This window comes from Ovis aries, chromosome 4 (genome assembly GCF_016772045.2).
Source record: "Ovis aries strain OAR_USU_Benz2616 breed Rambouillet chromosome 4, ARS-UI_Ramb_v3.0, whole genome shotgun sequence".
NCBI classification, from domain to species: Eukaryota; Metazoa; Chordata; class Mammalia; order Artiodactyla; family Bovidae; genus Ovis; species Ovis aries.
The window spans coordinates 106726462-106870640 of NC_056057.1; the positions used below are offsets into that span (position 1 = coordinate 106726462).

At 42.6% G+C, this 144179-nt stretch overlaps 4 protein-coding genes, 1 non-coding gene and 1 gene segment (V, D, J or C); 2 read left to right on the plus strand and 4 right to left on the minus strand.

Annotated features, from left to right (window-relative positions):
* Positions 1 to 1496: 1496 nt before the first annotated feature.
* LOC101113672 (probable maltase-glucoamylase 2) lies at positions 1497 to 104658 on the plus strand. Of its 2 annotated transcripts, XM_042248942.2 has the most exons (49): positions 1497 to 1555; positions 5259 to 5364; positions 9069 to 9148; positions 22023 to 22146; positions 22251 to 22360; positions 22667 to 22821; positions 23631 to 23802; positions 26605 to 26704; positions 28255 to 28367; positions 29799 to 29924; positions 30659 to 30790; positions 30882 to 30980; positions 32505 to 32618; positions 33202 to 33286; positions 37168 to 37285; positions 41265 to 41436; positions 42198 to 42314; positions 46044 to 46201; positions 46347 to 46431; positions 47340 to 47396; positions 47853 to 47977; positions 48799 to 48887; positions 50420 to 50469; positions 56201 to 56368; positions 57815 to 57970; positions 59267 to 59548; positions 62589 to 62743; positions 64299 to 64467; positions 65012 to 65108; positions 65571 to 65683; positions 66143 to 66268; positions 67951 to 68079; positions 69735 to 69842; positions 72949 to 73011; positions 73829 to 73963; positions 75750 to 75834; positions 77111 to 77249; positions 78611 to 78744; positions 79024 to 79058; positions 79163 to 79279; positions 80787 to 80935; positions 81042 to 81126; positions 81872 to 81928; positions 82331 to 82455; positions 83520 to 83608; positions 93401 to 93450; positions 97949 to 98122; positions 98468 to 98726; positions 99921 to 104658. In XM_042248942.2, exons 2-49 carry the CDS (start codon positions 5259 to 5261, stop codon positions 103259 to 103261), a joined length of 9027 nt encoding a protein of 3008 aa, XP_042104876.1. In that variant the 5' UTR covers positions 1497 to 1555; the 3' UTR covers positions 103262 to 104658. The 2 variants fall into 2 exon arrangements, 1 of the variants encoding a protein (XP_042104876.1); XR_006059718.1 differs by lacking the exons at positions 81872 to 81928; positions 82331 to 82455; positions 83520 to 83608; ... (2 more) ...; positions 98468 to 98726; positions 99921 to 104658 and having other exon boundaries at positions 79167 to 79279.
* TRNAG-CCC (transfer RNA glycine (anticodon CCC)) lies at positions 57011 to 57082 on the minus strand. The gene has a single exon. It is a non-coding gene; the product is annotated as a tRNA-Gly (tRNA).
* A 6021-nt stretch (positions 104659 to 110679) lies between the features above and the next one.
* LOC114114444 (putative DBH-like monooxygenase protein 2) lies at positions 110680 to 119153 on the minus strand. Its single transcript, XM_027968392.3, has 13 exons — positions 118840 to 119153; positions 117814 to 117960; positions 116011 to 116172; positions 115683 to 115766; positions 114683 to 114850; positions 114381 to 114483; positions 114035 to 114201; positions 113626 to 113717; positions 113267 to 113363; positions 113070 to 113129; positions 112697 to 112827; positions 111690 to 111804; positions 110680 to 111435 (listed from the first exon to the last, which is right to left on the minus strand). The coding sequence occupies exons 1-13, from the start codon at positions 119143 to 119145 to the stop codon at positions 111193 to 111195; spliced, it is 1875 nt and encodes a 624-aa protein (XP_027824193.3). The 5' UTR covers positions 119146 to 119153; the 3' UTR covers positions 110680 to 111192.
* Positions 119154 to 127012: 7859 nt separating this feature from the next.
* LOC101114187 (T-cell receptor beta chain V region E1-like) lies at positions 127013 to 127756 on the plus strand. The segment is given in 2 exon segments: positions 127013 to 127152; positions 127428 to 127756. Coding segments are annotated over 2 exon segments (384 nt in total).
* Positions 127757 to 132583: 4827 nt separating this feature from the next.
* On the minus strand, positions 132584 to 138357 carry LOC101111274 (probable inactive serine protease 58). The gene is made up of 5 exons (XM_004008124.5): positions 138318 to 138357; positions 136575 to 136713; positions 135873 to 136132; positions 132817 to 132956; positions 132584 to 132733 (listed from the first exon to the last, which is right to left on the minus strand). The coding sequence occupies exons 1-5, from the start codon at positions 138355 to 138357 to the stop codon at positions 132584 to 132586; spliced, it is 729 nt and encodes a 242-aa protein (XP_004008173.3).
* A 3628-nt stretch (positions 138358 to 141985) lies between these two features.
* LOC101111538 (serine protease 58-like) overlaps positions 141986 to 144179 on the minus strand; it is a 7123-nt gene continuing 4929 nt past the window's right edge. Inside the window, exons 4-5 of the mRNA XM_004008125.4 lie at positions 142530 to 142666; positions 141986 to 142135 (exon numbers count right to left, since the gene is read on the minus strand). Coding sequence (XP_004008174.1) covers positions 141986 to 142135; positions 142530 to 142666 — 287 coding nt within the window. The remainder of the gene's footprint in view (positions 142136 to 142529; positions 142667 to 144179) is intronic.

Genomic DNA, 144179 nt, shown 5'->3' on the forward strand with positions numbered 1-144179 from the left:
CTGCAGCAACATGAATAAACGTTGAAAAAGTTTACTAAGTGAAAGAAGTCAAATGGCCATGTGCTGTATGATTCCACTCACATGAACTATTCAGAATAGGCAGATCCATCAAGACAGGAAGCAGATTGTCAGTTGCAGGAACACAGGAGAGGGAAGGATATGGCTTCTTTTTGGTATGAGCAAATGTTCTGGAATTACATGGTTATCATGATTGCACAACTTTGTGAATATACTAAAAAACCACTGAACTCTACACTTTAAAACGATGAATGTCATGGTATGCAAATTATATTTCAAATTAAAAAAAAAACCTACTTTAGTTAGTGTAAGAAGAAACAAATTTTTAAAAAGATATTAGTGACTCATGGAAGCTCCAGGAGGGCTAGAGCATCATGTCTATAAGCTATGTGGTCAGAAAACAGCCATGATCACCTAGTGGGATACTCTATTGCCATTTCTCTTACCACATGTCTGGAAATTTGTACCCCAGATCTGAGCATAGGATGCTACTAAGTCCCTGTTCCTGCTGACTCTGAAATGTGTCTCTCCACCATCTTGGGTTCCACATGACACTTCCTTCTTCCCTCTACTTTCTTCTGGATCACAAGCATAGACCATTGGCCACCCCCAGGCTCCTTGCCTCTACCTTGGCTAGAAGGAAGACTGTGAAAGAGATTGTCTAGCATCTTCCTTGAGGAGGCAGAATTCTCAAGATGAGAAGCTCCTGAAATGATACAGAAGCTTTAAAAAAATTATTATTATTATTATTTTATTTTTTACCATGCTGCATGGTTTGTGGGATCTTAGTTCCCTGACCAAGGATCGAACCTGTATCCCTGCAGTAGAAGTGCTGAGTCTTCACCACTGGACCACCAGGGCAAGGTCCCTTGACAAGGCTTATAAAGATGCCGAGCAGTCAGAGAACATGACAAATATCAAGTAGCAGTGCCTTCCCACTTTAAGATACTATAATTTCCATTTCAATGGTGTTTCTTCTATTAGGATAATTGGTGGGGAGACTTATTTGAAATGAAAAACTTAGTTATACCAAGAGAAGCTGGGGAGATAAAAATGGAGAGAGAAACTGTGATGAACCTAGCATTATTCATTCTTCCACTTACTTATTCAACAAAGAGCTGTATATTGAAAAATATCAGTGGACATTGGGTTGAATGCTAAGTACAGGAGATGCAAGCTGAAGAAGATGATTGAGACCCCAGCTCTTAGGCAACATGGACAGACAAGTGACTATAATAGAAGGTGACAAGCAAGTAATCGGATATGAACAGAAACACAGAAAAAAACAAAACTGTTAGAAGAAACCCCGCCTTCCCCCTTTTATTTGCAAAGGGAGCTTTCCTCCTGTCACAAGGAAAATGAGGGACTTTTTATGGTCTTTTGGCAACTGCTCTCGTCTCCTCCAATTGCTGCTCACTTTATAGGGCAATAATCGATCTTGGCAGAAGCTGACTACATCAGCCCTATCACCTTTGCTCAGTGCTCCTCAGGAACCACTGAAGGACAGACACAGCACATACAAAGATACGGCTATGAGGTGAGTGCTTTTCCCCATGCACATGGTTCTTTGGCCAAGCGTGTCCCTTTCTTCTTGTACTGGCTGGAGAGGAGAGCTGTGTGTGTCTGTATGTATGTGTGTGTGTGTGTGTTTGGGGGAGGGTCTTGTGTGAGAGGGTCCTCTCTCCTGGAGAGAAACCAAGAGAAGAATAAACAGATGGGCTCCTTCCGGTAACTAGCTGAATGTGGTGTGGATTGGGAGAAAGGTGAACTTGTCTCTTTGGGCAGAGAGGGAGATGGTTATCTAATCCTTAAGGGTTTTGGAAAAATAGCCAGGATTTTTATTATTCTAAAATGTTGTTTGATACAGAAAAGTAGCTTTGGGCCGGGAAGGTATCTAAGCAGGGAAGAATTTCTACCTTCAGGAATCCCTACTCCTACCCCTTGTGTGGATGACAATGGTTCCAATAGCTGGAAAATTCCCAGGATTGTCCCCAGAGTGTTCTGAACCTCTGGGAATTACAGGTGCTGAAACTGCTTCTCTAAAAGGATTAAGGAGCTATGGAAGAGGTGCTTGCTTTTGGTTTGAGGAGGCTGGAGAGAATTAAGAGAGATTTGGAGGAAGAGGCTAACTGATGGATGTGTGTTCACTGCGGTAGTGAGTCCTGGGCTGAATGGATGAGGAACTAGTCAGGTTATTGTGAACATGTGGGCTGGGTCATTCAAATTTCTCTTACTGCCTGAAATTCCACCATCAGAGAGTTAGCCTCCAGACCTTGAAGCTCTTCAGTCTAGGAGACATTGTGGAGAGAGTAAGAATGTGCGTGTGTGCTCTCAGCTGTGTCTGATTCTTTGCAACCTATGGATTGCAGCCTGGCAGGCTCCTCCATCCCTGGAGTTTTCCAGGCCAGATTACTGGAGTGGGTTGCCATTTTCCTCTCCAGGGGATTTTCCCGACCCAGGGATCTAACCCAAGTCTCCTCCGTCTTCTGCAGTGGTATGTGGATTCTTTACCACTGAGCCACCTGGGAAGTCTGAGAGTAAGAATATTCAAATTCTTATTTAAGAAGCAGGGTATTTCAGTTTTTACATCAGTTCCACAACTAACTGTGATTAGACGAAGTTCCTTAACTTTCCCTTAAAAATAGGAATCATGACGCCTGCCTGATCAACCCTGACGTAAGAATTTTATGGAAACATAGTCATATGAGATATATCTTATGGGACTGAGAGTAAACCTTTAAATAATTTAGGCCAGTGGCAGACACCTGACAGATTTCAGCAACTAGGAAAGAATGGCGAATAAATAATCATTAATAAACTCCAGCTTCAATCCCAAACCCCAATCCTCAACTCCATGTTGGCAAATGGCTGTAGATCTTTGCTCCTCATTCCCATTTCACAGTTAAGGTGCTTCTTTTCTTGGCTTATTAAATATTAACCTAAAGGCAGACTCAGATGAAAAGTGAAGCTATACGCATAAGAAAGTGCTTGCAGAAATGGTCATGGCATTGGGCTGGGGTTGAGAAGAGCAGGGGTGTGTGGGGAATGGAAAGTTAAAGGAGAGACAAAGTTAAAAAGAGAGAATTCTTTATCTCTATCAATTTATAGATTATCACTGCATAAATGTTGGTTTGGTACAGCTGAAACCCAGGGAATGAAGAGGGTGGGGGGCTGGGCATGGGAGTTGTCATGAAGACCTTTGGTTACACAGCTGAAGAATCACTGAAGACTTGAATACAAGAGAATAAAACGATCTTGTTCGTGCTCTAGAAAGATCAATCCAGCTGCAGTGTGTTCAGCGGATTTCAGGAGCAGGGAGAGTAGAAGCAGGGGGTTATGGGGAAAGCAGTGTTGACAGTTCAGGCCAGAAACGATGGTCTGAATAAGGTGTTTCCACTAGCAATGGAAAGGAAGGGACATATTTGAAAGATATCGGTAAAGTATTTGACTGAACACGTAGCTGGTTGTGAGAACTAACAGGAGAGGAATCAGAAAAGGTTTCCAGGTTTTTGAAGACATTGTGATTCTGTTCCCTAAGGTATTAACTCTTTGAGAAGGAGCCACTTTGGCAGAATTGGTGAAACTAGGACTGGGCTATGGGGAGAGATGATTTCATGTTTAAACAACTTGAATTTAAGCTTGTGGGAAATCCAAATGAGACATCTAACAAACAGCTGAATATATGAATCCAAATCTCTGAGCTAGAAACACAGGTTGGATTGTCCTCAGATATTATACAAAGTCACAGGAGCAATGAAAATCACTAAAGGAGAGTGAGCAGCGGCCCCAAGATGAAATGCAGGGAATGGTGCATTTCACAAAATAGGAGACTACAAAGAAAATTGAAGAGAAGCCAGAAGAGTAGGTAGGAAATTAAGATTGAATGATATTAAATGATCCAAAGCTGAAGAATTTTACAGAGGAGGAAGTGGTTGGAAGGGCTCGGTGATTAAGACAGTGCTCTTTGTATTCAGCAGCTAACCCCCAGTGATCTTAGCAGGAGCAGTTTTAGTGGGATGCGAGAAACAGAACTCATGCCAGTAATATGAGAGGAAGGTAATGCAGAGTGCATGGAATTATCGTTTTGGAAAGTTGCTAAGAAAGGAAAAAGAAAGCTAGAATGGTCTAGAGAAGAATACAAGTCATCAACAGAGTTTAAGGTGAACTTTTTGGCCAGCCTAATATTTATGAGAGGAAAGAGCAAATTCAGGAGGAGAGGTGGATGATATAAGAGGGAAGAAACCTTCTTGGTAGAATAAGAAGTTTGAAAAATTCAAAGGCTCTGAGATCTAGGGAATAGATGCTAGGATTACACTGAGACAAGAAGAGGAAAAACTCTTTCATTGCAAAGAGAAAAGGACCAGAACTTACCCAAATATGGATATTTTTTATAGAAGAGCTCGAGTTGAGAAGCAAGGAGATAAAATAGTTATCTTGTCTGGAATGTTGAGATAATATTGGAAATACACATCCAAATAGTTGAAATACCCATCAGTCAATATGAAAACTAGGATAAGAATTTGAAGTTCTTTGATTCCTAGTTCAGTTCATACCCTCTAAAATAGCAAATATTTTAAAAGTTGTATCTATGCCTGATGTTTAGAGCTTGGGTCTGGGCTCAATATTTAGAGCTACTGTGAGCCACCAAATTTACATGGATTCGTGTGCCATGACCGTACAAGTAAGCATTATATTGAAGATCAGGACTAGTTTCATTTTTGTTACCCTATTCTTAAAAGGCTTAGTGAGCTCTAAACAGTTAAACATGTCAGCATCACTGGCATAGGAATTAGAATAAGAAGACTTGGATTCAGGTTTTGTTATTTTCCCCCTCCCCGAGTGGACCTTCCTTTCTCCGCCCACAGAGGGTGTGAAGATCAAAGTGGCATCTAGAAGGGCTTTTGGAGCCATCTCAACCCTTCCTGTCTCTCCCGTTCTCTGTTCCACTCCTCCTCCCCTCCCTTCAGTTCTTTATGTCTGATATAGTTTTCCTTAGACAGTAATCAATCCCTTTGTGGACAAAAAGGGCAAGAGTCCTACATGGGTTGGATGCACTGACCAGAGTTTCTTGGAGACACTGTGATGAGCTGGAACAGATACTCCTTGGATTACATAAAGAGGAATGCTGATAATCATGTCAACTGGCAAGGAGTTGGTAGACTAATCAGGATGCCTACCTATTCTTTTGGAATGATGGGGTTTTGCAGTTTACTTTAATCCTGTTGCCTGTGTCCATCTAGATGGCGAGGAAGCTTAGTGCATTGGAAATTCTTCTGATCATCTTCATCATAATTGTACTTGCTGTAGATATCCTCTTGCTGATGCTTCTGTTGGAGAAGCCTTCAGGTAAGGGAGATGCCTGTGGCTATTGGGTTGGAAGGATTGAAACAGAAGTCCCCTCAGGATGCCAAAGACATCCTTTTATGTCTTCATTCCTCAGCATGCCACCACATTGCATTATTCACAGTCTATATCCACAATTAATTTAGATAAATTTCCAAATGCTGTGTTCTTGTTCTGCAACTATACCTAAAATTAAATGCTAGTAATATTCAAGGTCTCCCAAGTCCCATTTCATGTAATTTTAGTAAAATGCAAAATGAGACTCATCAGAAGCCTGTCCTTCAATCTAGAGTCATGAATGAAATAAAAAAGCCTTCAAGAAGAATAGTTAATAGTGCCCAGTCCCTTTACACTATGGAAAAAGAAATTGGGCTACAGTAGATTTAGGAACTGATTAACTTGGCCTAAATATGTCAATTACAACTTGCCTCCAGCCCATATTCTGATTAAATGCCTACGATTTCTTCATGGATAACTTTGAAATTCTTCTCTCGTAGAAACATCCCACAGAATGTCTTCTTTCCTTCATCTGAGCCACCAGGGAAGCCTTCCCTGCACACATGATACTCTAAATAATAATATACACAATACAAAAATCTTTTCTTAAAATGAGTTTGAGGTTTACTCTGCTTGATAAAGCTCACTATATCAATATAGATTTAGCATGTAGTGAAAAGAACCTGTACCCATAGCATAATCCTACTTACTTATTCTTTTCACCACTCTTCACAGTAAACATTGAGGTATTTTCTAGGAACAATTATGATTTTGTGAGATGATATGAAAAAATATACAGGCCTTCTTTCCATAGTGTAGTGGTTATCACATTCACCTTACATGCGCAAGTTCCCCAGATTGAAACCGGTGGGAAACAGACTTTCTTTAGGCTTCCCAGGTGGCACTAATGGTAAAGAATCTGCCTGCCCATGCAGGAGACATTGCTGGGGTCCAGCCTCAGTGGATCCAGGGTAATTCGAAGTGGGGACAGCGTGGTGAGGAAAAACTTATTTATTTAGAAATATAAAAAGAGATTAGGAAGCAATACTATAGTAGGAAAATTTAGTGGAGAAAAGAGGCTGAATAACTTGGTTTATGGGGAAAGCTAATAAAACCTCAGGACAAGAGATTTGCACCATCTACGTTGGGCCACCAGTGCCCATTTGAATATCGAAGGGTGCCCCGCCTTAGGCTCCCTGTTGCATGGATCTTAAAAGCCAGGGCAAGTAAGTAGACTTGGCGAGCCTCCGTGTTCCAGATGGGAATTCAGCCTGAAAATAGAGTAAAGAAGACACGGGGGAAACCAGTCCAATGACTGGCCCATCCTCTATTGTCCGGAAAGGCCTTTTGTACCTTTTTCTGTACATAGAGATTAATGGATAATATAAAATTATGCAGCATCAGTGGCCCTGACTGTTATTGAGACCAGGCTTTCTCTCTGCATACCTAGTTGTATACACAAGTCTTAGGTGATTTACATCATCCTCTGGCCAGAAGGCCAATTAACATTTTACAGCGCTTTTCTGATAAGGGTTTGTCAACCAGAAGACTTATTTGTCTTAAAAATGCTGTTCTTCCCAAAGTCTGGTGCCACTCTCAGAAAGCACTAAATAAAGTTACATTCTTACATAGCAAAGACACAACAATTCATAACAATGAAAGAAGTACAGTGATTTATAACAAAGGGAAAAGTAATTAACTCAAAAGTCTAGTGTTGCTAACATCAAAACTACTATATTCCTTTTTCCATATCCCAATTATATTGATTAATATCCTTCAGGTGCCTAAAAGATAAAGAATATGGAGGCCTGGCAGCAGTCGTTGACTAACAGTGAAACCCGTCACCAATATAATTTTTAGCTCTTTAGAAAAGGCTCTGTATCTTTAAGATGCTTTAAGCTTTGTGCCTCTCGTGGCTGAGAGGCTGTAAGCAATTCACAAATTGTAAAAGTCCGGGGGAACCTGTCAGGCAAGTTAGAGAGCCATCAAAGGGGTTTGAGCTGAAACATTCCTTTCATATGCAGGAGACTGAAGCCCTGAGTTAACTTTTTTTCCAGAGAATGTCAGAAGAGTGGAAAGCACAGTACAATAAAGCAGGCCGACTCTGGTTTTGGGGGGTAGATGTTCAGGAAAACCCAGGGGGCACCCCTGAAGCCGGATCATGCCTTTGCATTTTGTCAGGCTTCCTTCTTCATGACCTTTGTCACGGGCAGGATTCCTCACGCTGGCTCCCAGCAAGACATAAGAGATGAGGGTTCGATCCTAGGTCGGGAAGATTCTATGGAGGAGGAAACGGCAACCCACTCCAGTATTCTTGTCTGAGAAATCCCATGGACAGAGGAGCCTGGAAGCCTACAGTGTGTGGGACAGCAAAGAGTCAGACACGACTGCAGCAACTAGCACATGAAAACTATAACTCAAAATGGATCAAAGCTCAAAATGTAACAACCAAAACTATAAAATTCTAAATAAAACATAGGCATAAATATCAATATCTGTGACTTTGGATTAGGCAATAGTTTCTTAGATATGATACTCAAAAAAAAGCATAGCAGCCAAAAGAAAAAAAAAAGAGCAAATTGGACTTCAAAATCAAAAAATTTTGTGCTTCAAAGAACACTAGCAAGGAAGTGAAATGACAAGCCACTAAAGGAGGAACATATTTGTAAATGATGTGCTTGAAAATGGTCTAGCATTCAGAATATGTAAACCTTATGATTCAAAATTAGAAGAAAAATAATCAAATTTCTAAACTGAGCACAGGAGTTAACAGACATTTCTTCATGGAAGGTCTATAAATGGCCAATAAGCCATGAAAATAATAGTCAATATCATCAGTTGTTTGGGAAATTCAAGTCAAGTGAAATATCCTTTACACCCATTGAAGTAAAAATGTCTGACTATTTGCAACCCCATAGACTATACATTCCATGGACTATCCATGAACTTCTCCAGGCCAGAATATTGGAGTGGGTTGCCATTGCCTTCTCTGGGGGATCTTCCCAATTCTGGGATCAAACCCAGGTCTCCTGCATTGCAGGCAGATTCTTTCAGCTGAGCCACAAGGGAAGCTTGTGGAAGGGAACAGTTAATAAGTGAAAACAACCCAAATGTACATTAACTGATGAGTAGATTTTAAGAAGTGTTATATTCATATCATGAAATATGATTCAGCCACGCAAAAGAATTAAGTACTGTTACATGCTGCAACATGAATGAACCTTGAAAACATTACACCAGGTAGGAGCCAGATGTGAAAGGCCACGTATTTTATGATTCTGTTTATATGGAATGTTCAGAATAGGCAAATCCACAGAGACAGAAAGTAGATTCATGTTTACCAGGAACTGGGAGAAAAAAGAAATGGGAAGTGACTACTAATGAGTACATGGTTTCTTTGGGGGTGATGAAAATGGTCTGGAATTAGATGGTCATCGTTGGACAACTTTGTAAAATATTATAAGCCATTGAATTACACACTTTAAACACATGAATTTTATGGTATGTGAATTATATCTCAAAAAACGCCCAGCAAAATAAAAAGTATACGTGCTGAACACTTGGAGAAGTGTTAAACATTCTATGCAAATGTAGATCCCAGTTACCAGTGATTACTGACTGGAAAATTGACGGAAAGTCTAGGACTGCTTCTTCCCTAGGACTGTGAGTACACGCCGCATTTTCAATTTCGTCCTTTAATTTCTCTGCAGGCGCTTCATTTGTTCCAGAGTGCCCCGAAATCCCTGAATCAGAAAGGATAGACTGTGCCCCTGGCCAGGAGGTGACAGAGGTCAGAGAAAAATGGTCCTTGCTGTGGGCCTGCTGGGTTTTATTGAAAAGAGGAGCATGTGCTGTGGGGAGAGGGTGGATACAGAGTGGATTATGGAGTACTTTCTTTCTTGCCTGATGAAATGAACAGCAACACCAAGGAAATTGGAAGCAGCCAGGGGTAAAAGGAAGAGGAGGAGAAACTAACAAAGGGGCTGGCCATGGGGTCTGAAGTCCAGAGCAGAGGGAGAGTTCTTCGTGTTGCTGAATGTGTCCTACCGTGATTCCCAGGAGAGTCATGGGAAGGTTAATGTTTGAGGGCTTGCATTCACATTCCTTGAGAACAGAGGCCATCAGGCATATATAATGGCTGAGTTGCTGTAGAGCCCAGATGACTTGTTATAACAAGAATCTTCTGAAATCATGTTACTGGCAAGTCATCTCAATGAACATATGTTAGAAAACAGATTTTCTACTCAAGTAGTTTCCATAAGAATGTCAACTATTGGAAGCCTTCTTAGTTGTAACTTAATGACTTTATCATAAAGGTATACATATTTAGACTGTATTTCTTTATCTCATGTTCTATATTCTATATCCCATAATTAGGACTGCATTAAAATTTAGGTTTAATTTAGGTAACAGTGACATAATTTTAAACATTCTCATTTTAAAAACATATTCAATACAACCTCTTTTCATTTAAACTCTTTTATACATATATGCATGTTTCTCAACTGTCTTCATATATATTTCATTCAGTTCAGTTCAGTTCAGTCACTCAGTTGTGTCTGACTGTGTTGTGACCCCATGAATTGCAGCACTCCAGGCCTCCCTGTCCATCACCAACTCCCAGAATTCACTCAAACTCATGTCCATCGAGTCGGTGATGCCAGCCAGCCATCTCATCCCTTGTCACCCCCTTCTCCTCCTGACCCCAATCCCTTTCAGCATCAGGGTCTTTTCCAATGAGTCAACTTTTCGCATGAGGTGGCCAAAGTACTGGAGTTTCAGCTTCAGCATCAGTCCTTCCAATGAACACCCAGGACTGATCTCCTTTGGAGACAGGGATCAAGACCATCCCCATGGAAAAGAAATGCAAAAAAGCAAAATGGCTGTCTGGGGAGGCCTTACAAATAGCTGAGAAAAGAAGAGAAGTGAAAAGCAAAGGAGAAAAGGAAAGATATAAGCAGCTGAATGCAGAATTCCAAAGAATAGCAAGGAGAGATAAGAAAGGTTTCCTCAGCGATCAGTGTAAGAAAACAGAGGAAAACAACAGAATGGGAAAGATATATTTCATTACAGATGTATTATGAAATATTTTTCCTAGATGTTGCATATACAAAGTTTCTGTTGTAAATATAGTTTATTATATTTGCTAACTGGTGCTTCTTTTATTACTAAAGATTATTTTATATTTATTAAATATTTTATTAAATTTTATTATATATTATATTGATATATTATGTTATAACATATATTAATTATACAATTTGACCAACTTTAATTTCTCATTGTCTCTAAAGTGGTTTATATAGTTCATTTTATTGTCATTGAGTATATATTTATATAGGCTTCCCTGGTGATTTAGATGTAAAGAATCTGCCTGCGAATGCAGGAGATCAAGATTCTCCCCTGAGTCAGGGAGATCCCCTGGAGAAGAAATGGCTACCCACTCCAGTATTCTTTCCTGGATAATCCCATGGACAGAGGAGCCTGGCTGGCTATAGTCCATGGGGTCGCAAAGAGTCAGACAAAACTGAGAGACTAATACAGCAACCCATATAATTATAGTTATACCCTAGGCAAATAATTATACATAATGAAAAATCCAGTTCATAGGATTTTTATCTTTATTATCTTTCATGATAGTACAAAATAATATAAGAAATAACATTTCAGTAAACATTAAAAGTAAAATATAAAACATTAAAAGTAAAAGTAAAATGTTAACTCTAAAGAGGAATCTCTGATTTTGAAAGAAGTTCGTTACACATCATTCACAGAATTAAAGCATCTATCAGAGACTCTACTGAAAAAAAATCCTTGCCTCAGATGGAAGTTGAATAAGATAATTTCCAAGCCTAGTTCTCAAGTTCCATTAGTCAGTAATTTCTGAGGGCAAAATGACATAAAAATCTATGAGAAAGACAACTGAAGAGTACTCTTTAGAAAAGTTTGGTGCTAAGGAAAGCACAGAGATAGATTTGTTATGAGTCAATTGCCATAATCCAGGTGTGAGTTTATGACGATCTGTGTTATTGTGTAACTATGGAAACCAAAAAGGCCATATGTAAATCTCAGAGGTTTCACTTCTGGTGTCTGGGATACAGGAAGTGCCTTAAAACTGAGACAGGAATGTTAGGGCAGACTTCATGCACAAGTGTTGTCTTTATCTGACTTTATTGGATTTTTTGTCTTAACTGGTTTTTTTTTTTTTTTTTTTAATAGAGGCTGGTAGACTTTGGAATGATTTATGGCAATGTAACTGACCTTTTGAACTTTAATGATCTCAGCCTCAGAGGTAGCAGGGCTGCTTAAATATCTGTCTCAGATTTAGGAAACTCAACAGCCTAGGAGTTACCCCAAATTCCCAAACTTCTACACTGATCCCTTCCAACCTATTTTGTATTTAAAGAGGATGAAGCAGGAATATCGGTTATATATTTGGAGAATTAGTAAGTACTTTTAAGAGATTGTATGGCTATAATGTAATTTTTGTTCCATCTAAGTTGTCTCTGTCCTGTATCGAGCCCATCATTGCATGAAATGTTCCCTTGGTATCTCTAACTTTCTTGAAGAGATCTCTAGTCTTTCCCATTCTGTTGTTTTTCTCTGTTTATTTGTATTGATCACCGAGGAAGACTTTCTTATCTCTCCTTGCTATTCTTTGGAACTCTGCATTCAGATGCTTATATCTTTCCTTTTCTCCTTTGCTTTTCGCCTCTCTTCTTTTTGCAGCTATTTGTAAGGCCTCCCCAGACAGCAGTTTTGCTTTTTTGCATTTCTTTTCCATGGGGATGATCTTGATCCCTGTCTCTTGTACAATGTCACAAACCTCCATCCATAGTTCATCAGGCACCCTGTCTATCAGATCTAGTCCCTTAAATCTATTTCTCACTTCCACTGTATAATCATAAGGGATTTGATTTAGGTCATACCTGAATGGTCTAGTGGTTTTCCCTACTTTCTTCAATTTAAGTCTGAATTTGGCAATAAGGAGTTCATGATCTGAGCCACAGTCAGCTCCCAGTCTTGTTTTTGCTGTCCATATAGAGTTTCTCCATCTTTGGCTGCAGAGAATATAATCAATCTGATTTCGGTGTTGACCATCTGGTGATGTCCATGTGTAGAGTCTTCTCTTGTATTGTTGGAAGAGGGTGTTTGCTATGACCAGTGCGTTCTCTTGGCAAAATTCTATTAGACTTTGCCCTGCTTCATTCCATACTCCAAGGCCAAATTTGCCTGTTACTTCAGGTGTTTCTTGACTTCCTACTTCAAGAAAATTAGAGATACCAAGGGAACATCTCATGCAAAGATGGGCTCAATAAAGGACAGAAATGGTATGGTGCTAACAGAAGCAGAAGATATTAAGAAGAGGTGGCAAGAATACACAGAAGAACTGTACAAAAAAGATCTTCACAACCCAGATAATCACGATGGTGTGATCACTAATCTAGAGCCAGACTTCTTGGAATGTGAAGACAAGTGGGCCTTAGAAAGCATCACTACGAACAAAGCTAGTAGAGGTGATGGAATTCCAGTTGAGCTATTTCAAATCCTGAAAGATGATGCTGTGAAAGTGCTGCACTCCATATGCCAGCCAATTTGGAAAACTCAGCAGTGGCCACAGGACTGGAAAAAGTCAGTTTTCATTCCAATCCCAAAGAAAGGCAATGCCAAAGAATGCTCAAACTACCGCACAATTGCACTCATCTCACACGCTAGTAAAGTAATGCTCAAAATTCTCCAAGCCAGGCTTCAGCAATACATGAACCGTGAACTGCCTGACGTTCAAGCTGGTTTTAGAAAAGGCAGAAGAACCAGAGATCAAATTGCCAACATCCACTGGATCATGGAAAAAGCAAGAGAGTGCCAGAAAACATCTATTTCTGCTTCATTGACTATGCCAAAGCCTTTGACTGTGTGGATCACAATAAACTGTGGGAAATTCTTCAAGAGATGGGAATACCAGACCACCTGACCTGCCTCTTGAGAAACCTATATGCAGGTCAGGAAGCAACAGTTAGAACTGGACATGGAGCAACAGACTGGTTCCAAATAGGAAAAGGAGTATGTAAAGGCTGTATATTGTCACCCTGCTTATTTAACTTCTATGCAGAGTACATCATGAGAAACGCTGGACTGGAAGAAACACAAGCTGGAATCAAGATTTCCGGGAGAAATATCAATAACCTCAGAGATGCAGGTGACACCACCCTTATGGCAGAGAGTGAAGAGGAACTAAAAAGCCTCTTGATGAAAGTGAAAGAGGAGAGTGAAAAAGTTGACTTAAAACTCAACATTCAGAAAACTAAGATCATGGCATCTGGTCCCATCACTTCATTGGAAATAGATGGGGAAACAGTGGAAACAGTGTCAGACTTTATTTTGGGGGCTCCAAAATTACTGCAGATGGTGATTGCAGCCATGAAATGAAAAGACGTTTACTCCTTGGAAAGAAAGTTACAACCAACCTAGACAGCATATTCAAAAACAGAGACATTACTTTGCCGACTAAGGTCCGTCTAGTCAAGGCTATAGTTTTTCCAGTAGTCATGTATAGATGTGAGAGTTGGACTGTGAAGAAAGCTGAGTGCCGAAGAATTGATGCTTTTGAACTGTGGTGTTGGAGAAGACTCTTGAGAGTCCCTTGGACTGCAAGGAGATCCAACCAGTCCTTTCTAAAGGAGATCAACCCTGGGATTTCTTTGGAAGGAATGATGCTAAAGCTGAAACTGCAATACTTTGGCCACCTCATGCGAAGAGTTGACTCATTGGAAAAGACTCTGATGCTGGGAGGCATTAGGGGCAGGAGGAGAAGGGGACGACAGAGGATGAGATGGCTGGATAGCGCCACCGACTCGATGGACGTGAGTTTGGTAAACTCCGGGAGCTGGTGATGGACAGGGAGGCCTGGCATGTTGGATTCATGGGGTCGCAAAGAGTCGGACACGACTGAGCGACTGAACTGAACTGAACTGAACTGAACTGAAGTTCTGTCTGACTCTTTGCAAGCCCATGGACTGTAGCATGCCAGGCTTCCTTATCCTTCCCTGTAATTGCTTTGTTTATAATAAGTGTGAAAGATTGATCTGTTATATTTACTTAGTTATTTTAATATAATTAACTTATTTTTAATTGGAGGATACTTGCTTACAATATTGCATAGGTTTCTGCCGTACATCAACATGAATCAGTCTCAGGCATACACATTTATACTGTGATTTTTCAGAGCAATTATAATAGATGTTGTTGTTGCTGCTGCTGCTAAGTCGCTTCAGTCATGTCCAACTCTGCGTGACCCCATAGACGGCAGCCCACCAGGCTCCCTTGTCCCTAGGATTCTTCAGGCAAGAAGACTGGAGTGGGCTTCCATTTCCTTCTCCAATGCATGAAAGTAAACAGTGAAAGTGAAGTTGCTCAGTGGTGTCTGACTCTTAGAGACCAGCATCTAAAATACTTTCTAAATGAATAGTATTGTGACATATTCTTTTGTTTTTTAAATCACAAAATCTATACTTGGATATATTCCTTTAGTATGAAAGATTCAGACTTTATAGTTATGTACAAAATAAAAATAGGAAAGTCCATATTTGTAATGCTTTCTCTTTATTTCCAAATAACCTCCCCAGAACCAGGTCAAGAGCTTTGTATTTATCTTTCTCTTGATCTTTCTAAGCTTTGCCTATGTTAACATAGGTTTTTTTATATATTGTACATATATTTATATATTTTTGGTTTTGTTTTCACCTGAATTTAGTTGTACTATATATCTTATTTAATAACTTGCTTTTAAAATTTGGGTCATTTTTATGTATTAAAAATGCTTGAGATGATCATGTAATTTTTTTTTTTTTGGTCAATATTGTGAATTATACTAAAAAGATTTCTTAATTTTGAACCACTGTAGCATTCTCTTGAGAATGCTCTCTTGACTATTATGAGTTAATTCTTTGAATACCCTAATGAGTTCAGATTGCTAACATTTTATTAAAATTTTACATATGTCTTTTTAAAGTGAAATTGGCTTATATATTTTTATTTGATTCTTTGGCCTCTCTTTCTCTAGTTTGTTGCCAGGATTATTCTAGTTTAATATAATTAATCAGAAAACTTTTTTACCTTGTTCTGAAAAAATATATATATATATTACATGAGAATATTCTATTCCCTAAATCATAAGGGCAAAATATAAAGGAAAGGCCTTTGACTACTTTTTATAATTTTCATGGTTAATGGTCATTTGATTTTTTTATCTCTTCTTATCTAATCTTGATTATCTAATGTTTCACTATTTGAAGATTCAAATTACAGTTTACCATTCATTGGTAAATATTTGTGTAAACAGTTTTCTCTTAATTCTTATTTATGTTAAAAAAAATAGTATCTGGTGTCATTCTGCATTTTTTGGTTCCTATTCTTGTTTGCCCTCCTCCCTCTTTGTCAAAATAAGACTTAATAATGTTTTCATATTTCTTAGATCTTTGCAAAGAGTCCCCTTTAGGTTTATTTATCTGCCAAGCTAATACCAAAACATGTCTTCACACTATAATAGTTATCAGTCTGTAATTACAGCAGGAATTGATATGTACACTATTAGAATATAATAAGAAGTCCTTAAACACATATTTGGAGAAGGCAATGGCACCCCACTCCAGTACTCTTGCCTAGGAAATCCCATGGACGGAGGAGCCTGGTAGGCTGCAGTCCATGGAGTCACGAAGAGTTGGACAGGACTGAGCAACTTCACTTTCACTTTTCACTTTCATGCACTGGAGAAGGAAATGGCAACCCACTCCAGTATGCTTGCCTGGAGAATCCCAGAGACAGGAGCCTGGTGGGCCGTCATCTATGGGGTCGCACAAAGTCGGACATGACTGATGTGACTTAGCAGCAGCAGCAGCAAACACATATTCATATTCTCATATTTGTACACTTAAATTTAGTTTATAATAAAAATAGAATTTCAAATCAATAGTAGAAGCTAGGTCTATTTCATGGGGATGTCTGGCTTACTTTACAATGCTTGCTGACAGCACAATAGCACATATTCTTAGATTATTACCTGGGAAAAATATTTCATGTTTTGAATTGATTGTAGGTACTTGCTTCTTTTCTCTTTCATTAATTACTGCTTTTACTGATTAGTTTTTCATGTAGCTTTTATGGCTTTATTTTGTTCTTTACCAGTTTCCTGTGTTGTATATTAAGTTGCTCGTGATATAGAACATTACTTTCTCTCTTTCCTTGGTTCCCTCTTTCCTCCTTTATTTCTCTGTTTACTCCTTTTGGAATCTTCTAGGTGAGTGTTGCTCTGTGAGTCCATTGGTCACTTAACTTATCCTTTCTACTTCCATTTATTTATCTTTGTGTATTATGTTCTTAGATAATCTTGAATTAAAACTATTTTCTTGCCTTGATGCATCTTTCTTTTATTGTTTCCTTTTTGTTATTCAGTACAAATATTGCATTTTGAACCTTGCTGTTAGATATCTTCACTTTCAACCCTCTTTACTGCTTTTCTTAATGGAAGCAACTACTGTGTGCCTGTGTCTGAAGGTAGTAATTATATTTATTTTGAAGGCTAATAATAATTTTTCTATTAACTGCTTCCTCCAATTTGTTTATTAAGTTTGGCCCCTTCCTATCATGATGTTCAGTTCAGTCACTCATTTGTGTCCGACTCTTTGCAACCCCATGTACTGCAGCATGCCAGGCTTCCCTGTCCATCACCAGTTCCCAGAACTTACTCAAACTCATGTCCATAGAGTCAGCAATGCCATCCAACCATCTCATCCTCTGTCATCCCTTCTCCTCTTGCCTTCAATCTTTCCTAGCATCAGGGTCTTTTCAAATGAGTCTGTTCTTCGTATGAGGTGGCCAAAGTATTGCAGTTTCAGCTTCAGCATCAATTCTTCCAATGAATATTCAGGACTGATTTCCCTTAGGATAGATTGGTTGCATCTCCTTGAAGTCCAAGGGACTCTCAAGAGTCTTCTCCAACACCACAGTTCAAAAGCATCAATTCTTCAGTGCTCTTTTTTGGGCTCCAAAATCACTGCAGATGGTGACTGCAGCCATGAAATTAAAAGACGCTTACTCCTTGGAAGGAAAGTTATGACCAACTTAGACAGCATATTAAAAAGCAGAGACATTACTTTGACAACAAAGGTCTGTCTAGTCAAAGCTATGGTTTTTCCAGTAATCATGTATGGATAATGATGGTAGTTTCTCTCAAATGTTGGGTGGCTTGACTGCCATCTTTGTATTTCATTATTTATGACAGCCTGTCCTATTTACCTTAGCTCATGCTGAGAATTGAGGAGAGGGCTGATGGAGAGAAAAATGGATACTTATCTGGAGGTGGTGCTGGTGGCCAGTGGTGGGGGGCAGTTGCCATACTTCTGGCTCCCAGCATGTCTCCTCACTCCCTTACTCAGTCACTCAGTTGTGTCTGACCCTTTGTGACCCCATGGACTATAGCCCACCAGGCTCCTCTGGCTATGGAATTTTTCAGGCAGGAATACTGCAGTGCTTGTTATTTCCTCCTCCAGGGGGATCTTCCCGATCCAAGGATCAAACCTATGTCCCCAGTATCTTGTGCATTGGCAGGCGGATTCTTAACCACTGAGCCTCCTGGGAAGCTCCTTCAGTCCCTTAACCTAGGAATAACCACTTTCGGATGCCCGCCCATTAGCAGGAGCTAACCAGTAGCTGTGACAGCTTCCCAATTAATCATCCAGGGCTACATCCCAGGTTTCTCTTCCACTTCTCCACACCTACCTGACTTGGAGCAGTTCTTTTTCTTCTCTCGTGTTATAAGTTATGAATATGTGTTTTCCCTAGAGCTGATAAAGTTGATTTTCTGTGTTTCAGGAATTTCATAACTTTTCTGGTCTGCCGTACTGAACTATATTTTGCTGTTTTACAATGGATTTGTAATTTCTTTCTTAATGAGACTTCTGTCAATTCATGTAGAATCAGTTGGGTGGGGAGATGAATACCCGTGCTTATTTCAACATTTTGGTTCAACTTGCCATCTATTTAATTTATTATAACAAAACAAATTTTATGTAAATTAATCTATCATTGAAACATGTATATTATCATATGTGAAACACATTGCCAATCCAGGTTTGATGCATGAGACAGGGTGCTCAGGGCTGGTGCACTGGGATGACCCTGAGGGATGGAGTGGGGAGGGAGATGGGAGGGGGTTCAGGAAGGGGAACACATGAAAAAAAAATTTGTAGGAACTTTAGAAAATATATCTCTGTGCCAGTACCATACTGTCTTGATGACTGTGGCTTTGTAGTAGAGCCTGAAGTCAGGAAAGTTGATTCCTCCAGTTCCATTCTTCTTTCTCAAGATTGCTTTGGCTATTCGAGGTTTTTTGTATTTCCATACAAATCTTGAAATTATTTGTTCTAGTTCTGTGAAAAATGTGGCTGGTAGCTTGATAGGGATTGCATTGAATTTGTAAATTGCTTTGGGTAGTATACTCATTTTCACTATATTGATTCTTCCAATCCATGAACATGGTATATTACTCCATCTATTAGTGTCCTCTTTGATTTCTTTCATCAGTGTTTTATAGTTTTCTATATATAGGTCTTTAGTTTCTTTAGGTAGATATATTCCTAAGTATTTTATTCTTTTCGTTGCAATGGTGAATGGAATTATTTCCTTAATTTCTTTTTCTACTTTCTCATTATTCGTGTATAGGAATGCAAGGGATTTCTGTGTGTTGATTTTATATCCTGCAACTTTACTATATTCATTGATGATCTCTAGTAATTTTCTGGTGGAGTCTTTAGGGTTTTCCATGTAGAGGATCATGTCATCTGCAAACAGTGAGAGTTTTACTTCTTCTTTTCCAATTTGGATTCCTTTTATTTCTTTTTCTGCTCTGATTGCTGTGGCCAAAACTTCCAGAACTATGTTGAATAGTAGCGGTGAAAGTGGACACCCTTGTCTTGTTCCTGACTTTAGGGGAAATGCTTTCAATTTTTCACCATTGAGGATAATGTTTGCTGTGGGATTGTCAGTATGGTACTGGCACAAAGACAGACATATAGATCAATGGAACAAAATAGAAAGCCCAGAGATAAATCCACACACATATGGACACCTTATCTTTGACAAAGGAGGCAAGAATATACAATGGAGTAAAGACAATCTCTTTAACAAGTGGTGCTGGGAAAACTGGTCAACCACTTGTAAAAGAATGAAACTAGATCACTTTCTAACACCGCACACAAAAATAAACTCAAAATGGATTAAAGATCTAAATGTAAGATCAGAAACTATAAAACTCCTAGAGGAGAACATAGGCAAAACACTCTCAGACATAAATCACAGCAGGATCCTCTATGATCCACCTCCCAGAATTCTGGAAATAAAAGCAAAAATAAACAAATGGGATCTAATTAAAATTAAAAGCTTCTGCACAACAAAGGAAAATATAAGCAAGGTGAAAAGACAGCCTTCTGAATGGGAGAAAATAATAGCAAATGAAGCAACTGACAAACAACTAATCTCAAAAATATACAAGCAACTTCTGCAGCTCAACTCCAGAAAAATAAACGACCCAATCAAAAAATGGGCCAAAGAACTAAATAGACATTTCTCCAAAGAAGACATACGGATGGCTAACAAGCACATGAAAAGATGCTCAACATCACTCATTATTAGAGAAATGCAAATCAAAACCACAATGAGGTATCACTTCACACCAGTCAGAATGGCTGCGATCCAAAAATCTGCAAGCAATAAATGCTGGAGAGGGTGTGGAGAAAAGGGAACCCTCCTACACTGTTGGTGGGAATGCAAACTAGTACAGCCACTATGGAAAACAGTGTGGAGATTCCTTAAAAATTGCAAATAGAACTACCTTATGACCCAGCAATCCCACTGCTGGGCATACACACCGAGGAAACCAGAATTGAAAGAGACACATGTACCCCAATGTTCATCGCAGCACTGTTTATAATAGCCAGGACATGGAAACAACCTAGATGTCCATCAGCAGATGAATGGATAAGAAAGCTGTGGTACATATACACAATGGAGTATTACTCAGCCGTTAAAAAGAATTCATTTGAATCAGTTCTGATGAGATGGATGAAACTGGAGCCGATTATACAGAGTGAAGTAAGCCAGAAAGAAAAACACCAATACAGTATACTAACACATATATATGGAATTTAGGAAGATGGCAATGACGACCCTGTATGCAAGACAGGGAAAGAGACACAGATGTGTATAATGGACTTTTGGACTCAGAGGGAGAGGGAGAGGGTGGGATGATTTGGGAGAATGACATTCTAACATGTATACTATCATGTGAATTGAATCGCCAGTCTATGTCTGACGCAGGATGCAGCATGCTTGGGGCTGGTGCATGGGGATGACCCAGAAAGATGTTATGGGGAGGGAGGTGGGAGGGGGGTTCATGTTTGGGAATGCATGTAAGAATTAAAGATTTTAAAATTTAAAAAATAAAAAACAAAAAAAAAAAAAAAAAAAAAAAAAAGAAAACTAACCTAAAATAGGAAAGGAAATAATCACCCAAGTCCTAGAAACCCAGAGAGTCCCAGACAGGATAAACCCAAGGTAAAACACCCCAAGAAAAAAAAAAAAGAAAATATATCTCACCAAATGATAGTAATTTTAAAAAATTTATAATCAAACACTGTGAGAAACCACGTGTGGTTTATTTTTACCTTGTGGACACTGTAAATTTGTTTGACATCACTGTCTATCCTAGTTTGATCTTAACTTTCTCTGTGTTCCTTTGTTTTCCTTTTCTTCTTAGAAATGCATTTCTTCATGCCGTGTGCATGCTAAGTCACTTCAACGGTGTTCAACTCTTTGCGATCTCATGGACTATAGCCCGCCAGTCTCCTCTGTCCATGGGATTCTCCAGACAAGAATACTGGAGTGGGTTGCCGTGCCCTCCTCCAGGGGATTTTCCCAACCCTGGGATCCAACCCAAATCTCTTATGTCTCACCTGCATTAGAAGGCAGGTTATTTACCACTAGCGCCACTTGGGAATCCACGTATTGTTAGCTATTTCCATGACTCTTCCTCGTGAGAAAGTCCATAGTGCTTGGTCCAGCATTCAACTCACTGTTGGTATGGATACTGTGGGCCTCCAGTCTCATTTCTCTCCCTTGGTATTTTTGGCACAATGAATTTACGGATTTACTGAGTCTCTTGCGCATTGCTGCTTTCTCTGCTTGGAGTCCTGCTCTGCTGGTCACGCGTCTAACCGCTCCTAGTGAATTAGGGTTGGACTTACCTTTCACTTACCTGGAAGCCCACCCTACACCCACTCCACCCCAGTCTTCTAGGCTGGACATTGTGGCTGGTGTGTCCCCTCAGCCCCTGGGCACACCGTTGCAGCACTCATCATATTGTGAGTACCTGGATTTACAAGTAGATTGCAAGTTTGCTAAAGGCAAGAACTATCAATAGTTCCTTGTTGAGTAGATAATACATGCATATTGGATGGATGGAAAATTGTATAAATAAAAGAAGAATAAATGCATGACTGAATGGAATTGTGCCCCATCAGAAATTCTTCTTGGAGCAAAATTGGTTACAAATAAATAGATGACTAGTATTTTCCTTCATTTCATGTAATGCTCATTCTGTGCTGTTGTTATAGGATGTCTGCAGACAGAAATATAAGTGCTGCTGGAAACCTGTGCCAGATACTGCCATCCCCTGGTGCTTCTTCCCCAGGAACTGGGGCTACGAAATCAGCAATCGGATTGAAAATACAAGCACAGGTGAGCACTTCTCTAATGTTGCCCTGGGAATCACTTTATATGGACCAGATAAGTTAACTGCAAAATAAAGACCAAATACTTCTCTCTCCTTCCTTGACCTCTAGGGTGTACTGCCCGGTTGAGAAGGTTGCCATCACCATCTCTGTTTGGATATGACGTAATCGACACCCTCTTCACAGCTGAACATCAGACATCCAATCGTTTCCATTTTAAGGTTAGCTTGATAGTTATCGCTGAAGACATCTCTGCAGACAGCGGAGCCTCCATGCTGGGTTCAGATCATTCTCCTTTATAAGCTCTGGAGGCAGGAGGTGCCTTAGATTCTGTCTGCAGGGATCTCCAGATAGGATGGACAGACTGATGTTTATTTGATGGGGGACTTGTGACTTTTTTATTTCCTTTTCAAATCAGGAAACCCAAGGTCAAGAATTAGAAGCTGTCATTACTGGGGGTTATTTGAGAGTGAAAATTTTTGTAGAATCTCTAAAAAGAAGCGTCCTTTCTGTTTTCCACCTGACAGATCACTGATTTCAATAACATGCGCTATGAAGTCCCCCATGAAAATGTTAAGCTTTTTGATGGGAATGCTGATGCTTCCAATTTGAGCTATCATCTAGAAGTCATTCACAAACCCTTCGGCATCAAAATAATGAGGACCAGCAACAAAAGAGTCTTGTGAGTTTTTCAGCCTTCTTTGAATATACGTCCCAGTGAGTGGCATCCATTCTGACTTAATTGCAGGTAGTTGAAGAGATGAGTATGACTTGGGAAAATGTTTGAACCTGAAAAATGTCAAAGCTGTTACTGTAAATCATTAACACTGGGAATCTGTCATGATCGCAGAACAAAGAATACTGAAATGTAATGTGCTCATTTGCTCGGTTATGTAAATACCTTTATGATTCATGTATATTTTAAAAGTGGTAATGTTACTCTTTTAGATTACCATTTACACTGGAACTACAACTTCACTATTTATCATCCCTAAGTATTATTTCCTGAGAAACTTACCAATAAGCACCTAACAGCAGCTTAAACTTAAACCAGAAATTGTACTGGAGGAAATATAAGGATAATAATGTCAGTGAAATCTATGCAATCTTGTCACACTGAATTACCACTCAGCTGTGTGATCCTAGGCAAATTATCTCACCTCCTCAGTCTCCGTTTCCTTGGAATCAAAACAGCCACTGTTGCTGTGTGTGCTAAGATGTTATTTGTAAAGCATCCAGAGTGGTGCCTGGCAGGATGCTGATGGAAGTAGATGGATGGGGTTGCATTGAATAGCTGGCCTCATATCTCCAGGGCTGTGCTCCTTGAGAATCAAAGAATCGGAGACAGGACCTTCAAAGGCAGCATATAAGCAGATGATGGTAACACCTGAAACAGCTGTTCCCCTCATGGACAGGCAGGGAAGGAGAGAGACTGCTGCCACAGAGAGCTGTTGGTTGACTTCCGCTCTTACTCTATGGCCCTTTCTCCAGGTTGGACACCAGCATTGGGCCCCTCCAGTTTGCCCAGCAGTACCTGCAGCTCTCCATGCGACTGCCCAGTGCCAACGTGTACGGGCTGGGCGAACACGTGCACCAGCAGTACCGCCACAACATGACCTGGGAGACCTGGCCCATCTTCACCCGGGACGCCACCCCTACCGAGGTGAGGTTCCCGGCCTCCTGCCGATGGCTCACAGCAAGCAGTGCCTGCCCTTCTTTCCAGGAAGTAACCTACAAAGTAAAGCAGACCACCAAGTAATGTAACCTATGAAGTTACATTGATAATTTGCCCAATTTATATAGATCTGTGTTGAAGAATATTTGTTCATAAGGTTTATAAACTTACAATCAGTAATATAGAGATTTTGAAAAGCGTCTCACTTTTAAAGGAAAATACAGGTTTTTATGAGAAAGCTTTCTTATTTATTTATGGCTGCATTGCATGGCTTTGGTGAAGGAAATGGCAACCCACTCCAGTGTTCTTGCCTGGAGAATCCCAGGGATGGAGGAGCCTGGTGGGCTGCTATCTATGGGGTCGCACAGAGTCGGACACGACTGAAGTGACTTAGCAGCAGCAGCAGCACTGCATGGCATGTGGGATTTTAGTTTCCCCACCAGAGATCGAACCTGTTCCTCTGCAATGGAAGCTTGGAATCTTAACCACTGGACTGCCAGGGAAGTCCTAAAGGAAAATATAATGATTATATTACAGCTTAATGTATACTAGAAAAAACATCTGCAAAATACCTTTGTTTGTCTTCAGTAACTGAGTAGTGTCTAGGGAAAAGCTTCAGCAGGGGCCATTCTCAGTAGAACTTTATAGACCAAAAAAAAAAAAAGCCTCTTTTGGCTGCTTTGTTCTGCTGATTGATGTGTATTCCAGAGACAGTGATGTTGGCATCACCAGGGAGCTTGTTAGAAATGCAGAACCTCAGGCCTTAGCCCAGACCTACAAATAGAACCTGCCTTTCAACAAGACCCACAAGTGAATCGCATGCACATTAAGATGGGAGAAAAGCTGGTTTCGAGCAGTAACTTATTAGTAGTACAGGAGTCCTTCCTCCATCCCTCTCTTCCTTCCTTTCTCCTCTGTCTCTCCCCTTCCCTTTCTTTTCTCTTTCTTATCTTCCCTCATCCCCTCCACCTCTCCTTCTTTCTTCTTAATATTTTTAAAAACATAGCCTGTTTTCTCTCCAAGTGAAGCTTCCCTGATGGCTCAGTTGGTAGAGTCTGCCTGCAGTGTGGGAGACCCAGGTTCAATCCCTGGGTGGGGAAGATCCCCTGGAGAAGGAAATGGCAACCCATTCCCATTCTCGCCTGGAGAATCCCATGGACAGAGGAGCCTGGTGGGCTGCAGTCCATGGGGTCACAAAGAGTCTGTCACGAGTGAGTGCCTAACACTTTCACTTTCTTTCTATCCAAGTGCTGATGTTGCGAGTCTTCCTGGCTATAATTTCAAAACCAGCCTAATTTTGCATAGGTCTGCTGACCTCCCGTCCTTTGCATATCATGCTCACTTTCTTTCTCCTCATCTCCTGGAATTTACTGTGATCAGGTCTGTATCAGGGGTTAAGTTTACCACATCATACCAGGAGCTTTCATAAAGCTTTCTGTGTGTTATAATCTCAATATCTTCTATTCTTTTAGTGCTTACATTTATACACAGTCTCTCTTTTTGTATCAGTGCTCATCACAGCCTTGTGAGTGATTCAGTATCTTTTTTAAAATTTTAAACTTTTGTATGTTATTTATAGAAAAATTGGAACATAGGCATAAAGAAGAAATTCAAAATTGCCCATCATATTCTCTTCTTCTGCCAGCATTTTACTGTGTGTTGTTGACAATATTTTCCAATTAAAAAATAATTTGATGGTTATTGTTATTTAGTTGCTCAGTCGTGTTCTGCTCTTTGAGACCCCAGGGACTATAGCACACCAGGCTTCCCTGTCCTTCATCAGGCTTCCCTGTACTTCACCATCTCCTGCAGTTTGCTCAAACTCATGCCTGTTGATTCAGTGATGCCATCCAACCATCTCATCCTCTGTCGTCTCCTTCTCCTCCTGCCTTCTATCTTTCCCAACATCAGGGTCTTTTCTAATGAGTCAACTCTTTGAATCAGGTGGCCAAAGTATTGGAGCTTTAGTTTTAGCATCAGCCCTTCCAATGAATATTCAGGTTGATTTTCTGGAGATATGATTTATACCATGATATTTATCGGGTTTGTGTACAGTTTAATAACTTTATAATTTAATAATTTTAGTTTCAGTGTACAATTTAATAATTTACTGAGTTGTGCAACCGTCATCATAATCCAGTTTCAGAACATTTTCGTTACCCCAGTAGGATCCCTCCTTCTCTTTTAGATTTAATCCCATCCTATCCCAGTTGCCTACTCCAGCCCGTCACTAATCTGCTTTCTGTCTGGATAGATTTGACTTTTTTGGATGTTTTACATGAATAGAATTGTGTAATATATGGTCTTTTGTGTCTGTTCTTTTCACTTAACCATAGCGTTCATGAGGTTGATGAGACTTCCCAGGTGGTCTAGTGGTTAGGACTCTGCAGTTCCACTGCAGGGGCACAAGTTCAATCCCTGGTTGGGGAACTAAGATCCCACATGCTGCACAATGTGGTCAAGTAAATAAAATTAAATTAAAAAACATATTTCAGAAAATAAGTTTGGCCTGACTCGGTTAAAAAGAAAACAACACTTTGTTTTGACACTCGTATCATGAATCAGTATTTCAGTTCTTGTTTATGACTACTAGCGTTCCATTGGATGGATACACCATACTTTGTCCATTTGCCTGTTGATGTTACCATTGTGAAACCTCTTTGGTACAGTACTAAACTACCTCAAATGTTGACAGAGTATCTATTGTGCATGGCTTTTGATTTTATTTTAGGACAAGTACAAATGTTTTGAACAGGTACTACCATTATTTCTCTTTATTTTTGTTGTCAGGGCATGATTAATCTATACGGAGCTCACACGTTCTTCTTGTGCCTAGAAGACACCAGCGGCTTCTCTTTCGGGGTTTTTCTGATGAACAGTAACGCCATGGGTAGGAAACATCTCTTTCTCTTGGCAGCAATACGTCTTGGAATGCTGCTTTTATAAAAATGGTTTTCATAGTGAGATCATTGTTTAAAGTTGAAGGTATTAATATATTGGACCTATAATATATTTCTATAGAGACTGAAACTCAAACATAGATTAACCTGTTTACAAATCCAGTTCAAGCTGGAAGCTATTTTCATTGAAAACTGCTTCAGTGTTCTCTATTGATGCAATGTTACCCATAATATTTTATAGATAATAGACTCCACTGATGGACACCTTCCAAAGATACCTGTAGATTTCAACATCAAACCATGCTGCCTATCTGTAGACAACAAGGCTGTGTTTGGTAGGGTTTCTCATAGGCCACCCCATCTGCCTCTAGTTTCTGGACTAATGGTGCTAGAATAAGAGTTCATTTTTATTTTTTAACTGTAAGCTCATCTAATAAGGTTTTAAAAACTTTTCCTTCAGGCTAAATCACTCACAGATCCCAGGCATTTGTATTTTTATATGGTTAGATTAGAACAGATTTTGTCCTTCTTTCTCTTAAAAAATAAATTCATTAGTATTTTATTCATTTAATATTTTGATATTCTGGTGAACTGAATATTTTGATGAACTGATGAATTGATATTTTGATGAGCTGAATGTTTTGATGAACTGATGAATATCTTCATGAAAGTGAAAGAGGGGAGTGAAAAAGCTGGCTTAAAACTCAACATTCAAAAAGCAAAGATCGTGGCATCCAGTCCCATCACTTGATGGCAAATAGATGGGGAAACAATGGAAACAGTGACAGACTTTATTTTCTTGGACTTCAAAATCACTGCAGATGGTGACTGCAGCCATGAAATGAAAAGACACTTGTTCTTTGGAAGAAAAGCTATGACAAACCTAGACAGCATATTCAAAAGCAGAGACATTACTTTGCCAACAAAGGTCCATCTAGTCAAGGCTATGGTTTTTCCAGTGATCATGTACAGATGTGAGAGTTGGACTGTGAAGAAAGCTGAGCACCGAAAAATTGATGCTTTTAAACTGTGGTGTTGGAGAAGACTATTGAGAGTCCCTTGGACTGCAAGGAGATCCAACCAGTCTATCCTAAAGGAAATCCGTCCTGAATATTCATTGGAAGGACTGATGCTGAAGCTGAAAGTCCAATACTTTGGCCAAATAATGTGAAGAACTGACTCAATGGAAAAGACCCTGATGCTGGGAAAGACTGAAGACAGGAGGAGAAGGGGACAACAGAGGATGAGATGGCTGGATGGTATCACCGACCTGATGGACATGAGTTTGAGCAAGCTTCGGGACAGGGAAGCCTGGCGTGCAGCAGTCCATGGGGTTGCAAAGAGTTGTTAGACTGGGTCGCTGAACTGAACTGAGTATTTTGATAAACTTCAGCAATCATCCAAAGGAAAGAACATGTGTGATTTTCAACTCTTTAACAATGAGACTGAGCCTGTTTTGGATAACTCAGGCATTCATATTGCAGAGATGGGTATATTTTCAACTATAACATTCTAAGAACTCTTATCTTACTGCTTTCAGAGGTCACCCTTCAGCCCGCTCCTGCCGTCACTTACCGCACGATCGGGGGTATCCTTGACTTTTACGTGTTCCTGGGAAATACTCCAGAACAAGTGGTTCAGGAATACCTGGAGGTACGGTCTTGGTGTTTAGATAATCAGAAGGTTGCACAGAGTTGGACACGACTGCAGCAACATAGCATGCCCACATGCTCGCACAATCATTATTTATTGCTTTTATCTCATAGATTCATTATAAATTAACAGGAGAACAATTAACGTTGTGAGTGAATTATGGATTCCGAACGCTGGGACTGCGAGTCTTTCATTAGCTGGAAGCACGTTCGTTTGTTTGGCTGTTCCAGACCTTAGTCGTGTAATGTGGAATCTAGTTCCCTGACCAGGGGTTGAGCCTGGGTCTCCTGCATTGGGAGCGCAGCGTCTTAGTCATGGGATCACCGGGAAAGTCCCAGCTGTTCATTTAGTTTGATGCACATTTATTGAGTGCCTTCTACATGCTGAAGAGGCCCTGTGCAAGGCTTGAGAAATGCAAAATTAAGATAGATGCCATCCTGTTCCTGATTTCAAGGAGCTCATAGTCCATCTTTGTATGATGAATCATTGCAAAGATAAGATCTAGGGCCACAGATCAGCAAAATCTATTCATTCATTCAACAAATAAAAAAAAATTAGTGAAAAGAAACTATGGAAAAGGAACTGTGCTACTTATTCTCGGTTCAAGCTGTAGGGCAGGAAGGAACTTTAGACACCATTTGGCCTAAACTTTCTATGCTACAGACGAAAAGCATCAGGTACAGAAAAATGAGGTGATTTGTTCAAGATGGCACAATTTATAATAACATAGGAGAAATACAACAAAGCCTGAAATAATAGTAATAGGAAACACCTTATAATCAGTGCTACTAATAAGATGCAAATACACTGCATGGGGACTCAGAGGCATGAGAGTCTCTCTGCTGAGGTGACTCTCATAAGGAAGGACAAGACAGTGGCTCTCAGGGAACATTTAAGACAGGGCTGTATGTGAGATCTTCTCAGAATGTTGGCTTGAGCAACTTATAGGATTGGATTTCAAACATAGTCCATTATTTCTTCATCCATCCCGTTCAATATTAGTCCCGATGCTTTATGCCTAGCACTTATTGCTGTCTGAAATTAGACACTGATGTGAGAGCAGGAATCACTTTTGCTGTATGCCACTATATCCCAAGTGCCTTGCCAATCCTTTGCTACAGTATCAACACTTAGAAAAGATTCACTGAGTGAATGAATGTTGCTTCTTTCTTTCCCCCAATATTATATTGTGATTCAAGCATTACCTGCAAATCCCACTGTTTTCTGATGTTGCTCTTGTCAGGAATACATTTAGGTAGTTAGGTGAGCTGTAGAATTTTGCAAATTGCCGTAGGAGGTTACTCTTGGCTTCACCATTTTTAGATCTGAGGGCTTAAGAGAAAATGAAGTGAAGGGAGTATTTTCTATGTCAGACGTGGTGCGACAGTGTGTGTTCTAAATGCTTAGACACTTCTTTATTTATTTTTTCAGCTTGTTGGACGACCATTCTTGCCTCCCTACTGGAGTCTTGGGTTCCAGCTTAGTCGCAGGAATTATGGTGGCATTGATGGATTGAAAAATGTTGTAAACCGAACTCGTGAAGCTGAGATCCCATATGTAAGTTGGAACTTCTCTTGTCAAATTAGAAGAACTTCATATGTTTTGGAGTATATAGTGGGTTGGACAAAAATAGCACCTGGAATCCAAGAGCGTATCAACAAAGCCCCAGTCAACCCCCACAGACTCATGCACCCATGACTTTGGGAAATGTCACTTAACCCCTTCACATTTCAATCTTCTCATTAAGAATAACACCTATTTCTCATAGGATGCTGTGCAAACACAAAACACACACATGCATGAGAGTTTGGTTAATTAAAGCTCTATGCTTTTGCTATTTATCTTTGTTAATTATTACTCTGGCAGTTTTAGGACAAGAAGACCATTTTCTCCACTTATCACCTATTCTAGTTCCATGTTTAGGCTCCAAGTTAGAACATGGTTATAACAATACTAATATACTCATTCAAACACACTTTAAAGAGAACTTGTTTTATGTCAAGCATCCAACTTCTCAAGATACAAGGATGAACAAGACCCAGTCCCTACCTCAAGTTCTTCTCAATTCCTCATGACACGCTTCTATTGGTCTGAAAAGGCAAACCTGCAATCTGAGAGTGCTGGAATCTTTCAGAAAGGTTTCTTTACTCCTAGAATATAGCCAAGTCTGGACAGTTCTGGGATCGTTAAGAACTATGGCTTCAGTTTTAATTACCAAGAACCAGAGCTATAATATCTTCCATCAGCATGGTCCTATTTCTCGGTTCTAACTGGCCAGCACTGTCTTTCAGGATGTCCAGTACTCTGACATAGACTACATGGATGAAAAGAAGGGTTTCACTATTGACGGAGTGGCTTTCCATGGCCTCTCAGATTTTGCCAAAGAGTTACATCAAAATGGACTGAAATATGTAATTATTATGGTACGTTCAAACACTTATTCTGTTGCCTAATTTTTCCTTTCAAAGTGGAAAAAGTTACTAAACAGTATTTATTATTATATTCACTTATTAGAATCCTGGCATCTTAAATAACTCTGACTACCAGCCTTATGTGAATGGAAGCAGAAAGGGAGTGTGGATCTTGGGGAACAAAGGCTTTGCTGTTGGGCAGGTAATTTCTTAAGAAAATTGGAGTAATTACGATCATTTTGGGAAGTGTGTACTTTTGCTATGAAGATGAGTAGGTAGAAAGCAAGTTACAGTATCATTACTGTTTTAGTGGGGTTTTTTATTATTACTTTCAGATCAGTAGAAGGAATGATAGAATGATTAAAATTCTGAAGGATTTTTTAGTTGAAATATATATATATATAAATAATATTGTATAAGTTTAAAGTATGTAACAAGTTGATTTGATCCATTTATATAGTGCCATGTGACTGTTGTTGTAGTAATAATTAGTATTTCTATCACTTCATATATTATGATTTTTTTATTGTGGTGGGAAAAACAGAGCTATTCTAATTAAAGAGCTATATCCTAACTCTCCAATACTACGGATGATTGAGAAGAAATATTTTTAAATTTTATTTGTTTATTCTATTTTTTGGCTGTGGTGAGGCTTTGTAGCTTTCACAGACTTTAGTTGTAGTGAGTTGGGGCTACTCTTTGTTGCAGTGTGACTTCCACTGACCAACAAATAACACGAATCATTTGATCGAGGATGTTGGCAGAGGTAGTCATAGTGGGGGTGGTTGGGGTTCATTATAAAGGCATTCAGTTAGCATAAAGTTTGCTGGCCCTGCTCTGGGTGGAATGTTGCTGCAAGAGACTTCTTTGCCACATGCCTGTCCCCTGAGGTCCCACATTATCTCCAATTATGATCTGCTGTTATCACCTAAAACGAAGGACCAGGAGTTCAGTCCACTTAAAGGAAGGACTTCAAGCTCTTATCTTGAGTTTTACGAAGCTTCTGCATTATAAATAAATGTAAATTGTATACATCATATCACTTGAGCATAAAATTGTCCCTAAACGACAATCTATACATTTGCTGGGGAAATGAGCAAGAAAGTATGCACAAAAGCTTATATCCCATAAATTCATAATTTACTATAATTTGGCTATGGCTGTATCTTTGTGCTACTTGTAGAAAATGTTAAAAGCTGCACTTTGATAGGAATAGATAGGAAGAGAAGATAGGGTGAGAAATAACTGGGCCTGAGTAAGAAGCATGAAATTCATTTAACCACTTAAAAAAGATTGCTTGTATGCTGAAACTGATATATTATTTAGAAATATTGTTATTCAAAGTAGATTTTAGATTACCTTTAATTAATAACACATTAGAGAAATTTAGTCATTCTCTTCTAAAATATTATCTAGTTAGATTTACAGTATTTTAAACAGGTTTTCTCCGAATTGGCCTGACATAATGAAATTTTACCTTTTTTTTTCAATAGGAAAAAGACATTTGATGGCTTCTTAGTTATTTAATAACTTCTTTTTCCTTTTCTTTTTTCTTTCCTTGGCTCTTTGCTCCTATTTTACTATTAAATTTTAGGAAGAGAGTCACAAATTTTGATTCTTAAGTGATAAGATGCATGGGGATTCTTGTAGAAGAAATGGTAGCCAGAAATAAATCCAAAGTGAACCATTGAACAGACTAATTGCTACAGCCTTCTTTCTTCTCTAGGCATATCCTGGTTGGACAGTTTTTCCTGATTTTACTAATTCAGATTGTACTGAGTGGTGGAAAGAGCAGTTCAGTGAATTTTATAAAACTCTGGAGTTTGATGGAGTGTGGATTGTAAGTTGTTATTTCAGGATCAAACCTATTTTGGGAACAAATATTCCAAATTGTGAGATAAACTTTGACTCTGATCTGTAATAAAATGGTTTGCTTGACCTAGTGGTATTTAAAATCCTTTTACTTGATGCTGAATTTATATGCAATAAGTTAGACTCCTCAAAACTCTGGGAAGTTTAACTCTGGATCTGCCACTGATTGGTTATTTCTTTTTGAGAAAGTCCTTTGTTTTCTCATGGCTTCAGCTTTTATCTCCATTAACTGTATTTTAACTTTAAAAATACTGTTTTATGAGAAGCTATTAATATAATTATTATTGTCACACTGATTCATTAAAATTTAAAATTACTTATTAGAGAATTATTTCATGAGCATCTTTTATTTTCAGGTGGGGATAGCTGGTGGGGATAGTTCCTTGAAATTTAAAAAATTAATTGTTTAGTAAAATCAGGCATCACCTACTTTTAGTCCATATTTAAAGAAGTAGATAGAAAATTTGGGGCTTCTAATTCAGTAAGCATTACTCAACAGCTAACTGTGCATCAGTAACATTTTCCATTTTGTGTATTTTGTGTCTTTGTAGGAAATGGATGAAGTATCTAGCTTTCTACAAAGTTCTGATCAAGACTGTGAAGTAAACAACTTCAACTTTCCTCCTTTCAAACCTCGTAAGTTTCAGCTTGTTTCCTAGTGATGGAGGGATGAGACGTGTTTAAGACAACCGCGATACTGCTTGGTGTGGCCAGGAGCAATCTACTTCCCAGTTCAAGGGACTCCCTGTCCAAACACCCTGACCACCCTGACCACTCTTCTGCTGGAGACCTTGCTTCATTGTTCGGTCTCTGATTACCTTCTCGTTGCCATGATCTAAGAGCAAGCACACGGTGGAAGCCGAATCTCCTGTAGTTGCAGAGTTTTACATACTTCCCACCCTGTTCACTGTCTCCAAACCCTTCATACACGTGGTTCAATGTTAAACTTAATAATCAGAGAATATCAGAGTACATTAAGGTACAGACTACCTGCCATTAAAGCAAATCTTTATTTTGTTAGCTTTTTTCTTTTTAAAAAAATTGTTGCTGATTTATTTTGGGCCGTGCTGGGTCTTCATTGCTGCCTGCGGGTTTTCCCTAGTTGTGGAGAGCAGCGGCTACTCTCTAGTTGTGGTGCATGGGCTTTTCAACTGCTGTGGTTACCCTTCTTGCAGAACACAGGTCTAGGACTTCAGGCTCAGTAGTTGTGGCACGCTGGGCTTAGTGGCCCCATTGCATGTGGGATCTTCTTGGACTAGGGACTGAATCCTTGTCTCCTACATTGGCAGACAGATTGTTTACCATTGAGCTACCAGGAAAGCCTTTTTGTTTTTTTTTTTTTTAAAAAAAAAGCTCATTAGCAACAGTTTAAAGTATGATTCCTTTTAGGTCTTTCCTATTTTTAAGGCCTTTTTCTAATGAGTTTTCCAATCCCTGTTATATGGCAAAACCAATACAATATTGTAAAGTAATTAACCTCCAATTAAAATAAATAAATTTAAATTAAAAAAAAAGAAAGAGTGTAAGTGTGTCAAAGAGAGAGGAAGAGGGAGAAACAGTGTATAATAGATTATGCTGGAATCTGGAAACAAGTGAACATCTCAGTGGATAAACACAAGTTTATTCACATAATACTCTCTTGTGGGACGTGTGACTCTCATCCAGCAATGATTCAGGGATCTAGTTACTTCCACAGTCTGTTCTCCCATCCCAGGGTCCTTTGCTTCCAACTTACTGGGTGAAAGAGAGGGTAGAGGGACTCTTATGGACACTCCTGGAAGTGGGGTGTATTTAATATATTCACATTCCTTTGGCCAGACTCCAATAACATAGTCTCAGCTTAATGTCAAGTGAAAGTGTGAAATATTCTCCCAGGAGGAGAGCACAGGCTTGCTGAGCCGCTGGCCAATTTCTTCCACTTTATTCTGACTTGTCCACTTTGTGTGCACCCCTGGACCAAGGTTTAGCCCTTTCTTTAGTCCCTTCTGGTCACTGCAGGAGTGGAGAAGTTTTCAGGCAGAGTCTTGACTTTCAACCATCTAACTTTTTGTAAAATCTACTGTTTGCTTCTCTCACTTATTCCTTTTTCTTAATTAAAATTTTTTTTTAGCCATGTTGGGTCTGCATTGCTACTCTCAGGCTTTCTCTAGGTGCAGCGAGTGGGGTCTACTGTTGAGCACCTTTAACAGCTTTCTCATTGTGATGCTTCTCTTGTTGCAGGGCAGGGGCTCCAGGCAGGCGGGCTTCAGCAGTTGTCGGGTGTGGGTGCAGTAGTTGTGGCGTACAGGCTTGGTTGCCACACTAAGTGAGGTCTCCCCAGGCCAGGGATCGGACCTGCGTCCTCTGCATTGGCAGGCAGATTCTTAGCCACTGGACCACCTGGGAAGTCTCACTCCTCCCTAGTCTCATCTTCATCTCTATGTTCCCTCAATTTTTCTTTCCACTATGAATCAGCTTATCATGTTTCCCTTTTAATCCCTTAGTTTTTTTCTTGGCCATAACCGAGTGTTTTCCTCTACAGAAAATGGCAGTCCTATCACCTTCTACCTGCTTCTGTTGAGCACCCCATTCTCTACCTGCTGGTCCTTAGTCTCCTTGTGTGTATAACCAGCTGCTTTGTTTTGTAGCTGGTTTGCTTCTTGGATTTTCAGGACTGGACAGTATACATTAGCGTGATAAAGATTTAGATAAATTAACTTTGACCCTGGGAAAATTTTAGTGTCATTTCTTATAATTGAAGTTGTCATGAATCTCATTCCACGATCTGAACTGTGCCAGAAACAGAATTTTCTTTATTTCTGAAAAAAACTTTCTGAAACTGTGCCTCATACTGAAGTCCTATATGGAGACAAGGCTTCATGAAGGCAGGTCCCCAGTCATCAGTCTTCAAGGAGAAGGGAAAAGAAGCAGGTGTATAAATTAGGAGTTTGGGATTAGCAGATACAAATTACTATGTATAAAGTAGGTAGCCAACAAAGTCCTACTGAACAGCACAGGGAATTAGATTCAGTATCTTGTAATAAACCATAACAGAAAGGAATATATATATATATATACATATACATACACACACACACATATATATATGCACACACACACATACACATATATATCTGAATCACTTTGCTGTATACCAGAAATGAATACAACATCATAAATCAACTATATTCAATAAAAGCTAATAAAGAAAATGAAAAAAAAAAAGACAGTTGCAGATAAGGCAGAAAATACTGAGTATCTTAGGCATGAGAAAGGGAAAATACAGAAATAGTAGTGGTTTCTAGAGGCAAGATCTGAATTCTTATTCATGAAACCACTCCAATATCTTACATCACTTTTAAAAGAAAATCTAACTGGGGTGTGAATGTCTATAATATAAAAGTGAAAATGTCCACTGCCCTCATCAGTCCGTTCAGTTCAGTCGCTCAGTCGTGTCCGACTCTTTGCGACCCCATGAACTGCAGCACACCAGGCCTCCCTGTCCATCAGCAACTCCCGGAGTTCTCTCAAACTCATGTCCATTGAGTCAGTGATGCCATCCAGCCATCTCATCCTCTGTTGTCTCCTTCTCCTCCTGCCCCCAATCCCTCCCAGCATCAGAGTCTTTTCCAATGAGTCAACTCTTCGCATGAGGTGGCCAAAGTACTGGAGTTTCAGCTTTAGCATCAGTCCTTCCAAAGAACACCCAGGACTGATCTCCTTTAGAATGGACTGGTTGGATCTCCTTGCGGTCCAAGGGACTCTCAAGAGTCTTCTCCAACACCACAGTTCAAAAGCATCATTTCTTCGGTGCTCAGCTTTCTTCACAATCTAACTCTCACATCCATGCACGACCCCTGGAAAAACCATAGCCTTGACTAGACGGACCTTTGTTGGCAAAGTAATGTCTCTGCTTTTCAATATGCTATCTAGGTTGGTCATAACTTTCCTTCCAAGGAATAAGCACTGCCCTCTGCCCTCATACCTGTTCTCTATTCTTCTTGACAAAATACATGTTGATAAATGCAAGTGCTTTGTTTATATTTAAACTCAGATGAACAATTGCTCTGAACATGTTTTCTCACGTGCCTAAGTACTGTTCTTTGTGAGCTCATGGAAATGCAAATTAATTTTAATGATCTAGCTCAGGGTAGGCCCCAGGTGCGTGTGTGCTCAGCTGTGTCTGACTCTGCAACCCGTGGACTATAGCCCACCAGGCTCCTCTCTCCATGGCATTCTCTAGGCAAGAATACTGGAGTGGGTTGCCATTTCCTACTCCATGGGATCTTCCTGACCCAGGGATTGAACCCACATCTCTGGTGTCTCCGGCATTGGCAGGCAGGTTCTTTAGCACCAAGTCACCTAGGAAGCCCAGGCCCTGGGTAGGAAGTACCATTTAGGATATTTAAAATCTGGAAAGGATTTTCTCAGGCGGATACTATCAGGGAAGATCAGTAACCAGGAAACAAGTGATTGGGTAGTTCTTTTGTTCAGTTGGTGGACAGGGATATGCCTCACAGATGGGTGTTTTCCCACAGGAGTTCTGGACCACTTGCTTTTCTCAAGAACCCTCTGCATGGACACAGAGTTTCGTGAGGGCCTTCACTACGATGTCCACAGCTTGTATGGCTACACCATGGCAAGAGCCACGGATGTGTAAGCATGGGTTTCCTCCTAATTCCAGATTTGGGGAGGTGGGAGGCGAAGGGTTTCTCTTGTCTTTCATCACTGTATATTTCAAATATTTTTGTGGTTATAAGCATATGGAAACTCAGATCTTACAGGGTACTTAAGAGGTTTTCCTCATAATCCCAGGTTTTTAAGCAGGATTATTTTTGATTGGCTTCATTATTTCAGGAACTTCACTATTTTGAAGATACTCAAAGGCAATAACATGCAAGATATTTAGAGGTCCCAACTGAACATTAGTACTTGCTTCGGTCCTATTACTGAATGTACTAAGATCACCACACTAGGGTTGCCTGATTCAGCCAATAAAAATACAGGCTACCCAGTTAAATCCACACTTGTTGTTTTTATTGTTCAGTTGCTCAGTCATTTCTGACTCTTTGTGATCCCATGGAGTACAGCACACCAGGCTTCCCTATTCTTCATCATCTCCCAGAGTTTCCTCAGACTCATGTCCATTGAGTCAGTGATGCCATCCAACCATCTCATCCTCTGTCATCCCCTTCTCTTCCTGCTCTCAGCTTTTCCCAACATCAGGGCCTTCTCCAGTGAGCTGGCTCTTCATATCAGGTGGCCAAAGTATTGGAGCTTCAGTGTCACCATCCATCCTTCCAGTGAATATTCAGGGTTGATTTACTTTAGGATTGACTGCAAGGGACTCTCAAGAGTCTTCTCCAGCACCACAGTTCAAAAGAATCAATTCTTCAGTGCTCAGCCTTCCTTATGGTCCAGCTCTTACATCTGAACATGACTACTAGAAAAACCATAGGTTTACAATCTGCTTAATGTGCCAAAATCTTATTATTTATATATATACATATTTTTTTTTTCTTGCTGGACTGTCAGTTTTTAAGATTAAAGGTGCTCATGTATCCCTAGTGTACAAACTAAAACAGACTTGTTGAATGAATAAATGCTGGGCCTGAGGAAGAGAAGGTCAGGATGGGCCCCCGAGGGACCTAATTCTAGAGGCAGAGTCTGTGTTGACTTTGTCTTCCAGCACCATTTTGCCATCATGACTTTTTATTAATGCTGAATCATCCAGATCAGAGTAGATCCTCGTCTAGTAAATGAAAAATTGTTTATTTCAATGAAAGATAAGCTTCAAGAAGGACACGCATTTCTGATTTTCTGTCTTATTTTTCTGGCTTCTTTTTCTCTTTCTCTACTTTTCATGAGAAATAAACTAGGTGAATAAGACTCAGTTTCCCCATCTTTGAAATGAGAGACTTGGATCAATGTTTTCTATAGCAGCAGTAGGGTTAGTCACTCAGTCGTGTCTGACTCTTTGCGACCCCGTGGACTGCAGCCCACCAAGCTCTTCTCTCCAAAGGATTCTCCAGGCAAGAATATGGGAAGGGGTTGCCATTTCCTCCTCCAGGAGATCTTCTAGACCCAGGGATTGAACCCGAGTCTTTGGCATTTCAGACAGATTCTTTATTCACTGTCTGAGCCACCAGGGAATCCCATGTTTCCTATAGTACCTTCCCATTTTATCTGTACACTTAGATGTGCCAGCCTAAGGATGGAAGGTAAGAGGGAGAGGGCATAAATAGCCAGGGCAAAAAGGAAGAGTAAGGAAGGGTAGTAGGAAGGAAAGAGACTTTAAATTGCATTATTGTTAGTGTCTCCATGTGACAAAGTGCTTTAACATCATGATGGGGTTGATTAAAACATTCTACTAGCTCTGGCTGAGAGTTAAAAGGTAACTATGACTGAGTAAGGAGTAAACACCCTTCTACCTTCCCTAGGTCACGCAGAATGACCTAAATTTCCAGAGGACTGTGGAAATAACCATAACTTAGCCTTCAGGTTGGGGGCAGAGATGGCTGAAAAAAAAAATGGGATCTGGGCATCAGGAGAACTTAAGTCTTGTGTCTTCCCTGGTGGCTCAGAAGGTAAAGAATTCACCTACAGTGCAGGAGACCCGAGTTCGATCCATGAATTGGGAAGATCCGGTGGAAAAGGGAATGGCTACCCACTCCAGTATTCTTGCCTGGAGAATTCCATGGACAGAGGAGCCTGGTGGGCTACAGTCCATGGGGTCGCAAAGAGTTGGACACAACTAAGTGACTAACACTTTGACTTTCACACCAAGTCTTGGATCTAATGAGTATTTGGCTCCATCTTAGCTGGCAGTCCAGTCTGGGGAAAGTGGTTACTGATACACCCGAAGGAGGAAATTCACTTCCATCTAGCCTGAAAGCAGAAGACCAGATTCTTTCAGAGATCAGACCCTGACCATAAATAGGTCAAACCTGAATGGTAGGAAAGAGAAATGAAAAGATCTCTCAGCAAGCTTTAATCTCTGAGCTGGGAAAAAACAGTTATCTCCTCTGTGTTACCTTAACGGCTGAGCTTTAAGTAAACTGTAACTGCAGATAAGGTCATACCTGTTTGAGTTTCACTCTATAAAGCTGAATGTGTTTCTTTCATGACTGAAAGAAGTGTTTCTTTCATGACAGAAGGCAATAATCCCTCTGACCAGCAGCAATAAGGGCAAAGTGTCTGCCAATCTAGACCAAAAGAGAGACAAGGACGAGAACTGAAGAGTGTGTCCTCTCCTCCAACCTACTCCCATCTTTTGATCATTGAATTGTTAGAACGGAGCACGTCTTTTTCATGAATCAGCCTCCTAATTCAGAATTTTCCTCCTTTTGTCATTCTAAGTCATTCTGCATGCAGAGACTCTCCATAAAATCCTTAGGAATGCGAAGTAAGGAAGCGTTGGTGGTTGTGTTGGTGTCTATGACGAATTACCTGAGGCCTGTTGATAACGTTTTCTCAGACCATGTGTTGAAAGGAAAGATAAAAGAACTGGCCTGCAAAGAGCTAGCCGCCATTGTGTTACTGTCAAGTGTTACTGTCTTGCAGTTGTATTATTGTTCAGTTTTGGAGTCTAAAGGAAGGTGTGAACTATTTAGTGTGAAAGAAGAAAGATGGCAGAGGCCTTTTAGTAAAGTGCCTACGTAAGAAAGTGTGCAGAATAGAAGCTAAGAAAATAGCCCACATCTAGCAGAAAATATAAATATTTTCCTTGTATTACATATAAAACATGTAATAAAATATTACATATCAAATGAAACTATATAGAAAAGACAGCAAAGGAATTAAAAACAGAATCCAAAGATAATAGCTTCAGGATTCAGGGTGGTATAATATATAGTTAATAACGTTATTAATAATACTAACTATATGCAATTATCTTTCTGAATTCTGTTTTTAATTCCTTTGCTCTCTTTTCTATATAGCTTTATTTGATATATAATATTTTATGTGTAATACAAGGAAAATATTTTATATTTCAGTTGTTTTTAACTTTATAAAGACTGCCATATATCATCCTTGACATTTCACTTGTCGGTTCATTTGTTATTCTCATTTCAATTATTATTTTGTATAGATTACAAATTTCTCATATTAGACATTGCTAATGAGAAGTTGTGAAGCTTCAGAGGAACCAGGTGCTTGGAGCTGTACACACTCTCTTCTTGGGCCAGCAGTGGGTACAGGGTTGCAGCCTGAGCTGGTGTTGTGCTGAACAAGATTACTGATGGGCAGCAAGGCATGGGAGCAAGGAACATTGACGAAACCTTGTCTAGAGGGAGAAGACAGGACCAAGAACCCAGAACACGGTTCCAGGGTAGTTTTGACCCCAAAGGCAGAGCACAACGTGTTCCAACAAGATAGAGAAAACATAATCAAGAGGATAGGAGCTTAGAGAAATTCCTTGGTGGGGGGGTGATCTGTAGAGGTTTGTACTGACATGTGAGATCTGAAACTTTATCCAGAAGAGAGAAAGAAAGTCTTAAACTTGCCAAACTAGTTTGCTTTCCTGATTCCCGACACTTTAGTGTTTTTCTGAGTTTGATTGGAAGGCCCATTACTGCCCTGGGGGTAGGTGAGTCCTAGTCATTCCAGCTCACTTAACTGTATTCCTTTTAAGGGCCATGGAGACTATCTTCCCCAAAAAGAGACACTTCATCTTATCACGTTCTACTTTTGCGGGATCTGGCAAATTTGCTGCTCATTGGTTGGGGGACAATGCAGCCAGATGGGACGATCTCCGATGGTCCATCCCTGGGATCCTGGAGTTCAACCTATTCGGCATCCCCATGGTGAGTTCCATTCTGAAACGAGGAGCTTTCACCATTTGTCCTTTGACACTGTTTTCATCACCAGACTTTGAGGCTGTCTGGAAACCAAGGAGCATGTATTTCACTGTGACATGTATTGGGAAAATAAACTTTTTTTGGCTGTGCTGCCTCTTCATTGCTGTGTATGGGCTTTCTCTAGTTGCCGTGAGTAGAGGCTACTCTCGCGGTGCTCGGGCTTCTCATTGCAGTGATTTCTTCTTGCAGAGTACAGACTCTAGGCCCGCAGGCTTCAGTAATTGTGGCTTTCAGGCTCAATAGTTGTGGTGCGCAGGCTTAATTGCTCCGCAGCATGTGGGGTTTTCTTGGACCAGGGAGCAAACCCATGTCCCCTGCATTGGCAGGCAGATTCTTAACCACTAGACCACCAGGGAAGCCTGGGAAAATCCATTTTTATGTGCCTTGTGAGCTGTCTTCTGAAGGTAGAATGGTAAACGTAACACATATTAGTGTCACAGAAAATCCCATCAGCAGAGAATCTATAAATGCCAAACCTTGAAAGCGAAAGCTGAATGTTGAGGAAGAGCCCTTAAAAAGACAGTTTTCTTCTTGTCAGTAGATTTGCCAATCATACTTGTTTCTTTCTCCCATTTGGCCAAATGGGACTTCCTTATGCATGGAAGGATGGAAATAAGAGATGCTATTTTTCCGTATCATATAGGTACCCAGTCAATGCCCTCTCCTCTCTCACTGACCATGCGCTTGTGTGTGTGCTAATTCTCCAGGTAGGTGCCAACATCTGTGGTTATACAGAGAATGTCACAGAGGAGCTCTGCAGACGGTGGATGCAGCTGGGAGCATTTTATCCACTGTCGAGGAATCACAATGGGCCTGGGTTCAGGGTAAGGTTCCGGGAGAAATGATGGAGACTTCTTGAATTTTATGATCTACTTATGCTTATGTAGGATTGAAGAAAATCCTACAGGGTGGCCCTACTTGCAGAGGCAGAATAGATAACCCTTGGGCGACAGGCTTCAAAACAGGGTGTGGGGATGAGGGTATGTGGGGAATAGAATGCATGTGACCAAATGGTTCCGTTGCTGGAAACTCACCAGTAAGGCGAGAAGCATTCGAAAGTGTCCATGGTGCTGCTATTGCTTCTGTCGCTTGCTGTTTTGTCTCTAAGTCTTGTCTGACTCTCTTGCAATGCCATAGGCTGTAGCCCTCCAGGCTCCTCTGTCCGTGGGATTTCCCAGGCAAGAATACTGGAGTGAGTTGCCATTTCCTTCTCCACCCCTGGACCCAGGGATCAAACCCACGCCTCCTACATTGGCCTGCAGATTATTTACCGCTGAGCCACCAGGGAAGCCCCATTGCTTCTGTTACCACCTTATATAAGTTGAGACAGAGTCCACTGGGCTTTTCTTCAGTTAATACAAGGGAAACTTCTCCAAGATAAAGGAAGGATTTAGGGAGGGACAGGCCAGGAACTTGAACTTTGTTTTCACCTCGTTACACACTCTGTCTTTCTACGAATGGTTCATGAAACCACCCCCACTGCTTCTCATGACTCATCATACTTTTAGCCTCTTCTATATAAGGTCCTATTTTTGATGGGCAAGTATAGCTGTAGGTTTGAAGTCCCCTTTTTTAAAGTATATTAAATTTTATTATATGTTGCTAGACTTTTCCGGAATGACTGTAAAATTGACATTTCACCTAGTACTGTGTCTCCTTTCTCCCTACATTCCTTTTTTTTTTTTTTTAAGGTGGAGTACATTTGATTTACAATGTGGTATTAGTTTCAGGTGCACAGCAAAGTGGATCTATTATACATATTCATATATCCACTCTTTCTAGATTCTTTTCCCATATAGGTCATTACAGAGTATTGAGTCGAGTTCCCCGTGCTATATAGGAGGTCCTTACTAATTGTCTATTTTATATACAGTGATGTGTATATGTCACTTCCAATCTCCCAGGTTATCCCTGCCCCTACCCCTTCCCCTCTCATGATCATAAGTTGGTTTTCTACATCTGTGACTCTGTTTCTGTTTTGTAAATACATTCTCTGGTACCATTTGCTTAGAATCTGCATATAAGCAATATCATATATTTGCCTTTCTCTTTCTGATGCACTTCACTCCTTGTGACAACCCCTGGGTCCATCCATGTGGCTCCAAATGGCATTATTTCATTTTGCTCTATTTCACGGCTGGGTAATATTCTACTGTGTATGTGCACCTCATCTGTACCCACTCCTCTGTCGACGGACATTTACTCCAAGTCCCCCTGAAGGAGATGTCTTTGGTGATGCTTTGGTGATGCTAGGGATGAGTAAGGTGGGATGCTCTTTCTTCTAACGACCTCATCCACAATCGAAATATTTCATTTGAGTGGTTTAGCTCTTAATAGACTAATTAGAGTAACTTATTGATGGTCATTTTAGTTTTGGTTCTCAATTGTATCCAATGACATGTCTCTAACTTGGGAAAGACTCGCAGCCAAGTTTTTTATCCCTGGCCTTTCCTTGCTATTGGTGATCTATAGAGAGATAAACTATTTCTGGACTTCTAAGCAAGGGGCTGGGAGCAGGTAGGGTGGGCTCACTTTCTGAAGAGATGGCCTGGAAGCACTTAATACAGACAAGTGCACTCAGAGCACATAGGTTTTTGGGTTCCAGGGCCTTTTTCCTCTCCTCTCAACTAGTGCTGTTCAATAGCATAATAATGAGAGCCATACATCTAAGTTTAAGTGTAAATTTTTTTTAAATGAGAAGAAATGGGGTCAATTATTCTTAATATATTTTATATAATTCAATATATCCCTAACATTATAATTTCAGTCTGGATTTGACACTAATATTAATGAGCTATTTTATATTCTTTTTTTCTACTAATTAAGTCTTCAAATTATGTGTGCATTTTACACTTGACAGTGCATATCAATTAGGATGCTAACTTTTCAGTAGTTGGAGTTAAGTGTAATCCTACCAAAATAATAATGTTTAATGGAAAAAATGTTTTATGTTGATTCCATTTTTAGGGTTATATTTAAATGGGTTAAAATAAAATGAAATGAAAAGTTCTGTTCCTCAGTCTTCCTAACCCCATCTCAAGTGTGGAGTAGCCTCATGTACCATGTAGCCACCATATGGATGGTGCAGCTCTGGACATTCTCTGTTGGAGACCAAACTGATGGAGGCTATGGAGTGTTGTTTTCTTTGATGTTTTTCCTCAGGATTTTCATGAGTTGCACACTGGGGCCACTGAGTGGTCTCGTGGAATAGTTCTATGCAGAAGGAGAGAAATGGGCATCTTAGGGATGAAAGAAAAAATTTAAACAATTTTCTCTAAAATTTTTCCAGAAATAGAATACAAGATGACTGATCTAAATATGGCACGCATATCTTTCACATCTTTCCAACTATAGTGAGAATGAACGTAATGACTGCTCATCATTAATGGAAAATTTCTGTTTCTGGGAAGCAAATTAGATTTTTCATCTAAAGCGTTCTTTTTTTTTTTTTTTGTCTGTTCTTGGATAAAATCTAATAAGGGCTTCCCAGGTGGCTCAATGAGCTTGCTTGCTCAGCAGGAGACATGGGTTCGATCCCTGGCTCTGGAAGATCCCTAGAGAAGGAAATGGCAACCTATTCCATTGCTCTTGCCTGAAAAATCCCATGCACAGGAGCCTGGCAAGCTACAGTCCATGGGATCATGAAGAGTTGGACATGACTTAGTGACTAAAAGACAACAGTATCTACTAAAGGCTGTACTTATGATTTTTTTTTTTTGCACATTGTATATTGAAGAACAAATAGAGGTCATTGTCTTTGGAATAGAGAAAATAAAACATATTTTGATGGTGAAAACATTACAGACAAAACCAGACATAAATTTTAAATTTGCAAATTTCTAAAACTGTAAGGAAAGGGAGAGAAGGATTGCACATCATGGTGGTAGGCAGTGTGGCTTAATGCCATCGGTTTCAAATAGTATTTTTGTAGGAGTGGTTCAGATGGTAAAGAATCTACCTGCAATGTGGGGGACCTGAGTTCGATCCCTGGGTTGGGAAGATCTTCTGGAAAAGAGAATGGCAATCCACTCCAGTATTCTTGCCTGGAAATTTCCATGGACTGATCCACCTGGCCGGTTATAGTCCATGGGGTCACAAGGAGTCACACATGACTGAGCAACTACACTTTCACTTTTCACAACTTTATTGCATTATATGCCAAATGAAGTATTATCAGAAACCTTAATGAATAACATACATTGGAGCAACAGCTCTAGGGGAGTAGGGCCCATTATAGCCCCTTTATCTCCATGGCCACTTCTGAGGGCCTCTCAATTACCCTGAGGCTGCAGATGTGTCATAGATTGGCAGATGTATCAAATTTAAACTCTGCCACTTGCTTACAATTTGACATTCAGGAAGTCATGTAATCTTTGATACTATTTTTCCATCTATAAAATGAAGAAGGAGAACCAAGATCCTTGCAGTTCTAGAAATGCTTTGATATCCTCTGAATTGGGAAACATGACTGCTTTCCCTTGAGAAAGCTTGTTATCCCAAGAGAGCTTCAGAGATTTGATGGAAATATTTAGATTGCTTACATTTCCTTCTAGGACCAGGATCCTGCTGCCTTCAGTGAAAACAACGCTATGCTATTGGAATCCTCCAGATACTATCTGAACATCCGCTACACCCTGCTGCCCTATCTCTACACCCTTTTCTACCGAGCTCATACCCTGGGCGAGACCGTAGCAAGGCCCCTCGTCCACGAGTAAGCTTCCTGACCTGCAAAGACTCCCTTTCAGATCAGAACGTCACTGACCTTGCTAGTAGCAGCAAGGTTAGTTAGGACCCTGCTGCCCTACCAAGTGCGGCTATTTTGTATTCAGGCTTTACCTGCCTTCTCTGTTTTCCAGGTTCTACCAGGACCCAGCCACCTGGGAGGTGCACGAGCAGTTCCTCTGGGGGCCTGGACTCCTCATCACGCCTGTTTTATATGAAGTGTGTTTATAATCTGAACAATGGGGTGGACTCTCCCACTTGTTCTCGTGGATTTACAGCTGAATAAGCTGGGGCCCGAGTGTCTGTGTTTAAAGATAAATCTGACTACAAATAGGAGGGAGAGAGCACGAAAATTCGGAAATTAGAAAAATAGTAATTATTGATCTCACTCTCAATTTGCCAAGCCAAACAATCTCCATTTTGCAAAATTACCCTAAAGCTTGTTTCCTTAAGCATTGGCCTTGGTACTGATGGGGGCTTTGAATACCTAAGAGTTCAGGCTGATCATCTGTCTGTGCTTCCTGTTCACCAGAGGGGGTGTGTCTTAAAGTCAGAGTAGGGGAAGAGAAGAGGTGGGGAGAGGAGTGTGGAGGGCGAGAAGAGTGCTGGGTAAGGGGAGGGTGTTACTCTGGAATCCCTGTAGGAAGGACCAAGTAAAATCAAGCGCAGGGGTGAGTAGTGAAGAGTAGGAGAGGGGTCAGGATTATGCTGATCTGTTTATAAACATGAGAGATGGCTCATGGACTCAAGTCAAAGGCCCTTGGAGCTGACCTTTTAGCCCCAGCATCTCATGGTAGGTCCTGCCAGCTCACAAGTAATCCTCCTGCAAAGCTCTCTGGAGGGCCTAGCTGCTTCATTCTCCTCCTATCAGATTACACAAGGAACCCAGGAAATACACTTCCTCTGCTTTTCTCAGCAGTCTCCAAGCAAAACAATCTTCATTTCTAGGAACAGCTCTGTTTTGGTTAATCTGCCCAGTTTTTCTGAGGATCTGTATTTTACTTGCGGGATGTGTGATCCCAACCTTCTCTCTGGAGTGTTGCGATGAGCACATGCCACCATGGGTGAGGGTGTTGTGTAAACTGTAAAGGGTTGTGACAGTGTTGCTCACTGTTATGTTTCCCCAGGGTTTGAACTATGCAAGAGCATACATACCCGACGCCATCTGGTATGACTATGAAACGGTGAGTGAGTCTCGGGTCCTTGGGGTAGGCTAGTAGAACAAGGTTTTACATGTTGTTGCTTGTGGGTACGTTCCTGGGAAGAAGGCCTTTCCTGAGGCACAGTGAAATAATTTGAATGACTAGAGTAGGTTTATGGAAATTTTCGGTAGATTTGACTGGCTATTCTGCAGCCATGTGGACTAGTAGTGGGCCTTAGGTTGTGATGATCTACAGAGTTAAAACCCAAGTGGGAAATCACACACAGCGTGGTGTAATATAGGGAAATAGGATAGGCTGGAGTCTTGGCTCTGCTATTTCCTGTGCACCTTGGGCAAGTCACTTCGCTTTGGGAGGTGCGGTGGCGGGGGATCCTCTGCTTTCCTCTTGCTTAAAATGAAGCAACTGAACTAGATAATTCCAATGTCACTTGTAGCCCAAATAACATATTTTCTGGTCTTTTCCCCTTTTGTTGGCTAGCAAGTAGCCATAGAATGGAGGAAACAATTTGTGGAGCTGCTGCTGCCAGGTGATAGGATAGGACTTCACCTCCGAGGGGGCTACATCTTTCCCATCCAGCGGCCAAACACGACCACAGAGGCCAGGTAAGCTCCTCACTCTTCTGAGGGTGCAGAGTGTTATGGGGAAGAAAAATTGGAACTGAAAGTGAATCAACTAAGGGAAAATAGCTTCAGTAACACATCTTTCTCACTTCCTCTCAAGGTCAGCCCAAAATTGGCATCTTCATTTAGCAGGGGATAGCTGTAGCCTCGGTTCCTTTACATTCCCATTGTCTTTCACTTGTAAGTTGCATCAAATTGTAAGGGTGGTCAAAATAATCACTCATGAGGATTCCCCAGGTCCAAAAGCATCCTCAAATAGATTTCCTTAGGCATGAGACAATGCGAGTTAATAGGAGGTAAGAGATACCATATGAAAATCAACATAGATTTAAGGTCAAGAGCTAGAAAATTTGGGTTTGAGCCTCAGATCTGCTACATACAAGAAGCATTACCATGGGCAACTTACTTTGTGTGTCTCTGCTCATCCTTAGTAAACTAGAGATGATGGTAGTTCAACTTCTTAGAGTTATTAAGAGGCTCAGATGAAATAATAGATATGGTTTAAGGAATACAGGATGCTTAGAAGAGTGCCAGCCACGTGGAAAGCATCCAGTAAGTACTAATTGTTAGTATTATCACAAGTGCAGTTCTCAGCAAGAACTGCCTCCAATCTACTGTTCTTAAGCTCATTCACTACTCACCTCTGCTGCCTACCCACACCCTGCTTCCGTGTTTTCAGACACCATCAGTATCTACTTAATAGCTGAGATTGACTCCAAAATGGTCTGTCCCTGGGGCATGAAGGGGGCTGGCTTAAGACCATTCTATCTCTTCTTCATTCTCTGAGAATTGCTCCTTTACAGCCGGAAGAACTCTCTGGGACTCATCATTGCCTTGGACTCTAAGCGAGAAGCAAACGGAGAGCTGTACTGGGATGATGGTGTCTCTAAAGGTAGACTTCCTTATGGGACCATCACTGTGCTTCTCCGTGGCAGCTCATCTCAGCAGACTGCCCAGTATGGCACGAGCTTTGTTATCACTGATGCTTATTTCTATAGCTTAGAATCAATGCATTCTTAAAGTTCCTCTAGCCAAACACATACATTAAAATAGACTTCAGATGAGCAACTTGTGTGTTATTGACTCTATCAAAGCAAAAGATATGATTGGATTTAGTTTATTCCTTTCTCTGGATATCACTATTAATAATACATTATGTTAATGTGTATATGTGCTCAGTTGAGTCTGACTCTTTGCGACCCCATGGCCTGTAGCCTGCCAGGCTCCCCTGTCCATAGAATTTCCCAGGCAAGAATGCTGGCACAGGTTGCCATTTCCTACTCCAGGGGATCTTCCTGGCCGAGGGATCAAACCGGCGGCTCTGGTGTTTCCTGAATTGGCAGGCAGATTTTTTACCACTAGCACAACCTAGGAAGCTACAAATTATTAATAGATTGTAAAATATTGCCTTGGTTGCTATTGAGAGGCAAGTATCTAATTTGTGTGGTGTTTTTTCACACATAAGTACCTCACATAAGCTTCGGGTCTTATTATATAAAAATCTGCCCTACATAGAATTAGCATTTATTAATAGTTCTTGGCTATTTATTATTGGGCCATGTGCAGGGCCTAAACTTTCCAGGTGACTCAGTGGGTAAAGATCCCACCTGCAAATGCAGGAGATAGAAGTGAGGCAGGTGCAATCCCTGGGTCGAGAAGATCCCCTGGAGGAGGGCATGGCAACCCACTCCAGAATTCTTACCCACAGTATCCCCATGGACAGAGGAGCCTGGCGAGCTACAATCCATAAGGTCACAGAGTCAGACACGACTGAAGTGACTTAGCACACAAGACATAGCCATTGCCCTTGAGGAAGTCCTGGTCCAGAGAAAGGGAGGGCATGTAGATAGCTACAAATGCAAGTCAAAATGTTTTTTTTTTTTTAAATTATTTGTTTATTTATCGTATTGTTTATTTTTGTCTGTGCTGGGACGTCTTTGCTGTGTGGGCTTTTTCTCTTGTGACGAATGAGGGCTACTCTCTAGCTGTGGTGCATGGCTTCTCGTTGCGGTGGAGCACAGGCGCCAGGGCACGTGGGCTTCAGCAGTTGCGGCTCCCAGGCTCTAGAGCACAGGCTTAGCAGTTGCAGTGCACGGGCTTAGTTGCCCCATGGCATGTGGGACCTTCAGGAACCAAGGATTGAACTCAGATCTCCTGCACTGGCAAGCACATTCTTTACCACTGAGCCACCAGGGAAGCCCCCAAAATGCTTTAAATGCTGACAAAATGGTTCCAACTATGCCGTGGAGTTCAGAGGAGGGAGTAGTTACTGGCGCCTGGAGTAGTCCAGGAGAGTCTGCAAAAAAAACAGGTAGAACTCGGGGGAGCAGAGCTAGTTGGCAGAGGCGTTCCAGGGGAGAGAAGAGGATGCCCAACTGTTCTGCTTGCTGTAGTAACTGGCCCTCCTCCATCTTTCTCTTTCAGATGCTGTAACTGAAAATAGTTATATTCTGTATAATTTTTCCATCACCTCTGTAAGTACTGTTTTTGGGGGAACCCACAGGGCATGCTCTTTTTTGTGACTGCTTTTTTGAGTTTTGGGTTTTCTGGAGTTGCTTGCCTTTGTGGGCAGTGCCTCATTGCCACAGTCCCAGGAAGGATTAGCATTAAAATGAAAATTTTTAATCTGAGTTAGAAACATTAACCGATAGAAAATCAGCATGTGTTTGGTGAAGAAGTTGTCTGTTTTTCTGAAAAAAAAAAAAATCATTGTTTTTGAGTTTTATATGATGAGTCTGGGCTTCCAAGATGTACCCTTATTTGAGAGAGTATAAGTGGGTGGCGGTGTGGATGGGGCGTGATGAGGTATGCCTGTTGAAGTTGTTCCATCAAGGAACTTCCTTTCTAGCCCCTAAAGCTTGGCCTTGGGCACAGGTATTATGGGGTGGTTTTGAGAGATTGGGAGATACAGTGCGTTACTTGCTGGGTGTCTGCTTCCCAAGGGGACCAAGAGGAAGAATGGCAGTAAGGCTGGAAGGGGATGGGAGCACCCTGAATTGGTTTTCTTAGATGTCTGTTTGTGCATGGGCAGAACTTTCCTGTGTGGGACTCTCACTCCCTTATTCCTTCTTTCTTTTAAATTCATATTGCCTTTTATTTTTTAAATGTTTATTTATTTGGCTGCATTTGGCCCTAGTTGCCATGCACAGGCTTAGTTGCTCCATGGCATGTGGGATCTTAGTTCCCTGACCAGGAATCAAGCCCACATCCCTTGTATTCTAAAACAGATTCTTAATAACTGGGCCACCAGGGAAGTCCCATGTGCTGAGTTACTCAGTCTTGTCTGACTCTTTGTGACCCCATGGACTCTAGCCCACCAGACTCCACTGTCCATGGGGATTCTCCAGATGAGAATACTGGAGTGGGTTGTCATGCCCTCCTCCGGGGGATCTTCCCAACTCAGGGATCGAACCCAGGTCTCCTGCATTGCAGGTGGATTCTTTACCACCTGAGCCACAGGGAAGTCCGGGAAGTCCATTATTGCTTTTTAAATGATACTTTTTGTATTGACATAACTATAGGGCCCCATTTTATAAGAAATAATACAGAGTTCCCTTGTACTCTTTACCCAGTTCCCCCTAATTGGAACATCTTATAAGACTATAGTACAATTTTACAACAAGAATATTGACATCTATACTATTGAAAGATTGTTGCTGAGCTGTGAAAGACTCTGGGATTCTTGGCCTCTAGAGGAGAGGAATTCAATCCGGGGCCAATTCGAGGCTTGATCACTCAGAGCTTTTGTGTATTAAAGTTTTATTAAAGTATAAAAGGGTGACAATATACAGCCTTGACGTACTTCTTTTCCTATTTGGAACCAGTCTGTTGTTCCATGTCCAATTCTAACTGTTGCTTCCTGACCTGCGTACAGATTTCTCAAGAGGCAGGTCAGGTGGCCTGGTATTTCCATCTCTTTCAGAATTTTCCACAGTTTATTGTGATTGACACAGTCAAAGGCTTTGGCATAGTCAATAAAGCAGAAATAGATTTATTTCTGGAACTCTCTTGCTTTTTCCATGATCCAGTGGATGTTGGCAATTTGATCTCTGGTTCCTCTGCCTTTCCTAAAACCAGCTTGAACATCAGGAAGCTCACGGTTCACGTGAACTTTGGGATTGCAATGAAAACTGACCTTTTCCAGTCCTGTGGCCACTGCTGAGTTTTCCAAATTGGCTGGCATATTGAGTGTAGCACTTTCACAGAATCATCTTTCAGGATTTGAAACAGCTCAACTGGAATTCCATCACCTCCACTAGCTTTGTTCCTAGTGATGCTTTCTAAGGCCCACTTGACTTCACATTCCAGGATGTCTGGCTCTAGATGAGTGATCATACCATCGTGATTATCTGGGTCGTGAAAATATTTTTTGTACAGTTCTTCTGTGTATTCTTGCCACCTCTTCTTAAGGAGTACGTCAAGGCTGTATATTGTCACCCTGCTTATTTAACTTCTATGCAGAGTACATCATGAGAAATGCTGGACTGGAAGAAACACAGGCTGGAATCAAGATTGCTGGGAGAAATATCAATAACCTCAGATATACAGATGACACCACCCTTATGGCAGGAAGTGAAGAGGAACTAAAAAGCCTCTTGATGAAAGTGAAAGTGGAGAGTGAAAAAGTTGGCTTAAAGCTCAACATTCAGAAAATGAAGATCATGGCATCCCATCCCATCACTTCATGGGAAATAGATGGGGAAACAGTGTTAGACTTTATTTTGGGGGGCTCCAAAATCACTGCAGATGGTGATTGCAGCCATGAAATTAAAAGACACTTACTCCTTGGAAGAAAAGTTATGACCAACCTAGATAGCATATTCAAAAGCAGAGACATTACTTTGCCGACTAAGGTCCGTCTAGTCAAGGCTATGGTTTTTCCTGTGGTCATGTATGGATGTGAGAGCTGGACTGTGAAGAAGGCTGAGCGCTGAAGAATTGATGCTTTTGAACTGTGGTGTTGGAGAAGACTCCTGAGAGTCCCTTGGACTGCAAGGAGATCCAACCAGTCCATTCTGAAGGAGATCAGCCCTGGGATTTCTTTGGAAGGAATGATGCTAAAGCTGAAACTCCAGTACTTTGGCCACCTCATGTGAAGAGTTGACTCATTGGAAAAAACTCTGATGCTGGGAGGGATTGGGGGCAGGAGGAGAATGGGACAACAGAGGATGAGATGGCTGGATGGTATTACTGACTTGATGGACGTGAGTCTGAGTGAACTCTGGGAGTTGGTGATGGACAGGGAGGCCTGGTCTGCTGCGATTCATGGGGTGGCAAAGAGTCGGACACGACTGAGCGACTGAACTGAACTGAAAGTATAAAAGAGATAGAGAAAGCTTCTGACATAGATATCAGAAGGGAGTAGAAAGAGTGCCGCCCTCCCACCCCCGCTAGTCTTTAGCAGGGAGTTATATAGCTACTAGCATTCTGCTAATTAGAGAAAGGAAATGTGTCAAAACTCAGAGAGTGGCACCAGGCCCCTCACCCACAACATGTATTTTGAGATAACATTGGTGCAGGTGAGTCATCCCAGGCCATAAAATGATTGACATGAATCTTGAAGAAAGTCAGGTTTTCAAGCAAATACATAGTCTCATTAACATAACTTAAGACAACATTTGCATGAGTAAAACACGCTGGTTTGTCAAGTTGGTTCTGAGTCTTAGGCAGAACCAACTTGAAGAAAGACAGAGTCTAGGGTAAATACATAGTTCATTAACATAGCTTAAGAAAAACATTTCCATAAGAAAAATTGCATTGGTTAGCTCAAGATTTAAGAAAAGTCAAGTTCAGGTGGAACCAGGTGTTGTCATGGCAACACAGAATTTTAAGAGAAACCTCCTTTTAATTTTGTATATATAGAGAGACAGAAAAATGTCTGACACTTGCAGCCTATTTCCTCCGTTTGGAGACCCCTAGCCTTCGTGCATGTTACCCTCTCACTATCAAGCTGCAGAATATTTCCATGGCCAAGAGGAACCCTCCTGTTGTCCAATCTACTTGCCTCCACTTGCCCCAAGCCTCAACCTCATCCTTAGTTCTTGGAAACCACTAGTTTGCTCTCTATTTCTAAAATTTTGTCCTTTCAAAGATGTTATGTAAATGTAATCATACAGCATGCAGCCTTGGGGACTGGCTTTTTAAATTCAACATGATTTCCTCAAAATTCATCCAAGCTTTTCCATGACAAAAGTCAGTTCATTTTTATTGCTGGGCAGCATTCCAAGATATGTTTAACTATGCCCTTAAGTAAGGGCATCTGGGAGCATTTCCAGTCATGGGTTATTACAGATAAGGCTGCTAGGAACAGATTTTTATGTGAACACAAGTTTTCAATTGTCTGGGATAAATGCTCAAGCGTGCAGTTGCTGGGTATTATGTAAGTATATGTTTAGTTTTATAAGAAACTGCCAAATTCTTTTTCAGAATGGCTATACTGTTTTACATTTCCATGACCAATGTATGTCACCTGTTTCTCTGCATTGTAACCAGCATTTGATGTTGTCACATAAAAAAAAGATTAGCCATTTTGATAAAGGTGTAGTGATAGCTCTGGAGAAGGCAATGGCACCCCACCCCAGTACTCTTGCCTGGAAAATCCCATGGACGGAGGAGCCTGGTAGGCTGCGGTCCATGGGGTCGCTAAGATTCAGACACGACTGAGTGACTTCCCTTTCACTTTTCACTTTCAGGCATTGGAGAACTCCAGCGTTCTTGCCTGGAGAATCCCAGGGACAGGGTAGCCTGGTAGGCTGCCATCTATGGGGTCGCACAGTCAGACACGACTGAAGCAACTTAGCAGCAGCAGCAGTGATAGCTCATTGTGGTTTCAATTTGTATTTCTCTGGCATTTAATGATGTTGACCATCTTTTCATGTATCTTTTCATTAGCTAGCTGTATATTCTCTAAGATAAAATGTTCCAGTTCTTTTGTGCATTTTCTAATTGGCTTGTTTAACTTATTTTTCTGTTCACCTTTGAGAGTTCCCTTCTTGGCTACATGGTTTGTAATGTTTTTTTTTTTTTCTTTCAGTCTGTAGGCTGCTCTTTTCATCTTCTTCACAGTCTTTCTCAGAGGAAAAATTTTTTATTTTCACTGGTCTAATTTATCATTTTTCCCATTTCATTTATGGATCATGTTTTTGGTGTCTAGTATAAGAACTCTTTATAGTTCTTCAATACTTCTCATTTTTTTCCTAAAATTTTTATAGTTCTGCCCTTTATATTTAAGTTTATTACCTATTTTGAGTTAATTTTTTTAGATTAAATTTAAAAGAAAATTTTGGGCCACACTGCAGGTCTTGCGGGACTTTATTTCCCTGATCAGGGACCGAATCCAGGCCATGACAGTGAACGCACCAAGTCCTAACCATTAGGCCACCAGGGAACTGCCAATTTCGAATTAATTTTTATATAAGACATGAGGTTTAGGTTGAATTTTGCATTTTGCCTATGGATGTCCTATTGCTCCAGCATCATCTGTTGAAAAGGCTATCCTTTCTCCATTACATTACTTGTGTAAAAAAATCATTTGGACATGTATCTGTGGGATGCTTAATTTTTTTAAACATCCAAGTGTCCCTTTTTTTCTTTAGTCATCGGTTCTACATTCTTTGTCACAGCTCAACTTTGTCCCTTTTGAACTGTAGTTCCCTGGATAGGTTTTCTACATTATCTTGGCTTTAGGCTCCTCATCTGAAGAACAGGGATCATTAGAGCCTCAACCTCCTAGTTTGCTGTGAGAATTGAATGAGATGATACATGTGAAATGCTTAGCACAAGGTCTGGCACACAGTGAACATTCATAAATTTTAGCTATCACCATTATCATTAAAAGAAAAAATAATTATTTGGGCATGATTTTGTATGTGTATGAATGTGTGTATCTTTGCATGCCTATGGGTCTCTTTTTGTATGTGTGGCATCTTGCCCGTTTGATAATTCCATGGTTTCAGCAACATATTTTCTGAGTAATAGAATCAATAAAGAACCAGTAAACTAAAACAAGTACATAATATTACTAAAAGATTACTTAAAGACTGTTACGAGTCTTACTTGAAAAATTCCCTGGGGATGACCACCCAGCACCATTTAGAACCTCAGAGGTAAAGGATCTCTTGGGATCTCAGAAAGATATGGAATGGTATTTGGACACAATCAGAATGAGATATACCTGGTCTCTAAACTGACTTCTTTTCCCCACAGAACCGTCTACAGGCAACGATTATACATGCTAATTATACAGACCCTGACAAACTCACATTTACAGATATCATGATATTGGGAATGGACAAGGAACCTACTAATTTTACTGTCTCCCTAAATGATGCTACCACCTCCATTTCAAACGTTGTCTACACAGAATCAACAAAGGTGGGATATTGTTCCTTGCTGGGGTGCCCCTGTCAACAGCCCTTGCCTGAGCTCCTGACAGCCAGCTTGTTCTTGCTCTGTTGACTTTGGGTGGGCACAGAGACAACTGGCTTTCTGGGGAACCAGGGGGAGAATGTAGAAGGAGAAATCTGTGCATGCTTGATATGGACCCTGGAGCTTTGCTTGCGTTGGGACTCTGAGGCAGGCAGTAGGAGCTGATACCCTTGAAGAAGGCAGTTCTTCTCTGGGCTATTTAAAAGTAGATGTGCTAATGTCAGATGTGATAGAGAAAATATGATTCAGTACATTGGTCTCGTTCTGGAGAATATTGACATCTGTGTTCTCTCATTCACATTAAGGACTTTCTTTGAGACACAGTTGCTATTTTTCCTTTCTGTTCTAAACTGTTTTTATACCATTGCAGATAATGAGAATTTAATCAAACACAAGGAGTTTTTATTCTTTTTGTTCTTACGGAATGTTTCCCTTACACGATAATCTTTGAAAAAGAAAAATCCCAATCATTAGTTAACATTTCAAGCACTGGGAAATTCACTGTTCCTTACAGCAGACCTCTTTTTAATTTTAATTTTATTTTTTAAAGCTTCTTTTGGCCGCACAGTGTAGCATGCATGATCTTAGTTCCCTGATGGGGGATCGAACCCTTGCCCCCTGCATTGGGAGTGCAGAATCTAACCACTGGACCACCAGGGAACTCCCTGCCCCCTTCCACTTTGACAACACATATAGAAAAGGACAAGAGCTTGCTTTATAGGATTAGGCAGAATAGGGTTCTAATCCTAGCTCTGCTGAGCCCTAGCTGTGAGATCTTGAGCAAAACAGTAAACCTCTCTGAACCTCAGAGTTCTGATCTGTAAAACTGAGATACTTGTATTATATTGAATGTATTATAATATTATATATAATGTATTTTTATTTATATATTATAATATTATATATAATACATTATATATATAGTACTACTGACTATAATATATATAGTCAATATATTATTATTCATAGCATATGATGGTTTTATAGGACTCAGAGACAATGCATATGAAGTGGTTATCACAGTACTTGACAGACTCAGTAAAGTTTAGCTCTCTAAACTGCCATTGTTAGTAAAATGTCTGAGCACCGTACCCAGGGGGCAATGAATCTGAAATGCCTGCCCTGCCTGTGACCTGTGTTCCTTAACGTGACTGAAGCTCATTCAACTCAATATCCCACATTGGCTCCATGAGATCAGAAAGTCTGGAGGAAGTCAGATTCATTTTCCCGACAGAGAGGTCGAAAGACCCAGAGGAGAAAAAAGAAGGTTACGAATTTTCCTCACCAAAGCGGTGTTGGTCAAAGGGCTGGTTTCCCCGGTCCCGACTACATGACCATCCAGGCAGCTGCGCCTCGTCTCGTGTGTCATCACGGCCCTTTCTCTTTCCTCAGGTGGTGAACATCACTGACCTCAAGGGACTGGTACTGGGACAAGCATTCTCCATTCAGTGGGATCTGCCGGTCAGTGACCTGCAGAAGTTCAACTGCTTTCCTGAGCAGCCCGCTGTCTCCGAGGAGAGTTGCAGGGAGCGGGGGTGCCTTTGGGAGGTAAGGGCCAGGAGCAGATTGCCTCAGTGAGCAGGAAGCTGTAAAAAGTGTCCCACAGGTAATTGGGCACCCAGCAAACACTTTACAAATGTTGGTAGATTAAGCTGTAATCATCCTCAGGAAGCAAATGACGCTATGGCAGCTGATAAGGTGTTTTTATCAGCTGCATGTGATAGGTGATCAGTGTTTCATTCAGAGATCTGCATGAGGATCAACTCACCGACTCTCTCCTACAATCACACCATTTCAAATCCCACTTTGTTCTGAACATGGCTGTAATGCAGTGGGAATGCACTGAGTATTTTAAGTGATTCCCCCCCCCCCCCCCATCTATTGGAGAGTCCAAGCAGAAAGGTAAGGTAATGCTGTTTCTCTCCCTTTGAGAAATAGAGAGAATGAAGGCCAGAGAAAATCAGTGATCTCCTTGAGATCACAATAAGGGACAGCAAGGACATGGGGAACAGAGCCCTGCCTTAGGAGTCCTTCACGATTGGGTGAGGCCAGTGAGTGTGTGTGTGTGAGTGTGTGTGTGTGTGTGTTTTCTTTATTTTTATCTGTTTATTTGGTTGTGCCAGGTCTTAGCTGTGGCATGTGGGACCTTTAGCTGTGGCCTGTGGGACCTTTAGCTGTGGCCTGTGGGATCAGTTTCTCTGACCACGGATCGAACCCAGACCCCCTGCATTGGGGTCTTAGCCACTGGACTACCAAGGAAGTCCCTGTGTATGTTTAAATGGATGTATTCATTTGCTAGGGCTGCCATAGCCAAGTACAACAAACTGGGTGACTTAGAACAACAGACATTTATTATCTCAGCGTCTGGAGCTGGAAGTCTGATATCAAACTGTCTACAGAGTTGGTGCTTTCTAGAGGCCAAGAGGGAAAATCTGTTTCGTGTCCCTTTCCTGGGTTCTGGTGGTTTGCTGGCAATCTGCAGTGTTCCTTGGTTTGTACAAACATCACCCTGACCTCTTCATCTTCACATGATGTTCTCCCCAGGTGCATGTCTGTGTCTCAGTTTCCCCTTTTACTAAGGACACTAGTCATATTGGCTAGCTCTGTCCCAATGACCTCATTCAACTTGATCACCTGCAAAGATCCTATTTCCAAACAAGGCACCAGGTACCTTCTTCACAGGTACCAGGGGTTAGGACTTACCATCGCTTTGGGGAATATAGTTCAACTCATAGCAATGGACGTAGGGTAAAAGACTGAGTCTGGTTTAACCACCTTCTTCTGTAATTAGAGTCTCGAAGCATCATGTCAGAGGCTGACCTTGACGTCCTCCTCTTGTTCCAGCCCACGACTGTTCCTGGGGTGCCCACCTGTTTCTATGACACCATCCCCAGTTATGCTGCCAGCAACATTCAGTACCTGCCTACGGGCATCACCGTAGATCTCACCCACCTGACAGCCTCGGAAGCTGCAGAAGCTATGGTGCCACTACCATCATCACGGGACAAGCTACCCCCACCTGCAGCCACAGCGAAGGCCGCCTCTGCCTCTGACACTCTCTCTGCAACCGTCGGCTTTCTCCGCCTGAGTGTGATCTACCACACAGAGAACATGCTGCAGTTCAAGGTAATCCTGTGTCTCCATGGTTGGAATTCTTAGCTGACAGCTCCATGCAGTTGGAAGACATTGAAACATCTTTAATCCAAATCCCTCATTCTACAAGTGGGGCTGCTGAGGCCCCAAGAGGCAAAGATCAGAAAGTTAGGAGAGAGTTGGGGTGGGATGTAACCTTACAACACTGAGGGTGGTAATTTCTTATAATAGTGAGTGCTCTAAGTCATGAACATCCTTAAAGAGTCCTTCTTTAGCCCTGAGAAAAGTGTGTCTGCTGTGTGGTAAGTCATAAGTGGCAACAACCCACTTCTGACATCAGAGTTATTTCTCTAGCTGTGGTTCTTAAGCTTTAGCACCTGCGCCTGTATCAGAATCACCTGCAGATCTTGTTAAAAGATGGCTGGCCTGACCCCCACAGAGTTTCCAACCTGAGGATCTGCACTGCTAGCAAGTTTCCAGGTGGTGCTGATGCTGTAAGTTAAGAGGCCACTCTTGGAGACCTACTCAGCTCAGTTCAGTTGCTCAGTCATGTCCAACTCTTTGTTGACCCCATGGACTGCAGCACGCCAGGCTTCCCTGTCCATCACCAACTCCTGGAGCTTGCCCAAACTCATGTCCATCAAGCTGGTGATGCCATCCAACCATCTCATCCTCTGTCATCCCCTTCTCCTGCCTTCAATCTTTCCCAGCATCAGGCTCTTTTCCAATGAGTCAGTTCTTTGAATCAGGTGGCCAAAGTATTGGAGCTTCAGCTTTAACATCAGTCCTTCCAGTGAATATTCAGGGTTGATCTCCTTTAGGATTGACTGATTTGATCTCTTTGCAGTCCAAGAGACTCTCAAGAGTCTTCTCTCTGCTCTAACAAAAATGCAGTCTGAAACATGGGTCTTCATTGCCACATGTGGGGTCTTTTGTTGTAGCACATGGACTCTCTAATTGTGGTACAGGGGCTTAGTTCCATAACCAAGGAAGGAACCCACATCCCCTGCATTGCAAGGCAGATTCTTAACCACTGGACCACCAGGGAAGTCCCCACATGTTTTCTAATAACTATAGCTTTAAAAATATATTTGGAAAAAAATTAATGAAATTTATTTTAGTGACATTTTATTTAACCAGTATACTAAAATATTATCATATCACCATGTAATCCAAATACAATTTAACCATACTACGTCCTCAAAATTTGCTGTGTATTTTGTACTCATGCTGCTGCTGCTGCTGCTAAGTCGCTTCAGTCACGTCTGACTCTGTGTGACCCCATAGACGGCAGCCCACCAGGCTCCCTCATCTCTGGGATTCTCCAGGCAAGAACACTGGAGTGGGTTGCCATTTCCTTCTCCAATGCATGAAAGTGAAAAGTGAAAGTGAAGTCACTCAGTCGTGTCCGACTCGTAGCAACCCCGTGGACTGCAGCCTACCAGGCTCCTCCATCCATGGGATTGTCCAGGCAAGAGGACTGGAGTGGGTGCCATCGCCTTCTCTGGTTTTGTACTCACAGTGAGTCTCAATTCAGACAGCACTTTCAAGTGCTTCATGGCCACATGTGGTGGGTACCTCCTTGGACAGGTCAGCTCTAGACTTTGCTTTTCACACTTTAGTGTTTAATGAGTCACCTCAGAGATCTTATGAAAATGAAGAGCCAGATTCAGAAAGTCTGGGATGAGGCTGAGATTCTGTGGTCTTAACAAGTTCCCCGGCTGGTGGGGCAGAGGTTAAAGCGTCTGCCTGCAATGTGGGAGACCTGGGTTAAGATCCCCTGGAGAAGGAAATGACAACCCACTCCAGTATTCTTGCCTGAGAATCCCATGGATGGAGGAGCGTGGCGGGCTACAGTCCACGGGTCGCACACGACTGAGCGACTTCACTTTCACTTTCTAACAAGTTTCCCAGTGATCCTGTTTAACATTGTGAAATATTGTGAAAGCTGCTTTTGACCTGACAAACACAATATTGAGAAGCAAAGCTTTAGAAAAAACTTGTCTGAAACAGGAGGTAAGGGGACAGGGCGCAAGAGAATAACAAAACCTGAGGACAGGACATAAACTGATAAGATCCAAATGGGTCCAAAATGGCAGACAAGTCAATTTCCACTAGACTTTGAGCCTCAATATAGGATCTTTGTAACACATAAGCAAGCTAAATGACACACCCACAGGCACCATGACAATTCTGAGGCTGACTATAAAGGGCTGAAAAATGGGTGGTGGCTCAATTCATGGAAATCCCTGCCCATTCCCTGAAGTAGTTGGAATAACCCTCCCACTCATTAGCCCATGAAATTACCCAGCCCATAAAAACTAACCATGGCATATTTTGAGGTGGTTCTTGCCTTCTGAGGTGGCCCACACTCTGTCTGTGAAGCGTGTTTCTCTCTAAATAAGTCCACTTCTTACCTATCAAGAAAAGAGACTTGTTTGAAGTGTAAAAAGTTGGCTAATAATATGATAAGGAAGAGGATGCTTGCTCATCCTGGCAATACTCCAGGGCCTCCAACAACACTCTTCTCTTGTCTCATTTTTCCCACACATTTTTCTCTAATTTTCCTACCTGTCAGGTAGAGAGGAGCAAGCAGTGGGTACAAGAGAGCCATCTTAGGGATGGAAAAACTGTTCAACATCTGGAAGTTCCCCCAGTAAGAAGATCTCAGTGTCCATAAGTAAATTCAATTCTCTAATTTCGAACATATACTCACATGCTCACACATAAGGTACTGTATACACATGCATGTTCCCATACCACACCCTCATAAACACACACACACACATACATTCTATCCATGAGATTCTATACCCTTATATCACAAATTTTTTAGAAATGTCCTTGCTGGCTTTGAACAGGTCATATTGAGGCATTTTGGGAGTTCAGGCTCCATATTGGGCACAGTAGGTGTGTAGGCCTCACACCTGTTTGTTTCAGGATATTTGAGGCCTCCTGATATGATTCAGACCAGCCAGAAAATATGGAAACTGAATTGTATTTGATATAAGCTGGCACAAGGAATTGTAGGCCTGAGATTCCATGAAGAAGCTTCCTTCTCTCTTCTTGGCAGATCTATGATCCCACTAATAAAAGGTATGAGGTCCCAGTGCCTCTGAACACCCCTTCGTCTCCAGTGGGCTCCCCTGAAAACCGTCTGTATGATGTCAAGATTCGGAACAATCCTTTTGGGATCCAAATTCGAAGAAAAAGCTCCAGCACTGTGATGTAAGCACTCTTTATTTGGTTCTAATTAGAGTGGTTCTAGATCTAATTGTAGTGGCTCTCGTGAATGCGAGTGAAATATTAATTTTAGAGGCTCTATGTCAATATGTTCAATGAAGAATGTATCTATTGCCCCTACTTCAATAAAAATTTTATTTGCCATTAGACCTTAACAAGAAAAATGAATCAACCAAAGGTTTACAAAAGCTAATTAAGTGGTGCTTGTTTTTAGGGAAAGGAAAATACATGTTCTATTCTTTGTTCCTGTTAAGTAGGACAGGAAACTCTATTTAATAAGTATAACATTATCCGTGATAGAAATCAGTTCTATATACCCTCATTAAGAAATAATAACAGAAGAGTCAGGAGAGAAGGACAAAGGTTACTGAGGCTTCAGTAAAATGGCTTCTTATAGTCTTTGCTTCTATCGACACTCAAGACTCAAAGCCTCTTCACAGTGTTAAGCATGAAAGGAGTTGTCATCTCTCATCCCTTGCCCTGCTGCTGAGTGGAATGGAGTGAGGTCTGGATTTTGCCTGGGGCTGAGGTTCCCCATCCATGGAGAAACTGTGACCTGGGTGTGCACGTGTGCTTTCAGCTCTCTCTGACTGTATGTCTTTCTATCTGTTCCCTTCTTTGGTAATGTCAGGTGAGTGTATGCTCCTCAGTTCTGTCTCGTCCACAACAAAGATTTGGAGTGACGAACATTAAAGCTCTCAGCGTGTCACAGCTCTTGGGTCTTGGACAGACTGTGTTATAGCTCTCAGGTCTCAAATGGACCGTGTTATAGCTCTTAGACAAATCAGTGTTACAGCTCCATGTTACAGCTCTATTTTATTTAGATAATAGCAGGAAAATCCATCTTCGAGGTGTGAGGGCATGTTGACCCAAAGACAGGAAGAGAAGAATGCCCCAGCATGCAGGAGGGGGAGAGAGAGAGAGAGCCCCTTGGCTCCTCTTTTTATATGTTTTTCCCTCCCCCGGGGCCTGCCCTATGCAAATTGGGCTAGCCAGAAGTGCTGTTTGTTCTCCCTGAGGTCCTCACTCCGGTCCTTGGACCTTCCTTTGACCTTCCTTTGTTCTATTTTTGCGGGCTTTTCCCTTCCTTGTCTTTTAGCCAACACCATTTTGGACTCCTGTTTCCTATTCTAACTACCTAACAGTAAGAAGTTCTTTGGCCAATCCAGAAAACCATTCTAAGAGTATCACATTTTCTACAGAAAAATGTGCCTCTATCTTATCCATTCACTCATGCATTTATTCAAGCTGATATGCTGGGCAAGGAGAAGTAGAAATATAGAGATGAGGGTGATGTGGTCCTTGTTGTCCAGGAACCCAGGACCAAGTAAAGGAATTCTCAGCCCTGCAAAAGACAGATAACAAATAAACATGCCAGCACAGAAACTTGGCAGCAAATTATGGCCCTTGTTATGACCTGGGTCGTCTCACAGTATTTGAACATGGATCCAGATATTCAGCCACTCAGGAGGCTTCATGGAGCCCGTGTTTGTGCTGGCCTGTGCCCAGCTCTGAACCAAGGTCTGCTCTCGTGTTGCAGTTGGGACTCTCAGCTCCCTGGATTCACCTTCAGGGACATGTTCCTTTCCATCTCCACACGCCTTCCCTCTCAGTACCTCTATGGCTTTGGGGAAACTGAGCACACAACTTTCAGAAGAAATATAAGCTGGCACACGTGGGGGATGTTTGCCCGAGATGAGCCACCAGCGGTAAGCAGAGACAAGATCATCAATATTTCTACTGTATATAAATTTAGTTTAATCCCTGTATATTCTGCTCTCAAATGAAATACACTATGTTTAAGGTTTTCTTTCCTTTCTGTTTCTAAACTACCTATATATTTCCTGTGGACTATGGATTTTATTTATTTCACAAACTTTTATTTAATATATTCTACATGTCAGGCACACGTAGAATAAGACAGTGTCTTATTAAGATACTGTCTTTTTCTCCAGATGCTTATAAACTAGTAAAAGAGAGAAAAAGAGAGAGAGGCAGAAACAATGGTAACACAGTGTAACCAGTGCTACAATAGATTTGTATAGTAATAAACAAGGAAGGCATAGGAGGAGAGGGCACTTACGTTTTCACTTGGGATGGAAGGAAGGGTCAAGGAAGTCTTCACAAGAGACATGACATTGTACTGAATCTTCAGTACTGCACAGGAGTTTGCTGTTTGGGTTATGATGTGAACATGATTTCTTGGATTTTCTCTTCTTGATTATCCACCTGCTCTTCCCACAACTCTCCTAGTATAAGAAGAACTCCTATGGTGTCCACCCCTACTATATGGCACTGGAGGGGGATGGCAGTGCCCATGGAGTGCTCCTGCTGAACAGCAATGCCATGGGTAAGACAGACACACATTCTCTGTGTACCACCAGAAACATCTGTGACCACTTTTAGCAATCTGGAATATCAACAGAGATAAGGAAAGTCAAGGGCAAGGGAAATGAGACAGATAAACTCACCTACCATTCATTCATTTATTCAGGTTTACTAAGAGCACTAGGCCAGGTATAAGGAGTATGATTTTCACTAAACACAGTGCCTATCTTGTATGACCTTATTTTACTGTACACTTTAGCTCTTTTTTCACAAAGTGATGTAAGGTGTTAAGACTGAGATTATGTTTGAGGTACCTGAATATCCCTCTGATTCCACTGCATGGGAAACAGCTTATTAGAGGAGGTGGGCATTAAAATAAGAATGTAAGAAAGTGAAAATAGCAAAATTTAGGGCAGATTCCCTGACTGGGTGATTTATAGTTCCAGGGATACTCCTCACCTTCTTTTTTCTTTTTTTTAAACAGATGTGACATTCCAGCCTACTCCTGCCCTGACATATCGCACCACAGGAGGCATTTTGGACTTTTATATGGTTTTGGGGCCAACCCCTGAGCTTGTAACTCAGCAATACACTGAGGTTGGAAGTTATTCTATCCATCAATATAGCATCCAATGTTTGCTGGGTATTACCATGTTCTTAGCACTGAGAAAGGCCCTTTTCCTCTCCTTAAGACCCTTAGATGTCCCTACTACATTATTGCTATCTTTTCTGAAAGTCAGGATTTAGTGTTTAGGGGCGCTACAGGCATATTGATATCCCATACTTCTCTGAGCTATTTGCCTTTCTGAGAATTTCCAATCAGTGATAATCACTGAGTTCTCAGGTTTCCTAGAGTGGATACTGTTTATAGAGAGACTTTCTATCATTCTGCATCTCTATGGTTAATCCGTATTTATTTGACCTTCTTATTTTTCTTGACTGAGGCCTCTTAGATGAGATAGCTTCATAGAAGAGCTCAAGCTGCTTCAAGTAGAAGCCAATCATCTTTTCTTCCCAAAGAAATGTAATTGAGTCTATTTTTCTTTTTTATTTTAGTTGATTGGTCGGCCAGCAATGATTCCCTACTGGGCCTTGGGATTCCAGCTGAGTCGCTATGGATACCAGGATGATTATGAAATCTCCAGTTTGTATGTTGCAATGACGGCTGCTCAGATTCCCTACGTATGATACCCTCATTCAGTCTGTGGTTTAATTAGTGGTGGGAATTTGTTGGCTAAGTATAGATTGGAAAATCTTCATAGAAATTCATTCAAGTAGTGATGACTACTTTAGTACGAAGAAAAAATGTAGCTGTGGAGCTAGAAACATTACCTCTTAAATTTATTTCAGGCAACCCTTTAAAATCAAGGGTTGCAGACTCAGAGTTGCATAAATCCTTCAGCAGTTTGAGGGATGCTTGGGGGATACTGTTCCTGCCTCTTGCCAGGAATATCCTGCTGTAGCCATGGCTGGGCTTTGAGGCATGACTTTTGGCGCCTGAAAATCATCTCAAGATTATAACCATTTAAGGTAGTGTACTGTGGCTATTCTTGGAGAGAGTGGCTATAAAAGGACAATATGAATGAAACCAGTTAATACTAAGCCTTCACTTTTTCTTAAACACACACATACACATAATCATATCCAACATCTACAATCTCAGTACAGTAGTACACACAGGCAAAGTCGTGTCCAACTCTTTGGGACCCCATGGACTGTAGCCCACCAGGCTCCTCTGTCCATGGAATTCTCTAGGCAAGAATACTGGAGTAGGTTGCCATTGCCTTCTCCATAAAGCCCTAGAAGTGCAGTCATTTGCTGTCAACAGACAGAATTCCATAAATAGCATGCTCTTTATCTTGTAATGATCAGTTTCTCATCACACAGTTGTTTTGCTCTCAATTCACCTCCTGAGGTTTTGGAGGACAATTAATGATTGGCAGCTGAGAATAAAATAAAGCATTATGATATTCTCATCAAAGATAATTTGAAACATTCATCCAGGCTTAATTTTTCTTTTTATAGACTGCTATTCTAGATACTTATTAAATATAAATTAGAAAAGATGGGAAAATTAAAAGACTAAAAAAAATCCACGGATTTACCTCACAGAGACAATTAATGTTAATAATTTGTCCATTCATTCTTTCTGAGTTTTGGCTTATGAACAAATCTCTCCTCCCTCGAAGAAGTTTTACTTAAAGTCTTAAGGCAATACAGGTGGTTATCACTTTCAGGCTAAAAAGAATCATCATCTCCCCACCAGGAACTAAATACTAACTACTTGATGTTATTATCCAACAATCAAGGATTAAGTGAATTTCATGTGCCGAAACCTGAGTTGGTGCTTTATAGAGAAGACAAGGTTCTTACTCCAGGCTCATCCAGTCAAATGAGAGTGGCAGAAATAAATACATTCTAGAAAACTAGAAAACAATGTAGTTCTAAATGTGAACAAATTCCATCAGGTTTACTGGAGGGAGGGGGGAAAGACACAGATATGTTTCTCAGGCAAGTATGGCTTTCTACCCTTGAACATTCAATCATCATTTTGTTTAATAGGCTCACTGAGTTCGAGATCTGAAGAATGGAAAAGACAGAAATTGAGGGAAGGAGTGGGAGGAAATACAGTTGGAGGAGCAGCATGAGAAAGAATGGGGACCGGTGAGCTGGAAGTAGGGATCAGAAAGCAATTTCAATCAGCAGAATTGAAAAGTCAGTCTAGGAGAGTAACAGAGAAGGAGTTCAGCGAGGCCTGGTCTGGAGTCTGCAGGCAGCAGGGCCAGAGCCTGGCCAAGCAGTTTGTGTCCCCTGAGGAGCTCCTGCTGCAGGGGCCCAAGTATCCTGCTTGCTTCCTTCTACAGGATGTCCAGCATGTAGACATTGACTACATGGACCGGAAGCTGGACTTCACCCTCAGCCCCAGCTTTCAAAATCTTGGTCTCCTGATTGAGCAAATGAAGAAAAATGGCACGAGATTTGTTCTTGTTCTGGTAGGTATTTAGAAAGATTAGATCCTGTTTTCTGCTTCTACAGTTCAAAACTAGTACCATTGAGGGAAACTGGATGAAAAATACAGAAGACCTCCCTGAACATTTTTTGTAACTTCTTATGAATCTGTAAGTTTTTTAAAGTATTAAAAAGCAAATAAACAAAGGAAGAATGAATGAAAATGGCTTTTAAAAGATGATGGATTGCAATATTTATTTTTCATAACTGTGTTGTTTGGAGGTAATTTATTATTACATTCTTTTGGTAGAGTTAGAAAACTGAAATGCTAGTTAACAGCCAAAAGTACAAAAGAGTGTGTAACACTAGATATAGCCTCCAAAAAAAAAAAAAAAAAACCACACACACACAGTAAACAAGAGAGTGTGTGTTTCACTGTTTCAGGCTATGCCTCAGAGAAAATAGCTGTATCTTAATCTCATTTTTCCCTTAGGGGCTCAAAAACCTCTTAAGTTACCATTACCAGTACTCAACAACAGTGAGGTTTAAGGGACTTATTTCTTCTTAATTAAATTCACAAACAACTGATTTAAGGTCCAGAATATCAGTTTATTATTTCATATTGGGGGCTTACCAGGTGGTACAGTGATAAAGAATCTGCCTGCTAATGCAGGAGACAAGAGGCAATGATTCGATCCCTGGATTGGGAAGATCCCCTGGAAGAAGAAATGGCAACTCACTCCAGTATTCTTGCCTGTGAAATCCCATGGGCGGAAGGAGCCTGGAAGGCTACAGTCCATGGGGTCACAAAGAGTTGGGTTTGCCTGAGCGACTGAGCACACGTTTTACATTGGAAGCTGTATCTTGTCAAACACAGAAGTAGTTACCTACAAATGATCCTTCCTTATAGCCTCCAGGAATTACAGCATTATTCTCTGACTTTTGTTCATTCATTCATTCAAGTATTGACTAAACATTGGGTCTTTGAAAATCACTCTTCTAAAAAATGTATTTATAATCTAAGAGAATAAGATGTCCTTTTCCTTACAGAGATTTTATTCTTTTGGAGTGAGACCTCCAATAAATAAACATTAAAAAAAGATAGTTCCAGATAGGTAGTGACAGTTTCTATGACAGTTGTAAAATATGATGCCATTTAGAGAGCAGTTGAGGCAGGTATGAGATAGATTGAACAGGGAAGAGAACTTGAGATAGACAAGTTGGGTCACAGAATAGGAGAAAGGAATTTCATGTTCTTAAGGACTATTGCCATTACACTATGGAAACACAATCAATTAGACTTCTCCGCTTGAGAGTAATGTTTTATTAACCTGGTTTATCTCCAGGAATTGTTTTCAAACATTAGCATACACTTTTTCCTCAAGAATGTTATAAAGAGGGACTTCCTGGTGGCCCAGTGGCTAAGACTCCACACTTCAATGCAGGGAGCGTGGGTTTGATCCCTGGTTGGGGAACTAAGATCCCACATGCCACACGTTGCAGCCAAAAAAATAAAAGAATAATGTTATAGAGAAACATCAATAAAGTTTTTTGCTCTCAGTTATCCATGGGATGTGTGTGTGGTGTTGTAGTTCTTTCTCACCATTTCTTTCTGTACTGTGAATTGTTAAAAATTTAGAGAGGAGATTTCTTGGTGACATTTTTCTCATGTCTGCTGTTCTAAACCCTTTCCCTGCAGGACCCAGCCATTTCTGGCAATGAGACCCAGTATCTCACATTTACCAGAGGGAAGGAAAGTGATGTGTTTATCAAATGGCCAGACAACAGCGATATTGTCTGGGGAAAGGTAAGATTTTGGATAAGGTGCCTGTAATTAATCAGTATCACAATTGATTAAAAGAGATGCAATAACTCTTGGCAATATATATTGGGTAATTTATAAATTATGAATGAGTAGAAATCTGTCTGATACTGATTAGCTCAATAAACATTAACAAGGCTAAGGTTTCAGGTCTAATCCTCTAAAATATCGGTGAGCCTTGTTTTACTGTCTGGAAGTATTCCAATGACCCACCCCTTATACATGCCAACTGGTCATTTAACAAAGATAAAGAATCCCTTTGAAAAGGACTTTGGAATCTGTCTCTCAGTCACCCACTCTCATCTTTGACCCAGGATGCTTAATCAGTATGTAAATAAATCACTGAATGCTATGAATTAATCTCCTTCTCTTATCTCCTTTCATTCCCTTTTGTGGCCTCAATCCTCATACTCATTGTTCGACTCTTAGCAACAAGATTTTAAGTGGACTTCCTGACTCTGGATGACAGTAGCTCTTAGCCAGGGTTGCTCTGTAAATATCTCATGCTGCTTCATCTTGTTGCCAAAATCTTGGCTTCTTGTCTACCGATGCCGAATAGAAATACAAAGGCAACATTTGGAGGAAATAGAAAAGATTAGCTTTATTATTTTTACCAGGCAAAAGGGAAAAACAGCAGACTAGTGACTCAATAATTGTGCCCTGCTCTCTTAGGAATAGGGAGAGGTTTTATATCCTCTTGAATGTCTTGATTTTTTTTTTTTTTTCTGCTGCAAAGTTTCAAAATGGCCACAGCTGGCATCAGGCAACTCAGCAACCAAGTCTGGTGTCCCTGAAATTATCAGCCCAGGACCTTCTTTCTGAAATGGAGAATGCTACAGGAGTGTAGGAGGAGAAGAATGCTAAGCGTAGAGTATAATCTATATGGAATCAGAGAGTAATTAGCTTCGTGAAGGACAAGTCCAGCTACAAGTGTCTGTTAGTTCAGTTCAGTTCAGTTGCTCAGTCGTATCCGACTCTTTGCAGCCCCATGGACTGCAGCACACCACGCTTCTCTGTCCATCACCAACTCCAAGGGTTTACTCAAACGCATATCCATTGAGTCGGTGATGCCATCAAACCATCTCATCCTCTGTCGTCCCCTTGTCCTCCTGCCCTCAATCTTTCCCAGCATCAGGGTCTTTTCCAAGGCGTCAGCTCTTCGCATCAGGTGGCCAAAGTAGTTGAGCTTCAGCTTCAGCATCAGTCCTTCCAATGACTATTCAAGACTGATCTCCTTTAGGATGGACTGGTTGGATCTCCTTGTTGTCCAAGGGACTCTCAAGAGTTTTCTCCAACACCACAGTTCAAAAGCATCAATTCTTCGGCACTCAGCTTTCTTTATAGTCCAACTCTCACATCCATTTATGACTACTGGAAAAACCATAGCTTTGACTAGATGAACCTTTGTTGGCAAAGTAATGTCTCTGCTTTTGAATATGCTGTCCAGGTTGGTCATAACTTTTCTTCCAAGGAGTAAGCATCTTTTAATTTCATGGCTGCAGTCACCAACTGCAGTGATTTTGAAGCCCCAAATAATAAAGCCTGACACTGTTTCCACTGTTTCCCCATCTATTTGCCATGAAGTGATGGGACCAGATGCCATGATCTTCGTTTTCTGAATGTTGAGTTTTAAGCCAACTTTTTCACTTTCTTCTTTCCCTTTCATCACGAGGCTCTTTAGTTCTTCTTCACTTTCTGCCATAAGGGTGGTGTCACCTGCGTATCTGAGGTTATTGATATTTCTGCCAGCAATCTTGATTCCAGCTTGTGCTTCTTCCAGCCCAGCGTTTCTCATGATGTACTCTGCATAGAAGTTAAATAAGCAGGGTGACAATATACAGCCTTGACGTACTCCTTTTCCTATTTGGAACCAGTCTGTTGTTCCATGTCCAGTTCTAACTATTGCTTCCTGACCTGCGCGCAGGTTTCTTAAGAGTCCGTTAGTAGTAACAGCTAAAACAATAACCAAAACCATTGTAGGCCTGTTTGGCTGGTATGTGCCAGAGGCTGTTCACTTGTTTCTGTTTTGCTGCAACACTCCTGCTCTGGGTTAATGCCCTGTTCAAGTGCCTTTGAATGTTTCCTTCCCAACTTGCCCAAATAATACCCGCACTTCAAGGCCAGCTTAAATGTTCACTCTTAGGAAGCATTCAAGACCAGCTGTGTTCTCCCTTTTCTGTATTGCGACTCTCAGAGAGTGTAACGTGAAACCTAGTGCTTCTGTTCCATCTGTGAGCTTGGAGAAAACAAGGACTGTTTCTTACTTAAGGCTCAGCAGGTACAGATTACAGAAGTGAGCCTGGCATGTAGTAAATGTTCAGTATTTGTGGAATGAATGAATGAATCAATGTATATAGTTGAAAAGTGGAAGTGAAGTCGTGTCTGAGTCTTTGTGACCCCATGGACTAGAAGAGCCTATCAGGTTCCTCCGTCCATGGGATATTTCAGGCAAGAATACTGGAGTGAGTTGCCATTTCCTTCTCCAGGAGATCTTCCCAACCCAAGGATAGAACCCAGGTCTCCCGCATTGTAGGCTGATGCTTTATCGTTTGAGCCACCAAGGAAGTCCAAAATGCATACAGTTAATGTCCTTCTAATTATAGACGAAATTGGTTGATACTATGAATTTTTTAATGCTGTATATACTTGGGGTCCCTAGTAAGTTGTGATACTCCTTAAACGCATTGAGGCTAAGCGTATGGGTTGTGAACAGAAATCAATCTTATTCCTTTAGAGTCACACTTAATATATATTTTTTATAAGGGGAAATTTGTTACAAGTCTGTGATAGGCAGATCAGTGAAAAAAACCATCATTTGCAAAGTGATTGTACAGAGGATGTGCTCAGAAGGGATTTAGTTAATAACATTCAAAAGTAAAATTTTGAAAACTGATGGAATGAATCAAAAGATCCTAACCTATATTCACCTAACAAAATTTCATATATTCAGACTTTGCAATTTAATTAATGGCAAATATCCCCCAGAATTGTATGGAGATGCATGTCATTTGAGTCTAACATGTGAAACATCTCACGGTCTGTGTGCAATGCTTTTTAAAGATTTTAATTTTTCTTTTTCTTTTTTTTCTAGGTTTTGCCAGATCTGCCCAATGTGAACGTGGATGGGTCCCTTGATCTCGAAACTCAGGTTAAGGTACAGTAATGCACAGATTTTTGTCTACATGGTTCTACACATCTGGATACTTATGAGTTTTACCCTGATGTTTGGTTAAGTAGCTCTGAGTTGAGTATACTTGTCAACGGGTAATTTTCTGGAAGCAAAATTTTCCCTGAATGGAAACCCAACAGGTAGCTAAACTGGAATTGTATAGAAGGGAATCATGTATGAAATACCTTTACCTGTGCACCTTCAACGGGTTGTATTTCGTTTGAACTTAATGTTGCTTGAAAAATAATGAAGGAAAGTCTGGGATCTTTTCACTGGAGAGGTTATGAACAGATTGGGTTTTAACGAATCGTCTACATTTAGAAGAAAGTGCTGGCCAGTTGAAAGGAGCAATGGCCTTGACTCAGCACTTGATGCCACATCAGTCTTGGGCATCCAGCATCCCATCCACACTGCAGCTCACATTTCCCTGCATGACTGATCTCCTTGATGTGGCCAACGTAGTAAAAGCACTTGTGCTCTGAAGTTTGACTGTTTAGACACTGATGGCTAATTTTCCTGTTTATATGATGCCATGCCTAATCATAAAGTGAATCCCATGTTTAAAATGGGTCTTAAAGACTATCTAACCTTCTAGGAAAAGAGAGAATGGAGTCACCTTTCCTGGTGTGTGTGTGTCCACAGTAAACTCTGTGCAGCTGCAGACACTGATATGAGGTTAGGGCACACACTGAGTGGGCAAAGCCTTGCACAAATACCTGCTTGTCTCCCCTTCCCGGTCCTTGTGCACCCCCCTTCCCGGACAGGCTGAGACCCCCCATAAGAGCATGTGTCATCCTTACAGCTGTACAAAGCCCATGTTGCCTTTCCTGACTTCTTGCGGAACAACACAGCTGCCTGGTGGAAGAGGGAAATAGAAGAGCTCTACAGAAACCCTCGAGAGCCAGAGAAGAGCTTGAAGTTTGATGGATTGTGGATTGTAAGTCATCTTTCATGCCTTTCTTTGAAAACATTAGCAGTCAAAACTCAGGGAGATAACTCAGAACCTACTAAAGCAGCAAACTAGGGCTGGAGGAGTGGATGAGAGGGATGCTGTTATAGAGCTGAGGTGCTGGGACTACCAGGAAGAGCAGAGAGAATCATACGTCTGCCCAGGGACATACTGCCTGGTGGAAGTTGGAGTCCCTGAAGGCAATGAGCCACCACTCAAGTTGCTGCCTGAAAAAGAAAGTGGGACACATATCTGACTTCTCTTAGCTCCCACCCTCTAACCTCTTGCCAGTGCTTTCCATTGGCCAGACCTACCCAGAGGCCAGTGCTAAAGGAGCCCAAGACCCCATCGTGTGATACAGGGCAGGGCCAGGGGTGGGCAAGGCATGGATCAGAGGCAACTGATATTCATCACACAGCTGGGAAAATGCCAGCTTCAAAGGTCCATTCCGATGCTTGCTACGCTTGTTGGTTGAGCTTAAGAGCAGGGCTTCCTGAGATGTCTCTGGGACACACATTCGAAGTCTCCTCTGTTGGTGTTTTTCTAGGAGTGGGAAGCATATCAGTGCCCCAGTTTCCTCCTCCACTGTGCAGTGGTCTGAGCTCCTGACCATATTCCAGGTCACCTCTGAAGAGCTTCTCCAGTTTGGGCCAGGCTGAAAGAAGCTTGCCATTGACCCAGAGACAAACCTCTCAGCCACCCACTGGCGGCCCTGGGGCTTCCCTGGCCCTCATCAGGATAGGCAGACCCAGAGTAGGCACACAGAAGGACACAGATTAACCCAAACTATGAAGAGATGGGGCGAGCCCTGAGGAACACAGATCCCAACAGCTCTGTGGTGTTTGTTCCACTGCAAGAAAGGTGTAGCTAAATAACTCCAGTAGCCAAGAGTCCTCCCAAACAGCTTGCCTTTGCATTTTAGGATGTCCTACTTAAGATCACCAGGGACTTCCCTGGTGGCTCAGACAGTAAAAGTATCTGCCTGCAATGTGGAGACCTGGGTTCAATCCCTGGGTCAGGAAGAGCCCCTGGAGAAGGAAATGGCAACCCACTCCAGTACTCTTGCCTGGAAAATCCCATGGATGGAGGAGCCTGGTGGGCTACAGTCCACGGGGTCACAAAGAGTCGGACACGAGTGAGCAACTTCACTTTCACTTTCACTTAAGATAACCTAATACACAATATTTTAAGTTTTCCATTGATACTGTAGGCTGTGAATATTCACCTCGGGAACTGCTATTTCTTACATTTAAGTAATAGATCTATGCAAGTATTATTTGATTTCTAGATTGTTTCTGAGTTACCTACAACTTTTTAGGACTGTATCTACTATAGAAAGTTAGAGATTTCTCCTGGTTTTAGGTCTATGCTGATGTCAGAATCAATAATCTAAACTATTGATAATGAGGAGATTATGATAACCATTAGCCACAGATAAAAAGTGAGTCATCCGCACAGAAAAGATGGGCTTGTGTGGGGAGATGAATCAAAAGGAGATTTACTTAGGTCATGATTCCAGCCTAATTTCAGTATTTTGTCACTATAAGCCAATCCTCACAGGTCTAAAAATGCCAAGCAAACTAGAGGTTTAACACTCTTCTTAAACCAAAATGATTTCTTAGAATCCTTATGGGTTGAGATTACACAGAGTCAGTGATGCAACCAGCTGGTGTAAATTTGACCTTGTCTCTGTGAGGTCAGTGTCATCTATAGGAAGGTCCATGTTGCCTCTGACCCACAGAATTTTTTTTTTATTTTTGCTATCTCATTGCAGAACATGAATGAACCATCGAACTTTGTGAATGGATCTGTCACGGGCTGCAGAAATGAAATTCTTAATAATCCACCCTATGTGCCATGTATGTAAAATGATGTCTTCACCAAATTACTTCTCTGCTCAAAAGCCTTGCAAATTTTCCTGTTATTGTTAAAGTGAAGCCTAATTTTGGCAAGAAAACACTTTTAAATCTGACGTAAAATCCCAAATAGAGTAACTTTGAATAAGTGCAAATAAACAACTAATCAAGCATAGAAACAATAGCATGATGTGGTATGAAAGAAACCAAGCAACGATGTGCATCTGGCTATAGTGATGAGTATGGACTGATAACTGAAACTCCCAACCACCCCCTGCACACCACACACACCATACATACATACCACACACTACACTGCACACACACCACACACGTGCACATACAGACATGTCACACACCACACACATCACACACCCTGCAACATACTACACATGCACCACAAAGACACACATATACACCTACCACACACACGCACACACCCCCTACATACACACTTCACTCTTTTGACTAGATGATGGAAGTCTAGCTCCGTCAACTCCTTCTCCCCGTGTTCACAGAACCTGCACGAAAGATACTCCCTGTTTGTCCCATGGTAAAAACAGGAACAGAATGTCAATGGGCCCTGGGTTTAAAGGTGTCTTAGGAGCTGAACACCTTACAAGGTGAACTCTTTCCTTGCCTTGAACTCGTACCTTGCTTGAACTCTTGCCTAGGGAAGGAAGTGACTCACTTCATGAAGAGCACTGTCCCAGTAATTAGTGGACTCCACGTTGCCTGAATTGTGGGCCACTGCTAGGCTTCCTGCTGCTCACTAGCTCCTTCCTCCCTTTCTCTCTCCCTTCCTCCCTTCCTTTCTCCTTCCTTCCTCCCTTCCTTTCTCCTTCCTTCCTCTCTGCCTTTTTCTCCTTCTTTCCTTAATTTAATATCTGTGTATCAGATAAGTGATGACAAATCAGAAAGCTTTAGCAGTACTAGTGCAGTGATGAAATAGGACCTGTTCCCTTGAGAACATTACCATCTAGTGGAAGAGACGATCATAACCACAAAGGGGTTTCTCGTGTCCTAACTGGACTCTGGCAGCCCCCTGTGGCTATTGGAGTTGGAGCAAACAGAAGGGTTCCCTTCCTGGCTCCATACCCTATTCTTACCTTTCATTAATTAAGCAGCCACAGGACCCTGATAACAAAAAATTCTTAAAACTGGAGCTGTTATTGGTAACGAGGTTGTTGGCTGAAGTCGAGAAATGTGAAGATGATGGGCATTTCTGGTGAATGTGCAAATCAGGTTTTGTAAGAATTAACTTTGCATTTCCTCCCAGACTTGGAGGCCCGGGACCAGGGCCTGAGCAGCCAGACCCTGTGCATGGAGAGCCAGCAGGTGCTGCCCGATGGCTCACCGGTGCGCCACTACGACGTGCACAGCCTTTATGGCTGGGCCCAGACCAGACCCACGTACGAGTGAGTGTGCTTTTGTCATTGGCCAGAAAGACAATTTTCATTTCTTCCCATGGCTGTAAGTGTCTAGAGTTCTGACATGGTCAGGGACAAAGTTCTTTGCATCACGGGCATCCACCCTTATTCTGTGTGTATGTGCTAAGTCACCTCAGTCATGTCCGACTCTGTGCAACCCTATGGACTGCAGCCCACCAGGCTCCTCTGTCCATGGGGATTCTCCAGGCAAGAAGACTGGAGTGAGTTGCCATGTCCCCCTCCAGGGGATCTTCATCGAACCTGCATCTTCTATGACTCGTGCATTGCAGGAGGATTCTTTACTGCTGAGCCACTGGGGATACCCCTGCCTTATTTCTTGCCTTCATTACCTCTCACTGGTGTGTGTGTGTGTGTGTGTGTGTGTGTGTGTGTGTGTGTGCAAGCGTGCAGATGCGTGTATGCATGCATGCATGCCCACACATCCCTGTCCATTTTTGGACTTGTGTAAAATATTGGTAGTAACCTAAATGGATTTGTTTCCGCTATAGCTAACTTATTTTCCTGTTGTCACTTACTGAATACTTTATCTCTGCCTATTGATGTGATGCTTTCTTTAGCAAATATTTGGATTACATCATACACCAGCATCTATCAGTAGATTTTCTCTTTTGTTCCACTGATTTTTCTCTCATATCTTGTTTTCATTTTTGAGCTAAAGCATCTTACAGAAGACTGACCTTCCATTGATAAATATTTAAACATCTTTTATGTGTATTTATCCCTCTGTGCAAAGTTTTTCCTGCATTTTGAGGATTAGCCTAGCAGAGAGCATATTACCAAAGGGAGCTGTAGTCATATATAGTTTTATTTGGGTACCAGATCTACCTCGTTGCTCTTTAAATGACCGACAAATTATCTCTCTCCTTTGAGCCTCAGTTTCCTGACAGTAAAAGGAGGCCAGGGTTGTGAGATGCACATATGAACATGACCGGTACAATACCTGGGATAGAGTAATTGTTCTATGAATATCTGTCTTACCCCAGCCCTCCTCATACCTAGAAGTAGACAGCTAATTAATTTTTTTAAGAAAAGAAATCCACATATTGTTAATCAACTATATTCCAAAATAAGATAGCATTTTTTAATTAAAACATGTTTTTAAAGAAAAAGAAATCCATATTTTAGTTGATGCTCTATCTGCAGTTGTTCTGCTGGGAAGTTGATTGGGACTGTCAGCATCACTTAAATAGCAGATGCTTTCTGGCTTAAAATGGAGCAGCACTCTGCTGCCTTACACTCCAGGCTGCAGCTACTCTTTATGATAAAGTCCCTCAACTGTCCAGCCTCAAATTCACCCTCAGCTCGCCCCCTTGTCCCCCTCCGAGCAGAGCCGTGCAGGAGGTGACGGGACAGCGAGGGATCGTCATCACTCGCTCCACTTTCCCCTCTTCTGGTCGCTGGGGAGGACACTGGCTGGGCGACAACACGGCCGCGTGGGACCAGCTGAAGAAGTCAATCATTGGTGTGTGGGCTCTCATCCTGGGGCCTCTCCAGTGGGGGAGGGGGCTGGAGTGCTCCTCAGCGGGGTTGTCATGTCTAATTATCCTCCATGCGGTCAGTGAAAGCCACGGGATCTGAGTGCTCTGTGTGTGTGTGTGAGTTTTAATGCACACCCGTCTTTTGACATTTTCACCACGAGCGGCTCAGAGCTCTCAAATGTGGAACAGAAGAGACAGGTCAAACCTACCCTTCCCACGGTCTGCTCTCCCGTGTCCAATGCAGCTGTATCTTCTCCCCGCAGGCATGATGGAATGCAGTCTCTTTGGAATCTCCTATGTAAGTCCTACTGGGGCCATAATGAATCCCCTAGTTCAGATTTCGGTGTGTCTGAAACCCACGAAGTCCCACTTAAAACATGCTCTGATTTTGCATCTTCTCAGACAGGAGCAGACATCTGTGGATTCTTTGGAGATGCTGAGTATGAGATGTGTGTTCGCTGGATGCAGCTGGGGGCGTTTTATCCATTTTCCAGGAACCACAACACATTCGGGACCAGGGTGAGGGAAGCGGGTTACGGTGTGGGTGTTTTGTGTCCTCACATCACGACTTCCTCTTGTAATTCTACTTACGTATTTGTTTATTTTTGGCTGTACTGGGCCCTCATTGCTGTGTGGACTTTTTCTCTAGTTGCGGCGAGGAGGGTCTAGTCTCTAGCTGCAGTGTGCAGGCTTCTGCTGTCGTGGAGCACGGGCTCTGGGCCTGTGGGCTTTAGTGGCTGCAGCAGTTTGGGCTCAGCAGTTGTGGCTCCCGGGCTCTAGAGCACGGGCTCAATAGCTTTGGTGCACTGGCATAGTTGCTCCGCAGCATATGGGATCTTCCCAGATCAGGGATTGAACTTGTGTCTCCCGAACTGGCAGGTAGATTCTTTACCACTGAGCCATCAGGGAAACCCCACCACTTCTTAATGCTCAAGAACATCGTACTTATTTGTATGATGAAAAATTATAAAATCACCAGCAACTCCAGTGCTTGGAAAATCCACAGAGTTCAAAAGCCCAGACTACCAACCATTTTTCAAGAATATACTTTTTCCCATCTCTTGGGTTATTCATGCCTATGAGGAGAAATGTTTATGGCTCCCTACGGAGCTGAAATAAAAAGAGGCTCCGTTTGCTCTTAGAAATGATGGGTTTGTATTTTACTTAAATCTCACTGAGTTACGTCAGTGCTGTATGGAGACCCATCTCTCTCTACACACGTGCAGGGGCAAGACTAGACCCCATCCTGAAGGGTTCATGGAAAGAAAAGGAAGCAAGGAACTCCAGTTTATAAAGATGGCAGATGGAGGGAAAGAGGAAGCTAGAAGTTATAACCTACACAGCTTTTGAACTGTGGTGTTGGAGAAGACTCTTGAGAGTCCCTTGGACTGCAAGGAGATCCAACCAGTCCATTCTGAAGGAGATCAGCCCTGGGATTTCTTTGGAGGGAATGATGCTAAAGCTGAAACTCCAGTACTTTGGCCACTTCACGCAAAGAGTTGACTCATTGGAAAAGACTCTGATGCTGGGAGGGATTGAGGGCAGGAGGAGAAGGGGACGACCGAGGATGAGATGGCTGGATGGCATTACGGACTCGATGGATGTGAGTCTAAGTGAACTCCGGGAGTTGGTGATAGACAGGGAGACCTGGCGTGCTGCCATTCATGGGGTCGCAAAGAGTCGGACATGACTGAGCAACTGAACTGAACTGAACTGAACCTACATATGGGATATGTGCCTGTGTGTGAGTGCTTAGTTGCTAAATCCGACTCTTTATGGCCCCATAGACTATAGCCCGCCAGGCTCCTCTGTCCATGGGATTTCCCAGGCAAGAATACTGGAGTAAGTTGCCATTTCCTTCTCCAGGGGTTACTCCCAGATTAGCGATCAAACTCACGTCTCCTGTATTGGCAGGGGGATTCTTCACCACTGAGCCACCAGGAAAGCCCATATGTGTGTGCTGGTCCTTTCCTCATACTGCTAGGAAGGAGGAGGTAACCTTCCACTTGCTCCTTTACCCTTTTAGAGACAAGATCCTGTGGCCTGGGACTCAGCCTTTGAGATGTTCTCAAGAAAAGTCCTCCAGACCAGATATACTCTGCTGCCTTACCTCTACACTCTAATGCATAAGGCTCACGCTGAGGGCAGCACTGTGGTTCGACCCCTTCTCCATGAGTGAGTAGAGCCGGGTTCCCCCAGTGACAAGTCTGGGATGTCTTGGGAATAACCCTCTGCAACTGTCATAACAATATGGGCATATTTTTCACATTTTTTCTTTAAGGTTTACAGAGGAACGCACAACATGGGATATAGACCATCAGTTCATGCTGGGCCCTGCCATCTTAATTAGCCCTGTGCTGGAAAATGTGAGTTTTCCACTGTGGCTCAGGTACCCTCCAATCATATAATCTAAAGAACAGGAAGGGCATTTTATGGATCTTTTTTTTTTTTTGGCTGTGCTAGGTCATTGTTGCTCTGCGGGCTTTGCTCTGGTTGTGAGCGGGGCCTGCTCTCTGGCTGTGCTGTGAGGGTCTCTCATTGTGGTGGCTTCTCTTGCTGCGGAGCACGGGCTTTAGGGCACGTGGGCTTAGTGGTTGCAGCTTCTGGGCTCTCGAGCACGGGCTCAGTAGTCGTGGCGCACAGACTGAGTTGCCCTGTGCTTAGTGGCAAGAGGGATCTTCCCTGACCAGGCATTGAAACTGTGTCTCCTTCATTGTCAGGCGGATTGGATTCCTTACCACTGAGCCACAAGGGTAGCCCTACAGGTTGTCTTATCCAGCTCACTGTTTTCAGGCAAATGCATTTCTAGAACTTCTAAGGGAGATCTTGATTGTTTTTCAAGATCTCCATTAATGGAACTTTTACCCCCACAAAGGATTCTCATTTTGGTATCTTGTCATATTGCATCCTTGCAAAATCTACCTTTTCATAAATGTTATGTTTCTCTGTGTTTAAAGAAGAATTTCCTAGGATCTTTCTCAATAAAACCTTTCCAACTCTTAAAGTCATTAATCAAGTTCCCTTTTTAATCTTATTTCTACAGAGATAATTTTAAAAATTAAAAGTAAATTATTGACATATTCATAACGACGTGTTGATTTTGTGTTTCAGAATACTTTTCAGGTCCAGGCTTACTTTCCCAGAGCCCGTTGGTATGACTACAGCACGGTAAGAACTAACATTGTTTCTGGACCTGGGTTGGTCCCTGCAGGCAGAGAGAGGGGCCTGGAACTTTCTCCTGACTTCCAAGCACATATTTTCTAAGGCAGTAAGTTTCAGCCTTTCAGCCATGCAAAGTTTGCTTAAATAAAATTATCCATAAAACCATAAATATTAGAAAATCTGATGTCTATGTTACATTGACTCGTCCCCAACCACCTACCTTTTCTGGACAATACAGAGAAAAGGCTAGATTTTTAGAGGTTTTAGCAAAGCTGAAAACCAGAGATTTTCTGCTTCGATTTGTAGTATTTTGCTGATTTTCTTGAATAGGAAGGACTTCTCCTAAAGCAGGCACTGATTTCATCTATTTTTCTCGTCATCATTCCTTGCCTACTTTCTCCCTTCTAGGGATCGGGCAATGAATCAACAGGTGAGTGGAAAGTCCTGGAGGCTCCCTTGGACCATATCAACGTTCATGTCAGAGGAGGCTACATCCTGCCTTGGCAAGAACCTGCGATGAACACTCAGTCCAGGTAAGGGATAGAGGTGGTGTTTATTGGCCTCACTCTTCCATAACGAGGCAGCCTTTTCAGAATTGGCCCACCTCGATGGAGGATAAACTAAATATGGACAGTTTCATTAATCTGATTCTGAGAGTACCTTCCAGGAGGGATCTGGGGGAGAATGAGTTCATGAAGTCAGTCTTGGGGAGAACTTTTATCTGTAGCTTCTGTGTCAAAGGTTCAAAGTACGTTTTCCCGAGGGTACCATCATGTACCTCTCTCCACAGCATTTAAAAATTCAGGAATAGGAGTGAGCTCTATGATTTGTGATGTCTACCCAGAGTTTTAGTACTTATCCTGAGGTCTACTTTGGTGAACTCAAGAGAAATTATACACACACACACACACACACACAATAGAACATGTCATGTCAAGAGAGACATACGTAACAAGAGTAGTAACCGCTACTTAGTGGTTAGTAAGTGGAAGTTAGTGGAAGTTAGCTTTCATTCTTGTGCTATAAAAATCATGGTTTCAGCTCCGGGCTGAGTCTTGAATAACAGAATTTGAGTGTATGAAAACAAGAGAAAGGGATATACTGTGAGGATAAAGGTGAAAATGAGCTTAATTTGGAGGGCAGTAAACCATTCATGCTGAGTTTAACTGGAGCACTGATAAAGGAGATAAAGTGAATCAAAATCAAACTGGTTAGTATCAGGCCATGGAAAGTTGTGAATGCAGAAGAAGCATTCTGCATTGTACTCTACAGCAATCTGGAAGCTGCTAAATGATTTTTTTTTTTTTTTTTTTTTGGCGGGAGGGAGAAGCTTCTTATATTACTAATAATATGGATGTAAGTAACATGTATGTATTTGATTTTTGGAGATTTAAGTTGTATTGAATGTTTCATTAAAATATAAGCATTTTACTCTGTTAGCTTTTAAATATCTTTTATTTGATCTCATCTGCTTTTAGAATTTAGGTGTATTTTTAATGCATTTACTTTTTTTCTGGATGACTATATATTTTCCAAAGAAGCTGTCTTTCATTCTTACAACCTGCAGTCTGTAGAAAAATAACTTTTCTTTTAATAGCCGACAGAAATATATGGGATTGATTGTTGCTTTGGATGACAATGGGAGAGCTGAAGGTCAGCTGTTCTGGGATGATGGACAAAGCATTGGTGAGTAGGAGCTTTCCTGGGTCCGCACACAGCATTCAGGGAAGCCATACACGGAGGCTCAGGATATAATTGGCATGAACTGAAAACCTGTTTCTATCACTACTCTTAATAAGGCGGTGGTGTTGGGAGGATTTTTGCAACTTTTGTTTCTCATATATATTATGCTGTAGTTGTAATAGAAGGGTATAGGGTCCCCAGCTTTGTAAGATCATCAATTTGATATTATAGATTCAGCTGGGGGACTTAACCTCCCTATAACTTTCTCGCTCTGATAAGAGTGTTACTGCAAATATCAAGCTGACCATTCACTCTCAGTGGTTCATAGATCTGCCTCTATTTGGGCCAACCATCTAGAACCAGGCACCCTTTGCCTCCAAAGTGGTGGCTCAAACAGTAAAGAATCTGCCTGCAGTGCACGAGACTGGGCTCAATCCCTGGGTTGGGAAGACCCCCTGGAGAAGGAAATGGCAACCCACTCCAGTATCCTTGCCTGGGAAATCCCGTAGACAGAGGAGCCTGGCAGGCCCCAGTCCAGGGTCTCAAAGAGTCAGACATGACTGAGTGACTAATACTCTTTTAGTGCAGGCCCACTCAGGAAACATATTAGAGCTTAGAAAATTTCTTAGTGTCTCAGAATTTGGGAATTAAAGTTATCAAAAGAATAATTATGTCAATGAAATATTGCTTTGTGTACTTTCTCTTCCCAGTCTAGGAACACGATAGTTCTATCTTAGATATTGGTGCTTGTCACTATAACTGGAATACCCCTCTTCCTCAGGCATTGCTGTAGATTTACAATCTCTCACCAACTGATGTCCATTTTCCAATACTTTATTACTGTGGACCTCTAATCTTGTAGCAGGTAGCAGTTACTGAATTTATCGTTTTTTTTTCAATAAAATAAAATATTTTTTCTTTATTTACAAAAGTAAAATATTTCTAAAGGTTTCCTCCTTTTGATTTTATTCATTACAAAGGTAAACATATCATCATTAAAGAAAACATTTTAGAGATAAAAAATTAGAAAAAAAATTAAAACCAGTTGATATTTTTGCGGTAACACCTTTTGCTTTCATTTTACTTAAAATAATGCTTAACTTTCAATAATGCTGAAACAATGCATGCTCAGCTGCTTCAGTTGTGTCCAACTCATTGCGACCCTATGGACCATAACTCCTCAGTCCATGGGATTCTCCAGGTATTACTTCTGGGGTGGGTTGTCATTTCCTCCTCTGGTTGAAAACATGAAGTGAAGTGAAGTCGGTCAGTCGTGTCCAGCTCTTTGCGGTCCCGTAGACTGTAGCCTCTCAGGATCCTCCATTCCTAGGATTTAACAGGCAGGAGTACTGGAGTGGGTTGCCATATTTAATTTGTGAATCCTGTTTCTTTGCACTTAACTTAATGACACAAATATGTCTAGATATTATTTTAAACACCGTATCAATATCACACCTTACGATTATCACATTCCATTGAGAGGATATTCCATAATTTATCTTTCTATAGTTATTCCCTGTGCAGGATGTTTTCAGTTTTTCTTGTTATAAAATAACAACATTGAGTATTAACATTTGTTTGTATTTCAGATTATTTCCATAGGGTAGATTCCTAAAAGTAAAATTATTGTTTTCTAATTAACTTGATAGTAGTAGTAAAGTCGCTCAGTCGTGTCCGACTCTTTGTGACCCCGTGGACTGTAGTCTACCAGACTCCTCCCTCCATGGGATTCTCGAGGCAAGAGTACTGGAGTGGGTTGCCATTTCCTTCTCCAAAGTGTATCCATTTTAAGTTTACAGTTCTATTAATATATGTTTTGACAAATGTATACAATTGTTGGTTTGCTACTATGACCATAAATATGTAGAATATTTTTGTAAACACAAAGCCCTTCTACTTCTTTCCAGCAAACTGCCCCTCACTCCCAGTTTATTATTTCCAGTCTCTGACAACCACTGATCTACTTTCTGACATTATGAATTAGATTTGTCTTTTCTTGGTTTTATGTAAATAGAATCCTACAGTATGTCCTCTTTGTGCTTAGCCTCTTCCACCTAACAAAATATTTTTAAGGATTCATCCATTTTATTGCACATAAGGTTCATTACTTTTGACACCTGAATAATCATCTTGTGGGAGTACCACAATTTATCCATTTACTTACCGATAAACATATTAGTTGTTTCATATTTTTTACTGTTACCTATAACCTGCCCTGGTTATTTGAGTGTAAGTCATTTTGTAACATATGTTTTTACTTCTCTTGGGTAAAATCCTAGAAATGGAATTGCTGGGCCTGGTCATGTGACAAGCGTATGATTACTGGTTAAAGAAAATACCAAATTGTTTTCTAAAGTGTACTATTTTCTATTACTAACATTACTAATTAAGAGTTCCAGTTTTCTACATCCTCAAACACTAAGAATTAATTAAAATTTTTTAACCATTATAGTAGGTGTATAGTGCATTTCATTATGGATGTGATTTGCACTTCCTTGATGTTGAGCATCTTATCATGTGTTTATTGGTTATTTATATACAATTATATACATTCTTCGGAGAAGGCAATGGCAACTCACTCCAGTACTTTTGCCTGGCAAATCCCATGGATGGAGGAGCCTGGTAGGCTGCAGTCCATGGGGTCGCTAGGAGTCGGACACGACTGAGCAACTCACTTTCACTTTTCACTTTTATGCACTGGAGAAGGAAATGGCAACCCACTCCAGTGTTCTTGCCTGGAGAATCCCAGGGACGGGGGAGCCTGGTGGGCTGCCACCTATGGGGTCGCACAGAGTCAGACACGACTGAAGTGACTTAGCAGCATATACATTCTTAGGCCTTCCCTGATAGCTCAGTTGGTAAAGAATCTGCCTGCAATGCAAGAGACCCTGGTTCGATTGCTGAGTCAGGAAGATCTGCTGGAGAAGGGATAGGCCACCCACTCCAGTATTCTTGGCTTCCCTTGTGGCTCAGCTGGTAAAGAATCCGCTTGCAATGCAGGAGACCTGGGTTCAATCCCTGGGTTGGGAAAATCCCTTGGAGAAGGGAAAGGCTCCCCACTCCGGTATTCTGGCCTGGAGAATTCCATGGACTGTATATTCTGTGGGGTCCCAAAGAGTCAGATACAACTGAATGACTTTCATTTCACTTCACTTCACATACCTTCTTATATGAGGTTCAAGTCCTTCACCCATTTTTTTTATTGCCATTTGTCTTTATTATTGAGTTCTATGAGTTACATATTTTACCGTCTTTTATCAAATATATGGTTTGTTCTCCCTGTCTGTGACTTGCCCTTTCAATTCCATGATGGTATCTGGCAAAGAGTAACTTTAATTTTGATTAGACATCAATTTATTCATGCTTTTCTTATATGATTTGTGCTTCTTGTGTCTTAGCCTAAAGAGTGTTGTGGTACCAATTCCAACATATGTATATGTGAGTGTTTTTCCACACCAACAAGCAATTCTGGGACACCAGCTGGGTGTGCTACAATTCAATTCAATTCAATTCTGACACTAACTACTGGAGATCATGTCAGATCCCAAGGTTAAGGGGTCGGTTTCACAAGACTTCCTCCTCCTGCCTTCTCCACCCTCTTCTGATGCTAGATCTGTACTTCTGAATGACCAACTATAAATCGGAGGGTCCCATGACCCCCTCCTCAAGTTGGATTAATTTGCTAGAGTGGGTAGCAGACCTCAGAGAAACATTTTGCATAATAGTTTATGGGTGTATTACACAAGGATACCACTCAGAAATAGCGAGATAGAAGCAATGCATAGGGCAAGTATGAGAGAAGCGTTGTAGAGCTCCCCTGCCCATTCCAGGTGTGTCCCTCTCCCCACATTTCCATGTGTGTTCCAACCCCTAAGCTCTCTGGACCTCATTCTTTGTGTTCTTCTTATTGTTGTTGCTGTTGTTGTTTTTCTTTTTTTGAAAGCTTCATTACATAGGCATGGTGTTTAAATTCTTGGCCGTTGGCTACTGATGCAATCTACAGCCCCTCTCCCTTCCAGAGGTCTCAGAGTAAGACTGATAGTTGGTTATTCTGGCAACTAGTGGGAGACCTGGGTTCGATCTCTGGGTTGGGATGATCCCCTGGAGAAGGGCATGGCAACCCACTCCAGTATTCTTGCCTGAAGAATCCTCATGGACAGAGGAGCCAGGCAGGCTACAGTTATGGGGTCGCAAAGAGTCGGACAGGACTGAGTAACTAAGAACAACACACAGCACACACCCACCATCCTGAGTCGCTTTTCAAAAGTCACCTCATTAACATAACAAAAGGCACCTTGATTGCTCTCTTCACCTGAAATTCCAGTTCTAGGCTTCTATAGCAGCTTCTCTGTCCATGGACTTTCTAGACAGGAACACGGGAGTGGGTTGCCATTTCTTACTCCAAGGGATCTTCTTGCGTCTTCTGCTGCAGCAGAAGGGTAATTTACCACTTGCTCTGCGGAGCCCTCTGATGAAGACCAAATATGTATTATTTATCATAAATCATATCACATAGCCTAACTGAAGATTACCAGTTTTACAGTCTTAGCTTTTATATATTAGGAATCCACCTCAATAGTATTATATTTTGTATGTATGTAATAGTCCAGGTTCATTTCCCCCCATGTTTGTCCAGCTGATCAAGCACCACTTTCTTGAAAGTATAATCTTTTTTCCTTGGTTTATTTTCCTGACATTTCTGTTAGCTATCAATAGGTTACATGTGGCTGAGAGTTTATTTTGGGTTAGTTTTTCTGTTGATCTGAATGTTTAATCCTTATGCCACTATCATATTGCCTTGACTAAAGTAGTTTCAGATTTGTTTATTGTAGTTCCTTTGGATTTCACAAAAAATTTTAAATCAACTTGTCAGTACCTAACAAAAAGCTTATTAGAACTTTAACAGAAATGCATTGATACTAAAGATAAATTTAGGGTTATCCATCTTCCTCTCTATCTCATCTTCAATTAGGTAAGTAAGTAAGTGAAAGTATTCTTGAATTACTTCAGCAACATTTTATAATTTTCAGTGCATGGGTCTTGCACATATTTTGTTAAGTTATCCTAAGTATTTCTAAGTTTTTGATGATGTTGCAAGTGGCATTTTAAATTACTCTTCTTCCTGTATGGATAATACTTTAGAAGCCTATATTCCTTTAACACAATATATAAGAGAGATGTTTTTCAAATTATTTTCTTTTATCTCATTTATAGGTGGAACTGGCAAAAAATGGAGGGATATAAAGGAATTAGATTACTTTTATTTTCAAAGTTCCATTTAGTCTCTGGATTTGTTTTTTAAGTTAACTCTCTGGAGAGACATGTGATATATTGGAATTCAATAGGTCTGGCTTCAAAAACCATTTCAGTCATTTATTAATTGCATATCTATTGGGAAGCTTTATAGCTTTATATCGGAGAAGGCAATGGCACCCCACTCAAGTTCTCTTGCCTGGGAAATCCCATGGACAGAGGAACCTGGGAGACTACAGTCCATGGGGCCACTAAGAGTTGGACACGACTGAGAGACTTCACTTTCACTTTTCACTTTCATGCATTGGAGAAGGAAATGGCAACTCATTCCAGTGTTCTTGCCTGGAGAATCCCAGGGACAGAGGACCCTGGTGGGCTTCCGTCTATGGGGTCGCACAGAGTCGGACACGACGGACGTGACTTAGCAGCAGCAGCAGCAGCAGCATAGCTTTATATCTTTCTGCCTGTATTTCCTCAGTTTTCAAAATCTGTAAGATATTACTTATCATGTAGATTTTATGCAGATTTAATTGATTTAATATATAGATAGAATTCCCAAAACGTAGTTGCTGAATAAAATGTATCATTAATATGCAAGATAAACAATAAATTTCCATTACAAGCTTTTAAGTTATTTTACATTTAAATCAGAGTGGCTAGCATAACAACAAAAAGCCCAAAAATCAGAGAAAAGAGATTAACTAGCCACCCAAGCCAACTTTTAAGGGAGTGGGACTTGAACCCTGCAAGAAAATAATATGCCACAAGGTCAGTTTTTAAATTTAAGAACTGTGTTTATTAATGGGCTAAGATGTTCTCATCTATTAGGAAGTACATCTTTTTCCTTAAGTGAAGTGTATGTGAAAGATGAAACTTCAGTAAAGAATTTGTTTGGTGAGCAGAAAATTATAGCAACAGTAATTACCGGCCAGTAACACACTGTCTTGATTATAATTGCTTTGAAGTAGTTTTTTTTAAGATTTTTTTTTATATGGACCACTTTTAAAGTCTTTATTTAATTTGTTGCAATATTGCTTCTGTTTTGTGTTTTGGGCTTTTGACCTTGAGGCATGTGGGATCTTAGCTCTCCCACTAGAGACTGAACTCACAAACCCTGTATTGGAAGGCAAAGTCTCAACCAATGGACTGCCAGAGGAGTCCCTGAAGTAACTTTTGAAATTAGAGAGCAAGAATTCTCTCCTTTTTTTAAGAAAGTACCTTTATTTGTGCAGGTTTTCTCAACCTTGGTAACATTGATGTTTGAGAAACCTATATGCAGGTCAGGAAGCAACAGTTAGAACTGGACATGGAGCAACAGACTGGTTCCAAATAGGAAAAGGAGTACATCAAGGCTGTATATTGGCACCCTGCTTATTTAACTTCTATGCAGAGTATATCATGAGAAACACTGGGTTGGAAGAAGCACAAGCTGGAATCAAGATGGCTGGGAGAAATATCAATAACCTCAGATATGCAGATGACATCACCCTTATGGCAGAAAGTGAAGAGGAACTAAAAAGCCTCTTGATGTAAGTGAAAGAGGAGAGTGAAAAAGTTGGCTTAAAGCTCAACATTCAGAAAATGAAGATCATGGCATCTGGTCCCATCACTTCATGGCAAATAGATGGGGAAACAGTGGAAACAGTGTCAGACTTTATTTTGGGGGGCTCCAAAATCACTGCAGATGGTGATTGCAGCCATGAAATTAAAAGACGTTTACTCCTTGGAAGGAAAGTTATGACCAACCTAGATAGCATATTCAAAAGCAGAGATATTACTTTGCCACCAAAGGTCCATCTAGTCAAGGCTATGGTTTTCCAGTAGTCATGTATGGATGTGAGAGTTGGACTGTGAAGAAAGCTGAGCGCCGAAGAATTGATGCTTTTGAACTGTGGTGTTGGAGAAGACTCTTGAGAGTCCGTTGGACTGCAAGGAGATCCAATCAGTCCGTCCTAAAGGAGATCAGTCCTGGGTGTTCATTGGAAGGACTAATGCTGAGGCTGAAGCTCCAATACTTTGGCCACCTCATGTGAAGAGCTGACTCATTGGAAAAGACTCTGATGCTGGGAGGGATTGGGAGTAGGGGGAGAAGGGGACGACCGAGGATGAGATGGCTGGATGGCATCACCGACTTGATGCACATGAGTTTGGGTAAACTCCAGAAGTTGGTGATGAACAGGGAGGCCTGGGGTGCTGCGATTCATGGGGTTGCAAAGAGTCAGACATGACTGAGCGACTGAACTGAACTGAACTGAATTCTTTGTTATTGGTGGTGGTTGAACCATTAATTATACAATGTTTATACACCCCACCCTTTACCCACTAGATGCTAAAACTCTCCAGCTCCAAAACGTAACAACCAATGGGTCTCTAGATAACTGCTACATGTTTCACCAGCAGAATTGCTGCTGGTTGAGAACCAATGTTTTAAGGGAATCTGGAATCCTTTCCAGCTTCCCTGCTGGCTCAGTGGTAAATAATCCTCCTGCCAATGCAGGAGACGTGGGTTTGATTCCTGGATCGGGAGGGACATGGTAACCCACTCCAGAATTCTTCCCTGGAAAATCCTGTGGACAGAAGAGCCTGGCAGGCTACCATCCATGAGGTTGCAAAAGTTGGACACGACTTAGCAACTAAACAACAAGAATCCTTTTATACAGCTTGAGCTGATTAGGACTAGATGATTAATATCATATTGGGTTTATAGCACCAAAGTTAGTGTGCAAAATCAGCTCTCTATGAGCAATATGTTTCAAAAATAGGAGGGAAAAAACAATTTTCTGTAAAACTTTGTTGTTGTTTAGTCACTAAATCATGTCCAACTCTGTTTGTGAGCCTATGGACTGCAGCCCACCAGGCTCCTCTGTCCGTGGGATTTCCCAGGCAAGAATACTGGAGTGGGTTGCCATGTCCTTCTCCAATAAAATTTTAGGTTTCTACAGCAAATATATTCTAGCCTTAAAGTTAAAAATTAGTGCTCCCAGCAAGTTTTAAACTTTTTACACTGTTTAAGTTCTACGCAGAAGCACTTTTCCCTTTTTCACCAGCCCTAGAAATTAAAATTTAAAATATGAAGATACAAGTATAGATTTAATTTAATTTTTCTCTTAACTGTTTGTAATTATTTTTAAAAATTTACTTAGATTTAAGAAGATTCAATAGTTAGGTCAAAGTTAATCTTAAATAGCTTATATGAACAGAATCTCATTCTTTAAAAATTTTATATTAAAACTGCTAAAATAGGCTATGGTGTTTTCTTATGTTCACTTTCTAGCCAAAGCTCAGTTTAAAAATAAGAGTTTACAAGTGTTCATTTCCACAAGAGTGGAGTTAATTTAAAAAACAAAGACTATTATTGGGTTCAGGGAGAGACTATGTTGGCATATTGATTAGAGATGAAATGTTGACTAGGGCCAAGAATAAAACACAAAATAAAACTGACTTTTATGAAACTGGCATTTAGCCACATAAGGAGAATGAGTAAAGCAGATATCAACTGAGGAGTATTTCAAAGAGGAGATGTGTGGGCAAAGAAGCTAAAAATCTTGACCATCATGATGAGCTATTGAAATTTAATATAATTTATCATTGGTGATTTTGAAAGGACCAGATTCAGTGGGGAAAAACAAAAGAAACACAGGAGCTGAAGAGTGGTGGATATAGGATTGAATTACGAGTTGAACACATAGATGTAACAAGCTGAGGCCAGAGGCCTTAGGATCTGGAAGACTGTGGAAGGATGAGCTAAGGGTAGGGAGAGAGGAGCCAGGAAGGTAGAGATGATGATGACTTTGAAGATGATTGTGAACAACAAATTTTGAGCACTTATCAACACAAGTGGCATGTTGTAGACCTCATTGCCTTGAGCTGGGTATTATTAACATCTCCAGTCTACAAATAATGAAATGTTAAGTAATTTCCCAGAGTTTTCACAATAATACAAAAGTGGAAATTTGAATCTATGGCAATGTCTCTTGAGAGCACAAATTCCTAACCACTCTCCCCGATTCTAAGCCTTTATTGTCACAGCCATGTGACTTCTCAAGGCTATGCGCTTGCTCTGTGTTAGTTGCTCAGTTGTGTCCCACTCTGCGACTGCATGGACTGTAGTCTGCCAAGCTCCTCTGTCCACAGAATTCTCCAGGCGAGAATTCTGGGGAGTGGTAGCCATTCCCTTCCCCAGGGGATCTTCCTTACCCAGGGATCAAAGCCAGGTCTCCTGTACTGCAGGCAGATTCTTTGCTGTTGCAATCAGTAGCCTCCATGCTTTTTCACCTATGGTGTCTATTAGTTCAATCCAGATTCTCTTGTATTTGCAATCTCCTGATGCTCACCTCAAAAATACCCTCTTCCATAGGTACATCCCCACACTAACCAGGAGTGAAATATTCCCTCAGCTACTACCTTTAGTGCTGCTCTACAGAGGTCATGATTTGTCGATCAGTACTTGGGATCCCAGTGAAATATTTTTTGACTGCATGAAAGATTATCTGCTATTGTTAAAACAATGAGTAGTTGCTTATTCTTTTTTCTTGCTTGCAGATACCTTTGAAAATGGAAACTATTTCTTGGTAAACTTTACAGCAGCTCAGGTAAGACTGTTTTATTGAATTTTATAAATCCTTTCCCAGTTAGCTATAGATTGAATATAATCAGTGAATGGTATCATATCCCACATCTTCCTTTACATTTACAAATCAGATCTACTGACATGAAAATAAGGAAGAAACAGTTCTTATTTTGACAATTGCCCAGTATACCATCACCCTATTAAAAAAAATTGTAATTCATATAATGCTGGGGAAAAAAAATGAGTCCTTGAATATATGACATGTTTTTAGGAAATGAGACACTTTCTGGCTGATAAAAATGTGAAGGATAAATGCTAGATTGGCTATCTGTTACACAAAAATGGTGCAAAAACAACCTCATGACTTCATAAAAAACAACCTCATAACTTCAGCAGCATGTAGTAATTAATGCTTATTTAGCTTATAACTTTGCAGTGCTTAGATGGTCTAAGCTGGGCTTGGCTGATCTTGGCCGGCTCACATTCATCTGCAATCAGTCATGGGAATGTCTGTTTGCTCCGGTGATTATATATCTGGAGGGGGCGGTCACATGTTGGAGGTCAGCTGCTCTTGGATGATCTAAGATGGTCTTATGCGCAGGTCTGGGCATGACATTTCCATGATTATGAAAGAGGGCAAAAACAGAGGTGGAAAAGCCTGAGTGAGGGCTGTCTGAAATCTCCATTTGTAGTAAGTTGGCAATAGGCAAAGTCATATGGCTAACCCCAACAGAGGTGGGATAGAATGCCCCATCCAGAGAGGGAGGTCACTGCACAATTGCATGGAAAAGAGGATAGATAGGGAGGGGCAAATCATTGGAGGTCATAATACAATCAACCTACTAGGCATGTTAAATGATTCCATGGATAATCCATATAGTTTTAATGAGAGTAGGAGGATCATTCTCTATCAGACCTATAATCTGCTTCTCTCTAATTTTTACTTGTGGATTTGACTAAGGGATAGTATAACATAAACCTATTGTGTTTCTTCTACATAACAGTGCTTCAAGTGTTTGAAGGTATCCGTCACATACTCCTTCTGTCTTCTTGGAATTATACATCTCCAGGCTAACTTCATACTTCCTCTGTTTTGTGCCTACCCTGGTTTCCAGATTAGCTTATTCTGTTTGGACTAGATTAGTCTAGATTTCTCTTAAAACATGGTCCCAGGATTGAGAGGTTATCTTAGAACTGCACTATGGTTTGCAATGATAGTCACTAGCCTCATGTGGCAATCAAGCTTTTGAAATATGACTAGCTTAATTTTAAATATTTAAAAAGATTATAAAATATCACATTCATATTTTATGTTAAACGTATGTTAAAATAATAATACTTTGGATGCGTGTTAGTCCCTCAGTCACGTCCGAATCTTTGTGACACCATGGACTGTAGCTTGCCAGGCTCCTCTATCCATGGGATTTCCCGGGCAATAATACTGGAATGGGTAACCATTCCCTCCTCCAGGGAATCTTCCTGACCCAGGAATCATACCTGGGTCTCCCTCATTACAGGCATATTCTTTACAATCTGAGCCACCAGGGAAGCCCAATATTTTGGATATATTGGGTTAAAGAAAACATCATCAAAGCAATTTTTCCTTTTTCTCTTGTTAAATTACATATATAGCTTGCATTATAGTCTGTAAGACAGTGTGGACTTTCTGTTGCCAAAACAAACAAACAAACCCAAAACCAAAAACTCAAAACCTCAGTGGCATGCAACAATAAATACTTATTTAGTTCATTACCTAACTCTTAGCTCCTTTTAGCTAAACTGTTTTCTTACTGTTATTGCATCACACTATGCATTTTTTTAAACACGTGTATCAAATTACCTTCATAGACATTATTATTGGGTCATGATGTTGACATCCTGCATTTGCCTTTCTGAAACAAAATGCAAGACTTTGTATACTAATTAGGCATGTAACTTCTCTGCTCTTAGTTTAAGAAAAGAATTGAAGATTATATCATTTTCCTCTGAAAATATTGCTTTTTAATGAAGCTGTTCATCTAGAAGTCCTGGATTTTAGTTCTCTTCCTACTGCTAAATAGTTATTCAAGCTAGGGAAGATAGTTCTCCTGTTTCTTGATTATAATATATTTGGTTTCTCATAAATGTTAATATCTTCTAATGCTAAAATTCCATTCTTCTGTTATTCCAAGGTAGTGATAAATGGATTCTTATTTCTATGTGATGTTTGATGGAGTTTTCCTAAGGATCAGTGCTTTGACATGAAAGCGAGCTTCCCCTGGGAGTAATTTTTATCAGTGGTGTTCTGGCTGGTATGAGGTTATGGGAGTTGGTGGCTGATTTGTAGCATTTGTTAATTTCTGTGTGTGAAATCTCCCATCACGTTACTCAATTTCAGGCTATCTACTGGCTTGCGAAATCCCAGACAATTTGAAAATAAGCTCTCCCAAATCATAAGAGTTAGCTCCAAAACATCCATTTACTTCATATTATATTCCTTTTTCTTAATTTTCTCTTGATTCTTATTGCTCAATCAGTCACAAAAGTCTGGTTAATTCTCCATAATGCCAACTGAACATAATTTTCTTTCTACTGTTGCTATCAGAGTCTAGGAGTTTATAGTTTCACTCTACTGCAGCTGTCTCCTTAATTGATTGCATCAAGTCATCATCTTAGGTACTTAACCAGTAATTGCCCTGTTCAGTGCCAGCGTGAACTCAGGAGCCCGTGAACTCAGGGCCTTTGCCAGGTGTCTCTGCCTCCCTCCACCCCATTCCCTTTCCTGTTCATTTTGTCTTCATCAGCTCTATCCGTCTTCCCAGGACTTCTCACGTTCCACGTCGTTCCTAAGTCCTTTCTTGGCAACCCTATTCCCATGGTGATTCTTTTTATTTTCTTTTAACACCCATAACAAATATTCATGATGATTTTCATTTAGGCCTTAATCTTCTAACATCTTGTGACTTCATTCACATTATGGTAACCCATGTGTTGATACTCAATATAGTTGATAATTTAGATTTGTTGCAAACTATCCTTAGTCTATGCTAAAGCCTTTGACTGTGTGGATCATAACAAACTATGGGAAAATTCTTTAAGACTTGGGAATACCAGACCACCTGACCTGCCTCTTGAGAAATCTGTATGCAGGTCAGAAGCAACAGTTAGAACCGGGCATGGAACAACAGACTGGTTCCAAATTGGGAAAGGAGTATGTCAAGGCTGTATATTGTCACCCTGCTTAATTAACTTATGTGCAAAGTACATCATACTAAATGCCAGGCTGGATGAAGCTCAAATTGGAATCAAGATTGCTGGGGGAAATATCAATAACCTCAGATATGCAGATGACACCACCCTTATGGCAGAAAGAGAAGAAGAACTAAAGAGCCTCTTGATGAAAATGAAAGAGAAGAGGGAAACAGCTGGCTTAAAACTCAACATTCAGAAAACTAAGATCATGCCATCCGGTCCCATCACTTCATGGCAAATAGATGGGGAAACGATGGAAACAGTGACAGACTTTATATTTTTGGGCTCCAAAATCACTGCAGATGATGACTGCAACCACAAAATTAAAAGATGCTTTCTCCTTGGAAGAAAAGCTATAACAAACCTAGACAACATACTAGAAAGCAGAGACATTACTTTGCCAACAAAAGTCCATCTAGTCAGAGCTATGGTTTTTCCAGGAGTCATGTATGGATGTGAGAATTGGACTATAAAGAAAGCTGAGCACCAAAGAACTGATGCTTTTGAATTGTGGTGTTGGAAAAGACTCTTGGGAGTCCCTTGGACCACAAGGAGATCAAACCGGTTCATCCTAAAGGAAATCAGTCCTGAATATTCATTGGAAGGACTGATGCTCAAACTGAAGCTCCAATACTTTGGCCACCTGATGCCAAGAGCCAACTCACTGGAAAAGACCCTGATGCTGGGAAAGATTGAAGGCAGGAGGAGAAAGGGATGACAGAGGATGAGATGGTTGGATGGCATCACCGACTCAAAGGACATGAGTTTTAACAAGCTCTGGGAGTTGGTGATGGACAGGGAAGCCTGGCATGCTGCAGTCTATGGGGTCGCAAAAAGTCGGACACGAGCGAGTGATTGAATTGAATGACTGATCCTTAGCCTAGGGACAAGTTGCCATAATCGTTTATTTATACTGTGCTAAGTCACACAGTGCTACGCACAGAAGTTCATCATGATTCCAACCATATAAATGCCTTTAAGCTGTACAACCTTGACCTTCTCATTTTCTCTCCCAGAGCCTCAGTTTTCTCATCTGAGAAACAGACATAAAGATTTTTTCTTTTCAAAATCATTGTAAGAATTAGTAATAATGTAGTTAAAAAGCTTTCATAATGTTGACACACAAACCTGTTTTGAGCACCTCAAATTTATTGTCTTAAGTACTCAGGAAGTATGTCTTCATGAAATATTTAAGAATAAAACCAGCATTTTTGTTAACATTGTAATATAGAATTTAATCTATTAACAGATGTATTATGTATATTTTCCTCTTTATACATTCTTTGCAGAGTGTACTGCAAATCCAAATGATACATAATAATTATTTGAGTGACACTAATTCACTGAAAGTTGGATATATTAGTATCTGGGGCATAAACTCTACTGATATAACACAAGTGACTGTCTCCTATGACAATCAACAATTCATGGTGATGAATTTCAAGAGTGACCCTTACAATCAGGTATGTCTTAAAGGAATGCTATCATATCATACATTAATTTTATTTTTCTGTAAAGTTGTTAGCACTATTGTTGTATTTACTTATACTTGAAAGGTTATATATATTTGCAAATGTTGACTCATATTGTACAGTGCACATTAGTGATCCTCTCAGGATAGTCCAGGGATCAATGATCAATGATCTGATGGAATCCTCTCCGTATGTTTCCCAAAGAGATTGTGCTGTGTGTTAGACTGGTCTTAATAAGTTGCATTGCACAGTTGTTATACTGTAATGTAAGTTTTAACTTAAATGTGATATTTAACAAATTTTAAAATACCAACTTCATCTCTTCTTTTCTGGCAGACACTAAATATTCAACTGACTGATAAGATTATCAGCCTGGAAAAGTTAACTGAGGTTACTTGGATTCACGGTGGTCCTATAGTTTCTACGACAGCTATGGCGAGTACCTTCCCAATGAGCTCTTCACGTCCTTCCGCAGCTTCTACTGCTGCTGCTGCTTCTGACACCACCAGTTCCTCTGCTTCAAGTGGCACTGGTACCAGCACCGCTGAGAGCACTAGTGCCGCTCTTCCTACGACAACCACTTCTTTCCCAACAAGCGCTGCTGAAGTTTCAGCTGGTGCTACTGTTGCCAATACCAGTGCATCTCTCCCTACAAACACTGCTCCTGAGAGCACTAGTGTTATGCTTCCCGCCACAACCATGCCTTACCCAACAAGCGCTACCGAGGTTTCAACTAGTACCACTGTCCCTAATACCACTATACATTTCCCTATTAATACTACTACTGATAGCACTGATATCACTCTTCCCATCACAACCATGCCTTACCCAACAAGTACTGCTGAATTTTCAACTAGTACTACTGTCCCTAATACCACTATACATTTCCCTATTAATACTACTACTGATAGCACTAATGTTACTCTTCCCATCACAACCATGCCTTACCCAGCAAGTACTGCTGAAGTTTCAACTAGTACTACTGTCCCTAATACCACTATACATTTCCCTATTAATACTACTACTGATAGCACTAATGTTACTCTTCCCATCACAACCATGCCTTACCCAGCAAGTACTGCTGAAGTTTCAACTAGTACCACTGTCCCTAATACCACTATACATTTCCTATTAATACTACTACTGATAGCACTGATATCACTCTTCCCATCACAACCATGCCTTACCCAACAAGTACTGCTGAATTTTCAACTAGTACTACTGTCCCTAATACCACTATACATTTCCCTATTAATACTACTACTGATAGCACTAATGTTACTCTTCCCATCACAACCATGCCTTACCCAGCAAGTACTGCTGAATTTTCAACTAGTACTACTGTCCCTAATACCACTATACATTTCCTATTAATACTACTACTGATAGCACTAATGTTACTCTTCCCATCACAACCATGCCTTACCCAGCAAGTACTGCTGAAGTTTCAACTAGTACTACTGTCCCTAATACCACTATACATTTCCCTATTAATACTACTACTGATAGCACTGATATCACTCTTCCCATCACAACCATGCCTTACCCAACAAGTACTGCTGAATTTTCAACTAGTACTACTGTCCCTAATACCACTATACATTTCCCTATTAATACTACTACTGATAGCACTAATGTTACTCTTCCCATCACAACCATGCCTTACCCAGCAAGTACTGCTGAAGTTTCAACTAGTACTACTGTCCCTAATACCACTATACATTTCCTATTAATACTACTACTGATAGCACTAATGTTACTCTTCCCATCACAACCATGCCTTACCCAGCAAGTACTGCTGAAGTTTCAACTAGTACTACTGTCCCTAATACCACTATACATTTCCCTATTAATACTACTACTGATAGCACTGATATCACTCTTCCCATCACAACCATGCCTTACCCAACAAGTACTGCTGAATTTTCAACTAGTACTACTGTCCCTAATACCACTATACATTTCCCTATTAATACTACTACTGATAGCACTAATGTTACTCTTCCCATCACAACCATGCCTTACCCAGCAAGTACTGCTGAAGTTTCAACTAGTACTACTGTCCCTAATACCACTATACATTTCCCTATTAATACTACTACTGATAGCACTAATGTTACTCTTCCCATCACAACCATGCCTTACCCAGCAAGTACTGCTGAAGTTTCAACTAGTACTACTGTCCCTAATACCACTATACATTTCCCTATTAATACTACTACTGATAGCACTGATATCACTCTTCCCATCACAACCATGCCTTACCCAACAAGTACTGCTGAATTTTCAACTAGTACTACTGTCCCTAATACCACTATACATTTCCCTATTAATACTACTACTGATAGCACTAATGTTACTCTTCCCATCACAACCATGCCTTACCCAACAAGTACTGCTGAATTTTCAACTAGTACTTCTGTCCCTAATGCCACTATACCTTCCCCTATAAATACTACTACTGATGGCACTAATGTTACTTTTACTGTCACAACAATGCCTTACCCAACAAATGCTACTGAAGTTTCAACTAGTACTACCATCCCTAATGCTACTATATCTTTCCCTATTACTACTACTACTGATAGCACTGATATTACTCTTCCTATCACAGACATGCCTTACTCAACAAGTACTACTGATGTTTCCACTAGCACTTCTGTCCCTAACACCACTGTATCTTTCCCTATAAATACTACTACTAATAGCACTGATATCACTCTTCCTATCACAGCCATGCCTTACCCAACAAGTACTACTGATGTTTCAACTAGTACTACTGTCCCTAATACCACTATTTCTTCCCCAATAAATATTACTACTGATAGCACTGATATCACTCTTCCAGTCACAGCCATGCCTTACCCAACAAGTACTATTGATGTTTCAACTAGTACTACTCTCTCTAATACCACTATTTCTTCCCCAATAAATATTACCACTGATAGCACTAATGCTCCTCTTCCCATCACAACCATGCCTTACCCAACAAGTACTGCTGAAGTTTCAACTAGCACTTCTGTCCCTAATTCCACTCTCTCTTCCCCTGTAGATACAACTACTGATAGCACTGATATCACTCTTCCAGTCACAGCCATGCCTTACCCAACAAGTACTACTGATGCTTCAACTAGTACTACTGTCCCTAATACCACTCTCTCTTCCCCAATAAATATTACTACTGATAGCACTAATGTTCCTCTTCCCGTCACAACCGTGCCTTACCCAACAAGTGCGACTGAAGTTTCAACTAGTACTACTGTCCCTAATGCCACTCTCTCTTCCCCTGTAGATACAACTACTGATAGCACTGATATCACTCTTCCTGTCACAGACACGCCATACACAACAAGTGCTACTGAAGTTTCAACTAGTACTACTGTCCCTGATATCACTATATCTTCCCCAATAAATACTACTGCTGATAGCACTAATATTACTCTGCTAGTCACAACCATGCCTTACCCAACAAGTGCTACTGAAGTTTCAACTAGTACTACTGTCCCTAATACCACTCTCTCTTCCCCTGTAAATACTACTACTACTGATAATACTCATTTCACTCTTCCTGTCACAGCCATGCCTTCTTACACAACAAGTACTACTGAAGTTTCAACTAGTACTGCTGTCCCTAATACCACTATTTCTTCCCCAATAAATATTACTATTGATAGTACTAATGTTCCTCTTCCTGTCACAACCATGCCTTACCCAACAAGTACTGCTGAAGTTTCAACTAGTGCTACTGTCCTTAATACCACTATATCTTCCCCTATGAATGCTACCACCGATAGCACTAATGTTCCTCTTCCTGTCACAACCATGCCTTTCCCAACAAGTGCTACTGAAGCTACAACTAGTACTACTGTCCCTAATGTCACTATATCTTCCCCAATAAATACTACTGCTGATAGCACTAATGTTCCTCTGCCAGTCACGACCATGCCTTACTCAACAAGTGCTACTGAAGTTTCAACTAGTACTACTGTCCCTAATACCACTCTCTCTTCCCCTGTAAATACTACTACTACTGATAGTACTCATATCACTCTTCCTGTCACAGCCATGCCTTCTTACACAACAAGTACTACTGAAGTTTCAACTAGTACTGCTGTCCCTAATACCACTATTTCTTCCCCAATAAATACTACCACTGATAGTACTAATGTTCCTCTTCCAGTCACAACCATGCCTTTCCCAACAAGTGCTACTGAAGTTTCAGCTAGTACTACTGTCCCTAATACCACTATTTCTTCCCCAATAAATATTACTATTGATAGTACTAATGTTCCTCTTCCAGTCACAACCATGCCTTACCCAACAAGTACTGCTGAAGTTTCCACTAGCACTTCTGTCCCTAACACCACTGTATCTTCCTCTATAAATACTACTACTGATAGCACTGATATCACTCTTCCAGTCACAGCCATGCCTTACTCAACAAGTACCACTGATGTTTCAACTAGTACTACTATCCCTAATACCACTATATCTTCCCCTATGAATGCTACCACTGATGATAGCACTAATGTTCCTCTTCCAGTCACAACCATGCCTTTCCCAACAAGTGCTACTGAAGTTTCAACTAGCACTTCTGTCCCTAATACTACTATAACTTCCCCTAAGTATACTACAACTGATAGCACTGATATCACTCTTCCGGTCACAGCCACGCCTTACCCAACAAGTGCCACTGACGTTACAACTAGTACTACTGTCCCTAATACCACTATGTCTTCCCCAATAAATATTACTACTGATAGCACTAATGTTCCTCTTCCAGTCACAACCGTGCCTTACCCAACAAGTACTGCTGAAGTTACCACTAGTACTACTGTCCCTAATGCCACTCTCTCTTCCCCTATAGATACAACTACTGATAGCACTGATATCACTCTTCCTATCACGGATACGCCATACACAACAAGTGCTACTGAAGCTACAACTAGTACTACTGTCCCTGATATCACTATATCTTCCCCAATGAATACTACTGCTGATAGCACTAATGTTCCTCTTCCAGTCACAACCATGCCTTTCCCAACAAGTAGTACTGAAGTTTCAGCTAGTACTGCTGTCTCTAATACTACTATACCTTCCCCTACTAACACTACTCATGTCCAGCACTGATGGTATTCTTCTTGTCACAATCATGCCTTTCCCAGCAAGTGCTATTGAAGTTATTGATATGAATGTTCCTAATTCTATTGTGCCTTTCCCTGCAAATACTACTACTGCCAGAACTAGTGCTACACTTCCTATCACAGCGACTTCTTTCCCAGCAAGTACTACTGATACTACCACGGGTACTCCTGTTCTTATTACCACTACTCATTCTTCAACAAATACTGTTGCTACTAGCACTAATAATACTCACCCACTACACTGTATTCCTACAGATATTGCTGCTGATACTACTAGCAATGGTTTTCTATTGTGACTAGTTTCTCTGAAAGTATTTACGATAAGAACACTACTTTTGCTACAGTAACCTCTCCTCTTACAGTAACCCCTTCTCCAACTGCTAGCCTTGGTACTGATGCTCTGATTACAAATTATCCTTCCCCTACAATGTCTGGGGACAATAGTACTAGTAATGCTTTTTCTGCAGTGACTACTTACCCTTCATAAACTCACGCCATTTGCACGAATACTCCTCCTGTGACTACTTTTTTTCTGTATGTATGGGGGCTGCCAGCAATGGTAATATTGTTCCTGATGAGTACTCTTTCTTCTCCAAGTACTGCTGCTATTAGTACTTATTTAAGAGATAATACTAGATTGTTGCTGCTCCCTCTAATGACTGAATTAACTGACGAAGTGCTAACTCTTCCACAGACCAGAAATCACCCAGACAGAGATGAATATGTAAAGATATGACACAGGGGAGACAATCTCTACCCTGAGATCAGAGTTCATAGTTTTGTTTGCTTTGTCTTCTACTTACCAGCTTTCCCCTCCTTGTTTTACTATCTAGACTCTCCTTCAGTGTGTTAAGACTTTCAGCATGTTCTTGGACTTTCATACCCACAGTCACCATTTATTCCTGATCTATTATTTCCTAAGATCACCCCTGTGTATAGGCTCATGGTCATAACCAAATATTGCCATTTAGGTGCTACTGAAGGCTTAACCCTAGGACAGTATTTTGAAAATGTAGTTTGGGAAACCAGGGGAGACCCCAGAACTCTTTCTGGGGTCTACAAGGTCAAGCCTCTTTTCATATAAATACTCTGGTGTTTTTGCCATTTTCACTCATCCTCTCATTGATATACAGTGTCACTTTCCAGAGACCACGCTCTGTGGTGTCCCAATAGATGAATACAGAAACTAATACAAGAATCCAGTTGTCTTCCATTAAGCCAGACATTAGATTTACAAATGATACAACAATGTCATTCTTCTCACTAACTGTTTTTGCTTTGAAAAATATAGTGGCCTTTCATTCAAAATATATTATTTATGTCAACATGTATTTGATATATTGTTATTTTTAATGAATGAAGAAATAAATATTTCGCAAAACATTTGACAAATGACTCCATTTTTCTTAATGCAGCAAATGTTTGGAGATATAATCCACCCAAACAAAACACAGGGTCTTCACTAAATTTGAAAGTAAAGTGGTGCTGAGACCAAAAGTTTGAGAATCACTTCCCTAGGACAACAACGGCCTAGTGTCACTGTCAGGTCCTGGGAAAATATAGTGTGCGAACAAAACAAAGCAAAACTCATCATTCTAAACGATATCAACGGATTGCTCCCAGGCTCCCTCACGTGCATCTCTATTGAGGGAGCTCCAAGGCATTTCTCTTGTTGGCACCACAAAACCTGATCCTGGACAAAGAGCTCTGTGTCCCATGGCACATGGACCCTGTGGCCAGGCTGCCACACTGGGGCAGATTCATTGGCCAAAGGCTTCACTTTTTTTCTGAAGCCTTTGGGACTTGAAACACTGAAGAGGAATTTGTTCAAACAGCCATAGCTCTCGAGTTACTGAACTTCAATCCCTTTGTGTATATACATGGATTGTAATTATAAGCATGGAACTTTGAAAAGGTAAGTGCTCCCTGAAAAAAGAACAACAGCCCCAAACAACAAATGCAGAGCTATATTGAGAACAGATAACCAACAAGTCCTGCTGTGTAGCAAAGGGGACTCTGCTCAATATTCTCCAACAGCCTGAATGGGAAAAGAATTTTTAAAAGAATAGACACATGCATATGTATAATTGAATCACTTTGCAGTATATCGAAAATTAACATACGACTGGTAATCAACTAGACTCAATAAAATAAAAAATCATGATCGCATAAGCAGCAACAACAAAAACAGAAAAGAAAGACAATCTGGCCTTACTTCAGATATTTGAAGAAACTCGAGAATTGAAACTCCAGTCCATGCACAAGATGTGGTCCTGGAACCAGGTTCAGAAAACAGGGAGAGGCAAGAGGTGAAAGAAAGCATTAGCTTGCTGCTTCTGAGTCTTAAGCTTTGACGACGCCTTAGTCGTCATAGTCTTAAGATGACACCTATGCTTACATCTAAAACACATGGTCGCCTTCACTGGACCAGTTCTGGAAGCACTACCTGTACAGATTGGTATGGGGACAACTGCTGCCGGTGGACACCATCGTCTATTACTTGTCTCAGCTTCCTCATCTACGAGGTTGAGTCAACATTGGAAATGCATTTTCATTCTCTAAAACACTATACAACGTTTTATTATGATGATTACATAATCCCTCGAGTGTTCTTATATCTATTTAAACTTTTTCACACAGCAGTCAAAATCTCTTGCTTACAAAAGCTGACATTTTTCTAAATTGAATTTTTTTCTAAGTAACTCTTTATGCGTCTTTAAAAAATTTTTTGCTCCATTTTCATACTTTCTTTGTATAGATCTCACGCTTATTTCTTTTTTAAAAATTAACATTTTTGTTTGAAATAAGCTTGGGGAAAAGTTGCAAAAATAGCTAAAGACCTTCACTATCCTTTTCACCCAATTTTCCCAAATATCATCCACAAATTGTAAATTATGTACCATATTTACTCTCTCTCACACACACACACGTGTATAATTTGAGAGTTGTAGACACAATGTCTCAACATCACAAAATGCTTTAGTATAAATTTCCTTAAAACACGAGGACATATTCTCACATAATCACAATATAATCAGACAAGTCAGAAAGTCGATGTTCATACAGTGCCACCATATGATGCAGAGACATTAGTCAAATTTTGCTAATCATCCCAATAATGTTCTTTATAAAGAACACTAAACACGGACTTCCCTGGCAGTCCAGTGGGCGTCCACTGACCTGGACATGGGTTCAATCCCTGGTTGGGAAACTAAGATCCTGCACGTCTTGTGGCACAGCCAAAAGCATTTTGAAAAAGAAAAAAAAAAAACAAACCTAAACAAGGATAATGACAAGGAGCACATGCTGCATTTGCTTAATGGAATTTTTTTTTGTTTTTCAGTCTTCTCTCCTGTGGAACTATTCCTCCGCCCCTCTTTTTCTCCTTTGATTTTGATGATTACAAGTCAGATCTTTGTAGAATATTCCTCATTAGGAGTTTGTCTAATACTTTCTCATGATTATATTGAGGTTGTATATTTCTTGGACAGATATAACATAGAGTTGATGTTATGTCCTTCCTGGTACTCCTGTCAGGAGGTAAGTGATGTTTGTCCATGATTGGTGATGCCAACTGGCTGACTTGGTTGAAGTGGTGACTCTCAGTCCTCTGCATGGGAAAGTTACAACTTTTTCTCATCATAATGAATAGCAGTATTACTGGAGATAATTTGAGGCTATGTAGCTATCTAGTTCCTCTTCTACTAGTTTTTATCATCATCTATTGATGATTCTTATCGGATTCAATTATTACTATGAATTTATTAACTGGTGATTTTCTAACTTCACATTTTTTTCTGTATTTGTTACTTGGCATTATAAGGGCTCTTCTTTCTTTGCTATTTTTTAAATTAATCAATTTATTTTAATTGGAGGCTAATTACAATGCTGTAGTGGTTTTTGCCATATATTGACATGAATCAGCCATGGGTGTACATGTGTTCCCCATCCTGAACCCCCCCTCCCACCTCCCTTCCCATCCCATCCCTCAGGGTCATCCCAGTGCACCAGCCCCGAGCACTCTGCCTCATGCATCAGACCTGGGCTGGTGATCTGTTTCACATATGATAACATACATGTTTCAATGCTATTTATTTTTTGATTAATGTTTGGTAAGTAGCCACTTCCCTGAGCCCCCCACATGCACCCCTTCTCTGAGGTCCCCACACGTCCTCACAATCTAGCAACTAAAAGTCTAGCTCTTGGAATTCAGGGAGCTTCCAGGGCTCGTCGTCGCTGGTGTTCACTCGGACTGGTCAGCCCTTGTGCTGTCGCTCCAACATGTGAAGCCAGAGTGGGATTCCTGCTCATTCAGGAAGCTGACTGGTTAAGAGCGATGGAACTTCTGGTTCAGTGGTCCTTAAGCTCGGGTGCATATTGGAAACACCCAGAGAGTGTAATGATGGATGCTAATGCCTGGACGCTGCCCCCATCACCCAGGTGACTCTAACCTGCTATCAAGGTTGGCAGCCACTGGGGTGGGGAGGCAGAGGAGCTGAGAAGCTTCTTGCTCAGTCTGAGCTAAGTATAGCATGAACTGAGACTTGATGAGAACTCTAGCAAACAGGAGTAACAAATTAAGTTATCAACTTCATGAAGGAGAGGAAGACAGAGAGCCAGGGGAAGATGAAGAAGCGGGTGGTGGGGGGTGGGGGCGAGGAGCGGAGAAAAAGAGAAAAGATGGCAAGAGAGGAGAGAGAAGGAGAGAGAAACAGGGCGAAATGTAAATGGATAAAGCTTGTTTAAAGGGCTTATGGGAATTCTTGCAATGATAAATTTGAAATTGTATCAAAATATTCTTATTCCACGGGAAAGACCAGAATCCTTGTAAACTTTATGGGTCCTCTTGTCTTCTAGGGCTTCCCAGGTAGCTCCAGCGATAAAGAACCCGCCTGCCAATGCAGGAGACACAAGGAGATGCAGGTTTGATCCCTGGGTCAGGAGGGTCCCTGGAGGAGGGCATGGCAACCCACTCTAGTATCCTTGCCTGGAGAATCCCACGGACAGAGGAGCCTGGTGGGCTACAGTTCATAGGGTCACAGAGTCGGACCTGACTGAAGTGACTCAGCACGCATGCACCTCTTGTCTTCACACACGAACAAGCAATGAGGGAATAAATGATTTATTTACCCTCCACATTTAAGATGGAGTTTTGAGTAGAGGAGGTAAGATGGGAAAAAAGTTACAGTCTCAGAGTCACCCAGAGCTGATCCGAACTTAGGGACCAACTGAGGGGTAAGGTGTGGCAGACACCCAAGTGCCAAGATGTTCTAGGAGGAAGTAGGGGTCATCCTTTTCTACCTCAACACTCAGCCCATCTATTTGGAGTGTATCATTAGGCTTTCTGGAAATAGTCACAAAACACATAAATTGGGGGAAAAAAAAAAGCTTGAGGTCATATAATTCCCAGCAGTATCGTCTAATGTTTTTCCGTCACCTAGTCATGTCTGACTCTTTGCAAAACCCCATGGACTGCAGCACGCCAGGCTTTGCTTTACTATCTAAAAGTGAAAGTCTCTCCATTGTGTCCGACTCATTGCGATCCCATGGATTATACAGTCCATGGGATTCTCCAGTCCAGAATACTGGAGTGGGTAGCCTTTCCCTTCTCCAGGGGATCTTCCCAACCCAGGAACCGAACCCAAGCCTCCTACATTGCAGGTGGATTCTTTACCAGCTGAGCCACAAAGCTCATATTAGCCATATGTATGGTCTAATACATATGCATAAGATAAATGCATTCCTTTTAAATATAGAAGCATGTCATTATCCATAAATTGATATAAATTATAGTTTCTCTCCGGAGGCAGTCAGTGGGGAGAAATGGTCCACTAGGAAAGGCTTAGAGGAGCGTGCCCTGAACCCAAGGCGAAAATGGCCAGCTAAGGGCTCCTAGAAGTTTGATCACAGCTCCACAAGGGCAGGCCGGAGGGGCGGGGAAGGTGGTGCTGTCCATCTCCTGTTCATTTCAGTAGCTCCTATTCTGACCTAATGTCAAGCTCACAGGTGGTGCTCAGTGAATATGTACATGATGACTAGATGCTGAGATCAGGAGATGGAGAGGAAAATCAATGAAAGAAGGAAAACTAAAGTGGGTATAGAGGAGTGCAATAGTGCAAGGGACGGGCACCAGTCTCCGGGCTGGAGAAATGGAGCATTGGGAGATTCTGACTGCAGAACTCTGGGGAGGTCGCTCAGCTGACTTGAACTTATCAGGACAGCCCCGAAAGTAAGGCTGCAGCACAGACTGAGGTTTGACATCAGAAACCCATCCAGGAGGTTCTTCTATTTTCTTTTTGTTTTTACCTGAAAGATTGAGGGTGGAAGAATTTGCTTGCAGGGGTGGGGGGTGCGGGCGCTTGGAGTAACACAGTTTTGAATAGAAAGGTCAGACTTTTTTGTGAGTTGGGCAGACTGGAGAGAAAAGGTCCGTTTTGCTTTTGTTTGATGTTTATTTATTTGTTTGCTCCAGGTCTTAGTTGTGGTACCAGGGATCTTCAGTTGCACCATGTGGGATGGAATCTGGTTCCCTGAGGAGGGATTGAACCCAGGCCCCCCTGCACTGGGAGTGCAGAGTCTTAGTCACGGGGCCACCAGGGAGATGCCCAAAAGGTCTGTTTTGATTGTTTTAAGTTTCAGTCTAGATTAGTTTTGGTCTGTGTGTTTCTTCATGCTGTAGAAAGTCATTTGTGAACCTCAAACTACTGCCAAAGGGCCTTACCAATGTTTTAAGATTATTACTTAAAGAAAAGCCTCCATTTCCCTTGAATGGTGACCACAGCGAAGCCTAGTAGCGAACTCTGGCTTCGGGTAAGCCATGTTTTCTGCTTTGCTTGGCAACCCAGTCCAGTATTCTTGTCTGGAGAACCCCATGGACAGAGGAGTGTGGCTGGCTATGGTCCATAGGGTTGCACAGAGTTGGACATGACTGAAGCGACTTGGCATGCACACACACGAACTCTAGCAGCAGCAGGAAATTTAGAGACCAGATCTCTAATCTTCAGGGAATTAAGATCCTCTAAACACCCTGGAATATTCAGGGGAGGGGTCCCTTCCAGAGGACAGGGGAACCATGGGCAAGGCAATTCACAGGCTGGCATGCCCTCGACCCGTTTTCAGAGCCCAGGTCAGCCTCCCTAGCCAGGCAGGCTCTTGGCACCTGGTGATCTGAGTGTTGAGAATGTGATACATATTGAGGGGCTAAAGATCACCTGGCAGTCAAGGCACACCTGAGGCAAGTGAACGATGTATTAGAAGTTGCATTTGGGGCAACCGGATCCTCAAATGCCCTTTGGATGCCTCAGCCTGCGCCTTTAAGAGACCACCTTAGTGGCAGCTGCTTCCCCTGGACCAAAGGCTCAAAGGAAAGAGAGGGCACTGGGAAGCAAGTTGAATTCTGTTTAATTTGGTGACTTGAACTTTGTCCCCTATAAACAGAGCCTCTCTCTTCACCACAAGAAGCACACATGTGGCTGCCTCTGCCTCACAGGGAGGGTTGGACAAAGCTGTCAGCAGGAAAGAGGAACAGGAGCCCCTCCAGGGCCAGCATGAGCTGAGGAGGGTTTACAGGGCTCCCTCTGAGCATTCAAGCACCCTCCTCCCCCCACAGCATCTTCTTGAGCAAGTCTGGGTACCGGACTGCTCAGAGACCTCGTCCCTCACCCAGCCTTGAATCCAGATTTCGTTAGAGGACGTGTGGTCCTGCCAATGCTTCTAGGATGCTTTGAAGGATGGATTGTCGAGCTTGTCATCGGACAGGCTCTGTGGTCTCTGTGCCATGCCCAGGCCTGCAGTCATGACTGAGGTCATGGGAAGGGGCACAGATGGGGACTTTGGGGGCCAAGGGGGGAGTTCGTGTGACGATAAGGGGAGGTGTGAGCAGGGAAGGGGCCTAAGTATGTGGCTGAGGAGACGGTATCAGATTCCAGCCTGCAGGGTGGCAAGGAGCCAAGACAGGGCCCCCTGCCCAAACAAGAGGGTGGCCAGGGGGAGGCACCTCAGGGTGGCACTGCTGGACCCCGAGAGGACCCCGGGGGCCGCCCTGAAGCCTGCAGGGGTTTTGTCCTGGGACTCCACTTTGCCTCCAGAGGACTCCAAACAAGGGCCCCGGGGAGTAGGGTTGATGTCCCGAATCCAGCCTGTTGTGTTTTCCACTAGCTCCTGCAGGAGAAGGAGGAAAAAGGCTGAAGGCAGAAGCGCCCCCACCTCCTTTCATTTCTAAGACCTTCCTTGGCCATCCCCAGTCCCTGCAGAGAGACACCCACCCACACCCAGAGCTGCATCAGCCCTCTCTGATCCAGCGTTCCTGCCATTGCCATTCACACCCCCTTTCTCCTCTTTTCTGGCCTCATCCAAACCATCCCTCACTCCTTTAGCCCTAGCCCTGAGAGCACAGTGTCTCCCGGGACACTTACATCAATGGTCTTTATTATCACTGTCTGCTGGGCCTCCTTGCAGGCATTCTCAGCCTTCTTAATGCTCTCTGGGGTCCACTCCACATTGCTCATGGCCATCATGCCCTCCATGGAGCTGCCGTGGGCAGAAAGAGCAGACACTAGTTCAGGGGTGACTTAAAGCTTTGGCAAAATGTGTGAAAAGCACCCTCACTTTTGTTAGCATCAGTTCCATGTCAGCGTAAACTAAGGAATGTCTTACAACTCAGTAAGACAACCGTGAGCATGGCAGAAGGCGAAATCATCAGAATTAGAGATGAGAATTTATTTAAAGTGAAAAACAGGAAGTGCTGACTCTTTACAGAAGTGTTTCTTGATCTGGGGACCATGAAGTCCAAGAAGGTTGATGGGATGACTTCTGGGAACCCATACATGTTCTGAAATTGTCTGTGAAATGAAATGTGTTTGCAAAGATGTGCATTTTTCTTGGAAAGGAGCTTCAGCATTTTCATCAGAGCCTCAGGGAGGACCTTAGTCCCAAGCAATGAAAAGGTTACTGCATACGTGCTGAGTCACTTCCAACTCTTTGTGACCCCATGAACTCGATAGGCCTTGGTAAGTATCCTGGTGAAGGCATTACATTAGTCAATGATTATCCATTAAAATTATTAAAGTGCGAAAAGGGAAAGTTGCTCAGTTGTGTCTGACTGTTTGCAGCCCTGTGAACTGTAGCCTGCCAGGCTCCTCTGTCCATGGGATTGTCCAGGCAAGAATACTAGAATGGGTTGCCATTTCCTACTCCAGTGGATCTTCCCAATCCAGGAGCTGAAGTCGGATCTCTTGGTTTCCTGCATTGGCAGGCAGAATCTTTACCACTGCACCACCCAGAAAGCCCCAATTAAAGGTCACTCCTTGAAAGCAAACATTGTTCGAATCAGGGAAATGCATGAGAAAAAGGCAGATACTTTGCACACAAGTGATCTGACTTCTAGAGGTCAGTCTTGGTCTTATCTTCCAGGATGACTCACTCTGATACCTCCTCCCCCAGCTCGTGGGCCACATAGATGATGTCAGGGTACCCCTGGCAGCTGGAGACGTTGTTTCGGGGATAGTAGAAGAGAAAGACGAGGCACATCTCGTTAATGGTGCTGGGACCCCCCTGGAGAAGAAGAGAGAGCTGGCAACAATCTTAGTGAGTCATTGATTGAGAAAATGGGAATCCTGGTACCCATCTTACAGTCATGGGATGTGAGAGCATGAAGCCCCACGTGAATCGGTAATACCTTGGAGAAACAAAGGGGCTTCAAGTGGGATCATCTGAGTCATGGGATAGCCAAGACCAGGGGTAAAGCTATTCCGAGGCTTATCGTCATTCACCATGGTGGGGAGATGGGTACTTACGAATGTCAAGGAGTCGCGGTCCAGTGTCTGGTAGCGACACTCTACCAGCAATTCATCCCCCTGTGCGGAGAGAGACAAACGCTGGAAGTAAGAGGCAGAGGGACCGGTCCAGCCTTAGACCTCTTGGCTAACAATAACAAGTGCTGATCCTGCCTTCCCCGGACGCCAGCCATGCCTCCCCCCAGCCCGCCTCGCACCGGCTTGATCACCACTCGATAAGGTAAATCTCGAGTCTCCTGCAGATTGAAGTCGTAGGCATCATCTTTACAGATTACGCGGAGTTGAGTTCCATTTCTGGAGGGAGACAACGTGGGGAGAGGAGTAAGGCGAAGCCGACGCGGGGTGGTGGTGGGGGGGTCTTTCAACAAAGCAGCAGCGTGTGGGCACAGATGGACTGTAAAACAAAAGTCTCCACCCTCCGTCATCTCTACTCCAGGAACAGTTCTAGCTTCTCCTGCTCCCACTGAGCATAACCTCATGCTGCAGAATAAACAACTGCTCCTAAAATTTATTTGCAAACACAGAAGGGAGTGCTTCCAGTCTGTGTCTCCCTTACCTGTACTGCACCGCCTGCAGAGCGCGGCCGGCCAAGTGGGTGTGGAGCAGGTAGCCGAAGACTTGGATGTCGGGCACTGGAGCCCGGTTCATCTGCGGCAGGGAGGAGACCACCTGGTCCGTTAGGAACGCTCCTGCTTCTTGGTTTCCTCCTTTACTATCTGACACCTTCCTCTGAAGACTGGAACACACCCCTTTAGTCCCTGCTGGGCCTTCTGGCCCAGCCATGACTCCCACCTCCCCTGCACCAGCCAGGTTGGGTCAATTTCCCAAATCACCAGGCGGTGGAGACTGCCTTCCCCGGCTTGGAGACTCGGGCTGCGTACTGGTGGATCACACCAGATCTATGACTGGGAACGGGGCATCTCAGGGGAAGTAGGGGGTGGGGGGGGGACACCTTCCAGCTTCACCTCTTCAAACTTCTCCGTCTTACACAGTCCATAGGACCTGAAGGACTCGGCGCTGGGGGGGATGAAGTGGATGGGGAAAGTGAAGACGCCCAGCTGCAGGATGCCCATGTCAAACTTGCGCAGGTGCGCGGTGTAGTATACTCGGATCCCCGATGAGTCGTACAGACCTAGGACAGGCAGGGCCAGTCAGAGGAGGCGGGGGAACGGGTCAGAGGCTGCAGAGAAAGAGGCCTGGGAAAGCAAGGGTGGGGCTGCGAGCAGGAGTCAGCGGGCCTCCTGCATCAATGCCTAGAGGACTCTGCCAGCCCCATCCACAGGTGCTTCCGTAAACGCTCTAGAGGCTCACCAGGCAGATTGTGAAAATTGCTGTAATGAATCTCCAGGCGGATCCACTGGGGGTCCAACGGCGTCCCAATAGAAATGCCCACGTCGTCTGGAAACTGGTAACTCTGGTGGAAGGAGGGAGGTTTGGCAGCAAGAATGGCTGGGAAGTAGATGCAGGAGACCTCCCAACCCTGGCACTCACCTGTGTCTTCTCGCCTCCATCCCAGACCTCCCTTGTCTCCATCTTCCACCCATCCACCAATCCTCACTGCCTGACCACAGGTGTCCCCTTAGCCACCGATTTCCTTCATCACAGGGACTCACTGCGCCCCCGACAGCCCAGCCCACGATGACCTGCGAGCAGAGGGAGAAGGCGGGGTCGGCCCCGTAGCAGTCGCTGATGCCGGTAGGGAGAGTGCTGGCGTTGCCACAGGCGTACACCAGGATGTGGTGCACAATTGTCTCGTTGTGCTGGACCAGCTTGGGCTCGAACTGGGCACGGGGTGCAAGACACAGCATGGTCAAGATCTTCTGGGTCAAGTCCTTATCCTTTGAGTCCCCATGCCCACCTCGCTTTCTTTTCCTCAAATATTAATGAAACTATGCCCAGGTCTCCACGTCCCTCTTCCTGGTCCATTTCCTCTGTTTCCTCTTTCCCCAGCCTGTCATTTCCCTGGCGCTCCACCCAACTCCTCTCTCAGCCCTCATTCGTTTTAAAACCCTTTCCTGAGAACACAGCACAGGTCTAGCCGGGAATATCCCAAGACTTCCGACTTCCCTTTAATAACCTCATCGGTTCCTTATATCTGAGCATGTGGCCACACCTTGTTGGAGTTGCTCTCTAAAGAAAACCATGGTTCGCACACTTTGGCCATTCACAGTAAGGTCACGCTTTCATTTATTCGATCAAAATTGTAATCACTCCAATGTGAAATCAGGTGACCTACCTGAGTCTCCTCTGACCAGACTTTGCCGACCTGACAGCCTTTGGCCACGTGTCCCTACTTCCCCACCAGCCTGCACTTCCTCTAGGGCTAAAAGAACACATTTCTGGTCCCAGGGTAGGGCTCATCCTTTGGTCTTTGCAGTCACTTAGTGACTAATGACCATCATCAAAATCACTGCTGCACCATGGGGTATGAGTGAAACAGTGCTGGGAGCTGTAGTTCTGGGCTCAGGAAATCCTGGAACTGCCACCTCCACCAGGCCTGGCCTGGCCCCCAGGTCCTCCTGGACACCTTCATCCTACACCTCTTCAGAGTCAACCATGCCCACTGCCTGTCTCAACCACCTTGACAATGTCCCGCCGTCTGGTTCATGGTACCTTGTAGATGTGGTGCTTCTTGCTAACGATGGGGAGAGGGAGGAAGGTGCAGGCATACGTGGTGTCATCCTCTGGGATGAGGAACTAGAGGGGGACACGCAGAGGCTGAACGGGTGGGAGGGAGGCTCCCAGAGAAGCAGGGGAAGGGACAGGTCGGGGAAGGGCAGCCGCTTGAGGGCCAGTTTGACCATCCTCGGGGGACCAAGGGGAGTCAGAGGAACCTGGGTTCCAGGAATGTACTGACTATTGGGTGCAAGAGGAAGGTCTGGATAGAGTGGAAGGTGGGGAGGGGGCTGGAGGTGACTGGGCAGGAAGGAGGGGGTCTTACATCAGTGATCTCCAAGTCATGGATGATGGTGTCCTCGGGGGCATCGAGATCATCAGGGTGGACGATTTGGAGCAGGAAGATGGACTTCACAAAAGTACGCTCCCGATCTATCTTTGGGGTGTCATCCAGGCCGTAGGCGGCCAGCACCCTCACAGTGTCGCTCTGTGGGTATCAAGGGCATCCAGCTGCTGCCACCCACAAGCAGCGCTTTGCACACACCCACACCCAACCACCGCATAAGTCACTGGCTTACAGTGCAACTGATAGGGACAGAGTGAAGGGACAAAGTGAGTGATTAAATAGTTAATCCCACCAAGGGATGAAAAGTATGAGAGACCCCTGTGAGTTAAAGATTACTCAAGAAAACAGGTTTGCATGTGTTAAGTCGCTTCATTCACATTTGACCCTTTGCAACCCTATGGACCAGAGCCCGCCAGGCTTCTCTGTCCATGGGATTCTCCAGGCAAGAACACTGGAGTGGGTTGCCAGTGCTCTCTCTAGGGGATCTTCTGGACCCTGGGATGGAACCTGGGCCTCTTGCATCACAGGCAGATTCTTTACTATCTGAGCCACCAGGGAAGCCCCTATACGCCACCAGGGAACTCCGACCAAAGCAGGTTTGAAAGTGAAAATTGCTCAGTCGTGTTTGACTCTTTGCAACCCCATGGACTATACAGTCTATGGAATTCTACAGGCTAGAATACTGGAGTGGGTAGCTTTTTCCTTCTCCAGGGGATCTTCCCAGTGCAGGAATCGAACCAGGGTCTCCTGCATTGCAGGCAGATTCTTTAACAGCTGAGCTATCAGGGAAGCAAAACCAAACAGGCTTATTTAGCAACAAAACCATGCAGCAGAAACAGGAGCCATTCACCCAAACAATAAAACAACGGTGGTGTGAAACACACATCCTGCCGGCGAGCTCAGTCAGTTAATGACCACCTAGGACATACTCTCTACACACATAAAAAACAGTAATTTGTGGAAAGGTGACATGTGAAAGTGAAAGACCCTCGTTGTACTGAGACCAGAAACAATTTTTCCATAGCACCAGGACAGTCCTGGCTTGACCACGTAGAGACAAGCAAACTCCCCCACCTGATGTGGAGGAGAAACTGAGGATGGAAGTGTGATGTCTACCAAAGAATGAGACAGAAGGTGGTCTTCCCGTCCGCCTTCCCACTTTTCCTTTGATTATAAACCTGTAAGCGCACTAGGTTCTCAAGGGCAGCACCCCTCGCCCACCCGATGTAAGCCCCACAAGTGTCCTCTTCTAGTAAATCCCTTCTCATCTATCACTTTGCCTTTTGCTGAATTTTGTTCTGGGCTGAGACATAAAGAACCAGAGTTCCTCGGAGCCGCCCCCGCAGAACGCCACGTTGCAGTTTCAGAATGGACGGGGCTTGAGATTAGGGATCAGAACTAGTTGGGTTCTGGTTCTTCCTAGAGGCTGACTTGCTGCAGATGCTGGGGAAGCCACACCCCCTCTCTCATCCCGTCTCTGAGCCCGTGTCTACAGGTGGTTCACGACATCCTGCAGTTCAAGGAGATCAGGCAAGGTTCTTCAAGAGGGGACGCCAGTGAAGGAGGCACAGGGGGTCGGGGAAGGCTGCCCGTAGAGGGCTGGTGGAGTCACAGGCGGCAGGATTGGGGGGTAGCCATGCTGGAGAATGCTGAGAGAGATGGCAGCCCTGGGAACCGAGACTGGCTGCCCGATGGGCATGGCCACTCCAGGTTGGGGTGACATCACCACCCAGGAGGAAAGGCTGCTTGAAACCAAATGCTCCTCTCCCCTCTCTCTTTTACCGTGATGTCTTGGTCGTGAGGGTCGCAGGAGCGGAAGGGCCTGGAGAAGCGCATGGTGGTGTAGACGGCATCTTCCGTCAGCCCCTGCAGCTCTGCATCCTGGCTCCCATCCTCCTCCAGCGTGTCTTCATCCACCAGGTGCTGGTCCTGGGGCCCAGGGAAGGTCACGGGGTGAGAACTGGGAGCCCTAAGTGCTCACGGCTTTGGAGTAGTCTGAGTTCCTTTAGCCCCACTAAGGTACCAAATTAGCAGAACCTGGGTCTATACAATGTAGTTCACTCCTGGGACAGAGCATGGCATCAAGGGGAGATCCATGGGGAAGAGGGAAGGCATCTGATCCTGCTTTACTTCTCCTATTTCAAATCTCATCTCCACGAATCCTAATATTCCTATATCCCCGAGTCTTAAAAATCCACTTATTCTCTGAAAGCTCTATGCTCTTCATCTTTTCAGGGGGCTCTTAACCTTGACCCTTCCCCATATAAATGCAGTTCAGAATGAGACTGGGAGACAGGTGAGCTGCTTCTTCATCCATAAAGTGGGAGAATAATCATCTACTTCCTGGCGATACTGGGAGGTTTAATGTGCAAAGATTTGGACCAACCCCTGCTTAACCGAAACTGCATAATAATTTTAAGCTATTATTATTATGGGCACTGATGTCATTCCTAGACTATTTAATGTTGTGGTCTCTCTCACTGAGCCTAAAGGTAACAGAGGATGGTGACTGTATCCTAAACAGCTTGGATTCTCCCCTAGTGACCTGCACTGAGACTGTGGCCCAGGACACTCTCTCTTTCAGTCCAATGCCTCCATTCCCTGGGCACTTTAGGGACATTCAGTCTGGAAGACCTAGATTCAACCTCTCCAATGGACCATTTCTGTAGGGAGAAGTCAGGCTTCAGCTGGTGTTCTGGGCCTATGCCTGAATATGTTTGGAAAATATGGATCCTTCCTGGATTCAGAGTCATCCTCCACCCAGCAAGAGACCCAGCATGCTTGGGAGGGAGCCACCCTCAGACTCACCGAGAAATAAACATTGCCGTCAGGCGAGACGCCTCCGACAACCAGGTCACCTCCTGCTCTGCTGTAGTGATTGGTGACACCCAAGCCCACCCAGCCAGCTGTCCGGACCTGGAGCTCGAAAGTGATGATTTCAGCCTCAAAGTCAAAGTCCCAGCGCAGGAAAACAGCGTTAGAAGCGTCTAGGAACCTGGAATAACGCAGACGCGGCGCGGGGCCAAGGTGATCACCTTGGGAGGGAGTTGCAAGCACCGTAAATAGAAGCCAGAAGAGAAGGGGACAGGCCATGGCTTCTGGGGTTTGGAGCATCTCTCCTTAGATGGACACTCAAGAAGTACGGACTTATATGCTCCTGCATCTGCGCCAGGCACTGTGCCAGGCACTGTGCCACGGGGGAGGGGCAGACTGGGGCCCCTCTGATCTGATTATCTCTGGGTTCAGAGTGGAGCCACTTACGTAACTCAGGAGGTGTGAGGTGCTCAGAGAGAAGGTGCTCTTGCCCTGCAGTGGGCACCTGGCGTGGAATGCTCAGGAGTGAACCACCCTGGCTCTCCCCTGCCAACCCGAGGCAAGCGTCCTGCCCATGGGGACTCCATGGAATCAAGGAGGCTTTGTTTCTTCCTTCCTCACTCTCTCTCCCTCCTTTTTTTATTTTTTTGCAATGCTTCTCTCCCTCTACCTCTCTGCATTCTTTCCCTTCCTGCCCCCCATCCCTGTATCCCTGGATGTTCTTACTGAGCCGTCTGCCCTCTGGCACATGTTCCCCACCCCAGTTTTCACGAGCGTTTTCTATTTTGTCTCTGCCCAGAAGTGATGCACAGACCGGGAGTGGGGGTGGGACTCCACGTAGCCCTGCCTTCCAGCCTCCCTACAGCGCAGGAAGGAGAAGAGGTGCTGGCAGGGGGCGAGGGAAGGCTTCGATTTCCATCTCCTGGAGGAGTCTTGACTACTAATCCCTGGAAGGACATGTAGAGGTGAGGGAGACATAATCAGCTTTCCAGACGGGCAACTCTGGGGCAGCTTCGAGTTTCCGCACATTGCTGGGGAGGAGCAAGGAGGAGGACGAGACAGAGAAAATGGGGAATAAACATGAATTTGCCTTTGGGATGCTCTGCACTTTCCCCTTCTTCCCATGAATTGCCTTTCAGAGAAATCATATTCAGGGACCCTCCACCAGAGGCTTGGCCAGCTTCCCCGCTGGCAGCTGGCAAGCTTTTCGGTGCGATGCAAACAGTAGAAGCCCAGAGGAATATTATAGCATCGGAACACCGGGATGAAAAGGAACTTCAGATCCACTTGATTTTCCAAGTACCCCAGCCCATTTAATTTTTGGATGAGGAAATGGAATCATCAAGGAGTGACTTGATCAGTGTCTGAGCTCCCATCTGGTCAGTGGCAGAGCAAACAGGAGCCCACAGGGGCCCAGGAGAGTGAACACGCCCTTAGGTCACCGACACCCACCAAGAACTCCTTGCCCTGCAGGCATTTCTACCATAACTTGTCCTGGTGGAGGGAGCTGGTGTCATTCACTGGCTGCTCCTTAGGAAAGGGACAGAAGCCTCTCACCCTGGAGTTCTTTCTCCCATTATCTGATAGAGCCCATCCTCACCTGACCCTCTGTTCTTCCATCAGACAATGGAGAGGGTCTGAAAAAACAAAACAAAACAAGGCTAGCCTGGAGGGCCTCCTCCATCACAGAGTCTGGGCCACACATTTCTACCCAGGAATTCAGCTTAAATAAGGGTGGATAGACACTGGAGCCTCTGTCTGAGCCTCCATATAGGGCAGATGAGTCTTCTCATCACCTGCTGAGCTCATCAAAGCTGGTAAGAACCTAACCAAGGTTGTTTGCAGCTGCGGGGAGCACCTGAGTAGTAGCTGGGGTGCAGCTGAGAGAAAGCACCTTTCTCAAGAGGACAACCGTACCACCCACCCTGAGCAGGGCAGGGAAGGTAAGGAGCTAGGCAGCCATCTGGAAGGAAGAGGCTTACCTTGGCCCTGGATAGGAACCTGGCCAAGAGCAGAGGAGGAGCTTGGGGAGGCACCGATCTTGAAGAGTGGGAGCCTGGGGAGGAGATAACAGGGGTGTCAGAGACATGCTGATCCCAATCGCATTTGGGGATTAAGGCAAAGGGAAAAGGGAGAAGGAGCTGCGAAACAGGACAGCCAGGCCTGTAAACCGAGATGGGCCCATGATCTCTTCCCCTGCAATCTGCTCACTGGCCAGAGCACTGGCCTGGGGAGAGCCAGTAACCACTGCAACACAGGGGATCCCTGCTCCTGGGTCCCCTCTGTCTGGCTTTTCGTGGGGCTTTTCTCTACTCTTGCTCCCCTTTTCCCCGAGTTACCATTTTCTCCCCTCTCCCAGCCCACTTTCCGCTCATCGTCTAAACCCCAGAGTGACTCTCATGAGAGCAAACATCAGGATTAGGCGCTTGAGTCTTGTGAGGGTGAGCACATAACTTGGCATGCCCGTTGGTCTGGTATTCAAGAGGTGTGATTTGGGCAATGCTTCCCTGAGCTCACTTCTCTCCTTCTCTGGAGTCCTGATGCTGGGAATAGGTAAGGGGGCTGAAGGCAAGAGTGACTCAGCACAGGAGATCAGAGGAGTGGTTACCTGAGAGAAAGGACATCAACAGCACGGTGACGGATGCTGACCACACTTGTGGTCACTTTGCAGAGTGTTCAGGTGTTGCATTATAATGCTGTACATCTGAGACAGGTCTTCCCAGGTGGCTCAGAAGGTAAAGAATTTGCCTGCAATGCAGGAGACCCGGGTTCGATCCCTGGGTCAGGAAAGTCCCCTTGAGAAGGGATGGCAACCCACTTCAGTATTCTTGCCTGGAGAACTCCATGGTCAGAGGAGGCTGGTGGGCTACAGTCCATAGAGTCTCAAAGAGTCAGAAACAACTGAGTGACTGACACTTTCAGGCCTGAAACTTCTGAGAAATGGAATATTTCCTGCCATGTTGGTAAACAAAGGATGTCACGGTCATCAGCAATTGCAGCCACCACCAGATGGTGAGCTGGTGAGCTCCAGGCAACTCAGGAAGAATAATACCTTTTATCTAGCAGCCTTCAGACTATAGCTACTCCCTGCAGTGATCCCTGAAGAAACTCAGGGAGTGAAAACACAGGATACTGGCCCCAGATGGCTGAGGTGTATATCAAAAGAATGATTTCAGTGAGCCCAGACTCTTGCATTTTCCAATACAAAGAAAAGTGCTCAATTCCTTAACTCTAGATAGCTGGTTTTCTTTAATTAACAATTACCTATTGATGCACAGACTAGCTGATCTTTGTTGTGAAACTCCTAAATACCTTGGCTCCCTCCCTTGCTTCCCCCACAGCAGTTCTCAGGGTTACTTGAGATGCACCCTCGCTGGCTTGAAGTCCTAAAAATTCCCATCAAATGAAACATAACTCTCAACTTTTAGGTTGTGAATAATTTTGTAGTCAACAGTTAAATATAAAAAGGGTAGATCCTCCCCCAACAACAACAAAAAGGGGGAATCAGCACATGCTGCTTAGAATATAGTGCAATTCACATTGTGTGCACATTTCAGTGCAGTCGCTCAGGCGTGTCCAACTCTTTGCGACACCATGAATCGCAGCACGCCAGGCCTCCCTGTCCATCACCAGCTCCCGGAGTTCACTCAGACTCACATTCATCGAGTCAGTGATGCCATCCAGCCATCTCATCCTCGGTCGTCCCCTTCTCCTCCTGCCTCCAATCCCTCCCAGCATCAGAGTCTTTTCCAATGAGTCAACTCTTTGCGTGAGGTGGCCAAAGTATTGCAGTTTCAGCTTTAGCATCATTCCTTCCAAAGAAATCCCAGGGCTGATCTCCTTCAGAATGGACTGGTTGGATCTCCTTGCAGTCCAAGGGACTCTCAAGAGTCTTCTCCAACACCACAGTTCAAAAGCATCAGTTCTTCGGCACTCAGCCTTCTTCACAGTCCAACTCTCACATCCATACATGACCACAGGAAAAACCATGGCCTTGACTAGATGGACCTTAGTCGGCAAAGTAATGTCTCTGCTTTTGAATATACTATCTAGGTTGGTCATAACTTTTCTTCCAAGGAGTAAGCGTCTTTTAATTTCATGGCTGCAATCACCATCTGCAGTGATTTTGGAGCCCCCCAAAATAAAGTCTGACACTGTTTCCCCATCTATTTGCCATGAAGTGATGGGACCAGATGCCATGATCTTCGTTTTCTGAATGTTGAGCTTTAGGCCAACTTTTTCACTCTCCACTTTCACTTTCATCAAGAGGCTTTTTAGTTCCTCTTCACTTTCTGCCATAAGGGTGGTGTCATCTGCATATCTGAGGTTATTGATATTTCTCCCAGCAATCTTGATTCCAGCTTGTGCTTCTTCCAGCCCAGCGTTTCTCATGATGTACTCTGCATAGAAGTTAAATAAGCAGGGTGACAATATACAGCCTTGACATACTCCTTTTCCTATTTGGAACCAGTCTGTTGTTCCATGTCCAGTTCTAACTATTGCTTTCTGACCTGCATACAGATTTCTCAAGAGACAAGTCAGGTGGTCTGGTATTCCCATCTCTTGAAGAATTTTCCACAGTTTATTGTGATCCACACAGTCAAAGGCTTTGGCATACTCAATAAAGCAGAAATAGATGTTTTCCTGGAACTCTCTTGCTTTTTCCATGATCCAGTGGATGTTGGCAATTTGATCTCTGGTTCCTCTGCCTTTTCTAAAGCCAGCTTGAACATTTGGAAGTTCACAGTTCACGTATTGCTGAAGCCTGACTTGGAGAATTTTGAGCATTACTTTACTAGCATGTGAGATGAGTGCAATTGTGCAGTAGTTGGAGCATTCTTTGGCATTGCTTTTCTTTGGAACTGGAATGAAAACTGACCTTTTCCAGTACTGTGGCCACTGCTGACTTTTCCAAATCTGCTGGCATATTGAGTGCAGCACTTTCACAGCATCATCTTTCAGGATTTGAAACAGCTCCACTGGAATTCCATCACCTCCACTAGCTTTGTTCATAGCGATGCTTTCCAAGGCCCACATGACTTCACATTCCAGGATGTCTGGCTCTAGATGTGTGATCACACAATCTTGATTATCTGGGTCATGAAGATCCTTTTTGTACAGTTCTTCTGTGTATTCTTGCCACCTCTTCTTAATATCTTCTGCTTCTGTCAGGTCCAGACCATTTCTGTCCTTTATCGAGCCCATCTTTGCATGGAATGTTCCCTTGGTATCTCTAATTTTCTTGAAGAGATCTCTAGTCTTTCCCATTCTGTTCTTTTCCTCTATTTCTTTGCATTGATCGCTGAAGAAGACTTTCTTATCTCTTCTTGCTATTCTTTGGAACTCTGCATTCAGATGCTTATATCTTTCCTTTTCTCCTTTGCTTTTCGCCTCTCTTCTTTTCACAGCTATTTGTAAGGCCTCCCTGGACAGCCATTTGGCTTTTTTGCATTTCTTTTCCATAGGGATGGTCTTGATCCCTGTCTCCTGTACAATGTCATGAACCTCATTCTATAGTTCATCAGGCACTCTATCTATCAGATCTAGTCCCTTAAATCTATTTCTCACTTCCACTGTATAATCATAAGGGATTTGATTTAGGTCATACCTGAATGGTCTAGCGGTTTTCCCTACTTTCTTCAATTTCAGTCTGAATTTGGTAATAAGGAGTTCATGATCTGAGCCACAGTCAGCTCCCGGTCTTGTTTTTGTCGCCTGTATAGAGCTTCTCCATCTTTGGCTGCAAAGAATATAATCAATCTGATTTCAGTGTTGACCATCTGGTGATGTCCATGTGTAGAGTCTTCTCTTGTGTTGTTGGAAGAGGGTGTTTTCTATGACCAGTGTGTTCTCTTGGCAAAACTCTGTTAGTCTTTGTCCTGCTTCATTCCGTATTCCAAGGCCAAATTTGCCTGTTACTTCAGGTGTTTCTTGACTTCCTACTTTTGCATTCCAGTCCCCTATAATGAAAAGGACATCTTTTTGGGGTGTTAGTTCTACAAGGTCTTGTAGGTCTCCATAGAACCGTTCAACTTCAGCTTCTTCAGCGTTACTGGTTGGGGCATAGACTTGGATAACTGTGATATTGAATGGTTTGCCTTGGAGACGAACAGAGATCATTCTGTCTCTGTGCACATTTAGATTATGCAGACTTGAAAGTGTGATGTAGAAAATATTAATGAAGTTACTTTATACATGTTGTTGATGTTGAGTAAGTAAGTTGTATCTGACTCTTTGCGACCGCATGGACTGCAGCATGCCAGGAGATTAAAGACCAATACGGGTGTGTGCTTAGTTGCTCAGTCATGTCCAACTCTTTGCAACCCCATGGACTGTAGCTCACCAGGCGCTTCTGTTCATGGGGATTCTCCAGGCAAAAATACTCGAGTGAGTTGCCATGCCCTTCTCCAGGGGATCTTCCCAACCTAGGGACTGAACCCAGGTTTCCCACATTACAGACAGATTCTGTACTGTCTGAGCCACCAGGGAAGCTATAATTGTCATATCTTTATTGAATTGGAAGGTTACAATTGCAACATTAGAGGTCAACTCCTACTGAGTGAGTCTTAGTAGGAGCTCCGTTCTAAGAAATTTTCATATATTAATCCACTTACTCCTATGAACTAGCTTCCAATATTATCTCCATCTTACAGAGAAATGAACTGAGATCCAAGGTCACACTGCCAGGAAGTGGTAGCACTGTGAGTTGTTGGGAAAATACAATCAAAAATAAAAGTTATAAGTTAAAGTTGCACAGTCATATCCAGCTCTTTGTGACCCTGTGGAATATTCAGTCCATGGAATTCTCCAAACCAGAATACTGGAGTGGGTAGCCTTTTCCTTCTCCAGGGGATCTTCCCAACCCAGGGATCAAACCCAGGTCTCCCGCATTGCAGGTGGATTCTTTACCAGCTGAGCCACAAGGGAAGCCCTAAGAGAAGCTATAACTAGTCCTCAAATGAGAGGACTTGGCAGTCCACTTCGGTAATCCGCAGTCCATGCCGAAGTCCCTTGGAAATTGAGGTGTCTATCTGTGTTTACTAATTGGCTTTACCAAAGGAAAAATAAATGTCATTGTATTTTTCTATTTTTTTGGCCACCCCCTGTGGCATGCAGGATCTTAGTTCCCCAACCAGGGATCAAACCTGGGTCCCCTGCGGTGGAAGTGCAGTGTCTTAACCACTGGACAGCCAGGAAGTCCCTATATCATATCTTTATGATGAAACCATTTTGCAACGTGGTGCCAGGCATCTGCTCTAGACCAAGTTAGGCTTATCTTCCTTCATGATTTTATTCCAAATAAATGGTTGCAGGTCCTTGAGAGAGACATGCCTGGGTCTTAATACTGGCAAGAGGTGATATAGCTTTTAAGGAGAGTATGGTATGTACATTTCAAAGAGGCAGAGAAAGAACTTAGAAGTTTTCTTTTTTAAAAATTGTATTTATTTTTACTTTACAATGCTGTATTGGTTTTGCCATACATTGAAATAAATGCTCTAAGAAAATGGAGGGGTTGGAAGTCTCTTCCCTTATTCTGTTTTGTTTGTATTTGCTTTTACAGAGGAAAATGCGGGTCATCAGAGATGAGTGTTCCTTAACTAAGTTGCCCTGCAGGAGCCTCTCTGCATGCAGGAAAATGTCTGTTCAGCCTACAAGTTTGACTTGGTTGCTGTCTAGTTGCTCAGTCCTGCCGACTCTTTTGTAAACCCTATGGACGATAGCCCTCCAGGCTCTTCTGTCCATGGATTTCCCAGGCCAGAATATTGGAGTAGGTTGCCATGCCCTCCTCCAGGGAATCTTCCTGACCCAGGGACTGAACCTGTGTCTCCTGCTTTGGCAGGAGGATTATTTACCACTGAGCCACCAGGGAAGCCCTGTGACTTGGTTTCATTGAGTTATTTTAATTCCTTGTGAAGATTTGAGATACAGATTCAGCATCACGTTTCTAGGAATCTCTGCAAAGCAGCTGAAAGGGTGCAGGTCCAGGTACACTCACCAAGGCCGCCGGGGTGAGTGTGGAGAGCGTGTATGCGTGTGTGAGAGTGCGCATTTGTGTGCCGAAACAGGAAACTCCAGTTTGAGGTTTGAGCTTTAGTGAGCAGATGAGACAAGATACTGAGTTTCCTGGAAAAGCCACTCCCTTTTGAGTGTCAGGCCCGGAGAGTCTCAGCCTCTAATCGGGCCTCTCAGGTCAGCGTCTGCTCTCCTGCCTGGTGGCCCCATCCCCTTGACCTGCTGGAGAGGCGAGGGTAATGGCCCTGTTTCCCGTCCTGTGGGGCTGGGTGCTCCTGGCTGCCGTGAGTACAGGTCAGGGGCCTGGCAGAGACAACCACTTGGTGGACTGAGGGAGGAAAAGATGGGCTGGGTCACAGGGGTGCCTGTAGGTGCAGAAAGTTCTGCTCCCTGACCCCAGCCTTGCCAAGACCGCCCTGCGGTCCGCTCACCCTGTGAAAGGACCCCTTCTGCAACAGCCTCCTCCGGCACTACTCACGGGATCCCGCTTCAGGTTTTGGCTGCAGCTAGAGATCTGGTGGTGACCACTACCCCCAGGAGCTTCAGCCTGGCCGGCCTGTGTGTTTCAGATGCAGCCACGAGCTTGGTGGAGCAAAAGCCCAGGTGGGTCCTGGTACCTCGCGGACAGGCTGAAACCCTGCGGTGCATCCTGAAGGATTCCCAGTACCCCCGGATGAGCTGGTACCAGCAAGATCTCCGGGGGCAACTACAGGTGCTGGCCAGTCTGCGGAGTACCGGGGATGAGGAAGTCATAAACCTCCCTGGAGCGAATTACCGGGCCAAGCGGGTCAGTGAGAGCGAGCTGAGACTACACGTGGCCAATGTGACCCAGGGCAGAACGCTGTTCTGCACCTGCAGTAAAGACACAGTGAGACACCCTAACTGGGAAAATGAATAAAAACCACCCTCTGGGTCCCAACCACAGACCCAACCTCCTCCTCTTCCCCCTCTGCCCTGATGGCCCTCCCCGACCTGAATATTCCCTTCTGGCCTCTTTACAAGCAGACTCTCCCTGTGCTTCAGAAAATACTCAGCCCAGTGAGTTCAAGGCTTGGTCTGTGGCCCAACAGCCACTTGTGCCTCTAGGGAAGACTTATTCTTCTTGAAGCTTAGGCTCTGTGTCTGCAAAGTACTGACACTAATTCCCCAGCTCAGAAGGTTGCTTCTTGGATTAAACAAGCCAGTTCAGGTGAAGCCTTTAGGAAAATACAGAGTCATGTAGGAAGGACTTAATCTCTGTTGGCTGTTCTCTCCAGTGGTGGTATTGTGCTAAGTTGCCTCACTCATGTCCAGCTCTTTGTGACCCCAAGGACCATAGCCCGCCAGGCTCCTCTGTCCATGGGATTCTCCAGGCAAGAATACTGGAGCAGGTTGCTGTGCCCCCCTCCAGGGATCTTCCTGACCCAGGGATCGAACCTGCGTCTCAACATCTCCTGCACTGGCAGGTGGGCTCTTTACCTCTAGTACCACCTGGGAAGACTTAACCACTGTGAACTATTTTCTCCACATGTATAAAAAGCATATTGCACTTTAAGACCAGTATCAATGTCCAGAAGAGAGAAGGACACCCAAAGAGATCCTGGGAGCTCAGAAAAGAGGTAGAGTGAATATCTCAATGTATGACACCCTCCCCGCCCCCCGCCCCGGCTCCACCACAAACACCATTTGCGTAAATACGCACACGTTTTCCCAATTAGATCCACATTCTCTGCCCTCAGCACCTCCTGAACTCACGCCTCAATCTCCAGTTGACCTTTTTAAAAGCAAGATCCACAGAGAGGGCCTGACCTAGAAAGGACCAGGGTCTGGGCTCCGGAGTGGGGGGCTCACCAAATATTGACCTAAAGTCATGGCTCAGAAATGGATCTGCAGCCTGAGGAAGGGTACATGTGGGCTCAAGGCAGAACAGCAGGCTCAGCCCCAGGGGAATGGCCGGGAACCACAGGGAGGGGTGTTATGAGAAAGACGCCAGTCCTGAGACCCCTGCAGAGAAGGGAGACTGGACTGCCGCTGACCCACCCCGCTTCCAGCTCGGAGCTTCTCCATCCCAGACGGTGTGGTCCACATGAGCAGGTGACTGAGGTGTCGGGTGGGCGTGAGTGAATGCGGAGGCGTTTCAAAGGCAGCCCCATCTCTGGTTTGCCAGGCGGAACTACCAGCACCTAGCTGCTCTTTTCTCTGCGCTTGTGGGGAGTGAGACTCTTTCTCCACCAGGGGGCGCCATCTGCCCGCGGATCTCCATGACCTGCACAGAGGTCATGATGGCAGCCATAGTGTTGGTCTTCTCCCAGCCCCTCTCAGGTGTGGTGGTGAACACCTGCCTGACTCCAGAAGACAAGGACGACGAGGAGGAGGAGACCGACAGCCTGGCATTTGGATACCTGAGTCCTCTCTCTTTGGCATTTTGGTTAAATTTTGGTCAGAGCAGTTGCCAGAAATCCCAAAGTGAGATCATCAAGGTGCCTACTGCTGCACTGAGTTTTCAAAGGGTCTGGGAGTGATGGCCTTGGGATTCCTCAACCCCTGGCTCCCCGTCTTTAGCTTCCAGTGGGTGATTTCTTTCTTAATTTTAAATTTTTATTATTGTCTTGTTCGGTTTCGTCCAGAACCACAGCTTTGTTTTCGTTTGGTCACACTGGGATGGCGTGTAGACACTTAGTTCCCAGATCAGGGATCAAACCCACGCCCCTTGCATTGGAAGCATGGCATCTTAACTGGACCTCCAGGGAAGCCCCCAGTAGGCAGTCTTATTCTGTTCCAGGTGTCCTAGTTGATGACTTTAAACCAGGGCTTTTTTCCCACCCTGGGTCCCTACTGAGCAGAGCTCATTTTATGGTTTCTCAAACCCTCCCATCCTTGAAGGAATACACAGAGGAAAGAAACTTTAAATTCTATGAAGTCTTTGAAAGCCTCATCATTGCAGTGGCTGGTGTTTATTTCTGTGCACAGGCGCAAGCTCTAGCCTGATCTTCACCTGGTTTTTGTATGATCCTGGCCCATCCAGTCACAGCTTTGGGGAATCATAGCTTTTCAGCCTGGAGAATGGTGTTTATAGGAAGCACCCCCTTACTCCATCAGCATGCTCTCCAAATCCTAATGTCTTATTAGGATCTGAGGAGGCTAATAAATGACACCCCTGTTTTCTTTACAGAAATTCTGAAAAAAAGTGAGAGAGATAAAGGAGGAGGCAGATGAAGAGGGAAATTTCTAGCAACATGACTTACAGAGTTGATAGAGAATATGGCTCAGACATGTGACAACAGCAGTCTTCCTAAGGCTGTGACTTAAAATTAGACTTATCCCACCCTTCGGGATACTGAGTCATAGATGCCGTCCTATTTTCTCTTAAAAATCCAACATGCAAGCGAACAGAGAAGCCTGTTCAAAGAAGAACTTTGCAGGGGTCACATTTTCTCCTCTCTCAGTATCATTTAGCTCCTGCTAAAGAACTTTTTGCCTTTTAAAGGGTAATAACTTGCTAAAGGAAAATAGACAATGTCAAGTTACTCATTTCACCTGCTTCTCCAGCTCCTAAAATGGAAATGAATGACACAACACCGGTAATGTTTTGGAGCCTTTAAGAGGATTCTTTCAAGGACTCGCCATTAAAATGGGATCCAGGAGTGAAACTGACAGGTGAAGTTAATTGATTTATAGAACCAAAAGTAAGCCAAAACAACCCCCACAGATTTGATAGCAGTGGAGTGATGTATGTCAATAAGCTAAAGTATTCCAGCCTCCTTCTTCGCTTGCAAACTTGTTAGTTATATTAACTGATTTAATTTCCTTTGAGCCAAAAAGAGCCTGGGTGCCCTAGAGCAGGGGTCCCCAATCTCCGGATCTACAGCCTGATGATCTGAGGTGGAACTGATGTAATAATAATGGAAACAATGAGCATAGTAAATGTGATGCCCTTGAATCATCCCAAACCATCCCTGGGCCCTGGTCTGTGGGAAAATTGTCTTTCATGAAGCCAGTCCCTGGTGCCAAAATGGTTGGGAACCACTGCCCTAGAGAATGGATCCTGTGCTAAGACTGAGTCTTCTTTTAAGCCTATAAAAGAAGAGCCCCTGTTTACTTGGTGACTTAGGCATGCTAGGTAGCTTCAGTTGCGTCTGACTCTTTGTGACCCCGTGGACTGCAGCCCACCAGGCTCCTCTGTCCATGGGATTCTCCCGGCAAGAGTACTGGAGTGGATTGCCATGCCCTCCTCCTCTTGTGATATTAAAACCCCTCGGAGGGATGCCATGAAGGAAGAAGGAGAATTGAATTCTTCTCAGGAGCCAGAAGATCAATCAACATTATCTAGTTCTCATTCCTGAGGTCAAGATCAATGTGAATTTCTTGAGAGTGGCTGATGCTCTGCCCTGGTAGACACTTGGAAGGAGGAGAATGGGGACATGGGGATAAGCTATTTGAGGAAGAATTAATGTACTAGAATTTTTCAAGGTCAGTTTGGAGGAGGAAAATATGGTATCCCTGAGAATTCTCACCAAAATGCTCTCACTGCAGAAGACTTGAATGAGCAGATAGGCAAGCTGGTCGGTTTTAAAGCCCTTCTTCATTGTTCTCATTGCTTTTAAATGAGAACAAGCAAAGTGAGCAATGGAACCAAATGGAGCATGTGCAGAGACTTCTTGCAAAGACCTAATTTGCAAAAATGTCCTGACCAATCTCGCCCTTAATATAATACTGGTCAAAGGCCACTCCCCATGGAAATCTATCAAGCTGAAGCTCCAGTACTTTGGCCACCTCATGCGAAGAGTTGACTCATTGGAAAAGACTCTGATGCTGGGAGGGATTGGGGGCAGGAGGAGAAGGGGACAACCGAGAATGAGATGGCTGGATGGCATCATGGACTCGATGGACGTGAGTCTGAGTGAACTCCGGGAGATGGTGATGGCGTGCTGCGATTCATGGGGTTGCAAAGAGTTGGACATGACTGAGCGACTGAACTGAACTGAACTGAAAGCTCTCAGGTGGTAACTGGAGCTGCAGAGGTGAGATGAAAAGAGAAGAAGGAAGGAAGAAAAGGCAAGAGTGTTTAACTGGGGGAGAATGAAGCTCCTGGGGCAGCTGGCATCATGGAAAGAGCATATTGGGAAAATCCACCCTGTACTCTCTGTTCATCTGCTGTGTCCTAAACCCCAGTTACCTTTGGTATTAACCTCTCAGAGCTAAGCCCCTACTGAGAATGCTGCAAAATGAATGTCCAGAATCCATGTCTAGTGCTGAGAGTTGTGGGGGCAAGGAGAAACCAAGTGCCATCATTCCTCCTATGGTGTCCCCCCTTAAACCCTCTCTCCTCCCCGGGAATTCTGTTTAGTTTGATCCTTCTCAGACTTCCGGCTGGCATGTATAACTTGCCCAAAGCTCATGTGATTGAATCCAGTACAAGTAGTAGGTGTTTTGTCATCCAAGATGGCAATCGAGTGACTTTTTTTTTTTTTCATTATTCAGTAAGGCAATGATCAATTCATTAGCGAGAACACAGTCGCCACTTCATAAATTCCAAGAGGTATGGAGTTTGCCATCATCGTCAATAGGGGAGGAGGAAGAGCTGCCATGTATAGTCACATACAGGGAGGCACCAGCCACCCACCCTGTGGGGCAGGCGTAAGACAGACGTGTGGGATGCAACTCAGGACACCTGATTAGATTTAATTCTGAGGCTGGACTTAGGAACAGGTGGTGTCACAAGGTCTAGAATTCCTGCCATGAGAACTCAGTTGTTCCGGATGGTATTTTCAATCCAGGGTATGTAGTTAATGATCCTGGTATAGATTCCCACATCAGCTCTCAAAACACACCCATCCGCAAATGTCAGGATTCCTTGAAGTATCCCATTGCACACCGCTGGGGCAGCTGTGACTTCCTGCCAGGGAAAAGGAGACGGAGTTATTTTTCTGGCAAAGGACACAATCAAATGGGGACATTAAGGCACGGAGAGCACGTTACCTTGCAGGGCAGCCTCCTTCCTGGCACGATGCCCACGCACATCATATTGTCTCTGATGCGGATGTTTTCATAGGCTCTGCGGCACTCACCTTTGGAGATTACAGAGATATTCACATTCTGCAGTGAGTCAGGGTCCTTGTCTGGAAGGAAGAAAGAAAATAGAACTTCCTTAGGAGTTATGAGATACCAAACTTCCTTCTTTCCTTTCCTTCGTTTTCAACATAGTTCCTTTCCTGGCAGAAACAAAAAAGTTCAAACACAGAGACCAAGACCGCAGCCGCGAAGACAGCAGGAAGTGATCAGATCAACAATTTCTCATGATACAAAGCGTCTATTTATAAAAGAGATTAAATTCTTGGGAGTTAGATGGAAATACAAGACATTTCTGCAATGAAGTGAAACAAATTACTTACAATTTTTTTCTGGCAGGTCAGACCTTGTAAAAGCATCCTTCAAGTTGGAATTTTAATTTTTTCAGTTTAATTTTATTTTACTTTTTGAGCTTTCAGGTTTATAATTTGCCCCACAGGTTATATTCGTCACCTATTCCTTTCTAACTTTTCAACTGGAACACACTGACATGAAACATTGCATAAATACGAGGTATACAGTATATTGATTTGACACATTTGAATATTGTAGTATTGAGTCAGAGGTAGATGTTCCCCCCCCGCCCCGCCCCGCCCCGCAGTGGTAAAGTGATAGGAGATTCATTCTCTGTGGACCAAAAACTCCAAGAGGAGAATAGTAGGACAATTAAGGGAGGAGGCTGGGCCCTGCCCAGACTACATATTTCTCATTCTCAAAGTCAAGAGGCCTCCCTGACCACATATGCATAGAAAGTTTCCTTAGAGGTCCAAGTGGAGTGATATCAAGGGAGGCTCTACCCGTAGGCCTTTGCGGTAGACTCCCTCTTGGTTAAGAGATGCATGTGCACACATAGGCGGATCCTGAGATATGCCAGATATGGACTGTGAACCTGGCAAATCAAAACGACTGGCCTAAGGGAACCTGGAAAAAGTGCCCCATGCAAGCGACTTAACCTGCCGTGAGGTCTCAACTCTCTCTTTCTCCGTCTGAGTCTGCCCGTGTGGCTATGAACACATACTGTGTACTCTTTTTCCTCCTAATAAATATTTTACTTGTTTCACTACTTTCTGTCTTTGTGGGAATTCATTTCTGGAAAACTGAAGAGCCACGGTCCTTGTCACTGACCACTGGTCTAGTGGCTAGAATTTGGTGTTCTCACTGCTGCAACCTGGCCTCAATCTCTGGCTGGGAACTCAAGCCCCACGTCAAGCCACTGGAGGTCAAGACCACTGGAGATCAATATGATTGGCCACAGTCCGCCTCTATCACCACACATATTTATCATTTCTTTTTTTTTTTTTTTTTTGGAGGGAAAAATTAAGATCCAATCCCTCAGCAAGTTTGATTATAATACAATATCACTATCTATATTCACTGTGTGCTTAGTCACTCAGTCTTGTCCAGCTCTTTGCAATCTCATGGACCGTAGCCCGCCAGGCTCCTCTGTCCATGGGAATTCTCCAGGCAAGAATAGTGGAGTGGGTTGTCATGCCCTCCTTTAGGGGATCATCCTATACTGTGTATTAGATTTCCAGAACTTATTTATCTACTAGCTGCAAGTTTGTGCCATTAGACAATGTCTCTCTTATTAATATTTTGAGAGTCTGAAGGAATTTAGAGAGATCTAAGCCTAGTTTTTCATTCATCAGGTCAAAAGTATCCAATATCTGCTAAAAAAAATCACACAAAAAGTGGTTTCTCTTAAACCCATAAAATTTGGATTTGAAACTAGGTCTCCTCATTTCTAATTCAAATCATCTCCTTTATATCAATGGTTCACAAATATTGTGAATTCTGAAGATCTATAACAAAATGTTTCCAACCTGTAACAAAATGAGAGAAATAAGAACAAAGAAGTTTCCATACACATGTTGGAAACTTGCCGAGGATTCTTCTTTGGGAGGAAGCATATTATTTTGAGATTTTGCTTCTTAGGGGTGTGTTTATTTCAGTATCTTTATTTGAAAATAACATATTAATTTTTTAAAAGAAAATGATTGAGATTCTTTGCCTTATTTTCTAGTCTAGCAGTAATTGTATAGCTCAACTTTTCTTTTGGAAAGGCCTTTTTAAAAAATGCTTACTTAACTACTTCATGAGCCAGATCAAAATAAACTGCATTTTTTTGTAAGTTACGTCTCTTTTTGATTAAAATGACATAACACAAAACTCAAGTTATCTCTCAAAGGACAAGGAATTTCTACTTTTTTTTTTCCCCACTGGAATACAGTTATTTATAATGTTGTGTTAGTTTCAGGCATACAGCAAAGTGAATCAGTTATACATATATCCTTTCTTTTTAAGGTTCTTTTCCCATATAGGTCATTACAGAGTGTTGAGTAGACTTACCTGTGCTATATATATATAGGTCCTTATTAGTTATCTATTTCATGTATAGTGTATATGTCAATTCCAATCTCCCAATTTATCCCTTCTGATTTTTTGATGAAGCGAGTGAATATTCATTTTTAAAATGTTACCAGTTAAAAGTCTTAAACTTTTGTTGATCTGTATCACAATTTTGCATAAAGAAGCTCTGCATGATTGAGCACAATATTGTGTATTTATCTTGTGTTTACTACATAAACATAATTTTGCTCTGTTTCAGGGCTTTAAGTATCTTTCATGCCTGCCATGGTTTGAAACCATCAATTGTAGTTTATGCCTCATTTCAGAATTAAGAAAATTAAGGCTTCAAAGGTAAAGTGACCAGTGAGCTGTCATACAGCAAATGAAGCCCAGAATACAAATGTCTTCTTCCCACTAACACATCTGTCAGATATGAAAGCAAAGATGTAGAGAGATACAGAAAAGACTTCAGGACTGCTACAGTGAGACTCTGGAGAAGGGAAAGGAGATGAGAGGATGAATGGAAAGGCTAGAAGAAAGTTCGGTGGGGAAAATGGCAGGAGCTAAGGAATTGTGTAGGTAGGAGAGGTGCGTGTCTGGTTCCGAGAGCCACCCACAGAGATCACACAGGTTGTAGGCCCAGGTGGAGACGGTGCACATGTCGTCTTCAGCAGCAGGCTCTCTGGGCAGGCTGACCATTTTCACGTAGTCGTTGAATCTAATATGGGTTTGCAGCTTGATTAACATGAGGTTGTGCTCAATAGAAGTGATGGAAAATTGTGGGTGACGAATCATCTTCTCGTAACCAACCACTTGTATATATTTTTCTTCATATATATTGGATGGTTTTGTAACCCCCAGTGCTAACTGAAGCCTCCTGGAACAATAGAGATGTTTGTGAAAAGACTGAACAGACATGGATTATCCATCCTTCTGGACCTTTATGGGGTTTCCCTCATGGCTCAGATGGTAAAGAATCTGCCTGCAATGCAGGAGACTTGGGTTCAGTCTCTGGGTTGGAAAGATCCCCTAGAGAAGGAAATGGCAACCCACTCCAGTTTTCTTGCCTGGAGAATTCCATGGACAGAGGAGCCTGGTGGTCCAAGCTCCATGAGGTCACAAAGAATTGGATATATGACTTAGCAATTAACACACTATAAGCCTTGATGAGCTCTTCCCCAAAGTCTTTTCTCTACTACTGAACATCCCCAGAACGTCTCTCAAATCCCATTTAACTGAGTGGACCCCAGGGAGAATTCTGGTCTGTGCCCAACCTGAGAACTCAAAGCATAGTGTGATGTTGGAGGCTTATTACTCACATTAAGTTACAGTGTGCAGCTGTGATCACCCAAAGAGGGTGGATCAGGACTCCAACACAAGGCAAGTAATCAGACTTCAAGTAGATCAAGTAGGGGGGAGTGATGGCATCTTTGTAGTCTGGATCAAAGGTCAAAGCAACTGGACAGAGACACATAGAACACAAATTCTGAGATTGTTTTTCAGGTATTATTTGAAAAAAACAAAAGAAGAGAACTCAATAAGCACGTTGCCCCACCCTTCTCTCCAGGATTTTTATCTATAAGTTGAATATGTAAACTGGATCACTTTGTTGTAAAACATGAAGAAAATGATAAAAACACATATATTTCATAAGATGAAAGGGATTTTCCCTTTTAGTTGTCGTTAGGTGTTCTTCAAAGTATGGATCAAACACAACCTTCCTTAAATACCTTCCAAGATTCAGTAGACATATGACAAATCAGCTCATGGAGAACTTCCTATCTTTGCCACGTTTAGAACGCTTTAGCCAATATTATCCCTTTCTCCTGACAATGCAAGGCTGGATGATACATGTCATTTAAAGAACAGAGCAAATGCTAACAGAGTCTGACAAGGGAGGTAGCCGTTCATTCAACAAATAAATATTGAGCATCTAGTATGTGGCAGGCTCTAAGCGCTTGGCTACATAGTGAACAAAACAGAGATATGCCCCCTGCTGTCATACATTCTGATGAGTGGAGACATTCAGTAATAGTAAATACAGGAATACATCAATGGTATAGTATGTTGGGTGGTGATTAGTGCAGGGAGCAAGGGAGGGGAAGTATCAGAGGTGTGCATGCACGTGGGTATGTGGGGGTCATTGCGCAGTATTGCATGAGCAACTGGGAAGATCTCAGGGCTAATGTGAGAGATGAACAATGTAATGAAGACGTGGGAGTTAATCAGGTATCTAGGGAAAGGAATTCCAGTGAGAGGATATGTCTGGAGCAAGAGTCCTAAGGCTTGTTTAAGGCACATCACAGAGGCCAGGGTGGGGGACAGGGAGAAAGGCAGGAAGGGGAAGAGGCCAAAGAGGTGATACGAGATTTTGTAGGGTGTTGTAAGGACATGAACTTGTCCCCTAGTGACACACGGAATCTCTTCAGGGTGTTGTGAAAGGAGTGAGGATAATTTCCTTACAGAGAAGTGTGGCGTGTAGGTGTATAAAGCAAAGAGCCCTGTTAGCAGGATGATTTGGTACTAAAGACAGAAGAGGGTGTCTTGAGCCATAGCGATCTGTGGAGGTGGCGACATGTGATTGGATTTAGGAAATGTTTAGAAGACAGAGATGGCAACAGGTTCCGATCAGATTGAATGCGGGGTATAAGAGGGGATCCATGCATACCTCCAGGGTTTTTGCTTGAATGACTGGAGCCATGTCTGGACAAGACCTAAACCCCTGAACATTCTGCTATGTCCATTAGCTGGACCCCTGTTTTCCACCCTGGACTCCACTTCTCATTCGCACAAACCAAGCATCAGTCCTGTTCTCCACAGGCCCAGTCAGGCCCCTGTCTTCCTTAGAGACTCTAGGGTCAGGTTTCAGGGTCCACGCCTCCTCCAAAAGCACTCAGGCAATCACCCTGAGGCAAAGACCCAGGAAGAAACCTGGTGGGAAGTGCTGAAGGAGTCAGTCCTGGGCTTGCAGTCTGGAACCTTGCTCCTGTCTTCACCCATCTTTCGGGATTCCCTTAGGATTTCTCTTGGGCAATTAAGGAGAAAGACATGCAGATACTCACCAGGCAGGTTCAAGAGAGCCCACAGAAGGATTAAATTCATAATCATGTTGAAAGCCTTTTCAAAAGATGAGGTTCAGTGCCTTGAAAAGGATGCCAAGGAAGGAGTGAAGAACACTAAGATGAAGCAGGAAGGGGTTCTAGAGTTGGAACAACTGTCATCTGAATTCTTTCAACTGCAGGATTGAGTTCCAAAAGAGTAGGATGTGGTGCCAGATAGTAGAGGTGCATTGACAGAGACCGGATGGCTTGGTCCTCGACACAGTGGAGAACGGGTGTGGAATCCAGCATCTCTCACCCCCTCTTCAGGGAAAGATGCACCTAATTTGAGAGGTGCTAAAGCTCGCAGTGCTCCCTGCTGTATAAGTCTCAGACCCCATGTCTCTCTCTGAACTACAGACTGATTCCTCCTACCTTTGTGATGCTAACCCTCACCTGTGTGACACTGACATTTATTTCCAGTGACCGTAACCCCACCCTCGGGGGCTGATCTTGACCCATTTGCCTGACACTAAACTCCTCATTGAGATATATGAGTCCTTTCTTCCATGTCATTGCTCATCCATTCATTCTCTCAGCCAGCCAGTGATTTACACTATGCGTCTGACATGTGCCAGGCTGTATGCTGATACAAGAGGTACCCAGATATGAAGACACTGCCCCAACTGCAAAGAGTTATAGACTAGTGGGAACAGCAGGTCTATAAACGGGCAATTGTGAAACAAAATATTCAGAGCTAAAAATCTAGATATACCCCTCTCTAGGGAGAAATATTTGCAAAATGTGTATCTGTTAAATGACTTGCATCCAAAACATACTATGGAATCTGAAAATTCAACAATATGTAAAACAAACAACCAGGTTAAAAAGTGGGCCAAAGATCTGAACAGTTTACCAAAAGCATTTGTCTGCCCAAGCTGCTATAACAAAATAACACAGACCGGGTGGCTTCAACAACAGACTTTTATTATCTGTTACTTTGTTGTAAAGCATGAAGAAAATGATGGAATCAGTTGTAGTAATTCAACACGCATGATCAGGGTACTAACACATTCAGTTCCTGGTGAGAGCTCTCATTCCAGTTTGTGGCCAGCAGCCTCTCGCCTTATTATCATGTGATGTTTCCTCTATAAGCAGAGTAGCAGTAATAGTGCTCAGCTGCTCAAAGAGTGAGCTGCTCATGGGGTCATGTCTGACTTTTTGCAGCCTCATGGACTATAGGCCTCTAGGCTCCTCTGTTCCTGGGATTTCCCAGGCAAGAATACTCGAGTGGGTTGCCATTTCCTCCTCCAGGGGATCTTCCCAACCGAGGGACCAAACCCATGTCTCCTGCATCGGCAGGTTGATTCTTTACTACTGAGCCATCTGGAAAGGCCCTGACTGAAAGTGTCATGAAGTTAACTGAATCACTTTGCTGTGTGCCTGAAACTAACACATTGTAATAAATCAAGTATGCTGCTCCTGCTGCTGCTAAGTTGCTTCAGTTGTGTCCGACTCTGTGTGACCGCATAGATGCCAGCCCATCAGGCTCCCTGTCCCTGGGATTCTCCAGGCCAAGAATACTAGAAAAAAGTAAAAGAAGTGATCAGATGAGCATTTTATTAAAAACTCTGCAACAAATATAGATGTGATTCAATAAAGAGCTCTGGGGGCACTGGTCAGTGAGTCAGAGACAGGAAGCAGGGCGTAACTACAGACAAGCCCACTGGAGAAGACAAGCAAACAGGGGGGCTTGTGGTTTAGATGGACCAAAGGGTACAAGAAAAAGAAGCGGTGTTGAATTAAATGGGCTTAGTGTCCAAATGTGAGAATTTGGTTTTCTTGTATGTGCCAGGATAAGCTGTGGCGTTCATCATAACCCAGCCATTTTTTTTTTCCTGTTCTGTTGTTGTTTTAATTTGTTTTGCTTTGCTTTGATAGGAGAGAAATGCATCCACACTCAGAGGGTATCAATATAAAAAAAACCAAACCCCCTCAGCAATCTCTGCAGACAGATTCACCATGTCCCTCATGAGATGAACGCCAAATCTCTTCACTCTTTGCAGTCTTTTTCTCCTCTGGGGTGAGTCTCTCTGCTCATCTCTCTGTTCCTTTTTCCCCTTTTAACAGATAGTCCCATGTCATGCCACCCCTCTCCTACATGTAACTCCATAGCCTCTCATATATCACTCGGTCCCCTATTTTTGGGTCATTTGACATCTTCTTGATGCTGTAATTTTAGGTGTCCTGGTCAATGGGCTTGGGATTCTGTACATTGCCACTTTATGCCAGTGTGAGAGACGCACTGATCGTAGGTCAAAGCTCCTCCCAATAGCCCAGAACTTTACTTAAGTCTGCACCTACTACCTATAAACACAGAAACCGCCTCATTGTTTCATTATTATCGGAGATCCGGATCTTTGCTAGAAATGGCCACCTCTATTTCCTTCAAGGATCTCAAATATAACATGCCCCACCTTGCTCCTGATCCATTACAGATGGAAACAGGACTTCTCTTTACGTTACCATCTAGTGTTCTTGCCTGGAGAATCCCAGGGACGGGGGAGCCTGGTGGGCTGCCGTCTATGGGGTCGCACAGAGTCGGACACGACTAACGTGACTTAGCAGCAGCAGCAGCAGAACCACCATCTATCTTGTTGTTCAAGTTAGAAACAGGGGTGATCCCTGACTCTGCCCCTTCTGTTTCTACTCACAGTCACTGTGTTTAAAGCTTACAGACTCTGTGTTCTTACATCTCCCAATTCAGACATTTGACGTTCTATTTACCATGGTGGCTTTGATGACTAAGCCCCTGATGCCTACAAGATTAAAAAAATAATCTAAATTCCTTTACCAAATAGGTCAGGCCTTTTGCTCTCTAACCCTTACCTGCATAAATAATACTTTTCTATCACATTCTCTCTTCCCTTCTATGAACAATTTATTATCCACCCTTCAGTATTACTTATTTACACGTATTTTCCAGAACATAATGGTTTTTACGCTTTTCTGACTTTTACCTAACTATACCTCAGTTCTATAATACTCTCCTCTAATTTGTTGGCCTCTGTGCCTCTGACACCCTGTTTTTTTCCTATATTCTCATGGAACTTATTGCTCATCTCCACTGCAGTAATTATCAGCAGGTAATAGAACTGGCTAATTGATGACAAAGTCTGCATTATATCTACTCATGTACCCCTAGCATACGTGCATGCATGCTCAGCTGCTCAGTTATGTCCAACTCTTTACGATCCCATGGACTGTAGTCCTCCAAGCTCCTCTGTCCATAGGATTATCCCAGCAAGAATACTGGAGTGGGTAGCCATTTCCTCCCCCAGGGGATCTTCCCGACTCAGGGACTGAACCCACGTCTCCTGTGTCTCCTGCATTGTAGGTGGGTTCTTTGCCACTAAGCCACCTGAAAGCCCCAGGCATATGCCTGGGGACATTTCAAATAGCAGACATTACAAAAATTTTTGAATGAACAAATGGTTGGGAATGTTGTTAGATTTCTCATCATGCTTACAGTTTATATGATAGAGGAATACGTTTTTAGTGTCACAGCGCCTTAGTGTCATTTCTTTTTAATAAATTCTGCTCAAGAACAAGAAACATAATAAAGAGAGTTGTAGATCCAGGGTGCAAATCATGAAGATACTGCACTGAGGGGATGGAGGACCAGAGACGCCTCAGTAGCTTTCAATGATGCTCATAATCCATCTTGAATAAGAACTGATTTCTGTGAAGAATCCTTCATTTCCAAGGGTGACACTTCCTCTTGCCCAACTCAAGATTCCATGTACCCTCCCACTGCAGATGGCCGGAGCTGCTGAGACTTCCTGCCAGAGAGAGGGAACAGGGGGTCAGTGTTGCTTTGTTCCTCATCCAACAAGGATTTATTCTAAGAAGTGGCACATTGTGATAGCAGAAGCTTCTATCAGACTGGAATCATTTTTCTTGAGAGGGGAGAACCCTCTCTTCACATCCATGCAGGTCTCACCTCTCTAGGTTTGAATTTGACCAACCTGAGTGCAAGTAGGAGGAGAAAGGACAAATGACTCTCCCCTGACTCTCTCCCACTCTAAAGGAAGGCAGGGGTACGGATGACCAATCCACAGACTGAGGAGGCAGAGGAAGACCGCAGGCCTTCTGCTTGGATACCGCTTGGTCTCCTACAAGCGCCTTTCCCAGTGGACCCCTTGCCATGTGCTTGTCTGGAGATAGCAAAGATACCTTAGTGTCAGATAGGGTCTTTAGAGGCTGCCCCACACACATGGTGTTTACTGCCGTTCTTTCGTCGTGCATATTCTGGCACTCATAGTAGGGACGAGTATATTGGTTTATCCAAGTCAGGATATCAGGGTCACTAACTGTGGGAAAGAGAAAAGTCCAGGGTGACTCTCCTTATCACATTTACTCTTGTGATCAGCCTCTGTTCTGTGAATACACTGTATATATTTATAGTGGGTATCAGACATTCCATCCTTCTTAGAGCCCCTTGTTCAGGATCTCTGTGTCTGAGCAGTGGATTCAAAGCATTACATGAGTCTTACATCAGATATCATCAGATCTATAATTCTCTCTGTACTGTGCATAACCTGGAAAGCTTAAAAATCCCACAGGAAAGTTATGAATGATTATGACGAGAGAGAAAGAAAGCTGTTGTCTATAAGAAACCTTCCTTTTGGGGACTTACTTCATCATCTTTACACTTAATCATAAAGGGAGAAAATTATTTTTAATGTGTTTTAAACTCTGTTTTTTTATAGTGAGGTCATTTATAAATGGATTATTTATAAGTACATATGTATATGTATAAATATACATATATAATTTCCCCTAAGAAGTAACATTGCTCATTTTACTTATTGCAGTTGTTACTATACTGTTAACCTCAGGATGTAAGGAGTCTAACCAACACATTATGTAATTTTAATCTCTTGTGGAGAGTAATAAGGAGGAAGGAAGCAAAAAATCGACTAGAGATCTCTCAAGTTAAACCTAGCATTACTTATAAAGCAGAATATTTTGGATACATTTCCAATCTAATGTTTTAAATCAAATCAGATCAGGAATCGTCAGGTCAGAAAAGGACGAGAAGAGTTATGTTCAGTTTTAACTTTTCTGGAAATCTAATTGAAATACTTAGAACAAGTTAGGTGAAAGTAACCTACTTACTTGAAATAGTGAATTCTTAATAAATATTGGGAGGCTGGCCCTAGAGAGCTTACAGAATTGATTTGTCACTGTGATTCTGACATGACATGCAGAGCCCATGTGATGAAACTTTTTGTAGTTTTATTTTGCTTTCAAGTGGTATGTCGTAAATTACTTTGTAAAATGTGAAGCAGTTACTTTGAATATGATTTAAAAGCTTCAATTTGTTCAGAAAATATATTCACTTAGATTCTCTAGAACATTGCTTCTAAATTGAAGTTGCCAAATTTCACTGGCCCTGAGAATACAAAAGTGCTCACTTGTTACCTTGACAAAACAGACTGATAGACCAAAACAGTCTCCTACTTTTTATTTGTTGTTATAGAATGTATGACTTGTTCTGTAACCAGAGGAGAAAGGTTTAAACCTGATTACTATCCACAACTTGCCTTAGTGAGTAGGCTTTAACAAGCCAATCCGTTAATGTCACTCTTTAAAGTCAGCATGTTAGACGCCTCCAATAAACAACGGAGTGCCAACAATCTCACCCGGGTAATCAAGCCTCTACAGATGACATCACCTCTCTTCAGCCTCTGAAAGTCCTCCAGACTCTCAATGGAAAGCTTCCCACAAACCCCATATAAGCACTGCTTAGTACTCTGTACTGCTCATTGAGACTGTGCCTGCTCGGCACTGCTCTTTTATACTAAGCAATAAGTTCAGATT

Excerpts from the sequence above, each read along its gene's own strand:
- LOC114114444 (XM_027968392.3), bottom strand. The coding sequence starts at position 119,145 with ATGCTCCAAACCCCAGAAGCCATGGCCTGTCCCCTTCTCTTCTGGCTT. Across the intron at positions 115,767-116,010 it reads ATGACTTGGAGATCACTGAT|TTCCTCATCCCAGAGGATGA; the intron begins GTAAGACCCCCT and ends GTCCCCCTCTAG. Across the intron at positions 113,364-113,625 it reads CTGCAGGCGGTGCAGTACAG|AAATGGAACTCAACTCCGCG; the intron begins GTAAGGGAGACA and ends GTCTCCCTCCAG.
- LOC101113672 (XM_042248942.2), top strand. The coding sequence starts at position 5,259 with ATGGCGAGGAAGCTTAGTGCATTGGAAATTCTTCTGATCATCTTCATC. Across the intron at positions 28,368-29,798 it reads TGGTTCAGGAATACCTGGAG|CTTGTTGGACGACCATTCTT; the intron begins GTACGGTCTTGG and ends TTATTTTTTCAG. Across the intron at positions 77,250-78,610 it reads CAGACCAGACCCACGTACGA|AGCCGTGCAGGAGGTGACGG; the intron begins GTGAGTGTGCTT and ends CCCTCCGAGCAG.
- LOC101111274 (XM_004008124.5), bottom strand. The coding sequence starts at position 138,357 with ATGAATTTAATCCTTCTGTGGGCTCTCTTGAACCTGCCTG. Across the intron at positions 136,133-136,574 it reads GCTGCACACTGTAACTTAAT|GAGGCTTCAGTTAGCACTGG; the intron begins GTGAGTAATAAG and ends CTATTGTTCCAG. Across the intron at positions 132,734-132,816 it reads GAAGGAGGCTGCCCTGCAAG|GAAGTCACAGCTGCCCCAGC; the intron begins GTAACGTGCTCT and ends TTTCCCTGGCAG.